The sequence below is a fragment of the Fundulus heteroclitus genome, chromosome 1 (genome assembly GCF_011125445.2).
Source record: "Fundulus heteroclitus isolate FHET01 chromosome 1, MU-UCD_Fhet_4.1, whole genome shotgun sequence".
Classification (NCBI taxonomy): domain Eukaryota; kingdom Metazoa; phylum Chordata; class Actinopteri; order Cyprinodontiformes; family Fundulidae; genus Fundulus; species Fundulus heteroclitus.
The window spans coordinates 2132413-2254253 of NC_046361.1; the positions used below are offsets into that span (position 1 = coordinate 2132413).

The 121841-nt window shown below is 40.9% G+C and overlaps 3 protein-coding genes across 8 annotated transcripts in view; 2 read left to right on the plus strand and 1 right to left on the minus strand.

Moving 5' to 3' along the window:
• Positions 1-715, plus strand: part of las1l (LAS1 like ribosome biogenesis factor) — a 2409-nt gene extending 1694 nt beyond the window's left edge. Inside the window, exon 1 of the mRNA XM_036144044.1 lies at positions 1-715. This exon is cut by the window's left edge and continues 1694 nt beyond it. Coding sequence (XP_035999937.1) covers positions 1-165 — 165 coding nt within the window. The 3' untranslated portion in view covers positions 166-715.
• Positions 716-4052: 3337 nt separating this feature from the next.
• On the plus strand, positions 4053-6849 carry crebzf (CREB/ATF bZIP transcription factor). Its single transcript, XM_021324049.2, has 4 exons — positions 4053-4217; positions 5014-5839; positions 6015-6089; positions 6500-6849. Exons 2-3 carry the CDS (start codon positions 5073-5075, stop codon positions 6022-6024), a joined length of 777 nt encoding a protein of 258 aa, XP_021179724.2. The 5' UTR covers positions 4053-4217; positions 5014-5072; the 3' UTR covers positions 6025-6089; positions 6500-6849.
• A 14103-nt stretch (positions 6850-20952) lies between these two features.
• On the minus strand, positions 20953-108018 carry atp2b3b (ATPase plasma membrane Ca2+ transporting 3b). 6 transcript variants are annotated; one of them, XM_036144453.1, is made up of 27 exons: positions 107628-108018; positions 101823-102636; positions 91072-91269; positions 86391-86648; positions 85445-85570; positions 83285-83410; positions 76084-76140; positions 75755-75796; positions 74110-74274; positions 71796-71867; positions 71538-71680; positions 70861-70993; positions 65359-65468; positions 65011-65145; positions 64327-64433; positions 63925-64000; positions 61573-61731; positions 61303-61482; positions 58350-58437; positions 58152-58258; positions 56318-56509; positions 53385-53598; positions 51283-51494; positions 44666-44773; positions 41996-42178; positions 39139-39225; positions 20953-25473 (listed from the first exon to the last, which is right to left on the minus strand). In XM_036144453.1, the coding sequence occupies exons 2-27, from the start codon at positions 102070-102072 to the stop codon at positions 24982-24984; spliced, it is 4020 nt and encodes a 1339-aa protein (XP_036000346.1). In that variant the 5' UTR covers positions 102073-102636; positions 107628-108018; the 3' UTR covers positions 20953-24981. The 6 variants fall into 6 exon arrangements, with proteins under 6 accessions (XP_036000346.1, XP_036000113.1, XP_036000175.1 ...); XM_036144375.1 differs by having other exon boundaries at positions 25354-25473; positions 39066-39225; positions 107628-108017; XM_036144220.1 differs by lacking the exon at positions 39139-39225 and having other exon boundaries at positions 107628-108016.
• Positions 108019-121841: the final 13823 nt, after the last annotated feature.

Here is a 121841-nt window from a genome sequence, read left to right on the forward strand (position 1 = left end):
GCGGAGACGTACTCGACGATGACGGTGTCCGAGGAGCCGGTGGAGCTGGAGGGCGGCAGGAGGCAGAGCGCCGCGGGGGTCTCCGGGCCCGCCAGAACCGCGGAAGGTCTCCTGTGGGGCCAGAGCGATTTCACCAGACTGAAATCTGGACTCAAGCTGTTCTGAGATGCGCTGGGAGCCATGGATGCTGCCTCCGTGTGCAGGATCATGGCCTGGTGGCTGCAGGCAGCAGTCCACTTGTTGGGACTGGATCTGAGGAACCGGTCCAGCTGTTGATGCGCATCTGTTTGCTGACCTGCCAATCAGAAGTCCTTCAGTAACAACCCGTCTTCACTATGAACAAGCTGGAATTATGTTATTCACGTTCAAAAGCCTCCAACTCTGACAGTTCCACAAATAACCTGATGGTATAAAGCTACAGCTAGCTCTAAATCCTGCATCGATCAGTGAAAACCAGCATGCTGCCAAACATGTCTTATGACACAGAAAGGAGCTGATGTAGCGCTCCTCTGAGTCCTCTAAGCTCCTCTGAGTCCTCTACATGCCTTCATGTTCAGAGAAAAGGCCCACTGCGTGCCCACCATGAACACGTTCTGCGTTCACTGACTTTAGTTGGTTTGTATTCAGTATTCAGGTTTAGTTAAAAACAGTTGGTTTGGTGTAGTTCATCGTTTTTTGTACACTGGAATAAATGTTGGCTTTTTTTCTACAGAAACTGTCAGACTGAATGTTTGTGAGCTGAACGGCCATTAAAGGAAAACAGCGTACTGCTGCCTGGTTGGTAGACAGACCTCTGAATGTGGCAGCAGGACACAGGCTGCTGAATTTAATCCAACGACAGGAGCAGAAAGAAGGAAAAGCACATTAGATGTTATGGAAAAACAGTTATTAACACAAAGGGGATGGATATTAAACAAAAAAAATACATATGGATAAGAAGCTTCTTAACTCAAAGAAGTATTAGTTTTAAAACAGGAAGAGGATTAAGCTCCTGCAGGCCGTATATTTAGTCCAGCGTCATGACTAATGAGGTTTTTGGTAATTTAAATAAATCTGAGTGTCTCTGACTGAGTCAGAGATGATGGTGTTTGGAAGAGGGGAGGAGTTAAAGAGTGAATTGTAGCAAAGCTGTAAGAGGCATCGCAGAACGTTTAAATTCTGAGTCTGGTCCTCCAAAACAGAAGTTATTGTCATCACACAGAAAAAAAATCACCGTCTTTTCTAACATATAGAAATGAACTATAAAGACTTGTTTTAAATGGTCAGGGATCTGGTTTGATAACAGGCATAACACAACAGGATGTTGAATATATTAAGATGCTTGAGGGATGGAGAATGTGGTCCAGATGCCTGATCTCTAATCAGATCAGTTTATGATTAGAGATAATCACGGGTCAGTGTCCAAGACACAACTCAGGAAATTAGACACATTTCAGTATCGAGCTTTAAGACTGCCGTAGAGCCATGAAAACATCTCCTGTTCCTGGGGTTCAGGTTGAGACGAGTGACCAGCCAGTGAAACTCAGGATGTGACACGTAGCATTAACTGAGCACATCTCAAAGGACAGAGGAAACCACAGAGCATATACTGATCTTCAGTTATGTCAGGAAAAGCAAAAGATGCTTGTTTTGGTTGGATGAGTCAGAATAAGTCAACAGAGATAGGAAAAAGTGACGCCATCAGCAGTCCCACTGTAGCTCTTCCACCATAGAACCCTGGACCAACTCACTGGTCAAAGGAATGGGGCTGGAGGAATTTACAGAAAACAAGCATTCAGAACAAAGTATTAGATAACGCTGTGGGTGAATCCTTTGTTATTCCCCATTTAAATAGTATCAATGAAAAAGTGGCGCTTAATTTAGCAGTTTTAGAGGAGAAATAATAGCCATTCTGATTAAACTGACCAGAGGAAGTTAGAATGGGAGGGCTTTAGATTATTCATAATAGAGCAGCAGGTGTTCAGCAGGCTGTATGAACTTAGACTCATGACACTATATTAGCAATAACTCACTCTGTTTTCAGGATAAAAATAAATGGTACAGCTTTCAAATGTACAAAATGTGCTGCAAAGGAAGCTTTTGTAGATTTGAATCTGAGAATGAGTAAAAAAAAAGTTAAGACTGTGTTTAAGTTGTATTTAAAGGAAGTGACAGGAACCATGGGATAGAGCATGGTAGATATTCATGTTCAAAAGCAAATGGGAATTCATTTGGATGAATAGTGGATAAAGAGGAAGGAATCTATATATGACTAAGAAAAGGTTGAAGAAAAATAAAGAACAGTGAGATTACTTATTTCTAACACAGAGAGTGCATTTAGTCAACTGAAGCCTGCTTATGCATAAAGCCAAACAAGAGGGAAGAACAGAATCATGTTTATGGACAAATTGGGAATGCAAACTGGGGGTTAAAGTTTCAGCTGAGAAAACGTTTTTCACTCACTAATGTATTGGGGGGGTTAAAAGTGTTCCTTTTTTAAAGATATTTCAAGACACAGGAGCCACTATGGAGAAAAGGTTATGATAAGGTGTTTAACAGGAATGGAATGGGGGTCCCTTCAGTCCCTTCAACAAATCATGTTATTAATTCAGTCAGGTCTAAATTATGATAGCATATGGTTCAGATGCAAAATCCCAGTTAGCAAACCTGGATGTGGTCCAAACATGGGCTTTAGGAGATTACTTGGGAGCAGTTAAAACTAGTCTTATTTGTGCTTCACAGGCTGAATCAGGAGAGCTGCCTTTGTGGCACTGACAATAAAAAAACCTGTTTATTAATGTATTGCTGGATTCATCTCAAAGGGCATAATGAGAACTTTCTAGTCAAGATGTGAATGGTGTTGGTGGTAAAGAATCTACAAATAGTTTCGGGTGGATTGGTGACATGGCTCGAGATTTAAAGTTACATGATGAATTTTATTCCAGCAGTGTTGTGGCCTGTAACAGCAGGATTGTTGAATCCATAACTGTAGATATGTTCTCATCAGGTTCTGAAAAAAGAAACAAAACAACTGACATTCGCCAAGATCTTTACAATCATATCAAAACTAAATACCGTGATTATTTGCAATCTTTTGTACATGTTTCAAATGACCCAAATACAGAAGCTAGTAGTGAATCAGTTGTGGTTCTATGATTTTACATTAGGTTTGCAAAAAAGACTCATCTGAGTCTTTATGAGCAGAACTGTGTGCAATATTACTGGCTTCAGAACGGTCAGAGGAAGTAAGTTCAGATAATAATCATCTACTGTGATTCATATGCCTGATTAGGTATTTAAAAAACATCAGAATATTGTCTCGATGCAATCTGCGGGTTACATGGGAAACTTTTTGGCCAATCTGTCTGCATGATTTGATTGAATTTGACTTTGTAAAGTATCTTAAAATGACGTGTTGTAAATTGGCGCAATATAAAAGATTTTCACTCACTTAATGTTATGTGCAAAAAACAAGAAAAAAAAAAGAAAACAACACCATAGTAATAATGTCTCAAATTCTCAACGTGTAGGAATATGAAAGAGCAGATAAGATGGCAAAGGAAAAAAACTGAATAAAATAATAGAGATACAATTTTTTTCAAAAGTATAGTTTGGAAGGACACCATAAAACAGGTGATGTGATCAAAAGGAAGATCACATTCAGAATAAGGTTGAGATTACAAGAACCAACAGAAATAGAAGAAATACTATAATACAATATTGTACTCGGATAATACTTCCTAGAACAATAAAAAGTGGGCACTGTGACATAAGCGCCACTCTTGGAATCAAAGGGAAGCATAACTGATTTTTCTAATCAGTGTGGTGTTGAGGAAACGGTGGTATATTCATGGGATGTAGGAAATATGAGAATCATTCAGAAAATTGTGGAGTACTGGGCAACCGAATTAATGATATAAAATTTCAAGTAGATATAGTTGAAGGGGAAAAAATGTTTTTCAGTTTTTGAAGAATATTGGTCTTGATTGGCCTGTACTAAACATCTAACCCAGAAGATGGCGGTAATGTGACAAATTGGACGCAAACTTCCACAAAACCCCACAGCACACGAAGAAGAAGAAGAACGAAGTTGCGCTGTTCGGTGACCAAAAGTGCCCGCCTTGCACTAGTCGTAGCTATGCTCGGTTTGGAAAAATAAGACAAAACGCTTTCGGCTGCCGACACAGTTTCCCTACTTGACTTTTGTGGAGACTTCTGTGTGTGCTTGAATCAGGACGGTAAGTATCTTAGTGAAGAATATAGATAGTGCGCCATAAGTCCTTTGTACTGTAGCTCATGTGCTGGCTAACTCAGGCCGACGCAGAAAAGGATGTAGTCGTTAATTACTGACATTAATTTGCTTCACAATCTGGCTGCCGGTAACCTGTCGCTGTTCGGCCCGTATAGTGGCCAGTATAACCGAGCTAATGTTACATCGCCTGTGTTTTCTAAGCAACTCGGTGCTAACGGAAGTGCGGTGAAGCTAGTTAGGCCTCTTTAGCTAAAAAGGCCCAAACCGACCACAAAGTTGATACTAAATATATGTATTGCATGTTGATATTCAGGTTTTTTTTTTTTTTTTACAAAGCTATCTTTAACTTACAGTTTTTAAAGTAAGTTGACTACTTATACAATGGGAAGCTAACAGAGTTAGCAGCAGCGTTGGTAAAACGTTTAGAGGAAGTGCGTCAGCTGCATCACGTGACCGTGTTATCGCACAGGCTGGGAGGCGTTCAGGCTACATCTAGCGTCGGAAATTCCATGCTAGATCTATTCTCTATCCGTCTTTCCCGTTTTTTTAAAGGAAGGGTGGTGAAACACAAACTGGTTTATCCAAAATAATATTTGATTCAGGGGATTTTTAAAAAACATGGAGAAAATCTTTTTTTCATACAGAAAAGAGTTTTCCAGTAAAGTTTTCTATTGTTAGTGTATAATCATGTAACTTACTGATTGAAAATTGTCTCTCATTCATAACTACTTAAGCCGAAAGGTATTTGCAGGATTTAACCGTCCAATTTTATGTTTCCATAGGTGTGGATTCGCAAGATCCCCTCCGTTCAAAGTCTTGGCGATCTAGTTGTCACGACACAATGATCACAAGAAGAAGAAGCCGTGCCACGGAGATGCCGTCAGTAGAGGTTGAGGAGGTGAATGTGGAGGAAAGTGTGCGAGATCTCCCCAGCCCGTCTGAAGTGTTTCTTCCCGATGACACGGATCCTGCAGGGATTGAGCTAGATGACCTGTTTGAAGATCTAAGATGGACTCTAGAAAAAGATGTTTCCTCGCCGCTGTTTGGGGTTGACCTCGCCGATCTGGAAGCCTACGATGTCCAGACCCAAAACTCTGGGTTCGACGTTTCTTCCTGCTCATCTCCAGAGAGGACGTCGTCTGGCTCAAGGCGGAAAACCCGACAGAATCAGTCCAACCACGTCGTCAACAAAAATGCCATCGCGGCCAGAATGAATCGGCTGAAAAAGAAGGAGTACGTCAGCAGCCTGGAGAAACAGGTTGGCGTCCTGTCGTCGGAGAACACCCTGCTCAAACAAGACAATTGTCAGTTGACTAAGCGAGTTGAAGAATTGGAGGATGAAACCAGGTACCTGAGGGCTGTGCTGGCCAATGAGAGCATGTTAGGCCAGCTCTTGTCCAGGCTGAGCGGTGTGAATGGGATGAAATTATCTTCCTCGCTTTTCCAGGGGCCTCACTCTAACGACCATGACTATGCGTTGCCCAGGAAACGGGTGAAGGTGGAGGAGAAGGAGACGTCTGGTGGCGTGTGCCTGCATGTAGACAAGAACCACGTCTCAGTGGAGTTCTGCACAAAGTGTGCAGAGAGCGCGAGCACGTCGCTCAAAATGTAGGGTCAAGTACTTGTTTTCTGATATTGTGACTCTGTACTGAGCCTTAAGGGGATGGAGGAGGCCTGAAATGCTTAGAACGGCCTCAGAGCTGCAGACTGTGCATGATGTGATGTTTGTGTGATGATGATGATGATGGGATGAAAACACGTTACTGCTAAACCTTGTTGACAGTTTCTTCTAGGTAATGGTTGCTCCGCCGTGGGGGATGAGTGGCTTTCTGAACACCTTTTCCTGCTTGGCGCCATGGTAAGGAATAGATAAAAAAAAATAAAATAAATAAAAAACAAGTTTTCACGGGCTTCAGCACCCAGTTGCAACATTAGTACTTTTACATACTACACGTTCCCAATTAATGGATCTTGAGCCCTTGGCTCACTTTTTTGTTTTTGTTTTGTCATTAAAAAAATGACTTGATGATTGTTAAGTTAGTTTTTTTTTTTTTGTTAGTGCTTGTATTAAAGTAATGGTGAAGGTCCACAAAGAGTGATCCTAAAATCTATGAAATTGTAAAATTATTGATCCTAAAAGGATAAAATAAAACAATCTCTAAAATCTTCTACCAAAATCTGTCATTAGAACTAAATCTCTTTGTGAACCAGCACCTGTGTACTGAAGATTCCATTTATTTAGCGCCACCTTTTTTCTTTATGCTAAAGTTCTGCCGATGGGAGGTGACGAAGCTGGACACGCAGCTGCAACGTGGCCTGGTATTTTTTTAAAGGTAGTATCGGTAACCAATGGTATATGTAATACAAACTTTCCCCACATTCTGCAACATCTGTAGCTGTCCATCGTATCAGCACAGCTCCTTCAGCACTCGGAGCAATACTGTAAATACTTGTGTATTGAAATGTACATTAAAAAACAACAACTCATTAACAGTTAAGTTTTTATCACATTTAAGAAAATGTGAATGTTTAATTCTGAATATATTTTCTTTGGAAGAAAATGCTCTGAGAATTGTTGGACAAATAAATCATGTTCTCTGTTTGTGAAATACCAAATATCTGCTGAGTCCTGTTGTGTGCTGTTGATATTAATGCTTCTTTTTTCTCTCTCTAAACAGCAAGCTCTGCCGATAAAGGTCTAAACTTTTCCAGAACATTGGGTCAAGTGTGGTAAAGGTTGTCAGAACAGATGACAAAGTCCTCATTAGATGGGATTATAAGGCACAGATCAGGAAACATTAACTCCATTAATCACCTATTTCAGCTCATTTAGCGTTTGGGTTCATTTTATTTTATGGGGAGGGGCCAGAAAATCATCAAAATCTATTCCTGCCACCATCAGTTACCCCTCCCACTGTTGCTCTTCAGTTGATTGCTTCCTGTTGGGCTTAGATGGAATGAGATCTGATCCAGCAGCATTCACAGCCAAGTGCGTGATTCAGTCGTTAAACAGAAATCTCATTTAACCAGTTTAGTATGATATTTTTAAAGTCTGTTAAGACCTAATTTATTAAGTTTCAAACAGCAAGTTTTGTTTCAACATTTCAGTCGTAGGCCTCTGATCTGAGATCAGATGGAGGAACTCAGCTAAAAGCAGTGAAACGGCATTTACAGCATTTAAGGTTAGCCTTACCTGAGGAACGTTTAAGAAGCGAGTCAGAGGTGGGTTCATGGGTTCAGCAGAGCGTGTTGAGCGCACCTCTGAGAACCGTTCAGTGAAGCCTTTAACTGACGTTCATATTAAAGTTAACAGCAGCGAGGCGTGGCTGAGGCGCCTCTTCAGCGTAAAGCTTCGTTCTTAGTTATTATTGGTGCTGGCTTTGGTTTGGCCCATAAATCAAATGAAACTTGGAGCGTGTCACAAGTGACGCGTAACTGGTGTCATGCAAAGTGTTAGTAGCAGCACAGGTACCAAAACTGGTTTGGTGGGAAAACCACTTATAATGGCTTAGTTTAAAGTTTGAGTCAACTTTATTTGGCCATGATTATGTGAGCGTTGACTTCAGTTATGTTCACAGCATGCAGTCATTAGGTATAAATAAATGAGCAGCAGTATGTAGATGTTCTGTTTGGAATATGAAATAAGGAAGCTTGTGGTGGTGCAAATCAGTTTTGTTTGCCTAAATGACTACCTGACCCAGACTGGGAGGTGTTTATCGTGTTCATCAGAGAGAGATGGTTCTGTAGTGTTGAGCTCAGGGTAAAACTAATCTGTGCAGGGTGTGGGGGGTCTGCAGAGATGTGAGCTACCCTTTCCTGACACTAGAGCTCTGGCCTCTGCAGACAGAATTATTATTAGTTTGGACCTGTTCTGTCCCTGGTTGTGGGGTTTGGCTCCTTCACTAAACAGGGCGGTGTAGAAGAAGAGCAGAAGGTTGAGCTGGAGTTGCTGCAGGAAGTGCAGACGGTGTCTGTGGGAGGTCCAGCTCTAGTCCTGGGACAGGGTGGTTCCAGTCTGAGGAACCAGAAGTGATCCACAGCATATATACGGTTGTTGGGGGAGGGGAGTCGGTGTGGGTGGTGGTCTCCAGCAGTCCACCATCCTCCCGCTGCATTCAATGAGGACTTTGTCGCTGGTGTGGTCAGGTGGTTGACCACACCAGTGGACCAGCCTCATCCCCATCCTGCAGCAGACCGTGGTGTCCACAGAGTTCAGCAGTTTCTCAGACAGGTGGAGTTCTTGGTGTACAGGGAGAGGAGCAGTGGGGGGAAGCCACCCCTGGGGGGCGCCGGTGCTTAAGGTTCTAGTCCAGTAAAAGAGGTTCACACTGACTGCAGTAATTGTTGATGGTGCAGCAGCTTGTATAAACCATATAAATCCTGTTTTCCTTCTCGCCCTTATGTGTTTTGTACAATTGTAGTAAAACATTTAGATGTCTGCATACATCTAAATCAAATAATTTGGTCATTAGCTGAGCTAGACTGTTGAGCAGGTAGCAGCCATTTTTTAGATTTGTGATGTTAGATAGCATCTGGTTAAGGCCTTTCAGAGGGGCGCTATCATAGAGAAGCGTTCTGCGCCTCTTTATATTCCTCATTAATGTGTTGCTCCAGTCAATGGGACAGGAGTCACCAAGGGCATAAAGACATCTGTGATGCACACAGATTTATGTTGCTGAGGATCCCTAAAGGTTGGATGGACTTTAGCTTGTATTCCACTGCTGAGTCTTTATCCAGTTGAGCAAATATTTGGATCAAACATTTCCCGGTAAACTAATGTTCCAGGAACACTGAGGGAGTTCTTGCAAGAGGAAAAGATGCAAGTAACAGAAACTTTATCATGTTACATTTTTACTAATGAAGGCAAACCAGTCAACATTACTGAAAGGAAAAAAAATACATCCAGGTTTTTCCTTTTGAACAAAGATTGAGTCTTTCCCTCCTTCCAACCAGTCTTCCTGTCCAAAATGTGCAGATTGCTGCTATGGGAAGTTTTTCTCAGTGAGATGTAGCTGAACTGAACTAATAAAGCGGCGTTTCAGGGTTATGCCACCTATTTGACTCTCAGTGGTGTCTGCTAAATTCAGGAGGCTTATTGTCCATATTCTGATGCATTTCAAACCTCACCTCTCGAGTGTTGGGATCTCTACGATGGAGAAGCAACACAGCTGGTAAAAAGGAGGCCCAACGCAGAAGGTCCATCTAGCCCAGGGATGTCAAACTCATTTCAATATGGGGCAACTTAGCCATCATGAAGTCATTAAAAGGGCCGCTACACCTCTATAGATAATACTTTTGATTTCATAAGTTCATCCCAGTTCATGTTAAAATATTTAAAAAAATGAACAGTAACAATAGTAGCACCCTTAGGCCCAGTTTATACAATTTATCTGAATTTTTTTTATTTATACTGGGTTGAGTTACACTTTAAATATTCTGCATCACTTTTCTCTTTTTGGACATTTCTGGGTTATTTCAATGTGTTGTGGGCAACTGACATCAAGTGGCAGGATGCTGTTACTACACAGTAAAAACAACATTCACCAGAGGAGGCACAGTTTCAGCCACTTTATACACTATGCCTCTACTTTATGACATTATATGCCTTTTCTTGGCTCTTGAGGGCAGGATAAATTGCCTTGAGTTTGACACGTGATCTAGCCTGAGTGGACACTCCTAGCCATGATCTGCAGACTGAGTAGAGCCTTTTGATTGAAGTGAAATAATTCAAGAAATGAGAAGTTAGCTACCTTCTTAAGCTTTTAGGACAGGATCTATAACATCCTCCTGAACCAGCAGCAGATGTGATAAAACCGCAGCGTTACAGGCCGTCTTTAAGTAAAATGGAACATAGCTGTTTGCTTAATTAAAAGAACATACCAGGGCCAAGGCTGACATGCTCTATCTAACTCCTTCCTTGCTATGTCAGATTTTGCTCCAACCTTTGCTTTATAGACGAGACCTCTGTATAGTTACAGTTTCTTACAAAATTTTCCTTTACATGTTGGGCGAATATTTAAAACAAACCCTGAGCCAGTTTAATACTCCCAGAAATCTGCAATAAGCCCAACTTAACTAACCTTTCTCTGCTACACACTTGGGGTCTTTTTCCCCCTTAATTTGGATTCACCTCGAAAAAATAAGATTACATAGCTGGATCGTTCTGAATCATACAGGAACTGAAGCTGACGCGAGAGCAACATTTAATTGTTGGTTGATCTACTTTATAGTGTTTACAGCTAAAATGAGCTGGCACAGGTTCAGACACTTTGGTATTTAAATGGAGTTCAGTGGTCTCACTTCAGAAACAGTGCAATATACTTTATTACAGCTGAATCTGCAGTAAATAAAAAAAAAAAAAAGCTTTAGTTACGGTACAAGCTCTAAAAATACTTTTTCATGGAATCGTGTCACTGCTGGACAGTTTGTGTGCTAACATTTGCTTTTGTCCAATAACCCAAATTCTTTTATTTTACATTCTAGTCACATTTAGGAACATTAGTTAGAAAAAAAAAGTCTGAAATAGAAAAACTATTAAAATCAGAAGAGTGAATTGACTACAAAAATTCCAATAACCATTGTGTCTTGCCATTTGAGGTTAAGAAAGTTACAATTACCAAAATAATTTCTCTACTTATAAATAATGTGGGAAAGCCCAGGAGAGAATGGGTTGGTTTGGTAAACTTTTTAAAGATTAATCTACAACCTTTAGGTTAACTAGAGCCTCATTTGTGGATCCATGTTAAGGAAACTGCTTTCAGGCGAAATATCAGGGAGAGAATTATGGACCTTAACAAGACTTTTTCATTTTCAGCAGAATATCAATAACCTGAATGGGCCATGTTAAGGATATGCTTATAAAGCTTTTTCATACAACAGACATGACAACAAAGCATAAGGGCAAGAATGTAAAAATCAATTAAGAATGACACTGACTAGAAAGCAGGGGGATGAAACTGGCAAAAAGCAAGTGGAAAATTTGGGTGGCATGTTAAGTCTGTCATGGCTGATCTGAGACAGCTTCATATTTTGAAAGGTAATACAAAAAAAGGTTGCTATTCAACAACGCTGTTAAGCTCAGCCTCTAACCTGTCTGCTTCTCCATGTGCAGTACAGTGGTCACTTCAGTGAGGCTCAGGAATTACCTTTCCAAATGCTCAGAGGAACTGGTGTAGAAGGAAGAAGGTGCTCCAGACGGATCTGGCTCCAACATGCAGTTGGACATCACAGAGAAACAATTAAAAGCATCCTGCCAGAACATTAGTAGAGGTCCCTTAGGCCCATTTATGTTGGAAATTATATGGCACATTATATGGCAATCACATATGAGAGAAATGCTAGGAAACTTTTTGTGTAGTTTCTCTTTGGAATAAAGAAATCTCTGAAGCAGTCAGAATTGAATCAGCTGACCTCTTACATTTCTACAGAACAGGACTGGATCCTACCCAGACTTTTCTCTCATGCTTCATCCCTAGTTTAAAACCCAGCTAGTTGTCCCATGGATTCTCCAAAGAAACAGCTCCACAGTTCAAGTGCATTAAAACAACATTCACAACTTTTGAATCAGAAGAGCCCAAAAAGGAGCTTGTAAATTTCACCCTCGTGAAGGGATGGACATCATTTCTTAACTAAATGACAAAAGAAATGCATTGTGGGAAGATACGTCTTCTCTAATTGAAAAAAGGAATCAAACTGCTTGTCAATGTACAAGTCTTTGGGTGTACATGTCTCCAGACTTATAGAGTGGGGCCTAAATATGGAGGAGGCAATGCATTGTTACAATATATTGGAGGGCGTACTAAAGTTTGGCAATACACGGCCTTTTTTGATCGGTCTGAAACTATAAAATGATTACCTTTAGTGCTGGGACTGGAAGACGAAAAGAGAAAGGCAGGAGTGGAGCTATTCCCAACACATCTTCTCTCTATGGCCACCCAGGGGACGTACTTCTGGATCCTTCCTGCCAATAAACCAAAGCTCTAGTCTACTGTTCGCAGCCCAGCTATAGTGCTGAAAAGATGGCAAACCAAATCCATCCCATAATTTGGATTTACATAGATTAGCTTCTGATGTTCTCTGACCTTTCATGTTGCATAATATACCAGTTTTCTGCATTTAACAAGAATCATTGTGAATCAAAATAAAACAAAGAACGAATGCAATAGTAAGACACATTTATTGAGTCATAAAACATTAACAGTTCAAGCAAAAAATGAAACCCACACAAACAAAACAATACGAGAGCACAGAACAAAGAAATAAAAGCAGACCATGAGTCGTTCACAGAGCCAGCATTGGAAGACAAGAGAAATTACATTTTGAGGGTCCCGGAATAATGATTGAAAAAAAGGTTTATGCAAAAAGATACTTTGAATATTATAGAAATGTTCCACCAAATGTTGGCAAGGAAGGAGAGTGGAACTCAAATATGACTTCTCACCAGGGCCTGACTGGAGGGTTCTCGTCATTGATACTTCACAGCAATATATTTTTCCTGCCAGCACAGTTAAAAAAAAGAAGTAGGAAAAAAAAAAACTTGAACAGATTTTTGCCCACTGCAGCAGTTCTACGTCTACTAGAAGTATTAGGAAGGGTCCCTGGTTAATAAGTGGCTTTAAAAGTCACCTGTAATCACTGCTTTCATCTCTGCCAGCCCAAAAAACGCTTTAGTCGTGAAGTTTATGTGGGGCTGGAGGGAACTAGATATTCATTTTCAAGATCTCTTGTCCCTGCAGAGCAGCTTTTATTAGAAAATAGGGATCATATTTATCTGTGACAGGACGGCCCACAGTAAGCAGGACAGAGACTGATCAGGATGACTGTACCTCTGCTTCTCTGGATGGAAAAGAAGAGAATAGCTCTCCAAACATTCCTTGTAATTTCAAGTGTTTTGGGGGGACATATTTAAACCCATAAGGTTTATAGATTTCCTGCAACAAGTGTAAAATAAAAGTAAGGCAAGAAAAAGAAATGAACTGTCCTACATGTGAGTAAAAGCTTTAAGTAGGCGCTGATGTGCTGCTTCACATTAAGAATAAAGTTTTTGCAGTTCCAACTTTTCAGTATGTGACTTTTTTCCCATTCGTTATTCTGTTCCATCACGGTAAAGGATGCTAGTATGTATGCTGTAAAATGTGACCTCTGGAGAGCAGTGGTTTAGGTACAGGCTTGCAGTTTCACAATTACACCAGACCAGACAGTCTAGTACGTAAAGTCCAGCAGACATCCAGGTATGGGATGGTAGGGATTGATGGGAGGTTTGACAGACCTTACTGGTCACCACAGATTTTTTTTGTGTCAATAATTACAGGTGGAGTGTATTAAAAAACTTCTGTTTACATCTAATGGTAAAGATTAGTATTAAAAATAGGGCTGCAATACAGGTAGATCTAAAAAAAAAAAAAAAAAGGGAATATTGTGAAAAACGTCACTATTTTCTGTCACTCATTTCAGGAAGTGAATTGATATACAGATGAATCACATATACAGTGAAATGCACTGTTCAAAAATAAAAAATGAAAGTAAAAAAATAAATTAATTAAACGGTGTATAACATCCAGTCAGTTTAGCAAATGAAGAAGTGATCTGTTCAGGTAAGTTGTAGAGGAGGTTTAGTCAGTGTCGTTCTGGTGTTAATAACATTAACTAAAGGGGCAACCCCTTACAGGAATGGTTCTGAAGGTGGAGGCTACAGACATTATTTCTTTGTGGCTTTTCAGTAGTTTTGCATCTGACCAGGGTCAGCATGGCTGCTGAAAGCATGAGGCAACACCTGGACACTACAGGCTCTGTCTTAAGCTGTTGAGGTGAATTTCCCAAAGATGCTGAAGAACCACGGCTTTCTTAAAGGGCCAACGGATTGATCCTCGTTGTAAGGCAACATCCTCCATCCTTCAGTGGCTCAGAGTGTCCTTCTTCTTCTGCTCCAGTGACTCAACGTCTGCCCCAAGGAAACAACCACAATCTTTCTTAAGCTGCCCTTTTCATTCTCTTTTTCAGCAGCTGGGCTCAGCATTATGCCCATCCTACTGTCCGCTTAATGTTTGCTGATTGGTCAGATTTTACTGCATTACCTTCTTTGGCCTTCCAGACCTCAGAGGTGATCATTTCTTTAGGATTGACAGCTTTGCTCCTTCTGGACATAAACTCTGAGGCATGCTTTTGGTGCCCGGCATCTCTTATGTTGTTTTGGTTAAGTTCCATACTTTCATCGGAGTTCTCTCCCTCATCCAACCTTGAGCTATATGTTTATATCACAACTTGTTCCTACTGCAGAGCACACTGCATTAGAATAGAAAACTCATTACAGACATTTTCAATGTTTACAGACATGCAAAATGATTACAGATTTCATATTCTCAATCATCTGATTCTTTAATATACGACTGGTTTCCTTCTGCAAAAGAAAAAAAAAGAATTAGCAGAACATAGTGAACAAAGCAGGCTTCATTTTAGGCAGCCAAATTTCTCTAATCCTGAGGATTTCAATATTTTTATTAATTTCTCCATGAAAACATGGAATGACCTCATCTTATTTTGACACTGTTTACCCCTTTAGGTTTTATCTCCATAAAGCCTCACTGCCTTCACCACACATTATTCAGATAAGTGAAACTTTGCAAACAAACAGGAATTCTTCCTATCTTCGACATCATATTTGACAAATAATACTTTATAGAACCGCCTTTCATTGGTGGCTGCAAGTGTTTTGGGGGGAGTCTCGACCAGCTTTCACATTAGAGACAGAAAAACTTCTGTCTCTAATGTGTCTAATTCTAATTCTGTGTCTTTGCAAAATGGCTCAAGCTCCATCAGACTGTCTGAGTTTAAACATATACATAATACCAGGGCCTTTTCTGTTTGTTGTATTATAAAACAAAAACACGACAAAAACATTATTTTCTGCTGCCACAGGTTGATTGGTTGGAGGATGCTTTTCATTTACATATTCCATTTTTATCCAGAAGTTGAAATTATCAAAAATATTTGGGAAACTTAACATACAGGTCAGAGAATTCAAAGTTACAAGTGTTAGAAATCCTATTTAGCTGCCTTGCATATAAACTTGGTGAAGGTGCAACATTGTTTTTGTACCTCTGAAAATGTGCACCTCAGCTCACTGGGAGCTCCACTGCACTGCTTCTCTTTCTAGTAGTTTATGTTTAAAGAAATATCAGTGCCTAAACACCTGATATCTCAGGAATCACACTAGCTGTTTGCACTAAGTAGCGCTGCAATACAGACAATTAGTTCATATTGTAATTGCAAATGAGTGAAAAAGCAAAGAACAAACGGTTCTGGTTGCAGGTTGAGATCTAAACCCTTGCTTGTTTATTAAGGTCGTGTTATGATGTACCTCTATCCCCAGTCTCAAATGTTTTGCAGCCTCTAGCAGGTTTTCTCCAAGAGCCGCCTTATACTTAAGTCCATCTTTATTCCTATTGACTTGACCAGTTTCCTTTTTGATGCTAAAACAAGTTCCAACATGCTGAACAAACTTAATGTAAAGCTGCAAGGAAAAGACAAAACTGTGATCAATATGATAAGCACGGTTAATGCTTTCAAAATAAAGATGCAGCACCTGTCCTCAAAGTTGCAGCGCGGTGATTTGGCAAACTTTCAGAATGTTGCATCAGAGCTGGACATGCACGAAGACGCCTGAGCAACTTGACTGCAGGGTACACCGAGCAGATTGAGAACTGTCTGTCAGACGCTTTCAAGACTTTGCTTTACTGGAGCCAGTTGTTACTTTCATGAGCATCCCTTTTCAGGAGGAAGCTGAGGTGGATTCCCTTGCATTAAGATTTAAAACGCTGTCTCACCTGAACTCGTCCAGTGTTGAGAATGACATTTTGACTCTGCAAGCTGACATTGAGCTGAGGTCCAGGGCTCATGGACAGTTCCAGAACTTACTATCCATCCAACCATTTTCTGACCCGCTTAATCCCTCATGGGGTCGCGGGGGTTGCTGGTGCCTATCTCCAGCGTTCACCAGCTAGAGCTTACTAACAGAGGGAAAATACCCCAACGTGAGGAAATGGGCCACCTCCCTGACTGCATTATTTACTTCCACCTATTAATGCCAATCAGCCTTTTCCCACATGAAGATAATTAAGTCAAAATACCGCTCTAGCATGACTGATGATCACCTGGAAGTGTGCTTGAGTTTGGCTAGCAGCAGCTACTGCCCGTGGCCTTGGCTGATGTCATTAAGAGCCAGTCACTGGAGTCAGGTATTACAGTGGTGGGCAGCCGGCTGGGCTTGTTTGTTTTCATAAAGCTGGTTGCTTGTTTCTCTCACAAGAACTGGCAACACTAGTTCCAGCCCACACTCCTTTTCTTTAAGGTGCTGCTGCCTGGGCACAGAGGGATATAATGTTCCTCTTAATGCTGTGTAAAAGTTAAAATTTAAAAGCAATTTCCCCTGAACTAAAACAGCTATCCCCTCAAACATACAGCGCTGCACACATTTGCCGTGCACCATGTGCGTGAGTCTTTTGTCTGAAGATGAGTGACAGCAGTTAGCAGCTACCGTTAGCTTTCTCTCATTTCCTTTTCCACCATTGGTTTAATGGTAGTGAAGCTAATAATCTGTGGAATATGAGTTAGTGAAGCTAACTTATTGGTTAGCTGTGCCCACCACTGCAAGCTGTTGTATCACATGTCAACAGGGGCAACATGTGCCAGTCTGATGTTAAGTGTTATAACAGATTGCAACAAGTGTCCTGTCTTAGGAGTCAAAAGGAGAGGCACTGACATCAGGGGCCGAGGTCCCGAGACAGTTTTTTCCCGGCCTGTATTGTTGGGCTTTGAAAATTTTGGTGGAGGTTGGTTCGATGCCCTGTAAATTTTCAAATACTAACTCCCTTTGATGTTTGCCGAAGAAAAAAAAGCAAACAAACTGACTGGACGTCTCCCCCCAGACTCATAGCGACCCTGAGCCGTCCAGCACACTGTGGCTACATAAAGCGAGAATCAACACCCCCCACAAAACTAACGATGACTGCTCCATTAGTTAGACTCATTTACATTGCAGCATGGATTGATTGCAGCGTAGTTTACTGGATCCTCTCTTCCTGTGCTCCAGACGCAGGGGATATAAATACTGTCGGGGATAACTTTGGCACGACAGTCAGAACTGCATTCAGAACTTATCTCACCAGCCTGACCTAGATCCACGCTGTCTGCTTCTCACATAAGTCACATGTTTATCTGTACATTTGTAAAGCTGAGAGGCAATCGGAACACTCAGCGTTATGTTGTTCTGAGCTCTGTAGATCCTAGGCTAGCTACTCTGTGAAAACTAATTATGCCAGTTTTGGTGTGCTCTGTTCATTACCTAGATAACCTCTCAAAGCAAGTGGTTCAACTGGATTTTATTTAGGAGTATTTATCATGTTCTGGCCTGTCTTCTTGCTGCCATATTCATCCTGCACCTCTCCAGTCAAGATTATCTGATGCCCCTTTGAGCAGCCTCCCTTGGCGGCTCCTTCCCTTGCTTATTTACATATATATACCAGACTTCAGCAAGCAGGCAGTGTCAGAGTATTGAAAGCATTGTGCCAGTAGATGCCCAGCATTTTTTCCTGCCATCTTGCCGATCACCTCCTCCAGCAAGCACCAGTTTCTCTTTTGATTAATAAACTTTTTAAAGCGTGTGTGACTGCATATCGGGTTTTCCGTTTTGTCTGATAGGTGACAGTATCAGAGTAAAAGGGGCTGGATATAACTGCATGTAACACCTTTCAGATTTTATTTTGGAAAATACATGAAAGGTATCACAGAGATGGAGGTGAACCTTGCTAGGGGTTGAGATGCATCTCTGTTCCATCACAGAGCCTGGCATTGGGACATCCATGTCTTCACTGTGTAACAGATCCCAGATGCCTTAGAACCCAGACAAGCTGATGTCGCCACTGGATAAGGTTTAAATGGTAAACACACCAAAGCGCTTTACACTAAATTCAGTCATTCTCACACACACACACACACACACACACACACACACACACACACACACACACACACACACACACACACACACACACACACACACACACACACACACGTTCACTGTGTGTCCTGAGGAAGACTGACAGAAGCGAGGTTGCCATCCAATCAGCACCACCTGACTACCAACGGCAGGCGGAGTGGGTCGGTTACAGGACAACCTCCCTGGTTTTGCTGGCGTTTAAATAAACTTATTTTTTTTGCACAAATCTGCAATGCCAAACTTGGCAAAGAGTTGCTCAATGAGACTGCAAAACAGATTAACACACAGGAAAAATGTTCCCTTAACTTATTTCTAAAATAAAATTCAATTCAAGAATCACATGCAACATAAAAATGTTTCTATGGTTTCAACATTTTCAGATATAGATCAGTCACACTTGAATGTTTAAAGTCATCAAACACATTAATATCAGACAAAGATAATCTGGGTAAATACAAAATGCAGTGATCAAATGATGATTTCATTTAAGTAGGACAAAAGCTATCCACCTGGCCCTATCTCACAATATAACTACTCCCTTGTTAAACAGTTAATTAACCATGATTAACCACCTTTTTAGTTAAGATTGATAGTTTGACCCAGGCCAGATTACTAACTGGTCTATAGAAGGAGCATCAGCTTTATTTACCACGTTTATGCACACAAACAAAGAATTTGACTTTGCTTCCTTTGCTGTGGATCAAAACATCCATCCATCCATTTTCTAACATGCCTATAATTTGTGGGGTCGCGAGGGGTGCTGGTGTTTATCTCCACAATCACTGGGCGAGAGGCGGGGTACACCCTGGACAGGTCACCAGTCTGTCACAGGGCAGATCAAAACATTTTACATATAAATATACAAGAAGGGTAGTAATGTTTTTTGTGACTATGTATATATACACAGTGTTTTTACAAAAGAGAAATACATGGTTGAATTAGTGCAAATATGTGGTGCATCGATCTGGGTGCTCTAACTGTAAAGTGTTCATTAGTGAGTGGGTCTTCTCTAACACAAGCACCATCAGCACCAACGACCCGTAGGGATGTGTTCTCCCTCTGTACACAAATGACTGCATCTGAGCAGATCCATTTGTAAAACCCAAGTTTGCAGATGATACAGCTGTCATTGGTCAGATCAAGAAAAGTGATGACTCTGCATACAAAGTTGCAGATCATCTGGTCCACTAATGCCACCTGGAGCTCAACCTATTCAAGACAGTTGTGATTCTGGTTGATTTATGAAAACCCCCCACCCACCGAGAAGTAGCAGTTATTCCATTTTGTTAGCTAAGGGGCGGACATTAGCCAAGGAACTGAGGCCCACAGCCAAACCAAAATAAACGTGGCAGCGCAGGAGAATGTACACGAAGCTGCTGCTGTCACATCTGTTTGGTCAGAATTCACCATTGTCACGAGTGCAACTATCCAAATAAGTGTGTCTTGACTTGCTTTACTTGTTGTGGTTTCTCATGGCGTGATTGGTAGGCTTTGGTAGGTCGCACTAGGTATCGCGTTGCCCAATCAGCTCAGTCCCTCCTTTCCCTGAGTAGGTCATGTGGAGAATGGCGAGTGCTACACATTATCGATCTGGTTGGCCAGGATAGCGCACATTCCCCTTTGCCAAAGCTAGCCGCCAACAGAGATCTAAGCAAAGTTAAGGTCAGTGAAAGGACTGCCTGGTGTTTAGTCATTACTCTCTGGTGACTGCCTCATGGTGGCGGACAGCAGAGTAAACATGCAAAATATAGAGCGGGAAGTACAGTGGTTGCCAACCACTGCCCATCTTGGACGTAAATCACATTAAGAGAACGTGTCTTAAAAGATCCCAAAAAGAAACACGTCACCTAAAGAAACTTAAGAACAAATGAGAAACAAAGACCGTGAGATCCATCAGTCTGAACAGGGTTACAAACCTATTTGTAACCCTATCATGAATGGAGGAAAAATGGAATTCCCATGAGTGGGGGGGGCTACCATAATTACTCCAAGAGTGCACTGACAAACATAAAAGCACAGCAGGCCTCAGCTGCTGCGGTTAAGGTTAATATTCTGGATTAAGCTAAACAAAACAAAACAACAACTTGTGGATTCACAAAGAACACGATTTCAACAGTCAAACGTGAGCTCTCCAGGGTCTGGACAACTTGACCTAATTTATTAAACTATAAATTCAGCTCTGCCAGAAATTTCTGGCCATCAGTTTGTGACTTTAAACTTAAGCACACTTGGGTTATACAACAGCTCAATGATGTAAAAAACAAACAACGCAGTCACCTCTGATTGGATTAGAAGAAGTCAGGACTTAAATCTGACAGAGATGCTTTGTCCGGACCTTAAACATGGCATTGGAGCAATGCTGCGAAGATACCAGGGTTAACGTTTTCCACAGCAAGGTGAAAGACTCACTGCCAGTCATCACAAACTCTGGATTGGAGATTTTGTTGCAAAGGTTAGCAAAAGCTGTTGTTAGGCTGAGAGGCAGTTTGTTTTTCACTCTAGGCTAGATCATCTTCAATATATTTTCCCTTAATATAAATAAAATATCATAATTTTATAACGGCTTTTTGTATTTACACAGGTTATCTTCTTCAGCTATTATCATTTATTTGATTCTAAGAAACATTTAAGTGTGACAATAAAGCTGAGACTGAGCAAATTCTTTTTCACAGCACTGTATCTTTCCAGGGCAAGACACGAGACTGAACAAACAACACAAGACCAAACAGAGTTTGTCAAAGTTATTATTGTAGAATACTTTGATGGATTTTTTTTCTTTCATACAGACAAAAGGTGTTGGACTTATTTCCCATTAAATTCTCTTAGATTTCAATACAGATTTAGTCTACAGTATACAGGTGTGTTCTTTCTCATATATAGATATTTATTCGCTTAAATAACAGGCAGGTAACTCTTTAATATATTCAATAGTCTTTAGATTTTTTTTTTTGTTTCGCTTTTGTTTTTTTACTTTTTTTGGTCTTTTTAAATGTCATTTCAGCACAGTTAAGGCTGTATTTTCTGTCTGCCGAACAACACTGCGCTGTGCAAGAAGGGGGACCGTTCTACACAGAATATTTACAGCGTTATGTATAATGAGTAATGTAAAACCTTAACTCTGACCCCGCGTACCATGGCAGTAAACACTGGTGGCAGATCTAAGAGAGCAGCCTGAACAATGCGAGGACGCAGAGCACTTCTGCGGACTCTAGCTCTGCGCCACGCCTCCTCTTCCTCTGCAGGGTCCCCCCGTTTTGTCAGATCCCTCGGGTCATAATGAGGTACGTGTTTGTCTCCGGGTTCTCTATTTACAGAGTTGGTGTCTCTGGTCTTGACAGACTTGAAGTTTCTCAGTGCCTCTGCACACCTCAGAGGGCTGCTCAGCGGACAGAAAACACAGCCCTCAGAATATGCTCAGGAGAATGTGCAACCGTCTTTTTCCATCAGTGGGAGCACCGGTGGAGAAAAATTAATAATAGTAATAATAATAATAATATTAATCATAATAATAATAATATACAAGCGCTTCCATGTTGTTGTTCCTCTCTTTACGAAAAGCAATAGGAATTAGAGAAAGAAAAACGAAAGATAAATAAAAAAAGTGTAACAGGAACATAGTACCTGTAAATCATAGATGCACATGTGCACATTTGGGCGATCTGTACAGTTGTGGTGCGGTTGTACACTTTATAATTTCATCAAATATATTCCTTTTCACATTGTGTTTTGCCTTCTGTGACTCTGTCCCCCAACATCCGGTGGTAACGTGGCTGGATGGGCGTGTGGATCGATGGGCGGACAGACAGGCCTGGAGCTGCACAGTCAAATCTACACCACTGCACATTCTCCCCATCAATCGGCGCGCGCACGTTTCCTGTAGAGCACTGATGTCGCTGTGCTCAGAGGCGCTGGAACAGATTCAACTCCAAAGGGATGTAATTATGTGTGTGTGTTTCTGCGCGAGAGGTAAAGAGGAAGAAAGCAGATGTGGAGAGATAATAGCACACAGAAGTGACAGTAGCCTAAATGATTTACCAACACAGAGTGACAATAATGATACCAAATGCATGCTTCAAAACAGACGGACCAATACAGAGTCACCACCCGCTGCTCCGACGGGTCAGGTGACGATGATGAAGATGAGCATTGAAGAAGACAAGAGTTCTTTACAGGTAAGGGTGTTCCCAGAGAGCGCTGCAAACATCCTGAAACACAACAGGCAGGACAGACGTGTGACTGGCTGTGTCTGAGTGTGCTGACATGGCAGTCTGTTGCATATTGTCTGCCTCGCACTGGAGGAGGGATCAGTTCAGGGGAGTCACTGGAAGCGGGAAGCGAAGGGAGGAACGTTATGGAATGCTTAGAGGGTTTGCATTGTTCAGCAAAGTCCCGCTCCGAGGCAACATGAAATAAGCTGTTTACCCACACCGTGTTCCATATAGGGCTGTGTGTGTGTGTGTGTGTGTGTGTGTGTGTGTGTGTGTGTGTGTGTGTGTGTGTGTGGGTGTGGGGACCTCAACGTCTTGCATGGAATGCTGTGCGGCAGGCGTAGTTGGGGTGTTAACAGGTGACGGTGCCACATACTCTGCACCGGTACTTGCGTAGGCGTCTGTCTGATGATTGGCTTGGTGTTCAGATGAGCCCTTTCACTCTGGGTTAACAGAAAAGAGCCGTGCAGGAAAAGATTTGCTTTAATGCAGAAAGTTGGATAAGAGCATTGAGCAGGAGGTCAGTTTATTCAGCATGACCTGGCAAAGCAAACCTAGGAACACTTTGGAATTTATCCGGTTAAAGATTAAAGTATAGAGGGTGGAATCTGGTTAGGGTTATGAAACTGAACAGAGTGCTGGGTGCCTTGGTTCCCTCCCTAATGTCTTTATTTTCAGAAGACTGCGATGTGAGTGTGCAGAAGCAGTTATTTTACTACCGGCTTCGTTTCTTTTTAAAATGATGCTAACATTTTAAATGTAACATATTTTTTGATGCTTTTCATTTCAGCGTCGTTTTATTATCCGCATCAGAGTAGTTGATTTTACTTTGAATTTAAATCCCACATAAACAATCATTCATGCTTCATTCATGGTGCCATCTTTCAGCAGAAAGCCTAGGAAAATTAATGTCAAGAAAAATATATAGTTTTTCTTTATGCGCCTGGTGTTTGTGGGTATTTACAGTTTACATCACAAATCCTTTAGTCCAACTTTCGGCAGGAAAGCTTTTTTTTTTTTCTTTTTATGAGTTTGCTGTAACGAACGTGACGTTTTGAAGATGAGGGACTGCAGAAGAATGTGACACATGAGCTCTCAATGGTGGTACCTGATAGAACTGAGCGAGCTTTGGGCCTTAAGATAAAAGTGGACACTGACTTTGGGTTAGGGCCTGACGTGCCTCGGTAGCAGAGGGAGCGCTTTAACTTCCCTCCTGTGGAAAACAACGGGGTTAAACATCCAACAGATCAAATCCAACAACGCATCAGAGCCAAGGGAGCGAAGTAAGTACAAGTGAGTCTTAAAGGGACATCGCCTGTGCATCGTGCATGTTGAATGGCGTCTTAAAGGGTTAATGCTTCACTAGCGATCAGCTTTTTTTCTAAAAGAAAAAAAGTCCTCTCACATACGACCGTCGACAAAAATGGGCAGAAGGGGGAGAACATAAAGTGATCAAAGGAGGAACACCAAGAGAGAAGATCATGGAACGTAAGATAAATACTTAGATGTGAGCAGGGACCTGGGAGGAGATTCTATGTGACTAATGAGCTGGATGTATACATAGATATATCCCACAGACTGTGATCATGATGGAGAGCAGGTCATGTGGACTTGGAGTGGCGTTCAGCTACTGGACTCAAGGAATGGTGATGATGAGCAGGAAGAGTTCAGCGTTGGTGGGGATAATCCTGTCCTGCTTCCCAACCATTGAAATGTTCATGTGCTGCGTGTGATACCCCCGCCTTTTACTTCTGCAGCCATTCAGTTTACTAGTAGAGTGAAATAAATAGCGCTTTGCGTTGCGATCTCTGTTCTTGTCAGGTTTTTTGTTTCTTTTCGTTAGAAGAGACAAGACAGTACACGCACACACACAGACTGAGAAACGGAAGGGCGAATGAAATCTGTAAAGTAAGGAAAACGAACGAACACCAGCATGAGGCCAAAGAAACGCAGCAGAGATGGAAGTGACTGAGGTCTAGGTAAAGCTTTAACAGAGCGCATCACATATATTGCAAGCAGAGCGGTGGCCTTAGAGCGGCTGTAAGCCAGAGAGGTGCGGGGGGGGGGGGGGGGGGGGGGGGCGGGTAAGTAGGTGGCAACGACACTACGAATGAACACTGTTAGAATCAAAGTGAGTCAGCCCCCAAAGTCCCATGGCCAGGTGTGTAGAAGCATTTATGGGGTTTCTGGGTGTCCCAACCCCATCCACCCCCACCCCCCCCAACCCAACCACCTTCCCTCCCCATCCCAACCTTTGTTGAGGATGACGCAGTGAGTGTGATAAGGTTGGGCGGGGCTTGGCGGGGTTGAGAGGAGTGGAGGTGGAAAACCAACTGAGCGAGCTGGAGCAGGGAAGAGGGAGAAAAAGTTGTTCTCAGAGAGGAGCAAGCAGAAGTCTCCAGCAGTTCTCCCCTCCCTCACCTACCCCTCTGTCCTCTTTCCTGTCAGCTTGTCTTGAGGGAGACTGGATGAAAATGTCACTGTGTGTTCTCAGCCCTCTCTCGTGCTAAACTCTTCCCCCTCTTCCTCAAGATTTCTCCCAGACCCAGTTATAAGGAAGTCTCCACGCAGAAGAGATGTGCCGGGTGGGGGGCCGGAGGTTTCACGGGCCTGTGCCTGCCGTGATGGTTGTGGTGATGTTTGTGATGGAGGCTCTGGTTGTCAGGGGACATTTTGTTGGTGCTGTTTTTGTTGCTGTAGGTGACTGGTGAGCTGCTGCTGCTGCTGCTGCTGTTGTTGTTGTTGTTTCGGTTGCACGGGGTCACTGGAAGGCTGTACTGGCGATAGGGCCGGGTTGGCCTGGCGCGGGGCGGGGGCTGGACTGGAGGAGGTGGCGGCTTGCGGAGGGCGGGGTGCAGGTGCTGGTATCTGCTGAGCTCGGATTCGTCATCCACGTCGGTGTCGTCGATCAGCGGGATGTTATGGATGAGGTCGTTGATGAGGAACTCTGGGTGGGCCATGAAGTTGTGGATGGAGTTACGGGATTCTGGCTTCTCCCGGCCCTCGTACAGCGAGCTACGGAATGCTTTCACCACTCGCATCTGCCAAGGCACAGAAAGATGAGGGGAAGACCACAAGAGAAAAAAAAGGACAAAGTCAGATAGAGGAACTGGAGGAAAGAGGCAGGGGAAACCCAGAGACAGACCGAATTGTATCCTCCAGAAGACAGGAAGTGGAAAACTGACAGATGGACACTCAGGACCAGGTGGATACAGTTAGGCAATGATCAGAACATTTTTCCAATTTATTTAATCTGATTTCAAATAACCTCACGGGAATTTACAAAACACATGGAACATCTTTTAGGAATTGGACTTATTATTGTGAGTCCATGTCAGTAAAGCTTTTATAGTCAGGAATGCATGTAGCATGGTTGCCAAAGTAATTTCAATGTTCCCAAAAATGGAGACATCTTAAGATGGCAAATACTATTATATTTAGCTTTATTTGGCATTAAAATGAAGTTAAAACACTGTTCCCCAGGCGTACTTATCTGTGACTTGGTTTATGGACAGGAGTTAGCTCTGACAGAAATACAGGATATTATATAACCATTAGCAATAACTATTTCTTGAAGTTAACTTATCAACAGCCACACCAAAATGGCATTAAAGTTTATTTAGTCATCCTCAATCCCTATATAAATGAACCTCTATCCACAATAATTAACTGGTTAAAAACAGGTATGTTAACTTTTATTATTGTTTGGTTTATAGAAGTAGTTTTTCAACATCTAACATGTGAAATCCGCAGTTAAATCTTAAAACTTTGAGTAGCATATCAACCAGTGCAATGAATAAAATTTTATTTGGTGACAAGCCAATCAGCAAGTGATTATTTCTGACCAGTCAGAAGGTTGTAGGATAAATAAAAAAATCTCATGTTTCAATCAGCTTAATCAAATCTAAAGATTCCTCTGTCTTTCTCTCCGTAAACATCAACAAATTATATTTTCTTTGATGCACTGAAATAAACAAAATAAAATAAAATCAGATAAAGTTTATGCCCATATGTTTTGATGTATTGGAACAATTTTATGATCCCTACATTATCTTTTGGATTTGATCAAGTAAATTACATAAAGTAACATGCGGAGCATCTTGTAATTCATGAACTGAGACAAAACTGGAATCTGGAAACATTTCAATCTAAAACTAGAAAGCTCACATAACGACAGCAAGTTTTAAATCCAAACCTTTTCACGTGGCTCAAACATACTAACTATGATTTGACTGTGTGACGGACAAGAAGCTGGCGTTGTTACTAACAAACATTAGCTGGTGTGTTGTTAGCTGCAGCCAGAAGAATACAGCTCACTGATATAGGATATGACCTTTAGGAGGACAATGACACTATGATAACTTTCACTAAAGCCCTTTTATTTATTTCTAATGTTAATGTGTCAAAGGTACAGGATGCCAGTGGCTATGCTGCCTTTAACGTGTCTTTGAAGTTGGCCATTGGATCAAGGCACAACGCGAGGCGAATGAACGCTACCTGCTACACGTAAAAACAATGAGATTTGATAGTTATTCAGGTGTCGATTGGTCTAAATAAAAGCGGATTGCCTATTTCTCTTCGATGTATTTTCTTAAACACTAAATGATCATGTAGATAAACAGAGCTTGTACAATGTGTGCCATCGGTTTAATGAGATACAACCAGTCTAATAACCAGGGTACACCTGCATCTTTCACTGTTTTCTACGGGAGGCAGCCATATTGGATCCTAAACTTGGCTTTACAAAATCTCTATTTCAGCCTCTATGATGAAATAGAGGCTGAAATAAAAATAATAAAATAAAATGTGCAGGATAATTGGATAATAATAACCTTTTCAAATCAAGGTTGGCAACTTTTCATGAAACCAGATAATATAAATGTAGATAGATAACAAAGAGCTTTGGAATTTAGTTTTTTTAGTTTGTTTTTGGAGATGGTTTTATAATTTGGAAATAATATTTATGAAACACACAGAAACTAAGCAAATCTGGTGTCCTGAATTGCAATGTGAGGTTTAAGTGTCCTTATAAAGGCAACATAACTTGAATAATGTAGAAAATCATCATGATTCTGTTTAAACAGAACATGTTCCTTTTGTTTTGCATGTTATCAATAAGTTAAACTCTACAGGTGGACACTTCCCAACATGCGTACGCTAATAACTGTAACCTTGACAGGAGGGATATGTTGACCTCCTGAATGCCAACACAACATCCACCTGATCTCGTGTCTCAGCAGTGCCAAAAAGTGAAAATAAATGGTGTTTCAAAATTAGTTGAGTGATGATACGTTTGTCAGTTCTCACACATCAGTCAGACACCAAGGAACAGAATGACTCAGTTGCCACTATCACAAATAACGCAGAAGCTTCATACACGCATGGGCAATGTGTGTTAGTGTGTGTGTTGGGGTGGTAATACAGTCACATCACTTCATCATACGCATGCACAAAGAGATGGTTGTTAGGCACAAATGGAGTAAAAGCAGCATGGTCAGTGTGTTAGTTTACGTAGAGTGAAGAAAGAAAACTGGCAGGAACCTATAGCTGTGACTACACACACATCAAGAGCACAGAAAGAAGCATGCTGCAGTAGAGAGTAAACCAGAAGCTGAGGTCTCCACATTTTAACGCTCAGTGGCTGATGTCTGCATGCATCATACAGTTGTCTGTCATTTGGGCTGTTTGGTAAAGAAAGCTGGTTCAAACACGCAAAACACATCGCGAGCCAAACAGTGAGTGAGTCAGTTAGGCAGTCAGCGTCTTAATTTGCACACACACACACATGCATATGTGCAAAATGTTCTGCAGCCATGCAAGAAGTGAGAAACAGAGGAGAGCAGAGTGACTAAAATGATGATGTCGATGATGAGGTTGCTGCAGGATAGTAAAGAAATGTAAATATACTGCAAAACAGAAGAGTGACATCACGGAGAGTCGGCAGGTGAGAAGAGCGTGTGATTGGTTAGATCACTAGAGAGAGAAGGTGACTGGTTCAGAGGCCAGAGTGCAGCTTGGGTGTCAGCCCTGTCACATACAGAGGCAGCCAGGTCATGCTGAATCAGAGCTGTGTCACCACACACACACACACACACACACACACAGACACACACACACACACACAGACACACACACACACACACACACACACACACACACACGCACACGCACGCACACACACAGCCCAGAACGACTTCCACGAGTATACTTTAAGGTGGGTTATGCAGTTTATGGTGTCTGCGTGCAGGAACACATTCCTTTGCCATGGCAGTTTGGTCCATGCAACCATCCCTCAAACCCAAACAGAGGAAAAGAAGCAGCATGAGCTGAAAAGAAATAAAGACAGTTCAGTGCAAATATACAGACAGGCAGAGGCAGGCAGAACCCTACATAGAGACACTTTGGCCAAAGGTGCTCTAAATAGATGAAGCTTTATGTTGACTGCAACACTGACAGGAGTCCATACTGTGATTATGAGAGGTGGATGGTCAGACAGCTGAATGGAGATCAGTTGGTCATACTGCAAGAAGTCTCTATATATGACTCTGGCTCATGGATACCGACAGACAGACAGACAGACAGACAGACAGACAGACAGACAGACAGACGGTCAAGCAGTAGGTTCAGTGCTTATCTGTTTTTCCAAAGAGCCTTTCGGACGATAGAAAAACACCTCATGCAGACTGATAAGGGTTTAGGATTTTACTTTCTCACTTCTTAAACGTTCGCTTATTTTCAATTGGTCTTTATGGAAAGAGTAAACTTTCGAGTATATGACGCCCAAAATGTGACCAAATAGGTCTGAAGGCCAGAGGACTGCTGTGTTATGTATTTCTCTCACACTTCTCCTTTTCTCTCCCTCTCTCCCTGTTGGCTCTTTCAGCAGTGCATGATGGAGAAACAACGATGGTTGAAGTTCGAGGAGGAAACAGGCTCTGCAACGTGAGAGACTGCTGTGTGGAAAAACAAGAACTGCAACACAAATACAGGGAAAAGCTTTGAGGTAGATGACTGGTTAATGGTGCTAGTTTCCCACAGTTTCAGGAGGGAATGACTGAGCTGTAATCCACAGAAGAACCTTCCTCCATTCCCTGCGTATTCTCCTCATGCTTCCCTGCTAAAGATGGACTTCAGTTTATCTGATCTCAACATCTTATTCCCTCACCTTCTTTCGTGTCGAAGGCAAACTGCAGTCGAAAATGAAGGGACAGGATTTATAGATCAGTTCTAAAGATCCAAAGGGATCACAACAACACGTATGTAGATGGGAACCTATAAATAGTCTACCTTTTATCAGTACCTGCATTAAAAGTTAGCATTTTGCCTCCCAACCAACTAATATCAACGAAACCATGCAGTCCACAAGGCTGAGGGTTTGAATGTTGTCTTAACTAATGGTAATATATATGAAAAATGATACAAGATAAATGAAATATTTTCCAGTTCTTGTTTTTTCCCTGGTGCTTATTTATAATGCTGTTCATTAAGGTTCTGCTCTGCTTTGCACCCGGTCCTGCTGATTACTTTAGTTATTTTGCTGATGCCCGTCCTTTCTCTATTGCACATCTGTCTATCCATGTACTTTTCCTCATCATTACATTGTCCGTCTGTATGTGGTTCCTCGTCAATTCCAAGCAAGGGGACGGCACTTCTAGTTTAGCAAAAAGCTACATGTTTGCTAAGTGATATTCAGCCAAGAGGTCCTTTTAAATGTGACATGCTAAGTTCACTGTGTATAAAGGTTTTTACCAAATCAAGATGCAAACAAAGAAATACAGCAGAGTCCACAGAAGACAACATCCAGGAAGACATTTCTGTATCAGATACTTTGTGACAGGTGATGGTTTAGTGCTGGATATACATAAAACCACACCAGAGCTGCATTGTTTTCAAACAAGGTTGGGCCTTGTCAAATTCTTTCAGGGTTTTCTATAAATTTAACAAATGTTTTAGAAGGTAAAATTCTGAAGGCTTAGCTTTAAATAGCTAAAAAAAAAATCATATGTGAAATGTTGAGTGCCTCCTTTAGTTATCCTTCCAGATTTGACTCCCACAAAGAGAAATCAAAGCAGAATGAATATTTGACTGATTGTTCCTTTTAGGAGCTGAAGATAACTTAATATTTACTATCTCAAAAGCCCGAACTATACAGGTTTGTCTGCTATTTCTCCATTACAAGTTACAGTAGTGCAAAGTGCATCACAGCATGGGATTAATTTCCACTGTTGATGACACTCAGCTATATTTATCCATAAATCCTGATGAATCCAATCAATTACTTCAACTACAGACATCTTGATGACATCAAAACCTGGATGACTTCAAAACCTGACTTTTATGCTTTTAAATTCTGACAAGACAGAAGTTGTCATATTTGGCCCGGAGTCCTTAAAAAGTTACCTTCATAATCAATCATCTAATCTGAATGGCATTAAACAGACCTCTGGTGATAAAGTAAAAAATCTTGGTGTTATTTTTGACCAGGACATGTCATTTAAATCCCATATTAAAAAAGCTTCCAGGGTTTCATTTTATCACCTCCGGAATATTGCAAAAATTATAAATATTTTGTCCAGGTGTGATGCTAAAGAACTAGTCCATGCATTTGTTACTTCAAGGCTGGAGTATTGTAATTCTTTACTATTAGGAGGTCCACTAAATGCAGCTTAAAGCCTTTAGCTGATCCAAAAGGCTGCAGCAAGAGAGCGATCAATGTGTGCCTTTGTGTCTCTGCTGTTGTCTCTAACCCCCAGTCAGTCGAGGCAGATGACCGTTCACACTGGTTCTGGTTCTGCTGGAGGTTTTCCTCCCTGATAAAGGGGAGTTTTCCTCTCCACTGTCACTTCATGCATGCTCAGTATGAGGGATTGCTGCAAAACCATCAACAATGCAGACGACTGTCCCTGTGGCTTTACTCTCTTTCAGGAGGAGTCAACGCTGTTTGTCAAGACTTGATGCAACCTGCTGGGATTCCTTAGAGAGGAAACCTTTTGACCAATTTGTATGATTTGATTGAATTTGACTTTAATCGCCTTGAGATAACGTGTTATGAATTAGCACTATGTAAATAAAATTTAATTTAATCACTCTCTCCTACCCACTCCATATGATGTCTGCATATTCCCGTTCATATCCACAACGAATCTAAAATAGTTTCAAGGTTGTAAAAAATATAATGTCCTACCATAACAAAGGAAGCAACAAGGGTGACAGGATATAAGCTTGGCATTTATAGTTACTTTAGTTGTACGCAATAATTTTGATCTGTTTTAACTCTAATGCAAAGAGCATCAAAAACAGCTGATATTTTGGGTCTCTTATAGACTAAGACAGATAACTCATATGTTATAAACAGGTAGCACTAGCAGAATATTAATTCTTTTGAATATAAAAAGGATTCACATTTAATTGTAACTGGCTCTATGAGTCCTACTGCAACCATTTTACAACAGTTAGCACATATCCAGAGACAGAAACCCTGAGCTAACTTACTAGGATGATTAACAACCACAGACACCATTTTAGTCTTAGTTAAGTCACCTTGCAAAAAAAAAAAAACCCACGGGCAACTTGAAATAAAGGGCGTGTGGTATGAAGTAACAACCAACACAAATTCCAACAGTAATAATGCAGTTATTACTATGCTCCATTCCTAAAGGCTTTAAAATAACAATACAACAAGAAAAGTTCATTTTGAAGTTTTGCAGATGACTTTCAGCTTGATCAGCCTTGACGGTGACCGGAAGTTTGGAAACTCCAAACGTGGGATCTTTTTCTGTTCAGTGAGTGCAGCATACCATTGACCTAAGTGGTCACTCTCAAAACAACACTTTTCACAGGGTCTCTGTACATTCTCAGACATCCATGATATGATTATCCTAAATGCTTAGGTAGAACGCAAGAGGATATTTTGTCTTGTTTCTTAAAATTGTTTGACTTATAAGAAAACTTGTTTGACTTATAAGAAAACTTTTTAGTTCTTAGCAAAGGTTAGATGTAACATATTTTTAGGTTTTAGTCAAGGCAATCACACTAATAGCTTTTCTGGATTAATCTTATTTTTTACATTATTAATTTTATTTCTATTTCCTGTAATTAGCTAATAGTTTAATGTTTATTAAATCTGTATACCTGCTTGGAAAACAGCTGGAAATTCAATTTCCCTCATGGAGCCATCTGAAAGGGATCTATACAGTGAAGTGTAACTCTAAGCATCATTAAAGTTGACAGTGGGCGACAGTGGCACAGGAGTTGGAACTCGGTTCGTTCTCCTGGTACAATGACCATCTCAGTCGTTGGGTCCTTGGGCAAGACACTTCACCCGAATTGCCTGGTTGTGGTGGTCAGAGATCCCGGTAGCGCCGAAGTATGGCAGCCTCGCCTCTGTCAGTCTGCCCCAGGGCAGCTGTGGCTACTGGCATAGCTCACCACCGTCTGGGTGTTAATGTGTGTGAATATAGTGCTTTGGGGTCGTCGGACGAGTTAAAAAGCTAAACACTGCTGCACTGTATGTGTAAGATGAAACATCTTCCCTGTAGCAGGGTACCAGGACAGTGCTGAGCTACTAGTGAACAACTTCATGAATGGATTTCCAGAACCTTCCACCTTAAAACCACACTCAGCAAACTGGCAAAGGAGGGGCTCCAGGTTGCTGAAAGGTGGTGATTGCTAACAGAATTAACACAGTGAAGCTGGCAGAGGGGTTGTCTGTGTCGACAGAGCCGGAGGGGAGAGGGGGATGGGGTCGCACAGAATCCAACCAACAGGTTCTGATCCCCTCATCTGACCGGGGAAGTTACCGTCCTGGAAGTTCTGGATAAGAACCAAACAGAATTCTCTCTGCTCTGCTGGAGCTCAACCTGTCCAGCTTGCCTCCTCTTTCCACTGCAAACGTTGCCACGGTGACAGCACCTGCCTCTAACAACGTCCAGGGTCCGATAGAAAGCAGCAGCTCAAACACATCATCTTCATCATCGTTGCTTCCTTGTATGATTCAGCTCCCTCATGAACCAGCAACCGAGACGTAGAAACTGAGCTATGCTGAGATCTGCCGGCGAGTGTCGTCCAATGAGGCTGCGCCGCTGACTGACCACGCCCCCTCAGTGGAGCACCAGCTGTCCGAACAGCCTCTGCTGCCGCCGTGCCGTATCGACATAAAACCGTCTGATGTGTAGCTGGCTGCATATTTATTAGACGTAGAATCTGCACCAAATATACCTTAAAGAACCAAATAAACAACTTTTACAACTTTTTTTGGCAGTCAGCTGATCTGTTAATGATTTTGTAATTCTTTAGGTTGCTTTCCAGTCTTGTTGTTCAGCTCAGTGTTGTGACAGCTAGGGGATATATTAGTTTTATTGGGGGTCTTCTGATTGGAGGTTGGTTCTCTGCACAGGAAGTTCTGCCACGATTCTGCTGTTCATGCTGGGTTTTTAAGTCTACTGCTGTGGACCCACGTCAGCCAGAACCTCCCATGTTCAGTAGCCCAACAATGAATAACCAGAACTGTAAAGCTTTACTTTATGTTTCCCTTTGAAGGTACTGAATTTGAGTTTCTTATGTTTGCTGTTTTATTTACTTTTAAACAAAGTATTTAATTTGTGTTTAACTGGATTATCTTAGTTTTGAAGCTTTATTCCTGTCTTGACTTTATTTAACATGCTGTGCTTTATACATGTTTAAGTTCTGTCCTCAGAGGCCGCTGAGCGTCCAACAAACACTGGTCAACTTGAAATGTTTTATTTGATTGAAAAGAGACAGATGTTCTGATTCCGATGTGAAGTTTTGATTTACATCTGGTCCCACTGTGGTATTGTCATTGTGTACAGATCTACTAAACAAATATAAATAAAGGCAGTGGCTTAAATAATAATAATAATAATAAAAAAAAAAAACTTGAGCCACCTATTCTGTTTCGTGTTTATTTTTTATGTTCAGCGTAGATGGCTTCCTTAACTCCTCTCTCAAACCACCTGTGTTCCTGGTCCAAACTGTCTACATTGCCATCTTCAAAAAGCTGTCCCTTGTCCCTGAAGTCTAACTGCTTAGTTCTGACCCAATGAGCTGGCTTTAATGTGCTTGTGCTTAAGTGTTTTATCCTTAGAGTGAACCAGACTATGTCTGAGACTGTTGTGTTATGAAAATCTCCCTTTTAGTTTCTTTGATACTCCAGTCACAAATGGATTGACAATTTTCTTCCATCTCTTATTTTCTATTTCACTGGACCAAATCAAGTGTTTTCTTGAAATCCTGAACGCCAAACATAAGCCCGGTTTGGGTAACCACAGGATGGAAGGGCTGTCTTGATGTTCTTGTGTTCCTTGTTCTTTTACATTCTTTGTGGACCTGTTTGACCTGATACAGCACAGTTATGATGACTGAATGTTTCTGTTCCAGCGGGCAGTGAGGTTCAAAATGTAGGTACTGGTCCGTGGATTTTCTGTAGGATTACGTGTGGAGGCTTCTGGCTCTCTCAATGTACATGATTTGTCCAGTATAGCTATGCATTCAAACAGCTCCTCTGGAACCAGGTTCTGGTTCCAAAGTTTGCAGGCAACATCTGTCAAGTTCTGTATGTGATACTACCAGCTGGGCTAAAATAGCAGCAAGGGGTTTAGTTGTGCTGTACATAATAAAGTTTACAGTGCTGATGACTGGTCTCAGTACTGTTCCATCTTTGTATCTATGTGAGACCAAATATGCATCCAGTGGCCTCACCAGGGTATAATCTGTTTTAGCAAACTTGATAAATCACTTTGTGTTCTTTGTAGACCAACAATCACCTTTTGTAGGTGACTGAGTCCCACTTCAGTGCTTGAAAGGTAGCAGAATTATTCAATAATTCCTTGACTTTTCTGTGACATTCAGATGTGTTAAAGACCAATGTCCATCTCCCTTTGATTGCTGGTCATTAGTTGCTCTTTATTCCCAAAAAAATATCCCCACATCATAACACCAATCCCAGCCTGTACACTGAATGTCTGCGCCAAATTCTGGACCAACCATCTAAATGTAGCATCTGAAAAGTAGAGACACCCGACAACATCTTTCTACGTTGTTACTGTCCAGACACAGTGAGCCTGTTTGAATTGCAGTCTTCCTATTTTTAGCTGGTAGGAATGGCACCTGGTAGGGTTTTTACTGCTTTAGCACATCTACTTTAAGGTTTCGCTTTCAGAGATTCTGTGTTCCTTATGCCGGGTTCACATGGCAAGATAATTAGCCTGATTTAGGCTAGTCTGGTAGTAAGGACGTGTAGCCAATCAGTGAGCTAGGTGAGGGAAACACAGAGGGAAAAAAAACACAACTCACTTTCATATTATAATGTAGAGTCCATGTTCAAGCTGTCTCCTCTCATTTAACCAACGTTTTGTCTTTTTGTAATTCTTTTTTTGCTCTGTTAAAATCAGTCCACAAACTATGGCCATTGTTCTTCCTTGTCGGCCATGTTTATGTACTCTGAACTCACGTTTGATCTCAAGAGGTTTTGTGAGATTTCCTGTTTGACATCTAAATGGTCCTGACGGAAATCCGTTTGTGTGTTGGCCTTGTAGTTTGACTGGACACCACGTACTGTACGAGCAAACCTGTTTATCTGAGATTTTTCTATCGTCATGTGTGGGCTCTCTCAGGTTTTGAAAACTGGCCGACAACTTTCAAACCTTGCCATGTGAACCGGGCATCAGTTGTAATGTTATGAAGAATTCTGCTAATTCTCCTCTGACCTTTGATATCAACAAAGTATTTCCTTCCACAAAACTCTGGCTCTCTACTACCAGTAGATCACCAGTTTCTGAGATACTCAGAGCAGCCAGTCTGGTTCCAACAACCAAGTTCAGAGTCACTTATATTGAACAACCCCCCCCCCCCCCCCCCCCCCCCCCACCCATTCTGGTGCCCGCTTTGAAATATAGCAAATCATCTCCACCACGTCAAGCTGCCTAAATGCCTGGAGTTGCTGTCATGTGATATGCTGATTTGCTATTTGTCTTAGCAATCAGTTGAAAGAGTGTCTTGTATAAAGTGGTTAGTTTGCACATTATTTAAATTGGAATTTTGAATGACTGTAAGATCAAAAATCTAGTGAAAACCCTTTTAAGTAAAACCAAATACTTTCATACAAAAATTTTATTTCTATGAGTCTCAGCAGAACCTCTGTTGCCAATGTTATTCAAAGCAACACTCGATGAATAGTTTTAGCTTTAAACTTAAGGCTCAAGGCGCTGTAAGCGTGTTTGCATGTTGACTTGAGCCATAGTCCAAATCAGAAAGCTCTCAGAGCTGCTGGCATGGCTGCAGACTCTACATTCAGTTAATAGTTTCTGGCCAGCAACTGCCAATGAATAAAACAACAGGGTTGCACAAACAGCACAATGCCTTTTACCAGCAAGATTTTTTTTGTTCTGCTCTTTAAAGGGATTTGTTCATATTAAAAAGATTATCACAGTTTCTCCTGAAAGTATCATTTAAAAATAACCAAGTCTGATATACAAATCTAAGTCTCCATCTACCCTTCTCTTCTGAGAGTTCAAACCAACAAGAATGATGGTGCTTTTTATTTGCCCACAGGCTGCTTGGCAACATGATTCAGAGAAGCAAACCTGCGTCACATAAAACACAAAGTTAGTGCTTGCTCTTTCACATTCCCTCCTTGTTTGTTTGTCTGAATTAGGATCTAAACCACAGGACGGTGGCTGCAAACCGTGTTATAGTCCAGACCTGAATATAGCAAGCCTTTTAAATTACTGTGAAAGAATTAAAAAAGCAAGCAATGAGCTGGCAGAGGCAGAACCTGAAGCTAAGCTCCATACTTGACTGATTGAACATCCCTACTTCAGCTTTTATTGTATTTTTTTCAACTGTCACACTTTTTGCAGATCTGAAATTTTTTTGCATGACATAATATTGTTAAGAGGTGAAGTGAAGGATGTTTAATCCAAACATGAAGCCCAGGTGTGTCCTAGTGACTGTGCAGGATGACAACTATTGCCCTGGCCTTTCTATTTCTACCACTACAGGTGATGGAGGGAGGGGGGCAGAAGGTCGGCGTGGGGTGGAATGAGGCGGGGATGTGACGGAGAAGAGCAAGGAAGGTAAGGATAAGCAACTGAGAAGGCAAATGAAGACAACCAAATGAGGAGACAGTACACATGCATGCACACATTTATTCACAGGCATACAAGCACTAACGTAACTACACAAGTCAAACTGCGGCTTGCCGATATGTCTGCAGATGCACATTCATCTTAGCACGCTTTCAAACAGACGCACGCAGAACTGACATTCAAACAAATTAAGAGAAAAATGAGGAGGGGGTAGCTATTTTAATAAGAACATGGGAGGATGACAAAAAGGATGAGGTGAGATCCAAAAAATTGGGGAAAAAAGGATGGAAAAAAGAAAAAAAACAACTAAATAAATCTTATTAGTACGCTACACAAGAGCCTGCATTTAGATCCATTAAAATCTAAATAGCTCTAGAACAGAACAGCTCTACGTATGATGAACAATTAGAAGACATTTCAAGGAGTGTTTCCGTACACAGGGAACCTGTATTGTTTCATAAATAAAGAATAAAGAGGAGAGAGAGCTGTGATGGTGAGAAAGAGAGCGAGTGTGAAAAAAAAACAGGCTGGGACAGAGAGAAAGAAGTCTTTCTGGAGACGCCGAGGGGGGGGGGGGCAAACTTGTGACATCAGAGCTGCAAATACTGTTACATGATTAACCAGTTGACAACATTGCAGCACCAAACATAAGAGAGCAGCAGAGGTAGGAGAAAAGAAGCAAGAGTGAAAGAGGAGAAGAGAAGTGCGCCTTAAGTTTACTCTTAGAAACAGCAGTGAGTTATGGGCTTTTATACTCGAAGGTTTACAGTTTAAGAGAAGCCATATGGAAGCCATTAGGTGATGAGTATGAATTCAATGGCAGTGAGATATAATGTACCATTATTAAAAATGTCATCACATGATTGTTACAGCAATAGTATATTGTCTTATTTTTTGAGTAAAGAAATGGCATCACTTGTTAGAGATGTTAAGGGCAAAACCAAAAGAACTACGCTTGACCTCATATGCAAACATAAGAATAGGTGGTGCAGGAGGAGCTGCCGTTCACTCCCTGAACTTTAGGACATCGGTGACATCAAATGAATCCTCTTCTTTTTTTTTATCAGTTCCAATCTGCCTTTCAAGATTACCGGTTGTGTCGGAAGACCTCGTACAGAGAGAGAGAGCAGCCCGCCGCCTCCTGCACGAACCAACACTCAACAACAAAACAGACTCTGGCCTGAGACCGCCATTGGGATTGGACCGGTCCAGATCAGACCAGAACCACACAGCCGGTCAGGACTGGGTGCTGTTCCAACAGGAGAATAAGAAGGAAAAAAAACAAAAAAACAGAGGAGACATTGCACACACACGAGCAGCGGGCGAGCCGGAGGGGACACAACCATAGAGAGTAAAAATACCGCAGTCCACGTGCCGTGCAGCAGTGTTTACATGTGTCCGTGGATGGATGTTTGCAAGTGTGTGTGTGTGTGTGTGTTCTTGTGTGTGTGTGCGCGCATTTGTGCGTGTATGTGTGTGTAGTGTGTGTGTGTGTGGGAGATGTGTGTGCATGCTTTCGGTGAACTCACTCCCAGGGGCTGGGCTGGTATTGGCTGTTGCGGTGGAGAGAGCTACGTGAGAGGGGGTAGAGATAGTGTTTACGTCGTGGAGCTGACTGAGCACGGAGGAGCGCCGTCTCACTGCTCCCTGAAACGAACCGCTTCGCTTGAATGTGCTCACTACCTCCATCTGCAGGACAGAGACAAAACAGCAGCATCACTCAGAGAGGGCAGGAGGCTCCGGCCTGGGGAGTATTCGTGGCTAGGGACCCGTTGAAAGGTTTTCTGGGGCCCTGATGAAATTATAGAAAGCCTTGTTTCCCTTTCCTTTTCCTTTGCACCAAATTGACTGAAATATTGCAGACCACTCCACTGTCCAGAAGTCTCAAATCACCTTTTGCTTTTCCTTCCAAGCAGCTGCATTTTCTTCTAATCTTTGAAAGTGGTCTTGGTCAATAGTTCTCCATTCTTTCTGAAAGCTTTTGAAAGTTTCTTTCTTTGAAATATTGTGACTTTTTTTTTTAGTCCTGTCCCTCACCATTTTTAAATGCGACTTCTTTTGTTTGTCAAGTCACCTAACCTTGGCATATGGATCATTCAGGAAAAAAAGAGGCTCCTAAACTCCAAGGGCTCATAGTTGATGTGTTTACACGTTTGGAGCAACTTAGCAAAGAATCCATTTAAGCAGCCTGTCGCAAAGACAAGTTATCTCAATTTCTGTAGTTAAATCTATTTTTTAAAATTCCAGAGATAATATTTTGACCGACAGAAAAAAGGATTTTAGCTCCACCAAGGTGATCTGGAAAGAGCTGTTAGCAGAAACACTGGTGTACTGAAGAGCATCAACTGAAGGATGGACCTGACAGGTCTTGTGCCAGGTCTTACACGATTTTATCCTGTTTATGAACGACTGGGCTTTAATATTGAAGTGGGATAACTAGTTCGCTGCCTGATGTCTGAGAAAAATTATCCATAGCTTAATAAAATCTTTTTCACTGCAAATCCTTGAATACTTGCTGTAGAAAACTCAATAATCAAAGCAGAGAAAAACGCACAGCGTAACAAACCAAAATGACTGGCTGAATTTGATGCGCAAAGAGCTGTTATTCTGCCAGATGCACATGACAGGAAAAACCAAGGAGGACCCCCTGGATATATTTGTTTATACAATGATGCAAGACATTTTGTATGCAAAAGAATCCCCTTCCTCTAGTTTGGTAAACATAATTTGCCTCATATTACAAAGACATCTTTGAAAAATGTACCAATAGACCTACCCATAATTTCAAAAGAACCATTAAAGGGGTCTAGTCACGTATTTTGACCATAAAAAGAAAACACAAAAGACACATATTGATCTTCAAACAAAACAATATGCGGCAAACATTTGTCCTGGTGTGGTCAAAGACCAACCTGATCCGCAGGGTTAAGGTTACTTACTATTTCTTTTCACACCTCTGCTGGATGTTGCTGACTCGCTCGGCTCCATCGCAGATATAAATACATAAATGCCTCATTGGGCGTTGAACTGAAAGTCGATTTCGCTACCATATTGGAGCGATTCGGAGAAGATGCCTCATTCATGTGCTAGGTGTAATTGTGCCGACTGATTCACAGTACAAACCAGATGTACAAACCTAATGTGTAAGAATGAACATATACTTATGATTACTTATGACATTATAAAGTCATTATAATGACACATATATTTCTGTGGGTTCCATTGCTTCTTATTGTTTACTCATTGTGTGACTTGCGCAATATTGTACTTCTGGTCATGTGTTCTTGTTATTGTAAATATACACCAAAGCGCTTCATTTACAAATAAATAAAGCAAAAACAAAGCATAAAGCACAGAAATAAATTAATAATAAAATTAGCCAACAGGGTGTGATAATTTAATCGGAAAATCTTTATATCCAACCAGAGTAAGCTGCGGGTGTAGAAATTTGCAGTCATTGTACGTGACTAGGCCCCTTTAAAAGTACTTTAAAAGAGTACGAGAAAATCTGGCTGCTTAAGCGGAAAATATCAAAAACTTAGCAGTGCTTTAAAACTGTCTATTTGTGTACTTTTGCGTTCTGACCTTTTGAAAACCGACCATATATGAGGCAGGCGCTAAAGCAGAGAGTCTGGCCCGGTCTTCTGAGAGGAGCTCATGTCCATGCAGGTAAATGTTCATTTTCATATGAGACTGAGATAGTCACAAGAAACTCAAGCAAATTGTATTCTAAGCATTAGCCTCCACATATACAGAAGACCGCACGTACACACACACACACACACACACACACACACACACTCACACACGCACGCACACGCGCACACACACACACACACACATACACATTTATATATAGTTATAAGAAACCACACCATTTATCCCCCTCATGGTGACCATGTGCTTCTAAGGTACCAATCCCAAGATAGAGAAAGCCATTTTGAGAGGATTTGGGTAGAACAGAAATGTCAGCTGTGTCAGAGAGAAAATAAATCATTATGTTTGGCACAAATCAGAAAAACAGCAGAGACTGGATGATATAGCCTGACTTTTGAAGAGTAAGAACAAATCAGATAAAGACCTTAAACTGTGTTAAACCTTAAGATTTGTTAAAAAGTGTCAATAATTCAAAGGAGTTCTTTTTCTCTTTACAAAAGTCTGTTCCGTTAGCATGAGAAGACCATGACACTGGCAGTTTATCTGGGTAGCGCTACATTTCATGAACAATGTTGCTGCATGATTTGCATTAATATATTAAGCACCTTAACAAAAGTAGTGCAAACATTAGGCATACTAAAATGCTCTGGCACATTCCACATTTTTCTGTAATTCACCTCAAACAAACTGCACATGTGTCATGACCGAGTGAAAGTTCAGGTTGAAATGTGTCTGTGTCCGTATGTGCTCCTGTGAGAAAGTAATGGTTACAGTTTAAACTGGAGGTCCTGTCAAATGGTACCTGAGTCTGGATACGGTTGAGGCCTCTGAACCAGAGAATCTGTCCGCGACGCAGCTCCCGCTCTGCGCAGTCAATCTCCTCCTCATCCTCAGCCAGTTCCTCCCCTTCCTCCTCCCCAGGCTCCAGGCCAAGTCCCGCCTCTTTCAGACATGGCAGCCGCTCTGTTGGTACCGTGGCAATCACCTGGGAGCCACATTTGTTGGTATTACGACAATCAGTTTAGTTATTTTCAAGACAAATTCAGGCAATTTCAGATAAAGCCCCATTTAATTTATGCTTACACAGGATAGGTATATAACGATGTACTCTGTTCTAGTTCTGGTCCGCTTCTCTTACTGGCCTCACTGTTTGCAGGCTTTTGCCAACATAAAATACCAAATGCTGTGCTCTGTTTTAGGAACTCTGGGAACTCTCAGATGATTAGTTTAGAAACCAGGAAGTAAACAACAGCTACACACTGCACCAAAGTAATTCTGGACCGTACTTACCTCCTTTCTAGGTTTGAAAGGAGAGAAACATAAGCTTTACATCTCCAAATCTGACACACCAACTACAAAGCCATTACACCTTATTTAAATACATAAACCAACAAATATATTTGGCAGTGACACAAATGTCAACATTCTTATATGTACCTAGGTATACTATTAAACAAAAAAAAAAACACATTAAGTTTCAGGGGGTTTATAAACACATCAAATCTATGCAATTAATTTATGTTTACAGAGGTAATCCTGCTTGTTCATTACTTCTGTAACTCTCTCTGATGTGCTGGATTTCTACTTCTGCACTGTAATCCTGACTGAGGGTGACTAATTCTTGTCTTCTTAGTGTTTGGAGTTGATCAGGGAAAGAAGGCTTCACCTCCCAAACAAATGACAATGAGTTACTAATACTCTGCATGTTAAACTGTGCAGCGATTATATTCTCAACTGATCTTATTAAAGAAATGCTGCCATCTATAACCTGTCCCAAAATTCCATAATACCAGGAAAGTATTCAGCATGAAATACTGGACTGCTGGGTCAGACTGGATTCTTCTTTACTTTTTAAATTGTCCACAGTTATTACTGGGCCATCAAAGTGTGACATTTCTATTCTTTTTGTCTTTTTTCTCATCATGTCATGCGCATAATGTCATCTCCAGTGTTCTAGTTCTAGCCAGAATAATATGAATCTTCACAGAGTTAATCCTAAAACCTCAGGTTGTTCCGAACTGAAGGCCAGAGTTTCTCTGTGTCATGCACACAGACTCTTTCTAATAACTGAGAAATATAGATTGAATAATTTATGCTTTAGATATGGCTTTAATAATTTATTGTGATCGTGCCATATATAAAGCGAATATGTTGTTCCATGCAACAAATTTAAATCTATTTCTGCAGTGATTTAGAATCTAACATTTAAAATATTGATAAGCTAAAGCTGAGGAAACAACTTTATCAGCAGTCTACTAATAAATGGTTTCCTCAGGATTTCAAAGTGTTGCTGGAGTCTTTTCCTCCCCAGATCTTTTGGCCTCTCCATGCACCTTGGAAGTAGATTAACTTATGGCTGAAACTCTTGGATTTACATCACTGTAACTGCACATGTTCTAACTTGTGCGGCTAGGGTGCTCCACATCACATCAGGGAATGAGAGTCACAGAGGTCTAAATGTAAATGAGCTTCATCAGAATGCAGAAAGAAACAGCTGACTGCTAAGAAGGATTTAGCTTTAGTTACAGAGAAAGTGAGTGATCCTGGATTCCTTGTGAATGAGGCCAGCCTTGAATCTTTAAAAGAACCTGACATCCTTCTATGGTAAACAGTGGGAATAAAGTGTACATTTATGTTGGAGCTTAATTCATTATTTAGCTCAGAATGTGCAAAGGTCCACAACCATTCTCTTCAGAGCTGGTGGTACAGATTTTTTTTTTTTAAAGCTAGTTAACATTTTGCTTTCATCTCAAATATTTAATGTTAGTCCATGCTTGTTTGTGTATAGGAGAGCAGGGTGGGGGTGTTAAGTGATTTGTTAATGTTCACAATAGGCTGCATGTTCACAGCCTGCAGTGAACATTGTGAACCAAACACTCTTTAGAGACAAAATGTAAGAGCTTTCAGAGTGTGTAAAATGAGGGAAACCTCAGTAAATTGACGGGTCTAATTTATGCTATTAAATAAAGTGTGCCTGTCCACATATAACTAAGAAAGCTAAGATGTCCTTTTTGTTTTCTTTTATTTCCTTCGGACGTGGTTTATGGTTTGCAAATAGTAAAATAATGTTTCAGTTTGACCCACTCCGTTCATGGCGATCCTTAATATGAATGTCATCGCTCTCTAGTTTAACTTTTCCCTGGACTTCCTCAGAGAAAACCTTGTTTCTCCTCGGCCAGCCAGTAAACGGCAGTCACATTCCTGCCCTGTTCAGCTCCGGCCATACTAACTGCTGAAGAGGGCAGAAAAAAGCCAACCGATCGGAAAGCTCGCAATGTGGGCGGAAACGAGTGGAGCCAGGCCAAATGGAGCATGTGGAAAAGGGGCATAAGACTCCTTGCAAGAATATTTTAAGCTTAGTTAGGAGGTTTCTGATGGAAGAGAAGCTTTATGAATATTTCTCTTGGTCTCATCTGACAGAACTCGGGGCTGCTGCCTGTGGTACGACACGGCAGGCTGAAAAGCTTCTTACCTGCCCCCAGAGAAGCTCTCCAACTCCCACAAATAGACACCAGAGCCACTGCTCGACGTTGAGAGGGGCACAGCTGAAGGGCTTCCCTCCCCACTGCACGATCACAATCTGCAGCAGAAACACAAGCAAGGAGAATGTCATCACTGTCACACATGTAAACACGATGACCTGAGGTAAACCAGCGCGGCCGCACGCTGGAGTCATTACTGTAATGATTATAAAAGAGAAAATACATCCTCGTTTTTTTAATCCCTGTAAGCCCCTGGCTTTATTGTTCAAGTGTGTGACCATGTACTGCTGTTCTCTGAGCTGTGTGCAGTACTTTAAAGAGAGGAACAGTGTTATGATTAAATATTTCTCTCTGTTCCAGCCAGTCTCAGGTCAAAATCCTGCTTAGAACATATGGTTAAAGCTATGTGTGAGCATATAGTGAATAAGAACTGGTCTATTAGAAGATTTTCACTATATAATAACCTTTAATAAGAATACCACAGTTTTATGGTAATTACACAAACATGTATAGCAAAAACTTGCAAAAAAAACAATATGATTTATTTAAGTTAGAACAGAAAAACAGCAATTATTCCAAGTGCATTTAAAATAATATAAAAATATATATATATATATATATACAAAGTTCCAAATGTGTTTTTCATAACATTTATTTACTGTTATTTTAATTTTGCTACCAGGGTTACAACCATTTGTCATGTGAAAAATGACAAATGCATTCATTTTAAAACACAGCAATCACACTGAGTTTATGGCAGAGACTTATAACAGAAGCTGGGTTTCAAATATGAAACACATGGAAGAAAAGAAAGATAGGGGGGAGGGAAATGGGACTTGGGGAAAAAAAGAAAGGACACAAGGAAAGAAAAGAAGGAATGGCTCTCAGAATGAAAGATAAAGAGGTAGGAAGGACTCAATTCAATCCGCTGGCTTTTCTTGGAGAGCGTCTGAACCAATTTGAACAATAAAATCAACTTCACTGCATTGTTTGATCACTAAAATCGGGTAATAATTCTGCAATAATCATCTAAGATTAATCCCCCTTTATTGATTACATTTTCTGGGTCACACTTGTGCTGTGATCTCATCTTACCCTTACATTAAATGGCCACTATGGGTCAGCTCCATGGTTGCCTTCTGATCATCCTTCAGCTGAACTCAAGGCATAAAGAACCCTCGCAGATCATAGACTGAAAGAATCATCTGAAAGGGACTAGTGTGCTAAACCAGGATATCCACAATGAGTCTTCAAATGCTTCTTAAAAGACTAAACAGAACCAAGACTGTGTAAAGATAGAGGCGACCCATTCTACAACCTGGGGGCCCCCAATCTAAAAGATTTCTCTCCCCTTGTCTGAAGACCTGTCTGTGGAACTAGGAGCCTTTGAAGCTGTATGTAGTTCTAAAAGGTCAGAGACATACTGCAGGCTGCAGCTTGATGGTACGGTGGACTACAATTTTATACTTTTTAATATTTTTAACTGTGTAAAGAGGCTAAAACAGAAGCAATGTGCTGTTCATTTGATGTTCTGCTGCAGCGTTTTGTACTGACTGGAAACGGGCATGGTCTTCTTTTTCAAACACATAAAAAGATGTGAATGCTATGTGGGAATGTGTGTACAGCGTCCCTTTTTTTTTATTTTTGTTTTTTTTTGTCTGTGTGTGGCGAGTGGGGCACAAGGGAGGGATGGTGTGAATGAGTGTTTTTTTTTTTTTTTTCTCCCAGGTTCGGGTCCGGTCCGCTCCCTCTCCCAAGATCATCTCAAGTCTCCGATAGGTGCGGAGCCCATCCCCCCACGTCCTGCCCTCCTCCGCTGCGTTGGCGGGCGCCTTGGCCCTCTGGCGCGTTGACGGTCCTCGGGTTTGGGGCGGGTTCCCGGGTGGGCGCCGGCCCATTCCCGGCGGTGGCTTCGCGGGGCCTGGCCCCCCGGGGGGCGGCCGGGGCCCCTGCCGTGGGGGCGGGGCGCCCCTGGGGCCTCTGGCCCCCAGGGCCCATGGCCAGGACCATTTCAGCGCGGCCTGCTGCCGGCGGAGCCCATGGGCTCGTCCCCGCGGCTCTTGGGGGCGTCGGTATTGCAGTGGCTGGGGGATTTCCTCGGGGTCGTCTCTCCTCTTTCCTCAGGGGGGGGTTGTAGATTTCCTGTGAAGGCCCCTCTCGGGCGCACTGCTTTGGGGGCCCCTTTGGGAGTCCGGGGTTACGGGTCCCCTGACTCCTGCCTCTGTGCTCGGGGAAGGTGGGTCTTCGGTTCTCCACAATCACTATCGAACTATTTCCTTCTGGATAAATTTTCACCTAAACTAGTGCACTCTCACAAACTCCCACAGGTGCTGGGTCCCAGGTATTAAATGTTCACTTATATATAGAAAGGCTATAATTTATTTATTTACTTTCTTTTACTTTCTTTTTTAGGTATCACATTACACATGTCAGCTTAAATAATAATACATATGATTTAGCAATGATATCAAGGTGTTACATGATTGTATCTGTTGCTTTATGTCTGTTGGTTGTGCTGTTCTTTTTGTGTCTCTTTCCAGGTGAGGGAGCAGACAGAGGACGTTTTATCATTCTCTTCCTTTTATCTCCTCTTTCTTTCACCTCTTCTTTCTCTTTTTTTTCTCTTCTTGTTTTTCTTTTACTCTCCTACTTTCCCATTGTAGTGTCCATATAATTTGAAATTCTCCCTGCAGGAATTACAATAAAGCTATTTGCATGCACAAATCAAGCGGAGCATTATGGCGAAAGCTGTTTGCTCCACTTGTGAAAGTAAAATCTGTCGAGCTCTATTTGGCATTAAGATATCAATTTTTATTGCCACATTGCTAGACAGGACACTGGGATAAAAAAAACAAAAAAAACAAACAAACACATAAAAAGCCTTTTAAATTAATAAAGACAAAATGAAACAAGTATCATCTCTGACTCAGCTTTTGACACTAGATTTTAAAAGTTTGTAAATGTTCCTTAGATTTAGAAAGCAGCTTCTGATTAATTCTTAAAAATGATTCTCCAACGAGATGGTAGACTCAAGGATAACACCAAGGTTTTCAGGAGCCCCTTTCCAGGCAGGATTTAAAGCCCCAGACTTTGGTTTCCCACAGTCCAGCCAATGGCAGCAAGAAGACAGCGGTCAAACAGACAAATGCAGGGAAGTTGTATCCATAACCTGTCACTGTCATGCTGCCTCTCATCTGGACTTCAGAGAAATAGGAGGACAAGGAGGGGCTGATGGCGTTACATCTCCTTAGCCCCTTTTACACAGACCTAACCCTACTTCTCACCACCAGGCTCCCCTCTGTTCTACTCCTGTCGGTATAAATAAATAAAAATAAAGCACAGCTTCTTTCTGCCTGTGCAATGCTGGGTCCGCAGTGGTGTGGGGGGTGGGACAGAAGTGGAGGGGAGACGAGACTGATCTTTAGAGCTTTATGAGTATATTTTTCCTCAGCCATGGTTGGAACGACAGGACAGTATTTAAATACAGTGTCGCAGACTTTTGATCACAGCAAAATAATTTTTAGGGTTAAAGGCTAAACGGGCTGAGAAGGTCTCCTCTTTCCCTGCCATGGAAAGAGAGCCTGCTCCACACACACACACACACACAAAACATAGAAAACACAGAAAACATCCAGCCATGATTGTCACATTTTATATCTGTTACATGCAGATTCAACATGAACTTAGTAAACGCTTTATAGTGACTTTTCAGTTGTGACTAACAGATCCAGTCTGTGGGAGATCACAGGCGGTCTGGCCGCCAACAGGCAGCAGCAGCAGCGGGGCTGGTCTCCCTGGTGAGACTGCAGGCTGTCAGCAGGTCTCTGCCGTCCCGACATGTCCGAGCAGAACTAAAACTGGCTCATAATCCTGATGATCTGACTGCACAGATGAAGTTTGGAGGTGTACTGACTACAATTATCTTAAAAACAACTGTTTGTGATAAATTAAGATTATAAAGTCGATAGATGTACCTACTGGTAGGCTAAGGAGTCTAGCTGGCCTTCCCATAAAAAACCTTTCCCATTTACTGCACTACAAACTGGAATGATAGCAGCAAATTATCAGTGTCATAATTAAAATAATTTAAGAAACAACCAATAAAACAGAAACTGCAAAGAAAACCATAAACAGTTTAAAGTAGAAGCTTTTTCTCCACATACCCTGAGATCTGTTTACAAGAATACATGCCTGTGCAAAGACATGCGTACAAAACATTTAAACAGCACAGCTACAGTGACATGGCCTGAATGCCAGATATCACAGATCCATTTTTTACGGCACTAGTGGTTCTTTTATCAAAAGGAGGCTGACAGTAAAGGGGCCTGAGAAAGAAAGGGAAGATATGCGGCAAAAAAACGCAGAGCGGAGACAAACCTGGGTCAGCCGGGTCGGGATTAAGGCCTCTGTACATGGGCTGTGTGCTACCCCTGTGCCACTACCACATCAATTGGTTCATTTTTACAAGATTTACAGTATTTTCTAGGTAAGGAAACAGACAAATGCGTATTCCTTTTAAATCATTGCACAACTAAAACTTTTAAAAACCTAAACAGGGTGCTGGAAATCAATAAATATAGCACAAAATCCTGGTTTTGTGTGAAATCCAGCTACCCTGAAATAATAATTGGGTGTAGTGTCTAGTAATTCTTGAAGCTCCTAACAAGTTTTTATTTTTTCATGAGCACCTCTCTCAAATTTCTTTCCCAACGTGCTGACCACCGTCACTCAGTCACAACGGAAGTACACAGCCAAAAACTAGCTCTTCACGTTCTGATTGGTCAGCCCGTGGATCATAAATCAGTGAGCCCACATATCACATCAATGGTTACAAAACTACTGGATTTTTTTCAACTCATCATGTGACCTCAGAACAGTAGGCCCTCAACTCTTTGTACCATATCTTTGACCTCTTGATTCTAGAAACACAACATAATCGTTCTTTTTATTCGGATCACAAACATTAGAGGTGCTACTGTATTACATTGGTTTTAGCAAGCATGTTCAATACTTATTCCGTGTGACATTCCACACTATTACACACGATTTAGTGCTTTTCCCCTCTGTTCCCAATTTTCCTTTTAGACTCCATTCTATCTGTCTCCACTTCTTCATCCTGTAGTTCTTAGAGGTTGGCGCCTTGGGTGGCCAATCAGATTTTAAGGGGTCCATTCCCCCAAGCCCCCTCCCCGGCCACTCTAGCTCCGCCCCTGTTTGTGAATGCACAAATAACACCACAAGAATTCAACTTGCAGCAAGGATAATGTTTATCCCCTGTACATACAGTATTTTCTGGACTATCAGTCACAGTTTTTTTCATAGTTTGGCTGATCCTGCAACGTATAGTGAGGTGCGGAGTATGTAACGATTTAAAATGGTAATTCATACTGACCAACATGAACCAAAGAGTAAACATTACCACCTATAGCCACAAGAGGGCTCTCTAGGCTTGTGAAAACTTGCTGTTCCTGTACCCCTTAAAAAATAATGGAAGCATCAGCTTTTAGACAACAAAGACTGAACACATGTTTGTATGTTGTTTTGCTATTTCGGTATCAGTCACGCAGCGGAGCGTTGCGTGGTGCAGCTCGAAAGTGGAGCCCAAATCATGACAGAACCCTGTTATCATGCTGTCTGTGAAGCTAATATTAGCGATCATTAGCTTAGTGGTCCAGGCAGTTTGCAACTTTGCTGATGCCCGTTCAAGAGCTTTACTGACCTTTTTATGTTGCTCTCAAACTTCTGTGTCATACTGCTAGCTTAGCACGTAGCACGGTGATGCTCACGGTCTAATTTCAGCGTAATTTTGACAACTTTCAGTGTAACGGCTGTTACGCTGAGTGATTTATAGTCCAAAAAACACGGTAGACATTGGCTGAGGTATTGCTATTATGAACTGTACGTGCTCTTTTTTATCATATTGACTTGAAAACCGCCTTGGAGTTTTTTCTGCTTAGCTGTTCCTCTCCTAGTTGAAGCCACTAAAGAAGTTACAACTGCCATTAACATTTTACTTTTTTAACAAAGAAAGTACTCCTAGATCAGTGCTTCTGCGTTCTTTTCAGTGCTCTGCGTTCTCTGCTCTGTCTTCTCTAACCCCCAGTCCATCATGGCAGATGGTCAGTTCACACTGAGCCTGGTTCTGGTTCTGCTGGAGGTTTCTTTCTTTTAAAAGGGAGTTTTCCTTTCCACTGTAATTACATGCATGCTTGGTATGAGGGATTGCTGCAAAGTCAATGACACCAAGTGTCCACTGTGGCTACATGCTCACTCAGCAGGAGTCAGTGCGGCAAGTCAGTGACTCGATGCAATCTGCTGGATTTCCTTAGAAAGGAAAACCTTTTGACCAATATCAACAATAAACTGAACTTGATTGCATTGTTTGATAATTAGGATCAAATTGGAACATTCGTACTTGAGTTGGAACCACTTCTTCTTGGATTTAATTAACTTTTTGCCTTGAGATGACATTTATTGTGAATGGTGCTTCACAATAAACAGAAAATAAATTAAATAGAATTTCAAATTAAAGCAAAAACACTACTAAGGACAAAGTATTACAATACATTTATGAACCATTGAATGTGCATGAAAGGGTTAATCTGACCTGCACTGCGAAGGTCCCCAAGACAATGGAGCAGAAGATGGGATTGGCGAAGATGCCGTCAAAGACATTTCTCTCTCCATGGATCTTCCGAGCGTTGATCTCGTTGAAAAGCTGCATGAGGACGAAGGTGTTGAAGATGATTGTGTAGTGCTCAGAGGGAGGGGAGTGGAGCGGTGCATTGCGACCACTGTCGATGTTGAACATGCGCTCGCCTGGTGGGTAAACAGCAGATGAAAGAGAGGTAATAAGAGGAAAGACATTCTGATGCACTTTTTAGAAAATGTGTTTAGCGTTCCGTGTGACAGTTTAGCATCTCAACACTAGTTTAGCTTGCCAAGCTAAGTATAGTAAGGCCCATCTCTAGAGCTCTGTGTAGCTATACACTTCTGATCCAGGGCCTTGATCGACCCCTTGTTTGAACTCCATGGTGTCAGATTTCTTTAATCTTTTGAAGTGGTCTTTGGTTTTTAGCTCTGGACTTTAGCTGCTTTTTCCTTCTTTTCCAGTCCAAAGCTCAACCATTTTCTGATAAATGCTTTTTTGGATATGGGAGTTAAATGCTTGCTAAGTCATTTAACTATCACCTGTGAATCATTCAGCCATAAAAACAGTCCTAAACTAAACAAATGAACCAGTTTTCACTCACACACAATAGGTAGACGACTCTCCATGTGGCTCTACGGTTCCCCAGGAGTGAATGCTGCTTGTCGGGACTTTGATGCAATCAACTGGTTTCCTTATATAGGACATTTTTTGACCAATCTGTATAATCTGACCCAATCTGTATAATATGATTGAACTTGATTTTGTAAAGTGCCTTGAGATGACATATTTCATGATTTGGCGCTATATAAATAAAATTGAATTGAATTGAAGGTAAGTATGCAAATGACCAGTTTTAAATTGGATCTTTAAGTACTTTTTTACTAGCAGCCTGTCACAAAAACACAATTTGCTCCCTTTTCTTTACCTGATTTTGTGAATTTTTTTTTGAAAAAGACAGTTTAACAGAAATAAGATTTTAGATAACAGCTGTTAGCTAAAACGTGGCATATAATTGGTGATCGACTGCACAATCTTTTATCATGCAAGTCCTGTGTCCATATTTGTTCTGTTTCTTAAAAACATGGTTTACAGATACTGATCAAGTGGTGCAAAACCATTTTTACACTCAATGCTAGGAAATGTATTCAGCTAACAGCTCACCTTTGTAGTGCAAAAAAAAATACTAACCTTTGTTTGTGGAACCATTTTATTTATGGCAGATATATAGATGGAAGAGACAAAGAAGAGAAGGAAAGAAATTAGTTTTTGGCAACAGGCTGCTAGATACACAGCACCTGAACGTAGTTCAGTGGTCAGGGGGACAAACTGGGTTACAATGTTTTTAAAAAGCACCTTAATTCTAAGATGGCTTTAGAAAGCCCGGACAACTATTTTTGGAGGCCACTTTAAAAGATCTGACAACATTCTGGCTCCTACAAAGAGTACTCCAACAAAGAGTAGCTTCTCTGCAGTCTTCTGCACTAATAAAGCACATAACTTCGTATTTCTGCTGATTTTCTAGTTGTCCTTGAACATTCTCTCGCCCTTGAAGTGCTATGTACAGAAAAAGTCCTTTATGCTAACTTGAAGAGAACTATAATAAAAACAGCCATGTTGCCCGTAGCTGTTCGTTTGAGCATTCTCAAACAAGTATGAGCAGGCCAATTACCAACAGCAGACATCCGGTGAGTCAGACAACTGCTAAGGCTGACTGTGTATTTGTGTGCGTCTCCACTAGGCCAGAATTATTTTCTGTTGCTTTTTTATTCAAAGCAAAGTGACATTTTCAGTTGCACAAACAATGTCCATGTTTGAACTTGTAAGCATGTCCTTTCGTGGACTAACTTTAGTGTGAGACTCAGGCAGCTGGGGAATTGAAAGCATGAACGCTTTGGCCACTTGCTGTCATATTCACTTATTCCAGGACAACTTTCTATTAACCGCAAGTAGCTTTAGATTTGTTAGGTGTTGATATAGTTAGATGGGATTATTAATTTAGTTAAAGATGCATTATCTGGTTAAATGTCTTCACAAAGACAGTGTGTGTATTTCTGTACCTATGAAGAGCAGAGTGAAGATGATGACCAGCTGGTACACTCCGTGGCCCAGGATATTCTTCATCATAGTGAGAGAGATGAGCGGGTTGTTTCGACCGTAGGGTTTTCGTAGCAACAGGGCTTCAGTCGGGGGCTCGGTGGCCAAAGCAAGGGAGGCAAATGTGTCCATGATCAAATTCACCCAAAGCATCTGCACCGCCTTCAGAGGAGAATCCTGCAGAGACATTTTCATTGAGAGAACTGTGTCACAAATCATACCGCAATGAAAATGGTTCTCAAAGATCTGCGGCTGTCCGTTTTTTTTTTTAACTCTGTCACTTCTTTTTCACTGAGTGCAGGGATACAGCATTTAGTTTTTGCAGATTGCGCTTTCGCTTCCTGCTCCTGAAATATCTGCCACAAAGTCATAGTAAAGTTCTGTTTTTTTACTGTAATGGTAGCAAAAAGAAGCATTGAGGACTCTGGACATTTGACTCTGGAAGAGCCATTTTAGCGTTAAACATGGATGTATGGATGGATGTATGGATGGATGGATGTATGGATTGATGGATGTATGGATGGATGGATGGATGTGTGGATTGATGGATGTATGGATGGATGGATGTATGGATTGATGGATGTATGGATGGATGGATGGATGTGTGGATTGATGGATGTATGGATGGATGGATGTATGGATGTATGTATGGATGTATGGATGTATGTATGTATGTATGTATGTATGGATGGATGGAAATTCATGCAGAACACTGGTTTTACTTTAACCTTTGTTAAGTTGTGTTTTGATTTGTTCGCTTTATCCTGGATGGCCATACACTCACCGGCCACATTATTAGGCACACATTTTAATTTGCTTATGTTCAAAAAAGCTAATGGGTCTATCACATGACAACAACTCACTGCACCTAGACATCTAGATGTGGTAACGATGACATACTGGAGTTCAGATCAAGCATCAGTATGAGGGAGAGAGGGGACTTAAAAGACTTTGAATGTTGCATATCTATCGGTGCCAGATGAACTGGTCTGAGTATTTCAGAAACTGCTGATCTACTAGGATTTTAACACACGACCATCTCAAGTTTTTACAGAGAAAACATCCAGTGAGCAGCAGCTGTGTGAACAAAACAACTTTTTAAAATTCAAGGGAGTGGGCAGAGTGGTTTGAAATGGTAGAAAGGCAACAGCAGCTCAGATAACTACTCGTTACAACCAAGGTACGCAGAGGACCAGCTCTGAATGCACGACACGGTGAACCTTGAGGCAGATGGATTACAGAAGCAGAAGATCCTGTCAGGTATCAACAGGAAACTGTTCACACAGTTCAACAGAGTCACCAAAATTGGACAGTAACAGACTGAAAAATCATGGACTGCTCGGATGAGTCTCAGTTTCCGGTGCAACATTCAGATGGTAGGGGCAAAAACATGAACACATGGATATATCCTGACATGTATAATGCAGTGGCGTAATGCTGTGAGGGACATTTTCTTGGCACCCTTTGTATCACGCATGACCTTAGTACCAACCAAGCATAATTTAAACACCACAGCCTACCCGAGTATTATTACCGACCGTGTGCATCCTTTATATTCATCTTTTGTTGGCTACTTTAATCAGGATGATGCACCATGTCACAAAACTGTTTTTCTTTTGTAAGTTCACTGTCCTCCAAAGGCCTCCACAGTCACCCGATCTCAATTCAACAGAGTACATTTGGGATGTGGTGAAACTGGAGATTCCCATCATGGACAACCTTGCAGCAGCTGTTATGCTGTCATGTCATTATGGACCGAGATCGCAAAGGAACGTTTCTGACACATTGTTAAATCTATGTAACTGAGAAATAAGGCAGTCCTGAAGTCAGAATTATTTTGTTATTGTTTTGGGTTATTGTATTATTGTGTAAGTAAGCATCCAGAATCTTTATTGTCGCCTCGTGTTACTATGGTGAAATGTTTTTTTTTTTGTTGACAGACACTGGCAGGAAGCACATGGATAATATATAGAGGCAGAGGCAACATAGTATTCTCACACTTCATTTATGTATATAAATACAGTATATATATATATATATATATATATATATATATATATATATATATATATATATATATATATATATATATATGCATATTCTGTATTCTATATACTAGTCGGTGTATATAGTGCAGTCAGCTGACTACACTGGCCAAACACACTTCCTGAGAAGCTTAAGAGTAAACACATCGTGAGCATTGAACAAATTGTGAAAATATAAGAAGAAGCATTTTCAATCTTTTTGGGAATTCAACTTAAAAACAAACCAGACAAACCAGGAACTGGAAGATTATACACTGATTATATACTCAGACTCTTTCAAACATAGCTTGTGATGTGTGAAACGTTTGCTCTAACAATATTGATCAAATCTTATTTTGTACCCTCTTTTTAGCTGGATGTATCGTGACATCCCTGCTGCTCTCTGTTATGTTGCTTATGTTGCATATTCAGGTGTTTTAATTGATGCTTTTATGGTTTTACTTGTCATGTTATGGTTTCTGTTAAAAGCCTCTGCCATTTTGATTCATAGTAAAGGCAGAGTCTTCACTGACCTCCAGCGAGTTTTGCATTTGGGTCCTCTGTCTGTCAACACAATATGTATTTAACTTTCATTCAATCAAAAAATAATACACAAGCATGTCTTTAACACATCCATTTATGTCCACTTTGATATTCCCTCTATGGGAATCTCCGCAAGTGTCAGGACATCACTTGCTTACATAAGGCAGTTTTAAAAATGCAATAAAAGCATTTCATGCTTTGCTTTGTCTTAGCAGATATAAGGTGAGTGATGTTTACTGGTGTGACATTTGTGTGTCTGTATAATGTATGAGTGTGTGTGCATGTGTAGGAATGTGTCAGCATGTATGAGTATTTGGAAATGTGTCCACCTGAGTGATGCAGGCCCCGGTGAAGGCCACGATGACAGCCACTACATTGACCGTGAGCTGGAACTGCAGGAACTTGGAGATGCTATCGTAGACATTTCGTCCCCACATCACTGCCTTGACAATGCTGCTGAAGTTGTCATCAGTCAAGATGATGTCGGACGCCTCTTTAGCCACGTCTGTCCCCGCGATACCCTGGCAGAGATTGAGACAGAGGGAGAGGAACACTACTCATGACATGATTCATGCAAGCGTTCAAGCATCCAAATTACTTCGGAGTGCGACTGTCTCCATATCCTGCTGTTCTGCCTCTAAGCGCTGCCAATTGGTTTGAGTAAGAGCATGGACTGTGGAACTGGCAGTGTCAGGGCCATACGTATTTTTGACCATCTTGTGAAAAAAAAAAAAAAGTAATGGGGAAAAAAATCCTTGATCCCTTTCTATCACTGAATGCATCGTCTATCAAAATTCAACAAACAAGCTATTTCAGAACTCTCTTATGGCTGACAGTGACGCGACATGAGTGGAAGATCACTTCAACCAATGCAGACGTCTTTCTCACAAGGCTAACCACTAGTTTACAACTTCACCTGCAAATTAGTTGCGATTCAGAAATGGAACAGAACATTATGGATGTTTTTCCGCTATGTTTTAATGAAATGTGAAAAGCCTATTACATATTTTGCTACATCATAAATATGAAGGTCCCAAACAGCTGCTCCAGTACTATTCTAGACTGCTGGTGTTGATCCAGTGAGTGATTCTGTGATTCAGCAAACCAGGTCCTCAGACAGAGCTGCACATGCATTACTGCTCCTGTTTTGTTTCCATCCAATTCTGGCCGCTGATCCCCACTTCCTCTAAAACTTTTATCAATAAAACACAACCTCATCCTGTGCTGAACTGCTGTGAGGGATGCCACAAGGCTCCTTTCTTGAGCCACTTCTTTTTCTCTCTACCTTTTGTCACAGGGAACAATTTCACAGAAATAGGGGATTTAATTCCATTTATATGCTGATTATTGTCAATTCTATTCCCCCCTCAAGCAGCCTGATGCTCCCTCAGCCGTCATTGACGTCTTAGTGACATCAAATCATGGATGGCTCTTCATTTTTTTGAATTTTGATAAATATAAAACCAATTATTTAGTCCCAAATACTCTACACTGTGCTGATCTCTCTCCTATGACTCCTCATTTGAGGTCTGTTGTCACCAACTTAGGTGAGTTTGACAATGATTCTATTGTTTATTCAGGTGTCGTTTTTACCACCATCCTGTGTTTTACCTGTTGTGCAGCACTCTACCATACCATGTTTATTTAAACATGGTATGGTAGAGTTTTACAAAAACTGGAGATTGTAAAGCAGCTACAAAATTATGATTGGTGCGTCTGTAGATTTTAGATGTATAATGATCATATAAACATTTGTTTGTATAATTCCTATGTTTGTGTACACAATTCTAAATTAAAAAAGCTATAAAACTTACAATTATAAAACACCCGAACTGTTGTCTTCCCTCACTTTGTTGTAAACAAATAAAATAATTTGCTAACAACATAGATTGAGATTAATAACTAAAAAATGTAATCCAAAAATAATGCTTAGTGTTCTTACTGTCACTCTGCTGTGGTGTTTCTACTCACAAACACAAAGACAACTAGCCATTTCCTTCATCCTTATGAAAACAGAAAAAATGTCCATTTCACATTAATTTTGGCCCAACTCGTAAAGAGCCACTTAAAGTTTCCGTTAAAAATACACCGACACAAATGTGAGTATAGTAGGCCTTTAACATCAAATGAAAATTAAAGGTGCATGATAATATACCAGCTTACCATGGCAAAGCCCACATCAGCCTTCTTCAAAGCTGGTCCGTCATTAGTCCCGTCTCCCGTTACTGCGACAACCTGCCTCTGTTCCAGAACAGTGCTGTCAATGATGCCTGCACACATGGAGGAGGGTAAAACAAGCTCAAAATGTTTGTGTGATGTCTAAATGAATTTGTGTTTTGGTGAGCAAACGTCGAGCCTCACCTTTAACCAGTGTGTGCTTGTCCGTGGGAGAAGATCGAGCCAGCACGCGCAGTTTGGGCCAAATTTTATCTATACGCTCCTGTTCAATCTGTAAACGAGACAGAAGTGTATGCGATGAAGATTAACACAAGAGAACTAACTCAGTCGTTTACAAGACATCACTGTTAATCCTGGGCTCTGGGAAAGGAAGCCATGAGGAACAAGGATCAGAGCGAGGCTGCGCTTCCATTCAATCAGAGACCATGATTTACACCTACGTTTTAGGGAGTGCATTTAAATTCACACTCCTTAAAAAAGCAAAGGCCCCGCATTAATCACCTATTCATCCCATTACGCATTCTGCTAGATTCAAATTCTAAAGCTAAAGTAGAGGATGGATGAAAGGATTCTGGATATATGTTGCCTGTTTTTACTCCATACACTGAGTTCTGTGGATTCAGCCGCTTCAGCTCAAAGCTGAAACAGAAATCTTACTATGATGAATATTGCAGATATTTTCCCTCATTTTGCATTACAGTTTCTCAGAGTATGCAGTCTTTCTTTTTTATTAAAGCCTTAGAAATCTTTTCAGTAAAAAAAAAAATGGAGTGTCAAATTTAAGTGCAGTTATACACTATGACATTTGAAAGAAAATCCCTTATGCAGAACTGTTCCTCTAACTTTGCATCATAAACACAAAGCTTTATGAAAAGGATTTTGCATTCATAGGAAAGATATAACAGTCTATCAACGGTCTAATGTCTCCATTTGTTGAGGAGATTGTGATGATTTTAGTCCTGCCATGTTTTTGCTACTCTCGCTCTCCCCTGCAAATGGATGATGGTTCTCACCTGGGCTGTTCCCTATTTAAACACCTGCTCTTCAGCTGCTCTGTGTGAGATCAGCTTCCTTTTCACAGCATTCAGGCATTGTTTCATGAACCAAGTGTACACTGTTCTTTGACCCTGCCTGTCCCTGACCACTGCTTTTGCCTACACCTTACCTTGGAGATACTGTAAAGTGCGTTGAGTTTTTCTTCCTGTATGTTGCTGAATGTTTGCCTGACTCTGACCCTGATTAACCTTAACGGACCCTGGAAACTTCTTGCCTAAGTGATCTTCTGCGCATGACCCTGGACTGTCTATGGACTTCAAGCCTGTTGGATTTTGGATGCCAGTACCCCGCTATCTGTAAACCTCCTCAAGACCCCCACTCTCAATAGGACCCTGTGCTGTTGTAACTGGACTATTAATGTCTGGTAATTCCAGTTTGTCTTCATTGTTTTCTGGTTTGTACTCCAGTCCAGACTCTCATCTCACTTTCTGTGTTCCAGAACCACCAGAGTCTCCCGACTTAAGCTGGATCCCTTCCACACCCACTCATTGTCTTTTATAAAAATAAAAAAAAATAAAATCTTAAACTCAATCATTGTTTTGGCTACATGTTGGGGTCTGGCTCCTTACTAAAAACATGACAGATGTAGCACCTTATGATCCCATTTACAGTGGCTGACCTACGTAACAAGTTAATCAGCATTTTGATACCTTAAATTAAGAGCTGAACCTGAAGTCATCTCTAATCCTTCTTAACTAAACACACTGCTACTTGGCTTTATGTTCTGTAATATTTTGAATTCCTGGTCCAGTTTTCTCCGTTTATGGGACCCCCCTCCCCCCCATTATGGCATTCATAATAAAAGTTAAATCATTAAATCTTCTGCCTGGGCTTTTCTCAGTGCTCTCTATCTAGAAAATCTCACATCTCTATGTTCTGACCCATTTAGAACATAGTGATCACTGCTTATGACTAAAGGCCTTTTCTTTGACTTCTTTTTTAAACTTTTCAAAATGGAGACTCCAACACCCTCAGTCAGCTTTATAACACGAGATACGGTTTGGCCAAAGCTCTTGGTTGGCAACGGCAACATTATACACTAAGAACACGGGCTGGTGACCACAATCAGCCAATTTTCAGCTTGAACAACCATGACTGGTGAATGGCCATCAGAATCTTTTCCCATTCTGTTAACATAATAGCAGGTCACAACCAAAAAGCCCTCTTCCTATCTTGTTACTAAGAGAAGCTGTACCAGATGACATCAGAAGACTTCAGAATCTGTTTAAATGGAACATATTTTCTTTGACGTGTTGTGAAAAGTTTGCAGCTTATTCAGACCTTCAGCAGGCACCAGGAATGCTGGTCTCTTTTATGTTTGAGTCTCCAACCTGTCTGTAATGTCAGCCTTTTAGTGAGACTCAGTGGGGATCTGTATGCTCTCATAAATAAACACACTGATTTAATTTGTTATGCAAATTGAGATTGTTCTTCAAGTGGGATGCTAGGCACTCTAATAGAATAGAGTGATCAACAGTGTTATATGCTGTACCCAGGTAATTGACAAATTGTTCAAATTGCCCTTTTTCAACAACGGTTTGATAATTGCTGTTTTTAGGGAATGGGGGGAAGCACCTGACAGAAGGGATGTGTTTGTTAAGTCAAATCAGACATTATGACAGGTATAACTTTCTTAAAGAAAGCTGTGGGTAAAACATTGAGACAGCAGGAGGAGGAACTTAATTGCTTTACAATTTCCTCTAAGCTTTTGTAGTTTTTGAAGTGCTTTCAAATTTTTCTTGGGCTGCTTTTTCACTGCCTAGAATTGTGGCCATTGAACATCACATATGGACCCTAGAAGTAAAAATTATCCACTAACAATCTATATATATCAGAAGCTAAACACCATCTGGATGTAATTTCTTTAAGAAACAGAAAAAAGCTGAAATGGCACCTGAGAGGTGCTTCATCCCCTAGCTGATCATCTACTACAGCCAAAGAAAATGACTAGTCTTAAAAAGAAATAATATAGAAACTAAGAATGGTTTCAAATGTTTGTATTTAATAAACTGAACTAAATGTCTCAGGGCTAGAACTTAAATGTCCATTCTAATTTGACTAAGTTAAGACCCAAACTTACTTCGCCCTTCTCATTCCTGATTCGCCGATTAAACTCTTTCCCGTCCAGACAGATGAAATCATCTCCAGGGTGTATGATGCCACACTTTGCAGCAATGGCCCTCGCTGTGTTAATGTTGTCACCAGTTACCATGCGCACTGTGATGCCGGCACGCTGACACTTCCGGATGGCTTCCGGCACCTTGAAAAGGTCAGAGGAATTTATTTACGCAGAAACAAAATGTCAATCATAATTCAGACAGATGGTAAACCATATTTTAAAACCACATACCTCAGGTCGTACAGGGTCCTCTATTCCAACCACAGTGATGCAGGTCAGCTCAGTCACTATTTCTGCCTCGTTGTCCCATTCTGGCTCAGGACTTGGTTGCAGATCACGGTAGGCAATGCAGATGGTCCTCAACCCCTCACAAGCCATTGGTTCAATGACCTAGCAGTCAATTATTAAAATCATCAATCATCTCAACTCATCATACTCCTGACTACATACATGATTTGAATTCCAATCTATCTAAGGCAGAAATGAGGTTTGAGGTGTATTTTTGATGGATACAATGTGACGTAGCTGCAGGGAAAGACCCCCAGCTTGCTGCAGACGGCACAGTGTGACACAAAAAGGAGGTGACATAAAGCTGCCACAACGCAAACCAGACTACTGAGCTGGAATCAAGTTGTGGAAGGAGCAGTTATTTTTCTCACGGCACAAGCTGTGTTCATCATGAGCCGAATTTAGATCTGTCCGCCTGTCAGTCATTACGCAATGCTTAGGCTGCAAACTCCAATAAAATGCACAGAAACGTTTGTAGTGCAATAAAGCTGATTGAGCAAAGCCTTTTGATTTGTCACAAGTTTTGTAATACATGTAAGGCTGCGAGGGCTGTTGTCACATTTTTCTTTACATTTGTTTACATTTCATGCAGCAATACAGTGCAAATTTGGATTCCTAAAGTGTTAACGTACAAGACTGAGTCAGCTTGAGTCAAGAGTGCACAAAATTCACTTTAAAAGATTGCTCACTTAGCAGAACTTAATGGCATAGTAAATGTTTGTGACAAAATTGTAAGGTTATCATGACACTTTCAGGATGCAAAAACTCCCTCAGGAGTCTTTGAGCTTTTAGATGTCTGGGTATAGAATAAAAACTACGTATTTATGTTTGAAGCATAAAATGTGAAGGTTTGGGACCAAAATCATGACTTTTGCCTCATAAAACAATATTTACACAAGAGAAGAGGTGAAATTTGTTTAAATAGTGACAAACATCAGAACCTAAGCAGCACATAAACTGGGGGGAAAAAAAGCAATATGCACATGTGTTTTAGAGTAAAATGTTAGCCCCTTTACAGATTTTTTCCATTTTAGATTTTGTGTCACACTCTAATGTTTTGGATCATTGAACAAATTTCAATATAAGACTAAAATAACTTGAGTGAGTGCAAAAAGCAGTTTTTCAAATTCTGAATTACGTGAATAATCAGGTTTTGGAAGGTGCTGTTCAGTTTCACCAGCCACACCTCCACCTGATTACTACCAGCCCTGCAGAATCAATACATCATTAAACAGAACCTGTCTGATGACATGAAGTAGGCTAAACAATCTCCAAAAGCAACACATCATGCACCCATCTACAGAATTCAACCATAGATCAGAAACAAAGGTACTGACATCAAACTAGAAAGGGATTTTAAAGGCTTTTGGACTAAAATGAACAACAGTAAGAGATATTATCCACAAATGGTGAAAACTTGGAAGATTGGCTGGTCAACCAAAATTGCCAAAACATTACAACCACAATCAAGCACTGTAGGCCTCCCCTACTTAAGAGACCAGGCAAAGATGTGATATATGGCGGAGCTTTGAGGTAAAAACCACTGCTGACTAAAATAAACACAAAGACCAGTCTAACAATCTAAAAACCTTTGTAATAGACAAATCTCATAGAGTTGTTGGTCTTAGCCAGATTATTATAGCTGTTGTTAGGTTGTTATGCCTCATTACCATTTTTCACCAAACTATAATGAAATGTGCTCCCACATTTGTATTTGCCACGTTGCTAAGTGCAAGCGAAGAATGTAAGGCTGTTGGCCTTTCTAGGGACTTGATTTAAAAAGAAAAGTGAATTAGTGGCTGCTAAAAAGGCTATAACTCGAAATTGGTTGAGTTTGAAAACAACTACATTAAACGAGTGGATAAATCAGATTCATAATATTTTCAATATGAAAAGGATTACCTTTAAACTGAAGTTGGAGATGGATATATTTGAGGATTACTGGTCAATGTGGTTGACTTATGTGATTGGAAAAAGGCCCGATTTTGTATAATGTCATATTTTTATAATTGCCAATGTGTGTTTTTGTAGTTAACAAAAGTGTAATGAAAAAGTGAAATCTAGTAGAAAATATTCCAGTAATTTAAATTTCATTTAAATTATTTATGTGATCTGCAAGCCTGCCTTAAACAGTTTGCAATCAAAGTTCAGGGAGGGTTTATCAGCCTGGCTCTCACGGTTATTGTTCATTGTTTTCTAGATCTCTACAATTACTTTCTTGGAATATAGAGTAAAGATTACTATTTAGGTATAGCTGTTTGAGTCATGACATATGCTCCCATGAATCAGCCTAACCTGTTTGACCATCTCATCTCTGTCGCGTGGGCGAAAGGTGCGAGACTCTCCGTTGGAATCCAGGATGTAGGAGCACCTGAGGGTGAAAACGAAGGACATCATCTTATACACAATATGGAAACTTTTCACTAAGTTTGACCACAATCTGAGTCTTCTTTTATTTAGAGTCTCGTGTCAGCCTGCAGCTCCTTCACACGCTTCCCACTACAGCACTTTAAATAATCTCCATGACCATATGACACGTTGTTTGTCCAACCACAGTCAGAACATTTTTCAGATCTATCGTTAACGGCTGTTGTGCTGCGCGGTTTCAGAACTGTCTCGTTGCTGTGTTGTTTGAAAAAAAAAAAAAATCAATGAAAGTGAGTTTTAAATACAGCTGTAAACAAAATAACCACTCACTTCTTCAGCAGGATCTCTGAGGCTCCTTTGCTGTAGAGGCGGAAGGTACCGTCAGGCAGCTTGATCACCGTACTCATAGATTTACGCACTGAGTTGAACGTGTACACCTGAGATAAAGAAAGAGACGTTTGATAAAGAATCACACAAACTAAAGCTGCGCAATACATTCGATTGCAATCATCCCATCATAAGTCAATATCCATGTGTTTACAGTCATATCTGCAGAGGACTGTTTGGATGTAATATATTTCAAGTGCCATGTGTTCATCTTCGTCATGCCAACAGTATATTTGGGTCTGTTGGATGGAGCTTCACTGCCCGTGACGCCCACACTGGATGCATGTTTTTGGTGGCTGAGATGCTAAAGCTCCCATCCTGTGGTGGGGGCATTGTGGTGAAGGAAAAGATCCTGGTAATGTGGGTTAATCGATGTCACAATTGCAATATTCAGCAAAGTATCGTAATCCTGATATCGTGCAGCCATAATACAAACTGATTCAAAAATCCCACAATGAGACTTTAGAAAAAAAAGTTCAAATCTATAGAAAACATGTTTCCTTAAGAGAAAAAAACTGTTTAAAGTTTAACTTTATCTATTATTTATCTTTGTTAGTTTACTGTGTATCTTGCACCTTTGTTATCATAACGCAAACGTAAAACTGTATAGAATTTCAGATTTTTTACCTTGTATAGTTTCTCCTCAGGGATCTGCTCTCTTACAGGGACGTAGTCCCGCTGAAGGTCTAAGACAAATCCCAGCAGGCCACACTCTGTTTTGTTGCCCACCTGCTTAGCTAGACCCCCCTCCACATCCGGGGGCTGTTGAAGAGCACGTTTGATGCAAATTGGGATCACAGAGGAAGAGAGACACGCAAGAGGGAAAAACAAGATCGGTGAAGCAGCAAATGATTAAAAGAAGCGTTATTCCCAAGATTATTAATACAGTTTGAAAAATATGTTTCAATCTTACTTATACTAAGAGACCTAACTCCCTGCAAAACGATGTGATTTTTTTCCCCGAGGGTTACTCACTAAGATCTTGGAGGTGTAGGCGCTGTTGATGGCGATGGCATTGACTAACAGATCCAGCGTCCGAGCGTTGACCTGCCCAGGGTCTGGGACCACACGATGGTGCACATCACCTGAAAAAATATTCACACCTTCATCACTTTGGACAACAAACCCTACATATACACTCAACGGTCAGTTTATAAGGGGCACCTGTTTAATTGTCCAAATAATAAATCAGCCATTGACATGGCAGCAACTCCATATATTTAGGCACCTCAATGTGGTGAAAAAGACAAGCTGCAGTCCACAAAAAAAGCATCGAAATGGAGAAATAATGGGACTTAACTGGCTTTGAATGTAGCATGGTGCCAGACAAAGTGGTCTGACTATTTTAAAAAAAAACTGCTGTTCCAGTGGGATATTTACACACAATCACCTCACAGGTTTGGAGAGGATAGTCCGAGAAAGAGAAACTATCCTGCAAGCAGTTGTGTGAGGAGAATGGCCCGACCGATGATGATAAAAACACAACATCACCTCAGATAATCACTCATTACTACCACGGTGTGGACACAACACACTGAACCTTGAACCAGAGGGGCTACAGCAGCAGAGGAGCACACCGGGTAGCAGGCACTCCTATCAGCTGAAACACTACACGTTTTTAACATGCAGCCATTGCTATGTCCCAGACTCTATTTATCATTGGCTGTCAGTAACATGCCTTTGCAGTTTAGTCGGTGATCAGTTCATATCACCCGCCTGTGTCCAAGATTTGGCTCAAAACATCTCCTGTTCGACCGCAACTGAGGTCGGGACCGGTCAGTTGCCTTCTCACACTTGAAGACTCCAGTCTTCATCCCCTCTCACACCAACAGATTTTTGTGCTAAACAACAGCAGTTTGGAAAAACGTTGTGTAGTCTGATGAGTCTCATTTAGGCTGCAACATTTAGATGGCAGGATGAGAATTTGGCATTAACCGCACGAAACAGCACGGACCAATCTCCCTTGTATAAACTGTTCAGGCTGGTGATGGTTCAGAGGAGAACGGACAGACTGGTGGGAGATGATAGAAAGGCAACAAAAACTCTCAAATAACCACTCATTACAGCCAAGGGATGCAGAAAACCCTCTCCGAACATGCAACATGCTGAACCCTGAAGCAGATGTTTGTGCAGTTCCTCAATCATCCAAGTCATGGCAACTGACAACATGACAACAGGCTAAAATCAAAGGCAACAATGCAGGCCACTGTCCACTATGGCCACATGCTTGTCCGCGAGGAGTGAATGCTGCCTATCAAGACTCGATGCAACCTGCTGGGTTTCCTGAGATAGAAAACGTCTTAACCAATCTGTCTGTATCATTCTACTGAATTGACTTTGTACAGTGCCTTGTGTTGTGAATTGGAGCCTTATAAATAAAAAAAAGTTCAACTGAATTACTTCTTGAAGGGAATCAAACACAGTTTTTGTGACTCAGACATCCCCCACACTGCCTCCTCTCATCATCCTCAACAATGCAGTTTCTGCTGTGGATCATTTCCTCAGGTCAGGAACCACCCTTTCCAGGGACCTGGGATGGTCCTCCCACATAGACACTACTGAGAAGAAGGCCCAGCAGAGACTGGACTTTCTGCCTCTCCTCCATCCAGGACTTGTACAGATCTAGGGTCAGGAAATGGTCAGCTAACGTCTCTCCAGACCTCATAAACCTCCAACACACACTGTTTATTCTTCTACTTTACGCATTTGCACTGATGCAATCATGTATTCCTATTTGGTTAAATTGTATATATTCATATTTACAAGTAAAATAGTTATATTGACCTTTTTTGTATAATGTACATAAAATGTCTTCATTGAGAGCAAAGTGGAACTGAAGTCTAATTCCTCGCTTTATGAAACAACTTGGAGATTAAACCTGTTTACTGTGCACCCCTGGTAATAGAAAGAGATGCAGGAAAAAACTGTAGAAAATCCAACCTTTCCTTTCAACACTTATTCAGAGGGGGAAAACGATGTTAAGAAATCCTTGTTTACATAATCAGTGGTAACAGAGGTGTTGCCACCCCTACTACTACGATACTCAAGCCACTCTATAAAGTAAGAGAGAGAGCATAGCATTTAAAGGCAGATGAGTGTTGATCTTCATAGGTCAGATAACAGCTAAAAGAAAACGTGCCCATACTGTAGGAGTATACTTCAAATGTTTAAAACAACTGGAACAGAGATAAGGCTGGACAATGACCCAAGCTTATCTCGCTACCACACAAAATCAGGAGGATATTAATGGAGGTAAGAAAATCTCCAAATGTCACAACAAACAGTGGCATCTTAGGGTCAAGTCTCCATGACAACCATTAAATAGATCAAGTGAAAAATCATTTTCTGACTCACCCCAGGAAACAAAAACAGATCTAACGAAGATAGTTTTTAGGCAACAAACAGCTTTAAACTCCAGGTGTGAAACGTGAAAAACAAAGGATGAATAACTTACGTAGAAAAGCCCCTCAGATCTGTTAAGTATGGTGGCAGCTCTGTGATGGTGTGGGCCTGTGTATTTTTTTAAATGTTAATGTTTAAATAATAATCCACAGCTCCACTGCTAAAATGTGTCAAATAGGTCATTGTTACAGTTTCCTTGCATATTTGGATAAATCAAACCAGATATGGTTACCCAGATGAAAAAACATTTGTCCATGGCCATCTCAGTGCCCAGACCTAAAGGCTATAGAACATCTGTGTTGAGCTAGAGAAGGGAGCTTAAGAAAACTCTGGATGATCTATAGATCTTGGAGAAGGAGAATTTATCTTCTCTCTATGCCCCAACCTTGTCACATGTCATAGGCTTAGATCACAAAGTGGTAGAAAGTTGTTGATCAACAGGGCATTAGTTTGTGTTTGATTTAAGTACAGCAATAAAATATGCTGTTACAGTCCTGTTGATGGGAGACAAAATGTCCACTGGCACATATTTTTTTGCCACTTTGAGTGTTGCTTGAACAGTCATGCATATTGCATATTTACTCACACTTGTGTAATTTGTCACCTGGGATGGAAGTAGCATTCCCTGTAAACAATCGGTTCTCTCCATCAACGATGTCTTAGTCACGTTTTTCTCCTTTCAGACCTAGAGGTACGATCCAGAACTACTTCTGTTCAGAGTGTAGCCCGTGTTTACATCCTGGTTTCTCAGCCAATCTTACGAGATTTCCCAGGGTTTAACAACACATTGCACATCATTTGGTATTTTATGTTGGCAAAAGAGCTGCAGTCTGCAAACATGGAATCCAGTAAGAGAAGCGGACCAGAAACAGAACAGAACAACATAATGGACCTATCCTGTAGAAGTAAAAATTCAGAAGGGTTTTACACCATTTAACGACGGCATATTAGACTGTTGTGTTTGGCAAGCTGTCGTACCGATTTAAGCCACGAGGGGCCAGTATTACTTATAGCTTGAATATTATTATTTTTTTTACCTGAATCTGCCATATTATATTATCAATAATTGTGCAATACATCCTCTGGTTGTAGTTTTTACTTCTATTTTGCCTTCCTGATAAGCTCTGTTGCTTTAGAACTAAATGTGCCTTCAGAACTAGATTAGATTTGCTTGTTTTTTCATTACTGATCTAGTTTATAACTGTGTTTTTGCAACTGCCATGCTCAAATTTCCTCATTTTGGTACAATAAAGGACAATCTTATCTTATTTTAAGGCTACAGTTGAAACCAGAAGTTAACATACACTATATAAAAGTTAACATATACTTTTTTTCCTCACTGTCAGACATTAAATCTGAGTAACCTTTTCCTATTTTAGGTCTGTTAGAATGACCAAAATTCTTTTTTTTTTTTTGCTAAACAGCAAAATAACAAGAGGATTGTTTTTGAGAATAATTTATTACTTTCTTCATATTCAGAAGTTTACATACACAAAGATCACTATGCCTTTAAACAATTTGCGGATGCCGAGATGATGTCATGTCTTTGGAATCTTCTGTCAGGTTTACTGACCACATCTAAATTGAACTGTTTGGCCATAATGACCATCATTACACCTGGAGGAAGAACGGGAAGCTTTCAAGTCCAAGAACACCATCCCAACTGTGAAATACGGGGGTGGCATCATCATGCTGTGGGCTTGTTTTGCTGCAGGAGGGACTGGTGCACATCACTAAATAGATGGCATCATGAGCAAAGAACATTATGTGGAAATTCTGACACAGCATCTCAAGACATCAGCAAGAAAGTTGAAGCTTGGGCGCAGATTCCACCCGAAGCATACAGCCAAAACTGGTTACAAAGTGTTTTAAGGATAACAAAAGACATGGTGGAACTGAGTCTTTTGGCCCTCCTCATATTTACTAGGGTCGGCAATTTTTCCGGAAGTTTCCCCAAGTCCCTTTTTGAATAACTGTGCATACACAGGATTGTCTTACCTTGCTCTTCCACTCTTCTGGGGAGTCGCATGAAAAATCTCCCTAATCCACTCTGGTCTTATTTCTTTCTACTGAGGCCTTCCTCTGCTCATAAACATGAACGCGGTTTGCTTCTTGTGACTGTCAGCCATGTTCAAAGTCTACAGTGAGAGCAGCGGAGCTACAATAAACAGGTAAGCTAACCTAGCCACTAAACAGGTCAGCTAACCTAGCCACTAAGCTAACCGGATACATAAACACTAGAAGTGCGCATGTGCAGCCAGCAAGCAGAAACTCAGAAGGAAAGAGCACGGACACTGGCGTTACGTGACCGCGTCGGAATCAACCAATGGATAAGGTGATTCCCCTGGAACCTGAGGGCCAGAGGAGGGTGCATATAGGTGAGAGCAGGAACAAAACTCTGATATATCCCTGCCCTTCAGACTGAACGGCAAAGATTGGTTAGAGTTTTTACAGGCCTGCACCTCCCACAGAGAAGGATCTTTTTAGCCTCTTTTTCTGAATATATAATGTATTCACTACTTTCAGGATGGAAGGACGATTTTACGCAGTGCAACAAAAAGTGTTTCTGAACAGGATTTCCTACTACAGCTTTAATGCTACACTGCCAGACAGGGCACGATAAAAAAATAATAAAAATAAATTAAACTTAAATAAAGGAAGAAATACAAATAATGTTTTTATAACTGTACAGCCTATGCAAGATTATCCTGGATATTTTTAAGGAGTAATCCACTGGGATAAATATCTGGATCAAAGATCTAATAATAAAATAAGGCAGTGCCTCTCTGCTATCTGCTTTGAAACTGTGTGTTTGAAAGAGAGAGAGAGAGGGAGAGAGAGAGAGAGAGAGAGAGAGAGAGGCGAAGAGGCAGAGACATTTAGCCTGCAATCTTCGGGCCTCTCAGCTGAGTTTGAGCTCCCCTTGAGCAGCCACCAGTGCCTGGGGCAGACCGCTCCTTGTTCTGGCTGTTTTCAATCACGGAGCTAAAATTTGCACCTTTATATCTTGTTCCTCAGCCATGGCAGGAGTGAAAAGAACAATAATAAAATGTTTAACTGGTGTTTCTCTCTTACCTAAGAAACTCTGCACGACAGTCATCCGGTTGGTGGTGAGCGTGCCGGTCTTGTCGGAGCAGATGGCCGTGGCGTTGCCCATGGTCTCACAAGCATCCAGATGCCGTACAAGGTTGTTGTCCTTCATCATTTTCTGGTTATGAGATATCAAGGGACAGTCGGGTGGATGAGGGGGTGGCAGCAAATGATGATAGATAGAGTTTATTAGGTCATAGACGCAGTGTTGGACAGAAAAAGGAGATGAAGGGGAATAGTCAAAGGAGAAGAGGGTAACTTTTTTTAAATTTACAACATAAACCAACTGCTGTAAGGACTAATTATAAAAAGCAGTGGATTTTAAATTGTAACATACAGTCCTGCCATAAGATTTGACAGTCTTTTCTGCCTTAGTGTTTGTGGACATAACAGAGATTGTAGTCAAATTGTGGTGGAGAACCATCGGTTTCACAAAACATCCAAGAAGTGAGAAGGCTTTAAAACTTGTTCCGACAAAGAAACCAGCTCTGCATTTCTTTAAGTGGAACACTAACAGAACATCAGTCAGTAAGAACCTTAATAGAAAATTAGATTTAAACAATAATTTGCAAACTTCAGACTGACTGATCCCGGGAGTGTTTGCACTCGGTGTAAAACTGAAGCCATGGGTAACAACATTTAACTGGAGTTGTTGGTTCTACCTTCACAGAATAGGCCAGAGAAATAGTGACAGCAAGCGGTAGGCCTTCTGGGACAGCTACCACCAGCACAGTGACTCCAATGATGAAAAACTTGACAAAATACTGGACGTATATTGGAGTGCATTCTGGGTACCATGTACGATCTGCAACACACACCACAAGACATTTTTAGCCAAACGCAGTTTTTGAATAAGTTAGACGGTTTAAGAGATGGTCAACTTCAGCATTGCTGTGGTAAAATGGTTCATACGCACACACCTTTGACGACAAATGTGTTTATGACAAAGTACAGCACCAGAATGATGACAGTGATGGCTGACATCACCAAACCTGCAGGGGGAAAAAGAAGTGAAATTAAAAGCAGTAACTGATCAAAGGCAATCCGTTTACTGCAGTTCAATCATATGAAATAATAGGGTTGTTCTGCATTACACACGCTCCAACAAAATGTTTAAAATCGTGTATCTTTTTATCTTATTTTTGGCATTTTGGGTTCTATAGAGACACACAAATCAGGGGACAATTCCCTTCCTTTGCTACAAGCCATCACCAGCAGAAACAGTCTTAAAACACTGCCCCTAAATTTTACTCACAGCATATTTGGGGCAAAATAATAAAAAAAAAATAACTAATAATTGTGCAACAGTATTAGAGAATCAGAGAAAAATATTTATGGAGGAATGATACCAACACAAGAACGAGCATGAAAGAAGAGTTAGCTTCATCATCTTCACCCCTCACACTTTATCCCAAGACTAGCTACTTTTAAACTTCACTTTTGCAGGGACCATTTTTATCTTTGTTGCCAATTCCTTTTAGCTTCGGTATTTATTGATGTAATAACAAAAAGTATCTTAAAATTTGTCACAATGTTTTTTGCAATACATTTGTCACTGCATAGAACCACAAACACAAATACTAATTCAACATAGAAAAGTACCAATTGTCAAATAGGGTACTTCAGTCCCCCAGTACTGAAGTAGTGGTGTAGTGCAATTGTACTAAGCAGCACGCAATAATTTTATTCAGTCACATTTATAAATGTATTCATATATACTGATTTTCTTAAGGAATCAACATTGGGGAAAAAAATCAACATTGTGTTTGCAAACATCATTATTTTATTATCATCAATATAAATCATAGTTTTGATTGCATCATTTCCTTCCCACTAACAATGAATGATGCAATTATTGCCCATCACGCTTACTCACTCACAGCACGTTAAAAAAAAAAAAGGTTTTCTGTTCTTCAGCATGGATCACAGACTTCCCATGCTCTTGTAAATTAAGTCCTAAACAACAAACTGCTTGGGCTAAAGGCAGTAGGCAGTGGAGTGTCTTATCTGAACATGGATTTCCTAGTTCTCAGTCAGAAATGCAACAAGGGCCACCCTAATGTCAGATTTCCGACTGTGAACAGCCCTGAGTTTCCCATATAGCACCCGCACATACAGTATGAAGCAAATGATTTAACCCATTTCTGACCGTCTGTATCTCATTAAACAAGTGGCAAACATAGAGATGTACGATATCTATTAGGGAACATGTTCGTTTAGTGTAGGGCTATGACCAGTCTTGATGATGTTATGTATGTCTCTTGCCTACTTGGATGTGTTTCATACAGATATTCTCATTTTCCTTGCGAAAAAGAATGTTATCTTCACTCTAGCAATTCTTTACATATACCTGATTTAGGGAAGACATTGTAATAACATTATAATAAATTGTAATAACATAACATACTACAACAAATGTGACAAGATGTAAAAGCATTTCATACAACATTCACTATAACTGCTAGAAAGTTTAGATTTTGCTTTTGAGATGATGAAAATGTACTTTTCTTTTTTCACTCATCTAAGTAGCTAAGTAACTGGATTACCCCATGTGTATTTCTACCTGATTCTTTAACCAAGATCACTGACTGTTGTCAACTGCTAAAAGGACTTTGTTACACTGTCCAGTCTGACCAAACTAATTGCTTAATCCCCTGAGAGAACATTTAATTGCAGCTGATTGTTATCGAACAATGCTGTAAAAACTTTGAGGGATCTGTTCTATTGATAACTAGCTCAGGATTACAAAACAACAGCACAGCAAAGGGGCGCAAAAAGACATTTGATCATGCTGATGGTAATATGTTAATGATAAATCTTCCTAAGTACCGCAGTGTCAACAGTTCATTGGTAAGTACGTTTCGTATAAACATAGGTATTTAAAATTGGACAGCATGAAGAAAAGCTCTGCAGTCACGCTAGTCATATTGTGCTTTATCCATATCAGGGCTGGGTTTCCTTAGTTGGATCATTTTTAACCAGCCAGGATTATTAAATGAATTTGACTGCAATATCTTACAACTGGAATGAAATTGTAATGTATCTACCGGTAATTGAATTTAAATTGGTATATATAACTGGACTATGCTGATGGTGCATTTCTGTATAAACTGATGGTCCTCTGTATATCATTTGTGGCGAATAGATACTATATCAATAACCTGAATTGAACAAGTGCTTCACCCAACGGCACATATAGATATAAAAATATTAATTAAGGATAGATTGGTGCACCTGCTTTGCCAATTTGAACAGCCAGCTTGGTGAGTTTCCCCTGCAACACGCTCTTCTCTTTCTTTGGAACACTGGTCTTCTTCTTCTCTCTGTCCTCCACTTCTCCCCCCTCTGCACTCTTTAAGGGTTGCATTTCCATAGCAACACCCCCATCCTGCTTCTTGGCTAAAAACAGACATCAAAAGAACACATTGAATAAACTTTTACTCCAGCACATTTAGATGAAGTAGGTGCATGCAGCATCCACATTCAGCTCCAATGAGGGACATTCAGACCCCAACCAGACAACAGTGGGACAGAAAGTATACAGGTAAGGCCAATATGTTGAAATATGTTGAAATGGTTAGGAGTTGGTTTAATCCATTTGGTTTGTTGTAAAGCAAAAAATAAACAGGACACTCCTCACTCAATAGAATGTACATCTGAGGTATAAAGTTGGGTACTTGAAAGACACCAAAAGCGTGGCTACATTGCCAAAGTCTTCACAACCACTGACATTTTCAAATTTTGTCATCTCACCATCAGAAACTTCAGTTTAGTGTTTTCAGATATTATATGATTGACCAGCACCACATAGTATATACCTGTGAAGTGGAAGATAAAGGTTACATGGTTTCATAAATATTGCATATACAATTTTCAAGTGGTGCGGCAGATAATCGATCAGATATAGATCGGAACTTTGACTTGAAGATTTTAACATAAGACTTTGATCTAAACTATTGTATTCTAGCTCTGGCAGCACATAAAAGCAACACGGATTGTCCTGTATTTACATCCATCCACATATCCATAAACTCTGGCAAGGTTCTCTGTTCCAGCTAAATAAAAAATATGCCCATAGCATAATGCTGCCACTGCCATGTATCACCATGTGTGATCATGCATTGCCTTTCCTCCATGCATAGTGTTTTGCATGTAGGGAAAATAGTTTAATTTGGGCCTCATCTGACAAAAAAAACTTTTTTCTGCCATGGATTTTACTGCTGTACATGATAGTAAAGGGGTCTGAATGCATATTCAAACATTTCTTAAATATAGTTTGTAAAAGATTTTGAAAACGATGCATATTTTTTCTTAAGCTTCATGATTATACAATTATCGATCACATAAAATCCAAAATAAAATACACTGAAGTTCAGGGTTGTAATGTTACAAAATGTGCCATAAATTAAGGAGTGTGAATGCTTTCACAGGTATGTGTTCACTTTTTCTAATCGAAAATACAATGAACAGAGATATTTAAACAAAATTAGTGTCACAGATAGCTGGACTAGAGAGAGGGTTTATTAAATCATGTTGGTTTAAAAAAGTTAACTGTTATGCCGATGATACCATGCTATAATAAATTGAGGAAGCCTAAAAATCCAAAAACTTTAATAAATACAAGCATGTCTTATATAGATATGAAAAGGTGACTTTTATGTATCCTTTAACATTCTTAAAAAACATTTCTATGAATGCAATATTGCCAAAGTTAGGAAAATCCTTTCCGCCCATGTATTTATAATTCTAAGACAGATTTACTTGTTATTCTTTATTATATGATGTGAAATAGGATGAGAAGTTATCCTACAGTGAAAAGGTTGTTTCAGTTGTCTGTAAATAATTTAATGTAATAATACTAAAGTATAAAACCATTTACCTTTATTCTGATTGTTCTCCACAGCTCCATCAGCTTGTTTTCCTGAGAAGAATGGGAAAGCTGACTTAAACAGAAGCAAATTTACACTCAATCAGATCATATTTCTGATTTTGGGACAGTCACATACTTCCAGAATCAGAAAATGCACACAACAACAATACTAAAGGGAAGAGAAAATGTACCCTCATCTTATTACAGTGGGTCGGGAAAATGAGAGACATTTCTAAATGCCCATCGTTTGTTACTGTCACTTTCACTGCACAGAGTACACTGTGGGGTCCATTCACTGACAGGAAAGGAACAGGGCAGATAACTTTTTGCTCACATACCATTGGTGACTGTGCTGTTAGTGGCATCTGCAGAGATGAGCAACTGAGTACTGTCGTCTGTTAGAAAGAAAGGTTTTGGGTGGAAATTTGCCAAAAGGGAGAAAAAGGAAGGACAGAAACTCAAGCAATGAGTGTGACGATAAGTACAACCGAGTATTGTTTAAGTGACTGCAGCAAAGAATGAAAAATTGAATATGAAATCCCCTCAACATGAAAATGAAAGAAACAATGACAAAAGCAAAACAGAAAACAAAGATGTCATGGTATTTGTAGAGGTTTATGAGTAATTTATCAGCTCCAAACATGACAGCCTGAACAATCCAGCTCACAGAGGCACTGCTGATACATGTTAGGGAACAGAAAGAGGAAAGAGCAATTCTTTCCAAAAGAATAGCATTCATCAGCCAAACTGCTTCCTTACTTCAGGATGATGCTTTTTTTTTTTAAGATGCCAGTGATCCCGCTAACATTCCTGAGCAGAAGCCAAAGCTGCAGTGGAAGCTGCTAATGATGTTAACTTTAAGTGCCTCTAAAAGTACGCGCAGCCTCTGTTGCTGAACGCAGGGCACTTTCAAAACAGATTTGAGAATGGACTAATGCATTGTGCATTGACCAACCAACGCTTTACCCTCAATCTCCTCCTTGCCAACCCCACCCCGTTTTGCTCTTTCAATAATTGATTGAATCTACAGCCTCTCTTTCACTCAAATTAAGGGAAGAGAAGGAGAAATAGGGAGTGAACAGAGGGCAGGATGACAGGGTAAACATGAAGTGTGAGGTGTGAATAGGCAGAGAAAAGAGAGGAAGGGGCTGTGAGGAGGCGTGATTAGTGAGAAAGACCTAAAAAATTGGTAAGGACATGGCTTAAATTATCTCTCAGTTTATGCAGGCGTATTTCCTGTCTGAGCTGTAATCTGAAATCAGACTAACTGCAGCAACACACATGGTGCAATGTGTGGCTGGGTTATGAAAACAACAAGCTTCTGGGCACTAAAGTGTCAACCTATTCCCTTCATCACAGAGGCAGAACCATCAGCGACAAGGACATACTGAAAAAAATGTTGGCTCAATGCTGGCTGAGTCTCTCTTTTATGATTCTTAACATTTTCTCTGTGGGTATCTTAAATCACATTGTAAAAGTATCTCTATGTGTGTGTATATATATATATATATATATATATATATATATATATATATATATATATATATATATATATATATATATATATATATATATATATATATATATATATATATATATATACACAGACATGTGTGTGTATTTGAAAGCAAGAGAATATGTGTGTATATATATATTCTCTTGCTTTCAAACACAGTTTTTAAGCAGATTGGTTGGGATGATGTAATGACTGTAATATTAACCTACCCGCCTAGAATGCAAAATGAAAGGAAAATTGTTGAACCTTATTTTTCTATCATCGATATACATTTATCGCTCAATATATATTGTTATTGAATTATCATCCAGCCCTATATATATATATATATATATATATATATATATATATATATATATATATATATATATATATATATATATATATATATATATATATATATATATATATATATATATATATATATACACACAGTAGTATAATTGTGGCTCACAGCTAATGGAACAACATTTCTTGGAAAAGTAGAATAATAGATAGAAGTTATTCCACATTATTAGGGTAACTCATAAAAGGTCGCTGCAGATGAAGCTAAGTGGGGGGGGGGGGTCTGCACTCTTTTGGTAAGCCCCTTTACTGTAAAGCCGCACGTGTTCATTGTTGTCACCCAGTATTTTATTCATCAAAAGAAGTTGAAAAGTAACTTACAAAAATAACCTTTTTTTAAATGGAGGTTATGTAACAAACTGCAGGGCTCAGGGATATGAAGATGCTCTTTTTCCACAGAGATGAGTGGAAAGGTATTTCTCTGTTTATCAGTGGTAAAGTGTGTTATTAGTGAAATAAATCGCTTTTCTCTGTGCCGCTCTTTCATCATCGCTGTTCAAACATCTGCGGTGCTGAAAATGCATTGATTGTAGACCATCTCTCGTTGTTATCCAGGTAATTCATTGAGGATGATGATCATTTATAAAAGCAAATGATATATAAATACTGACCACGACAAAAGTTAATAATCTGCACTGGTGCAAGGACACAGTTTAGCGCTGCAGTGCAGAAACTAACTTTCCTGGTCTTCTAACATGGGAGATGGTGAGTAGAGAAAATTATTCAGTTGCGCCTGCAGGCTGTACAGCTGTCACAGATCATGCCAAGCCGACCTGATTTTGCTTTGATTTAAAAAAAAAAAAGTCTTAACGTAATTATTTTCCTTTTTATTAAATGTTTTCCCTTTATTATGACCAAAACTGTGAAGAAACTAATATTAAAAATAGTATTTTGCCGCAAAACCTATATAAGTCCTTAGTAAAATTTAATTGGTGAGTTTGCTTTTCTTTATCTGCCGGCGAACGCTTTTTCCATGAGCTTACTGCGACTGTGCAGGGAAGCTAACTAAAAATAAGAAAATAGACTTTTAAGCAGTTAAACCTGGTTGAGATGCTTGCCAAAAACAGTAGAAAGCGAATGTTGTGACTTCACCTCCTCTCCTGGATGTCACAGACACAGCGACAGAACCTGGGAATCTCAGCACTCCTCCTCACCAGCATTACGCAAACATGAACACGTGAACCGGGGTTAGGAGTTGTGTGAAGGGTTAGATCTTTCCTTCCTTTTATTATTGTAGTTTGTAGAAATAAGCTATATATACATATCTCTATGTTTGTGAGAGCGTGCGTCACGTCGTGCGTACTGGACCATTGTGTGGACCAATGCGCTGTTTCTGTGCACCATGAGCATCGCACTGGTGTGGCATACTTGTGTGGTTGAGGACCTGACCTGCAGGTTTGTGACAATATTGCTCTTTTTGTGCGCCACGCGCATCATGTCGTAGTAGTAGTGTTGGTTTGAGTCAGGTGCGGTGAGCGTTTGTGCGCAGCCTCCAAATATAATCCTGCAGACGCCCCAAATTCAAGTAAGGTGGTTAACAACAAAGTTTACTTTGATGGAAAAAACAAGGAAATGAGCACAAGCATTTATTCATAACTGATTCCCTATTAATCCTCGGGCGGGTAACAAGCACCTAGTCTCTGACATCACCCCATAGATGCGGAGACATCAGATCACACACTCTTAAAACAGCAGAAACGTTGGCAAGCTTGCAACACAGCGAGAAAATCCATGTGCAAACGTAACATTTATGTCATTTGCAAGTATGTGGCCTATTAATTGATGTGGGAAGTGACTTATGAAATTGTGAACTATTACCAAGTCCTAAATCTCCTCAGTCTTCCCCCTTCTTTCCGTCTCTGGCAAAGCAGTAGCTTATTATCCTGTCAGAGTTCGAGGATGTGAAGAGCTGATTAAGATGCTGTTTGGACGTTGGTGACCAGAGGGAGCTTTTTAGCTGACGGAGGCCGTTGCGTTTGACATGGGCACCATCACTGACACACGAACCGGTAGAATAATGACAAACAGGGTGTTTTCAATGCCTTTATAAATCGGATTTGTCAGCTGTAACATTTTCTTATTAAACTCAGAAAAATAGGAATAAAATCAAAGTTTTTTTTGTCTGCTTTGTTGTAATCTTGTTGAGCAGTTTTTGCTGTACTTCTGTTCACAAAACAGCCGTTTTTATTTTGTTTTTATGATAACAAATAATGTCTTTAATAAAAGAAAATGTCAAATAGCAGAAGTTATACATTAAAACGGTTTTGTGGGTCCTGGGTTTGTGGAGAGATTATGTTTCTGAATGAGATTGCGTTCAGAAAATGAAACGATAACCTTGCCAGGCTGCCACAGGTCCTGGTTAGATGTTTCTTCTATTATTTTAAAGAGATTAGACGAACAGAGAAGCTCATTGCTATTCTTTTCATCTGCCTGCATTTTCTCCACAGCGTCCTGCCATCGGTGCGCACTGCGTAGTGCAGTGCCACATTGCAGCTGCCTTTGGGACGCGCACGATAATGGCAGACTAATAATGAGCGCAGCTATTTGCAGTTTTTATGTGAATAACAATGCATGTGCAGTTTAAACATAACCCGGCACACGTGTTAACCGGACGGGTGGCATTGCGCCCTTCTCACCTCGATGCGCATGTGATTAAATCGCGCTGGGTGTTTTTTGTGGATGCTGTCCGATTTCAAACCACGCAAACATTTGGTTTGCGACTTTTTGCGTCTCTAGACAGCAGGAGCACGATATGAAGAAGGGATGGGGGAGAGAGAGAGAGAGAGATTCGTCACAGCCTTTCGGTGCAATCTGATCTGGCCTGCGTGAATGTGTGGTGGGGCCAGATCACGGCTCGGGCAGGGCCGTACAGTGGAGGGCAGGGGCAGCCCCCCTATTCCGGCACCAGTGAATAGAAAAGGTGCAGCAGCAACAGGAATAACCACAGCCTTTCGAGGATTATTAAGAAATTCTCATTCAAGAGAATCTCAAAGCAGGGATTATGACTGGAGCCAAACTTTCAAGACCCACCACACAGCATATTTTAGACCACTGCATACTTCCCCCACTAACGAGCTGTATGGAGATGCTGATTTCCTTTTCCTGTATGACATGGCCCCTGCCCACACTGCCCAAGGTACCAATAGCTGCTTTATTGACCATATGCTTGATTCGGCAGCAAACCGACCAGACCTAACCCATATATAATCTGTCGGCAATTGCCAGGAGGAAGATAAGAGACACCAGAGCCAATGCATAAAAGATGAATGCTGCTATTAAAGCAACATGGGTCTCCTTAACACACATCAGCAAAGCAACAAGCTGGTCACCTCCATGCCGTGCTGCACTGATGCATTCATTCCTGTGCATTCATGTAAATTCTCTTGGTGGCTCTTCCATCACTCAGGATTGCTCCACCAGACTCTCTGTTTGATAATTATCATATTTATTGTCTTTGTAGTTCATTCAAAAATAGTGTCTTATTTGGACATTTTGTGAATTGATTTGCAGCTTAATGCGTCTTCTGTTAGTACATGTTGTCATGGCTTCCTTTTGTGGCCTTCTTCATCTCCACTGCATTCATCATTATTAGCGTTGTTGTTTGTCTCCCTTTAGCTGTTTAAGTTTGAATATGGCTATTTTAAGCTCCTTTTGATCATTCATTTGTATCTTTGCCTTTGTTGTCCGTTGGATAATTGTGTGTCATATATAGAGGGAATTTGGTGACATAGACCACTGGGCTTGTATCTGTTAGAGCTCTTTTTGGATTTGTTTATAGTCATTATGTATTTTGTGGGTAATTGTGTACTAGTTGTGCACCTTTTCTTCCTTTATTCCTATTTGAGTGCTGTGCCATTGTGGCAAGGTTTTTGAGGAGCATAGCGCAAGTCACAGAGATTTTGCAAGAGTGTGCCTCCTCTGGCGACAAGTCGAAATGACACCAGTGTTGTGCACTCACATGGAAGAGGAGAAAAAGCATCTGCCACTGCAACTGCACAGGCCTTTTTTTAGAGGCGTAATATCTTCTGTGGTGAGAAGGTTAGGCCATGTTCTCTCGTTAATGAATCATTGAGACTCGACAAAGTAGCCTGGTGAATGAGAGCATAAAAACTGACAATTGGAGTCTATTGAGGCTCCTTTAAATGGGACATTACATGTAATGTCCACTTTTTTAGCCCCTGTGAAGTGCTCCTTTTGCATTTAAAATGCCATTGTGAAACTTTTAGCCACAAGGGGCACTAGATTTGTAGCCCCCTGAAGGCCTCTTGAAACACTGCACTGTCGCAAAGTTAAACAGTTTCCCTCCGTGTCTTGGAATCTGATAGCAGACCTCTTTGGCCCAGCAGATTGAGAAATCATGGAGTTACTTGTAAAGACCCAGTCACATTCATCAGAAAACCAACAACATGTCTGATCAGGTAAGTGTCATTTCTGTTTTGTTACCTGACAACAACTTTTAGCCTGGTAGCTTAGCATTCAGTGTATATGAAACTGAAAAATATAGGCTTGGACATATTCTGTATAAAACAGCCAAAACGATAACTTACTAGGGTTGTTCAGTATACTGGTACTAATTTGATACTGGGGTACTGTGGCATTTAAAACCATACTATACTGCATTTGGATGGGACCGGTACTTGCATTGTTGCCAACAGCGCCTGCAACAGCGCAGCGGCAAAGCTCAGAGGACGAGGACCAAGGAGAGAGAGAGCGCAAGAGGGACGTTGCCATCTCAGCAATTTTGTCGCTAGATTTAGTGAGTTTTCAGACCCATCTAGTGGCTTTTGCAGTTCCGCTTTATATAAACCACAACTGAAAAGGAAGAACTGAAAAGCATGACATCCATCCATCCATTTTCCATCACGCTTATCCCTGTTGGGGTCACGAGGGGTGCTGGTGCCTATCTCCAGCTGAAAAGCATGACATGTCCCCTTTAAAGGTCATTTCTTGTGTATCTAAATCTTCCAGCCAGACTTTCTATAAATTCAGACCAAACTCAGCTAAGTTTGTCACCCATAAAACAAAAGAATAGCTTATCTCCTATAAAACAAAAAACACCTATTAAACAACAGGCTCCCACCAGTCGTCCTATTTATTTTTCTATTTAATTCTAAAGTATTATTTAGTCATGCTAAAGTTTTAGACTTACACAATCGATCTTCCCAGAGAAAGACCAAGAGGGTATCATAGATCAGAAGGTTATAGTTCCTGTAAGTTTTCAGAGCTATCTACTGTACTATCTACTGTAGCAGCACTTTTCAAAAACCTCATAAACATGTGAAACCCTGCAGAGGAACTTCCCACTTCATTACCCAGCTCTGTATTTATCATTGTTGTGCTGAGGTTAGTGAAAAGAAATTCATGTCTGGATAACAACTTTAGGGTCCTTCTAAGGAATCATCAAGCTCAGTTATTAACAGGGACTCCTCCTTTAGGCATGAGTGGGCTGATTCAGCTGCTTCATTAATCCACTTATGTAAGTGTGTCGTATCCATACTTACTCATTTAGGACCAGTTTAAATAATCATCACAGTAACTAGTTTACACAAAAGGAACTGATACAAGCAGACTAAACTACAAATAAGTGGAAATGGATCTTCAGGAGAAAAGCTTTTATTTTCTGATTGTAGACCAAGTACATATTTCTTTAATGTGTCTCTCACCGCAGGTTGGCTTACCTTTCTTTTCTTTTGCTTCCTCCTCCATGTCTCCTGCACCGAGCAGGGTGAAGATGATGCCCGTCTGGGAGTTGACACCTACAGCTGTCACTAGCATCCTGCCTGAGCCCTCCATCACATGGGTACCTTCATAGGGAAACATATCAGCTTAGCTTTCTTTCTTAAACAGGAGACATAGTTTTAACTACGCAGCCTGCAGTAGCTTGCAAAAGTATCCATACAGCTTCAACTTTTAAATTGGTTGTTATGTGAAAACTATGAATTATGGAGTGTTTTATTTGGGATTTTATATAACAGACCAACACAAAGTAGAGCATAATTGTAAAGTGGAAGGAAAGCAAATACTTGCACAGAATTTTATTCAGCAGTATCATTGTAAAGGTAAGCATTTTCAGCCTTTATATCTGAAAGCTGTTTTAGGACTTTAAGGATTTTAACTGCTTGAGACTTGAAACTACAAAGCTGGCAAGGCCTTGTATAGTTAGCCAAGAGTGTTAAAAATGCAACATAGTATGTACTCTTTTCTTCTTTAAAGCTGCTATGAATAATAAAGCCAGATGATCCAAATCATTAGTTTATAAAATGCTTTTTGGAAGATAAGATTGAGAAAACCTCATGTCCAGAAACTGCATGGTGGTTCATTAAACATCTAAATGTTGCACACTGGCAACTTTAGTGGATTAGAAATGCTTGAATCAATTATATAACACTGTAGAATATTTAAAGATGTGTGTTTGTGTGAACAAAACACTAATTTGATACAAATAGCTTTAAATCTTATTTTAAAGCATAAGATGCTAAAAGACACTCAAAAAAAAAAACTGATAGAAAAATGTCCCTGAGAGGACCAAAAGTAATTTCTTCAAAGAGCTGCTCCCTATCAAGAGGTTTATTTCTCTGCCTTGGTGGATTTAATTCACACCTCCTTCACTGATGTCATCTGCCCCTTTATACCAGTTTTTAGCTATAATTGTTTATAATGTTGATATTTTTGTCATATAGAGGTGATCGTGTGTTTTACTGTACCTACAGGATGCAAGTCTGGGGGCAAGATAATATATATATATATATATATATATATATATATATATATATATATATATATATATATATATATATATATATATATATATATATTCACTGTTTAGAATATGGTTTTATCATAATTATCTAGTTAGTTTGTTTTTGTGGCTTAGATATTGCTTTCTAAAGAGGAACCTCCTGGCACTAAGCAGGCATGGCTGAAATACTATATGATTTTGACGTTGTGACTTTTCTAAATCTTCTAAAACCTAAAACTCATTCCTTCTTTTTATCTGTTAACAGTTATTCAGCAACCAAATCTACAGGAAAAAAAATGAATGTGCCTCTAAAATTAAGATAATGGTCCATATCAATGAAAGTCAAGAAGTAAATACAACCTAAATTCAGTAAAGGTCATGCTGTTATTTTTAAGACAGGCATTGTGAACAGAAACCTAAGATGGCTTTAAAAATATATTTAGAAGACAAATAAACTAGTCTTCATAAACACACAGTATGTTGAAAAACTGGCATGATGGCAGAGAGCCATTTCTTTTAGCATTGTTTGACTTCAATTTATTGTCATTATGATCAGATAAATATTGTCTCACTAAGGACAAATTGTATGCATTCCCCTGAAGATTTGGAATGTGTAACTGCACTGTCGGCTCTATTGGGGAGATACAGCTGCCCTGGGACTAAACCAGGGAAGGAATGTGATTTATAATGTCCCTTTATAATTTGAAGTGTCAGATTTGGTCAATTGGTTAGTATAAGGGCATCACAGAAAACGTCCCCTAGATACTAGCAAGTATCTGTTGTTGAATCACAGCATGGCAACTGCTTAATGTTTAAAATCAGAGGAAGAAAAGTTTGTTACCATTTAACTGGAACATCAAAAAGTGTCAGAGCTGCATGCATCAGCTAAATGGATCCCAACACCTTTCACGTTGACAATGTGGACTAACGATGTTAGTTAAGGTAATGATCTAAGTGTGTATTTGCAACTGTGCTGTTTAAACCCCCCCCCCCAAAAAAAAGGATCGATTTTAAAGTTAGGCTGTGTAAATTCAAGCTGACTTGATTTCTAATGGCAAACCAGTAGAAGGGAGCTAGAGTTTAGAACGTGAGAACAAACCTGAGAGCAGCATGGGGTCCTTGTCCACAGATTTGCGTACGTGGTCAGACTCTCCCGTCAGGGAGCTCTCGTCTATCTTCAAGTCGTTGGCTTGGACCAGGACACCATCAGCGGGAAGCAGGTCACCTGAAGCCCAAATCACATTCAGCCCAGCCTTGGAAACTTGTCCTTTTTGTTCAAATGATTTCATGCATGCACCACTGCTTCAATATATCCTGTTGCAATGTCAGGTAGTGGATACCATTACATACTACAGAGATCAGCAGTGCATTTATAGACTGAATAATTCATACGGGGAAAGAATCTATTAAGATTGACAAAGCGATAGAGGTGGAGAACTAAGCTTTAACATGAGATTTAGAGACATTTTTGTATTTAAAGAACAAGATTTAGATGTAAACTAAATAAATACTTTGTCCCTTAATGGAAAAAATGATCAGTGTAAAACCATGTAGCAGAGAAGTGAGGCTAACCTGAATATCTACAAACACCAGAAAAACAGGTGATTGAAAGTGAATATTCTTAATATATTTATTACGTACATTTATATAATTCTGAGGGGAAAGTATATGTTTAATGAACAAAGGATGCTAGGTTATGAACAGAATACAAAGAAATCAGCTAGTGATCAGAATAGAATGATTTGCAGCTTGATTGGCCCTGACTGGAGTTTTGAGTTTCAAAAAGTCCAATCAGAAAGCTTTACCAGGTTGTGCCGACACCAAAACTCTTTGATATGGACACTGTTACTGAGTGAAGAAGAAGAGTTGGCTATTTTCAGTCTGAGTGAGGTTTGAACATTGAGTCACAGGAAGAACAGAAGCTGTAATCGAACTTACTAGTTGGGCTTCTACCTTCCAGATTTCTCTGCTTTACAACTTGTCAGTCTGACGGAACTGTTACATAAAGGTGTGTAAGATGAGGCAGCCTGGGACAGTTTCCCTACCGTATTTGACCTGAGCCATGTCCCCCACCACCATGTCAGCCACAGGGATCTGGATGACGTTTCCTTTTCGGACCACCGCAAACCTCTGCTCCTGCTCGATCCGACTCTGCAGACCCCGAAACTGTTTTTCTTTGGACCAGTCATTAAACGCCGTCACCAGGACGACACACACAACAGAAAGCAAGATGGCGGCGCCCTCGATCCAGCCGGCGTCAGCCTCCCCTTCATCCTCTGCTCCGACACTCACTTCCCCGCACACTGAAGAGAGGATACATCAATATTAGCTTACATGTTCAGTCAAACCTTACTATTTTACTAGCTAGAGTAGCATTTGCATCGGCAGCCTCAGACGCAAACATGACTCACAGCATATGTGATGCATCTTTTATATTGAGTATTGATCAAATATGCTACACTTACAAGCTAATATCTTGAAAATGTTGATAAATGTTGTTAGATGATGTCACATGGTGATTAGCCTATCTGGTGCAAACTCATTGTATTTAAATTATGCTCCATCAACACTTTACATCGGTATGGCTTTCTCCTATTCTCTGTGCACTCACACTGTGTGATAATATGACTTCATTTCCAGTAAAGCTGCTTTCATTTAGAGCTAAGACAAAAATGATTTACAACCCTTATAGTCATTTTGATTCAGCCAAGAAATTTCTTTATGATAAGGAAGGACACATAACAATGTACAAGAGGTAACAGTTTATAAAGAAAATATTTGTGTTTTCATAAAACTGGCATGTCAAAAATGTATTTACACCATTCTCACAAAATAATGGGAAAGTCTTTATCGGCATTACAGTAATCCACCAATTCCTATAATTATATATAGTTGTTGGCTATCTTTTTCCATGTCCATACCTGATTTATCTGATATATTTCTTGCTATGAGGTCCAACTCTAAGGTGGGACATTCTCATTGCCATCACCCTAATCTATAACCCACTCCACAGATGCAGGGATGCGGTCAGATTAATGTTGGGATTCTCCAAACCATTAAAATTACTTCCAGTCAAAAGAAACATGAAAAACATAAAACTTTCTGTCAGGTGTGCTAATAGTTTTGGGTTTAACTGTACAGATTTTCCCATATAGTCTAAAATAAAGTCAGCTACTATTCCTGAAAACAACACATTCCTTTTGCCTCGGAGGTCAGAACTAACGAGCCGCAGATTACATCATCCGCCTTTTTGCCTTCCAGTTTCCCTCTTGTCGGACAGTAGGAAAAAACATGGACGCTTGCACAGTTGACAATAACTGACAATAACTCTGTTCTAGGCTGTATTTTGTGTAGATAAACAGCTGAAACGTCCCGTCTGATGAACACTGAACGCTAGCATCCATGTGACTGACTAAATGATAGAGAGCTGCTACAAACAGTCAAAGTATGAGCTTTTACTCAATGTTGCTGCAGGTAGCAGCCATCTTGAATGCTGATGTCAGGTACCATCCTGCTGTACCGACTTTCTGACTCTTAATACCGACTTAAGTGGCCATTCCAGTGAAATTTTCCGACCTGGAGGTCGAGAAGTCCAAATGCCGAGGATAAATGGAACGCACTATAAGTGATTTATGATTTATGCTCTGCTCTGATATAATTGTATTTCAAGCACAGCAGAGTCATTTATGTGAGTTCAACACAATTGTATAATTATTCATCTTAGAGAAGGTCAGAAGAGGGAGACTGTCTCTGTTTTTTTTCCTAGTGTGCTGCTCCTCTCTACTCTTGTGTCTTGGCCACAAGCTGGATTCTGAATTCCCTGTTGGGCGGATCTGACGGCAGCATGTTAGTCTAGGTATGCAGACACATTCTGGTATTAGTGCTCATTGATGTCATGTAGTTTTAGACTATAGGTCTTATGTTGAAGTAAGGAAGAACGGACATCCGTTCACCAATAATAGTTTCCCACAAAAGTTAGAGTCGAGTATATTAGTATATATATATATGGGCTACACCTCTGAGCATGGACTTGCTAAGGTTTTATCTAAAGGCTTCTTAGTTTCCAGCACTGTCTAAAGAGCAACTCTCAGAAACATTGCTGTGAAGTTCAAACTGACCATGACAATTTAAATCCAGCTTGAACACGCCTCATGCACAACACTGACCGTGTAGCACCAGCCGGCAGTTTGCATGTGCGCCGTTAGCTTGTGCGCACCCTGAGGTTTCAGACTGAACCACATTGTCCCATATCTGCATCCTCTGTTCACTCAGACCACTTCCCCTCCACCAGGACACCACAGTGGAACCTTTCTTTCTTTCTTTCTTTTTAGGCGTTTGTCTCTGCTTGGTAATGTCATTGTTCTTCATTGTTCTTCTCATTACCTCATAACCTCAATTATTTTAGTCAGTTAATGTTACCTACAAAGCTCATCATAAGACAAACGCTTGAGCATTGTTTTATGCTACTTACTGTTTTGGTTTATTTGAGAAAAATGTTTAATCAGTGAGGTGACAAAAAAAAGATCAGTACATAGATGTTGTTCTAAAGTCAAAGAGAAACATTGGCTATAATCTGGAGTAGCAGTAAATTGAGAAATGTATCTTACTGCCTGTTTTCTGTCTGGATTGAGACAGGGCTGCCAACTGGAGCATATGTGTTGGATTAACTGAATTAAGTTATTTATGTTGCCATTATTTTTCAATGTGTGACTCCACATCTAGGGCTTGTTTCTTGGTTTAGTATAATTCATTGGTTTATAGTTTTCTTATGAGACTTCAGATCAAAATCTAAGGAAAGGATTACCAAAAAGTGGAGCAAAGCCAACTCTCCTCAGATGTGAAATTTAATCCATTTTAACTGCCTTTTCTGCAAGTCACTTTAAAAGGCCTCAGAGGGCTGCAGATTTAGAGAAAGCAATTTTTAATCCAATCCATTGGCAGCACGGGGTCTCCAAACACATGGAGTATATTGCCTTGCTGGGTCGGCTATCCAAATACCAGGACAGCGCATGTAAAGACAGGAAGGGACTAAAAACAACAGCCTTTCACTGAACTGCACCGTTTTATTTTCTTAATTTAAAAATCCAGAAAGTTTTGAAAGAATTCATAATCAACCATTATTTCAATACTGACTGGAACAGACTTTGAATATAAGTGCTGTTTTTAACCAATGCAGCGATAACAGTCTTGTCATTACAGGAGAATTAATGAGTGTAAAGCCGCCTGTCTTGTGATGATTGATGTTATCAAGAACAGGAAACCCAAAGGAAAAACATTTGCAGATAAATAGAAAGTAAGCTAAATCCATCCATAGCCGTTTATCTGATCACCCTCACGTGTTTTGATTAACCAATCAGATTAAAATATTGGTCTGATTGATTAATAGTGACATTAACTGAGTCTTTCCCAGAAATAATTAGTATCAGTGCTATTTGTTTGTCCAATAGTTTTGTTTAATAGTTTTACTTTGATTATTTTAATTAGTCAGTTTGACTATTGTTTGATTTACAATAAATGCAATCCTTCATTTATTGCTGAGTTGCTCCTATCAGTCTTCACAATTTTAATTGAATTGTTAATCTTTGAGTAGACTGTACTTAAATTTGAATCCTGATCAGTGTAGAAAAATATTATTCTTTTAGTATGTAATAGAGATCATTTAATGGAAAGGATAAAATTATTATTGTTAGGATTCATTATGAGACGTTATGAGAGTGAGTTATAAATGTTAAAAGTCTAGTGGACGATCTTTTTTCGACTTTGCGTTCCAGGGGGATCGTCTTATTTATTGGTTGTCCCACATGCCAATCTTTGCAACATGCTCACCTAACGCCATTGTGCACACTCGTTAATTGCTATTCCTTTTGCTGCACATGCACACTTATAGCGTTTGTTCGGATGAAAATAGCTGAGAGTCGCTCTAAGCAAACTGTCTTACATGTTTATGAGAAGAAGAGGAAGGCCTCAGAAGAAAGAAAGAAGACCAGGGTGTATTTGGGAGATATTTTCACAGTATCCCCCTGAGGAGCGGACAAGCAGGGAAGACGGTCTAGTGCATGCGCAGTTATTCAAAAAGGGACTTGGCCGTTTTGTACCTACATTTGGGAAAAATCGTCCTCTATACCTTTGATATCATTTCCTGTAGTTTATGTTCACTACCACAATAAAACCTGTAAAGCAGGTAACAGAGATTTTAGTTCCTCGGGGTCAAAGGGTAGCTCTGCAAAAACAGAAGTTCATCTAATAAAGGTGAGGATGTTGTATTTCAACATGTTACTCACACTGTAAATGTAACCTTTTAGCTCAGTCCCTCCAGCCCAAGATCACTCATCTAATGAGTGGGCCTAGTGAGCAGAATTGATTTTTTCCTGTTATTAAACACAGCTACCCACCAAAGTGTCCCACACTGAGGCTCTTTAAATTCCACTGTGAAGAAATAGAAGCAAAACAGATCTTTTTGCCACTTTGCACAGCTGCTGGCAGCTCGCAATCTCTCTCCAGCTGACTCCTGTGGTCCATTCAATACTGATTAACTATGTTCTGTGAAACGCCTATCAGAAGCCTATTTGTGGTGAAATGCTGTTCTTTGTTGTTGTGGGTTGTTGCCTCATGTACAGACATTAGCTATAAATGGGGCTTTATTTTCCCGCCTAGTAATTCGCCCGCTCTCCCTCCATCTCCAAAAACCACCCAACTCTCCCCATCACCCCCCCCCCCCGTCCTCACGTTCGCTTTCCTTCCCAGGCGGCTGGTAGAATGAGAGGCCGAGTGAAATGATGGCAGCGGCCTCCAAGATGATGAGGGTAACATCCTGTAGCGCCTCCCACACCAGTTCAAGGAACGTCTTGGGCTTCTTCGGAGGAATGAAGTTCCGGCCGTAGGTTTGACATCGACGTTCTATGTCTGCCGGGTCGCCACTGAGACCTGAAGGATCAAAGGGTAAAAAAGAATCTGTCAGACAAAGAAAATACACAAGAGTGAAAACCCATTCAACATTCACAACAGGGTCCCCTTCTGTGTGTTCTAGTTAACAGTATAACGTCAGCGAGATTTCATGAAATACTGATTGCCTAAATGATTCCAAATTTGTTTTAACTTCATGCAAGCGTAGCAGGAAATGACAAAGCCCTGCAACATGTACAGCTGGAAGTTAATCTGCATGACACAGTGAGACAGTAGGAAAAAGAAAACTAAAACAAATAAAATTCAGTAGGTCGTTTGGATGGATTTTTCTTTGTGGAAACGTTTCGTCTCTTCTCAAAGAGACTTCTTCAGACCGAAGAGTTACTGAGTCATGGCTCAGCCCCCTGGGATCAACAGGCGGCCATCAGCACACTAACTCTGCTTGCTAGCCTGATGGACCTCCTTTGCATGTGAGCACAAGTTTTGATTGTCCCAATCAACTCGTTGAGCCACTATGCATAGGTACTGCTTAAAAGGCCGAGTCAATCAGAAACTCTGCAGACTTAAGAATTCTCTTGGAGAAGAGACGAAACGTTTCAGCTAAGAAAAAAAAAACATCCAGAGGACCTACTAATTCATTTTTTTTTACCTGCATTAGTGAGATGCATCAAGACAACGGGGTGAGAGCCTTTTCTACCTGGATCAGACGTGGGCAACGGTTTGTTTCTAAATAGTTGGTTTTACCACACAAGTCCCAAACATTGACAGAGATCAGGTGTGGGCCAGTTACCAGCATCAAGATTGACCAAAATTTTAAAAAGCGGAGGTTCCATCTAACCATTCATAACTTTAAAGACCTATCATGAGATGGGAGACACTGTGACCTGCATTTTCTCCTGCTGTATGGAGCAAAGCAAAATGCAGCCTGGCCCAGTGAGCTTCTGAAACACAACTACTAGACTTCTGCCTGGTATAAAAGAAGAACAAAGTCAGATCTCCGCAAATATTTCCCGTCACAAAAAAAAAAAAGACAGTCTTGTCTTGTGTGAAAGGAGCACCAGCCATCACTTTTATTAAGATAAATGTAGTTTTCAAACTACATTTACTAATTTACACACTGCGCATCTGCAGGTTTTACATGAGCTGGTAGCCCGGTTAATGAGCCAGTCAGAATCAGCTAGCTAAGACTAGACAGAGGAGTGAGGGATGGAGAACAGATGATGACTAATCAAAGGATGGATGGATGGATGGATGGATGGATGGATGGATGGATGGATGGATGGATGGATGGATGGATGGATGGATGGATGGATGGATGGATGGATGCATGGATGCATGGATGCATGGAAGGATGGAGCAAACTTTTATACAATGGAAAAGGGAATAAAGTCTTGAAATTGAAAAGGGTTTTATACTCTATACTGTTTGCAAACTCACCCAGACCTTGAAATAACTAAAATTGCATAGCTATCCAGAAAGCTTGGGAACCTTGACTATAATCAGTGTTTTATGGTGTTTTAGAAGGAGTGAGACTAACTGTTGCATTGCTCTTTTGAATAACATAGCTTAGATCACTGAATACATTTGAGTGTAAATACAGTGAAACTGTGGAATTTTAACTCAAGGTTTTCATTTTGCAAGAACCTATTTTCAAATTATCTTTAGTGGTTTGGATTTCCATTGACTCTTGTTTCTATGTGATGACCCTGTAATGGACTGGGACCTGTCCAGGAACCCCACACGTCCTCTCAGTCATGGACCAGAGGATATACAGCGTCTCCTCTATAACCATAAAGAATGTTAAGTGGCTCTAGAAAATAGATGAATTCCTTTAACAATATCAAGGGCCAGAACGAAAGAGACCAAGGATTCTTTCTGTATTTTCTTCATGCATTAATCTAGATAAATATTTTGAATAGTATGTAAGTTTTTGCAAAGTCTGCCTCAATTCGCAGTCTCCTCAACTTCCCCTCCCCTTCAGCCTCAGCAGTTTCCAAGGTGACCGGGCTATTAGGTCCAGGGCTTCCTGTGTCTAACCGTTTTTTTGCCCAGCAACAGGTGATGTCATTGCTTCAGTGTGTTTGCTTTTGAGCAGAGTTTTTTTTTTTTGTTGGTTTTTATTTTCTGATTGGCTACCAGCAGTGAGGGGGGCGGGCGTTCGTAAGCCGCGGTTGGCTGGCATGGCTGGCTGTCTTGGCATCCTGGAGAAACGTGCTGGCTGCAGGGATTCATGTGTAGCTCCCTGTGTTGCAGAGGAGTTGTGTGGAATTCTGACACTCAACAGGGTTCAGGCCGAGGCAAAGGCAGGAGCGGCACAAAACAGGTGACCTGATGCTGAGTAATAGTGGGGAGCTGTATCCTCCTTTCGTTAGCCTCCACACTTTCTCTTCCTCTCTTCCTTCTCATCCCTCTTCCATAGCCCTCTTCCCTCTCTCTCAATCTCCTTGATGTGTCCTTGACAATGCGGCAAGCTGTTCAAGCTCTCCCTCCTCACCCCTTAGCTTCTCCTCTTTAAAACACATACAGTCTCTCACCTCCTCTTCCAAATTGCTGTCCCTCCTACATTCTGGCTGTTAGGTGTGGATATAATGTCTCATACTGCAGTGGCGGCGTATCCATATGTGTCAGAGAGGGAATGTGATTTCACTCTGTTTGTTTAAACCCCATCCTACTCTATGTATCACATTACAGATGATGCTCAGGACCAAATGCATTACAAGGTATCCCTGTGCGCCTCCTCTGTTTGTCCATATTTCACCATCTGATCCGCCCGCTCCTGCCCTGTCATCGCGTTTATTGGAGTCGAAGACGCAGAGGATGCGGCGGATCGCGAGCCGAAAATGACATTTTGAGTTCTGACTGATGAGATTCAAGTTTGAAAATGTCGTTTTTTGATTCGGGGCTCAAAGGAAGCTATCTGAGAGCAGCGGCTGTGCGTGTTTGTGGGTAAACTGTGCTCTGTGGGCGATTGTGCCGACACGGGAGTCTGTGTGTGTTTGTGATGGGTTTGTTGGGACCTGCTGCACTGATTCCGGACCAACGCACAGTATCAAATTAGCAACACTCAACACAGACTTTCTGTAACTCAACACCAGCAACCCCTGGCACTTTTCCTCCGCCTCCCTTGTTCACTCGCAGACACACAGACCTCGCAGACGGTGCTAACAGTTCAACACACACTCCGCTCAGCCTCTTTTATTCATCCATCTCCGTTCCGCTCCATCTGACAGTTCTGCATTATCCTTCTTTCTCTTGCTGACTTTCTGAGCCAACTTGTCGCTGCTGTTGTGTTGCTAGGTTACAACTAGTTGAAGTAGGGGGCGTAGGTGTTACCACACCCCTGTTAGAACCAATGTGCGTGTTTACTGTAAATGAAGAGGGAGCAGATACTGATACCCAACCTCCCAGACGGGTCACCATGAAGCTCTGATCGGTGTGCTCATATGAAGATGCACTACATTGCCAAAAGTATTCACTCGACTGCCCTCACAAGCATATGAACTTGAGTGACGTCCTTTTCTTAATCCATAGGGTTTAAGATGACGTCAGCCCAGCCACTGCAGCTCCACGCTGTACGGTAAGGTTTAGGACTGTGCTTATAGGAGCATTCTCCCAGCTGCGTATTTGTGAGGCCAGACATGGATTTTAGAAGAGAAGGCCTCCCAGAGCCCTCTCTAATTTAATCTAAAGGTGTTCCATCAGTTTAGGCCTAAGTTATCAACTTATTCTACATAACACATAATACTTGCTCAGCCGTGTACTAACCGTGTGATGGACAAACTATCTTGGTGCTGAGGCACTTTTTCCTGCGCCTGAAAAAGAACCCTGCGCCTGAAAAAGAGCCCCACACTAGAATTCCCTCCGCACCAAACGTTAAAGTTGACAAAATGTAGTCAGCCAAGTGATGCTGTTCTGGCAACTCCCAAACCCAGACCAGGTCATTGCATTGTCAGACAGACAGGCATGATTCATCTCTCTAGAGAACACATCTCTACTGCTCTAGAGTCCAGCATCCGACACTTTGCATTAGACATAGCGATGAAAGTCTAGATGAAGCTGCTCTAGGAAGGGAAACCTAATGAAGCTCTCTACGTGATGTTCTCAGGCAAACCTGAAGGCAACATGAAGTTTGGAAGTCTGTAGCCATTGATTCTGCAGACATTAGTAACCTCTAAACATCTGCATCAGCATCCACTGAACCCGTCTCTGTGATTTTACATGGCAAACCACATTGTAGCTAAGTTTATTCCCAATCACTTCCACCTTGTTATAACCCTGATAACAGTTGGGTGTGGAATGTGTAGCAGCAAGGACATTTTCCCACTGGACTTACAAGCATCATATCATCGTACCACATAGACTTTTCCTGAGCTAAAAAAAAGCCATAATCGTTTTGCCAAGACCTAAGAAGACTTTCCAAATAGTTTGGATCAAATGCTGAGGCCCATAAAGCATTATGTTTACTCATATATTCTTTAAAAATCTGACCTCATGTGCACAATAACACTTAAATGCGTTGAATTGAATTTGTTTATTTGACCCCAGTGGGAGAAATTTCGTTTCAGTACAGCCCATCAGGAGAAAGACTGGAGTTGATCTTGGCAATATTTTGTTTCTTTCCTTTTATATAATGTGTTACTCATTCCTATGTGAGAGGGTGGCCATCGACACTTGTCAATGGGCGAGAGGCCATGTACATCCGTGGACTGTAGGAGCAAGCCTGAACACCTTGAGTGAGATCCTGCAAACTCCACACAGCAAGGCCACAAATCAGAATTTAAACCCAGAACCTTGTTACTACAAGGCAACAAAGCTAACAACTGTGGAACCATGCAGCCCTTTTGGCACTATTTATTCAACAAAAGTAGCTGATCCTTACCACGTGCTACCACTTCTGTAAAAACAGACCATTGGGAGCTTTTCTAGTGTGAAACGTAAAGGTGCGTGATTACACAAAGCAGAAAGACATCAGAAATGACCTTAGAGAAGATATTGTTGGTGACCACTTATCCATGAAGGGCTAGAATGTGATTTCTAAGCAATTCAAAATTCATCATTCTATAATGAGGAAGATTATTCACAACTGCAGAGTAATTTAAAAAGCTGCTAATATAGGATATCCAAGCAAATTCCCAACCAGGCATTGCTATGCCCAGAGGAAGAAAACCCTTAGAGCTTTATGTCAGGCCTCAGTTAGCATGTTAACTGTTAATGTTTGTCATAGGACAGTTAGAAAAAGGCTGAACGAAAATAACTTGCTTGGATGCCTTGTAGAAGTCTCTTCTCTCTAAAAAGAATCTCCCTGAAAAATATTATGTACATCAAAGCCAAACTGTTGAGATTTTGAACACCCAGCAACAGATTTTGGAGGAAACTGACCCCAGCATATCAGAACAAAAACCTCATGCCAAGTGTCAAGCGTGCTGGTGGAGGGTTAATGATCATGCCTTGTTTTTCAGGAGTTCTAGAGTCAAATCTAAAGCTGCTTCTCCTACAGCTGAAGCACAAATTTGGGTCATCAACAAACACAGCAGCTAATCTACAACAGGAGCACTGATCGAAATGTTGCACTGGGACTTTAAGAGAGTTGTGCAGAAGAGAATGTCAGAAAACCTCAATGACCTAAAAAAAAACGTTGTCTAGATGAGTGGTAAAAACTCCTTGACGACATTTTTGTATGACTGATAAAGGCGTACAGAAAATGCTTCTAAAGGTTTTCAACATTTAATTGGATTCAAATCATTTTAGAACCTGGCGGACATCAGATTATGTATAAATGAAAACTCTTGAGTGTGTTCTTTATTTTCATCATGACTGTAGATTCCTACATATCTACTGAATGAATGCATTAAAAACTGATTAATGTGGGACTTTCATCATTATTATAATTTTTTTTTACTGTAACCGCCGAATACAGAAAATAGAAAGATTATATGAATGCACATGCCAAAAAAAGTAGGTAGTAAGAGCCAAACTTGCTCAAATATTAACAAAATAAAAGTTTAAACATAAAGCCAATTACTGAAAACAAACAATCAGTTGAATGCAGTTTTACACTCTGTGCATAGCATTTCTGTCCAATTGATTTACAGCTGTTCCAGTGTTTAGCTTTACAACTAAATCCATGATGTCAATGTTAGTAGATGCTTAATGAAATGCGGCTGCGCCAATACAAGTCGTAAAGCACCTTACACAGCTGCTCTCACTAAATCTCTACACATTTAATTCTACAGTTGGGGGGAAAAGGTCTGCAACAAGAGGACCTAATAAACACCCTTCAACTGTGGGTCAGTTGATTTCTGATTTTCACTCTAATTTTGTATAGGCTGTGAACAAAGTTAATGTCTGTGTCATAACTGTGTAATGACTGTGACAGACCAAACAAAAACAAAAAACACCCTCCCACCAACACCTAATAGAATTACTACTTGCCTTTCCATACTTAGAAATTCACAGTAAAGACAAAAGAAGACATGATGAGAAAAAAAGAACCCCCACTTTTCTAGTTTTCACATTGACCTTTTGTGGCTTACCATCCTTTTTGTAGACACCTGTGACAGTCTTCGGAAAAAACATCAAGTATTTCCTATACCTGTTTTGGCCATAACATAGTCATAGTGAAACATTTCCAAATTAAGCATTATGGTTTATTAGAAACTTTCTTTTGGGTTTACATCCACTGTTTGTCATTATCTAAATGAAAAGAAATAAATGATTCAAATGCATGTATAATACATGATTTGCTCTTTTACAAATTTTATCAATTAACTTTTTAATGACATTCCAAATAATTGAGATGCTCCTGCATGATGCTTCTTCAACTACCAAGATTTGGGCTGAAATTTAAAATCCCAAGTGAGCTATTCATGGGATGCCAAATTTGAAGGATGCCAAAGTTATTGAAATGAGTGCCAAGTTCCACCTCAGAAACTCTACAGACTTTTGAAGTGCTTGAAATGATCAAACATTGTCCTCTTCATGGCCAATATTTCTTGGATGTTGTGCTGTAAGAGTATCACAGGCACAATCAGGGGAAGTCTTGGCACACATACAAATTTATATTTAAACACATTCACTTTTTGTATGTAATGTGTATTTATGTGCTATATTGCTCTGGTGTAAAAATATAGTGTTTTTTTTTTTTTGGTTTGTCTTTTTTTGTTGTTTGCATCAGGGTTAACTTGAAACAGCTGTTAACACATCAAAATATACACTGAATCATTTATGTAATTTCAGTCATGTTGTTATGTTCCGTGGGCTTTAAGGTTTTTTTTTTCTTTTATGTTTGCAATTTCATAATTTCTTTGTTTATTCTGTTCTAATAAGTCTTGTCTTACTGTTGTTTGTTTTCCGGTTAAAGTCAGGCCCTATTCATTCTTTCCTTTAGGTTTAGCTTCTTATTTTATTGTGCTTTGTTCCTTGTGTGTTGCAGCTCAATTCCTTTGGTTAGTACTTGTCTTTTCTCTATGTTTAAGTGTTTCTTTGCGTCTTAGTTCACCTTCATTTATGTAAATGTGTCTCCTTCCCTCAGTCTCCCTGCTCACCTTCTGCCTCAGCTGCCCCATATATCTCCTGATTACCACGCCTGAATCCAATGTCATTCTCCACTCTTCCCTCAGTATTTAAGTTCACTGTTGGTCATTGTGTCAGCTGTCCAGTGCTCCTTGCAGCTTCTTTTAATGTCATTAAATTCCCACATTCCTGTCTGAACTTGGGTTCTACACTAAATCCAACCTTCATGACACAGACGGGCTGTATTTATTTTAAGGCTAAACTAGTTGCCTGCAAAGACTGTTTCCTTTAACAAAATGTGGCATGTGTTTGAAAGAATATTCTTTTAGTCTCCAGTTCATGAACATTGGTCTGATGTTTTAGTTCTTGGCTCATATGTGGGCTACCACACTGTGTCAAGTTTTCTCAATGTGTTTCTGTGTGTTTGGCAGGCAAATATAAGGTCTTGTCACGCTTTAGAATCTGCGTGGTCTGATTATTTGTCAAAGGGATTTAAATTGATCTCTGATCACGGGCTTATTTCTGCAGATATGTTCACAGTTTTCTGGTTTTGTTTTCTGTTTATTTTTTTTATTTAAATTTTTTTACAAAATGCATGGAAAAAAATGCAGCTTTTTGGAACTGAGATTGGATTGGATTTTTTTTGTCGTGTGGCTAAACGGAAGGGCAGAGTTTGGCATATCGTCTACCGCTGCATTAGGGCTGGACGATAAAATAGAATTAATATTGATCAATATCCATAATTATCAAAAAATTCTAAATATCTACAGTGTGTGGAGCCCTGGCCATTTTATGATGTGGTTAATTGCCTATTTTTTAGGTAAATAACACCTCAACCCTTTATTCCAATAACCAACTCTTTACCAAAACTGTAAGTTTAAAAACAAAAGAACTGGTGCTCTCTGTAATCTTTGAAGCTTGGTGAAGGAGCGTTCCTGGTCTGCGTTCGTGATTGGTTGGAAGGATGTAATGACAGTAGCATTAATCTACATGATAGGCTAGAATGCAAAATTAAGGAAAACTGTTCTTCTATAGAACCTTTCCTTGTATCCTCTTTTTTTTCTATTGGACCACACATCTATCGATAGATATTGTTATTGAATTATCATCCAGCCCTAAGCTGCATTAGAGTACAAAGTGTATTATAGTGATAAAGAATGGGTCTAAAAAAATCACAATATATATTGCATTGCAACACATCCAAAGCATAATATATGATATTAATTTTAGGCCATCTTTATCCTGGCCTATTTGAAAGCCTTTCCAGCTACACCCTACAGAGCTGTGTGAGTTGTTTGAAGCTTTGGATATTGTTTCATAAGCTAATCCTCCTTTAAACCCCTCCCAAACTTTCTTCCTGACCTCTCGGTTGTGTTCCTTCATGGAGTTTGTTCTGTAACGTTCTGTACCAAATCTCTGATGGCTTCAAAGACCAACTGCATTTATACTGAGATTAAGTCACGCACAGGTGGACTCTTATATATACCTAGGTGACCTCTGAGGAAAAATAACACTTTTATTTTAATTGAGAAGTATAAACGTAAAGTGGGTTGAATGCAACTGCATGTCACACAACGTTCAGATTTTTATTTGCAACAGGTGTTTACAACCATGTATATATCCCTTCCACTTCAGAATGTGCTACTTTATTTCTATCAATCACAGGAAACGGAGTTATGAATACTTTTTCCAAGTACTGTAGTAAGGGACAGGGGTAGATATGGGAATCTGGGTAAAACTAGGACGTAGTTCTGTTTGTTGTTTAGACAATAACTTAGTGGTGTAGTCTGAACCTGGTTTGTTAGTACTCTGGTACTAAACCACCATTCACTCCCATTACACCATTAACTGACTAGAGTAGATCAAAAGTAATACCATGACCCTAAACCACCATGGCGCTGAAGCACTTCTGTAGTTTCAAGCTGCCTGAGATTCCTAGTTAATCCCACAATAACACACTTTTACTTCATTCACCCATTGATTTTTTTCTCTCAGCTTTTCCTTCATTCATCCACCATAATCCTGTCATCCACTCATCAATCAGTCCATCCACCCATGCCCATGCTGTTCACCCAAAAACTGCCTTCTATAACCAGGATTACCCACTGGAAGGAAAACGTGTTTTTACAGCTTGTTCTCAGGGCTTTCATCCTGTAGGAAGCAGCGGAGATAATTCAGTTTGCTTGTGCAGGAATAACCCAGGCCTAAAATGACATTAATGATCATTTCCAGTCTGTGTTTTTAGCCCGTGTTCACCGTCTGTGCCATTTATGAGCCAAATGTTGATATCAGAGATCAGATAACTTGGATGCAGCTCTGACAGTTGTACTATCATTTGAGCTCATCCATCTGCGCTTTCATTCAGCACAAAAGTGTCCATCCAAATCATTCATTCACCCACTTGTAAATGCAGTGCTCCTAACCATTTTACAAGTCATTTCTGTACTTTTCCAGCCTCAAATTATAGGGATTCAGTCCATCTATGGCCAATCTTCAAAGTAGGGGTGGGAAAGGCCACTATGAATTTACCGCTGTTTTAAACACAGGTCACGTTTTAAACACAAAGCCAAAGAAAAACTACAACAACGGAGAAAAAAGAAGAAGGAGAAGGAAGGAGAGAAGAGAAAAGAAAAAGGGGTAAGAAAGATACAACAAAATAAAGAAGTAAAGAACAAAGACAGATAAGAAGAAAGGACTGAAGGAAATGAAGAAAGGAAGGAAAGGAGGCACAAGGGAGTACAGAAGAAGGAATGAAAGAAGGAAAGAATGTAAGTAAGGAGGAAGGAGTGAAGGATAAAATGAAGAAAGGAATGAAAGAAGCATTGATGGGTTTACGATTTAGAAGGACAGTCTGAATATGAAAATAGTTTTTTTTATTCTATTTTCTACCTCCATCCTTATCTAGTCCTGGAAAATCCTTAATTCAAGGACTTTTCCAGGCTGTGACAGAAACCTGTGTATCAACCCATCCGTCTGCACGCTCAACAATTCCTCCTTCTGGTTCTTCATGCATTATTCTCTAGGTTCCATTTCCGCCCATTCAACCCCACACATGCTCTCACCATCAGAGGTGCTGGACTGTAGTCTCTGGCAGAGGCCCTCTGTGTCTCCGTAGCTCTCCTGGATCTTCTGTAGGGCGTCAGCGCCTCGCAGCTCCATCAGCTCCCTCAGCTCCTTCACCGTGACCCCAAAGTCTCCCCCTGTGAGGCTGCCATCTGCCCTTCCTCCTCCTCCGCCCCTGCCTCGAGTCCCTTTGGGGTAGAACTCCACAGCACTGTTTGCCATTTCTCCCATAGTTGCTGTTGTTGACATGTCAGTCGGGTAACCTTGATGTGTTTTTGTCCGTTCCCTCCGTAGACCGCTCAGCTCCTCATTCGTTTGGCAGGTGAGGGGTTGTTCATGTGCTCTTAATTTTAATTTTTTTATTTAAACCGAGTGACTGAATTAACCTTCCGCTCTTCTTTTAATTCTTTGTGAGGGGCAATGAAGGGGTGTTGGTTGTATTTGTTTTTCTTCCCTCCTATCTCTCTTGACCTAACCTCCCACTGCTCCTTTAAATCTCCATAACAGAGGGAGGTGGGGGGGAGGGTGAGGAGGATGAAGGACAGCGAGCAGGAGCACTTCAGAGACGTGACGTCTGAATGAATCCAGCTTTCTTCTCCCTCGTCTCCCCGGTGACTCCACTCTTTCCTCGTCTCTGTCCCCCTCCCTCCAGGGTCACGGCTGGTCCGTGGACAGGCGGACAGACATGCTGACGGACGCGCGGACGGGAACGAAGGGGACGACGGACGGAGGGAGAGAGGGCAAAGGCGGCAGATAAATCACAGACAGGAAGCAGATCCAGTTTAGAGGTAGCTACTGCTGCACCACCAGGACCTGGAAGAGAGCACAGCAGACACAGGAACATTAACGTGGAGTTTTATTGATCTCACTCAGCGTACCAGTCATTTTTTTAAGTGAGGATAAAATCCCTAACAGCAGCCATCCTTATCTGAATAAACAGACAAATTAGCGAACCGGTCCAGTCATCTCTAAGCCCTGAAGCACCCTCACACAGATGACTGCGTGTGATATTCAAACCAGCATCTATTGATTTTTTTCTTCTTTCTTTTTTTTTTTTTTTTTTGGCACTGTGACGAGGCGTAAACACAACAATGAAACACTATCCTCTAAATAAAATTATAAGTGGATGCAAAGGAGCCGCTGGTTTGGAGAAGCAGCAGCATGCAGCGTTTTGTGTTTTAGGTGAATATTCAGTCCAGCGGAGGGTTGATGATGCTCTCCAGCGACACCGTTGTCTCGGCTTTTTAAAGCCAGGCTGTTGGCCCCATTAAGACAGGGAGCAAATGCAAAGTCGTCAGCTCATTGGGTAGCAATTTTTGCACAATAATTAGGGAGACCTTAAATAGTATCTGCATGAGGGAATCAAAAAGCAGGGAAAGTAACAAGAAGCTTTTCGGAGAGAACTGAGGCCGCTGACAACTCTGCGTGCAACGACTCCAGACCAGCTCCGGTCAAAGTCAGCTCCACGGCTTTAATATCGTCTTTAAAAACATTCAAACCGTAATGATCACATTCTTCTAGATGTAGTTCTGGTTGCCAAAGAATTAATCGCAAAGATGTTTTTCTTTTTGAAGCCACGCTGGAACTCGGCTCCACGATTGTTCCGTTTAATGCTGAATAGACACGATGTGTAAACCTTTAGCTGACGCTCCAGCAGACTAGTCTGGTTTTTCCTCCAGTCGCCGTGTCTCCCAGTTCCTCCGCTTTCTTTATTTTCTTTCACATCCTCTGCTTATGAGCTGAGAGTACCTCTATAAAGGACTCCGGTTTCACATTTTGGTCGTGATTTAAGAGCTGGGTTGTAGTAGTCGGGGCCAATATGGTATAAGCATCATATCATGATTTTGTTACCATAAAATCAGTCAGGATTTGATCATGGCTTCCTTACACCATATCATTGCTTTTAAAGATAATCAGGACACACTAGATTGTAGGATACGTTAATAGTTGGTTTTCCTACCCTTTTGTTTGCAGCTATTTAAAGAAAGAACAGTTTGTTCCTTAGCCTAATGCTATACTTTAAGAGGTAAGTAAAACTGCAGCCATTTCATGAGTTAAATCTGAACTGAATTCTTAAGGAATTCTTGTAAAAAACTACAGACGCGGCGGGAAATCAGCTGGTGACCTGATTCTGGCAGTGGGAGCGTTAAAACTGTGTTTTTCCCCAAACAATGAACACACCATGTCGTAGTCAGGTCCAGAGACCACGTCACGCTGATGAGTGGATGGGAAGGCTCTAAGTCAGCTACTTTCAGGATGGCTGCGCTGTTTTAAATGAAGTCAGGAAGCTATTTACATGGATTTTCTGAAACATGTGGAGACACGTCTACGGTTCAGTCAGGCGGTGGGAGACAGCGAGGCTTTCAGCAGACAACAGGAAGGCCCAACGAAGCAGCAAAGATGCTGTTTTCTCCTGTTACAATTTCAACATCTGTAAAGACACCTGCTGGACTAGGAAATACTGGCATCTTTTTGGATAATCCAGACTTACGGTAAAGGTCACTAAGGCAGTGGACTGCTGGTACATTAGTTGATACTGATTATTTTGAAGGTTAACACAAGCAAACTGACGGATGTGGTGGATGGCAGCAAACCAGGAACAAGTGCTCATGCTTTCTCTTATTTCCGTCTCAGACCTGTATTAGTGAGCGACATCAAATCTAACCAATACCTGTTTCAGTTCCAAACTGGAAAAGCAGCTGGATTTGCTAGTTGACGTGGTCGAGGTCAGGCTAGCTGCTGCTAGCAAAACCAGCCAACAATGTATTTCTCTGCAATCCACGGTGGTAACATGGTCGCTAAAGCAGCTTGTGCGACACGGTGAGTGTGTGAGACATCTAACAGGACATCAGTTCAACTAAACTGTAGCCATCACCGTTTTATAAGCAAGTCAACCATCACCAGCCTGGGTCAAAGTTTTACCAAAATCTGTAATCGACCCAGATAAATTCTGCTGGGTGCATTTCTGCCGGTAGCTGAAGCTGGGAGGATGCTGCTCTTGTTGCACCTGCAGCAACCCCCCCCCCCCCTCGCTAATCTAAACTTCCGTTTAATCCTTACTCCGGGATCATCCTCTACAAACAAACCTGACACTGAAAGCGCTCCGGTTCAGCTGGCTTTCCTGAGCCGCCCAGATGAAGCTTCACCTCATCCCACGTGAGCAATTACAGCCAGCTGTAGATGTTCTCAGCATAACACACGACAAAACATTCTGATCAGGCTGTTCTACATAAGGCCGAGCAGTAAAAAAAAAAAAAAAAACAGAGAAGAAGAAGAAAGAAAGGAGCAGAAGCTCATCATTAATTCCTTTTCTTCTCCCTCCTCTCCACTCTTAGCTCTCCCTGAGCTCCTCTGCCTCTTGCATCTTCTCCCTCCCCTCTCCTCCCTGCCCTGCCATGCTTCTATCCTGACTGAGAGTGTTAGTTTATGACTGAGTCACCCAGCTCCAGCTTCCTTTGAAGCCCCCCCTCCCCACCCCCACCCCTGCTCTCCATCTTCTTTTGCCTGCCTTCTCCTATTTATCTGTATGTCCAGAAGGATTTACAGGGTTTTTTTTCATGTTTCATTGCTTATCAGTTCACCTTTCCTCCCTTTACCCCCTTTTTTGACGCCTAAATTTTGTTCTTCCATCTTTGCGTCCGCTTCCTGTTACCGCAATCATTTATTTACTCTGTCAGTTGTACTTTTTCTTCCCGGGCTGATCTCTTACTCACTGATTCTGTCTGATATCATAACGCTCACGCAAGAAAAAAAAAACTCCTCCGTTCAACATCTCGACTACTGCAACTAAGACTCTCAGTTGTTTGTCTGAAAGCGTTGATGTGTGGAGCACACATGAGCGTGTGTGCTGGCCTGGGAGCCTGCGTTATGCATAATGCAAGAAGAAGAAGAAGAAGAAAAAGAAAAAAGAAGTTATTAATTAGTTCTGCATCCCTAACTCTCACAATATGCGAACCTTTATCCAAAGGATGCAGGAGCAAATGGGCCGTAGACGCACAAAAGCATGAGCACTCGCGCCCAGAGACATCAGTTATATGATCTCTGTCATGACACACACAAATGTGTCATACAGAACAGCACTTTGAGGCTGCGACGCTGAGAGGGGAGGGGGGGGGGGGGGCTGCCGTCCTGGCTGGGAGTGTGCTTTAACATGAAAAAAGTCAGACAAAAGGTCAGCACCCTCCTCAGTAGGCTGCCCATCTATCCTGAAAGCTGGCCCCGCTCGTCCACACACTGTCCCCTAAAGGGGGACGAGTAATTTGCTTATTTTTATTTCCCGTTTAATAGAAAGTGGCCACCCTTTTTCCCCTCGGGAGGTTTCTCTCTTTCTCTCTGCAGAAAGAACGTAGTGAATGGCACAAATCGGGAGGGGAAATGCAGAGTGCCAGAGGGCCATGCAACGCTCGGTGACTCCGCGCGTGCCAGATAAGGAGACAGAGCCGAGGCCAGATCCACATTGGAGCACATGTGACTGAATAAGTCTGCGTGCAGCCGTGTGTTCCCGTCCTGCTTCCACTCACGCAGCTGCCTTCCGGTTAGATCGCCTCCACCCCCCCCCGTGAGCCGGCACATCAGCCTTTCTACTGTGGCTGGTCAGTGGTGCTGCTGTTCACCTGCAGCCCCGACTTCCGGCAAAGAGTATGGAAGGGTCACCTCTGGCAGGGCCTTCAAATGTGGGCTGCCGCCTGCCGGCGCTGGCTCGGCGCCAGTCGCACACTTCTGTGGAGCCCAGTGGGAACAAGCACACTTAGAATGCAATGCAGTCAGTGGCTGGAGCCATTAAAGGTGAGCTGCCAATAGGGCAGAGATGTCTGCATTATCATGGAGAGCATTGAAGGAAGGACGGAAAGCAAGGAAGTGAAGGAGGGATGGATGGATGGAAGGAAGGAAGGAAGTGAAGGAGGGATGGATGGATGGAAGGAAGGAAGGAAGGAAGGAAGGAAGGAAGGAAGGAAGGAAGGAAGGAAGGAAGGAAGGAAGGAAGGAAGGAAGGAAGGAAGGAAGGAAGGAAGGAAGGAAGTTGAGCTCAGACTTGAGCATCCCATGTCCGTCCTTAACTCCACCCGAAGCAACACGCACAACTAAAGCAGTTTCCCGTGCAGGGATGGCCCGGTGAGTATTTCACACATAAAACGACCTTTGCTGGTCACCTTCAGACGTGCTCGGTCTTCATTCCGCTGCTCAGCCTCAGCAGCACCAGGGCGAAAGCCCAGAGACTAAACTACAAGGAGCAGAGGGAGCGCCGCTTGCTTCCAGCCCGTCTCCCTCCGCAAGGTTACCGGCCACCGGCCTTCCACCTGCCAAACTCTCCCCCTCCTGTGCCGGACTACTTGTCTAGGTCCCGCTGGCGGCGGATGGAACCGAATCCCCCTCACCCCCCCCCCCCCCCCACCCCCCGCCGCTCAGCTGTCCGTCGGCTCATCGCCGCAGGTACACCGTGACCAGGACAAACCAAGCATCTGATGGCCGCGAACAACGGAGGCGAACGGAGAGAACAGCGAGTGCTCCTCGGCGAAAACGTTCCGGCAGGACACAGGAAGGGGTGGATGCGCACGAGCACGCTCACACGCGCGCGCATTTGCTCCTAATGTCATCAGGCTGCCTGCATGCAGGGAGGTATGTCATGCGCTACTGTAGGGGCACTTTGGGCAGCCGGGAAAGGCCCGTGTAAGAACCTTAGGCCGAGCACATTCTGCAAGTCCTCCCCGGCCCCCCCGCATGCTATCAGTCGGCGACACATCCTCCATTAAAAGAAGGCGCGCGGGGTAAATAGCAGTCACGCACGCAGGCACGCACCGACTCACCGTGCAGGCCGAGCTCAAGGACATCAGCATCAGTGTTCGGGCGGGGAAGCAGAATCCCCGCTAATCTGCGTGTGCGTGAAGCGGAGAATGTCCCGAACCGGATGAGAGGATACAGCAGGGGGGAGAGGGTGCGGGCTGAGGGGAGGAGGATGCAGGGATGCGGCAGCTCCCGTCCCCTGGAGTCCAAAGGAGCGGAGGGATGAAAGACGACGACGGTGGCGGCGGTGGTGCTGATGAATATTCCGCTCCGCGCAGTCAGTCACCTGGTGGACGGTCGGCGGAGTTCTGCGGCGGTTTCAAGAGAGAGAGGGAGAGAGACGCCGACAATGACAGAGGGAGAGAGAGAGAGAGAGAGAGAGAGAGAGAGAGAGAGAGAGAGAGAGAGAGAGAGGATGCGCCGGGCTCAGGGTTTAAACACCTCTGCTGTGGGGAGGGGGGGGGGGGGCAGTCCGGATGAAGCTTGCTGCTTCCGTCAGTGACAGCAGCGAATTGGGCGGATATTTTAGGGGAGCTGGGAGAAAAAGAAAAGAGGGAACGAAAAGAAACGCCGCGGTGTGAGGAGAAGCTCCTGCGACATTTTTGGAAGAGGAGGAGGAGGAGGAGCCGCTGCTACAGCTCGCGCGCACTGTAGAAACGGTCGCAGCATCCGCGTGTATGGCAAGCAATTTGGTGATAAAATGGCATGGCTGTCAAACAATCCATCCATCCGGCCATCCATTGTCCATACCCGTTTATCTTTACAGGATCGTGGAGGTTGGGTAAGTACAGCCTGGACATGTCGCCAGACAATCACAGGGACACAGAGACGTACAAGACGGACAACCATGCGTGCACACACTTATGTCTTATAGGGCAGTTTTAGAGAGACCACTTAACCAAATGTTTTTGGAGGAAACGGGAGTACCCGGAGAGAACCCACCTGTGCTCTGGGAGAGCATGCAAACTCCATGCAGACAGAGCCCACATCGCTAAATCCATTTTTCCCAGAACCAAACCAACACATAAACTTTGATATTTTTATTTTAAAATCCCAGAGTGAAAATGAAGTCCCATTTTAATAATTCTGTCCATGACTTGATGGACTTTTAGGCCCAAAGTTCAGACCATCTCTCAGGAACTCACTTGTCAAACAATGTCAAGAAAAAGGTTTTAAATTGAGCACGACAGAAGGTTTTGGATTATCAATCGGTACAATGTTGCATTCAGTCACAACAAAATGAGTTCTATTTTATTCCCTCCATACTCTTGTCTTCACCCAAGCAGGGAGTAAAAGCATTACACGGGGACTAAGTACCTGGATGTTACAATTTATTTTATATCCAATTTTATGTTCTTTTCCTGTTCTGAAATAATTTGATAATTAATAATTTATTACGACTCTGGGGGATTTTTTTTTTATTTCAGCAGGAATTTAGTTTCAAATGGCAAATTAGTAAACTAAATGATACAAGTGCCTGCCATAAGAGAGAGGGTGATTGAAGACTGCTCTCAATCACCCCCCCCCCCCCCCCCCTCCCCCTCAGATGAACTGCGTGATGACGACAGCAGAGTACGTTTTTGTAGAAAAGCCTAAATGTAAAAATTATGTTTGGCAAAAACCCAAATTAGGTTTGAATTGGTGAAGATTTCATGGATTTGTAATCAATACGGGGTAGTGCTTTATTAATAATAAATAATGCCTTTTAGCCACAGTTCTCATCAAAAAAATTATAATACCCTTAATTAAATAGCATCTCTCAACTATTGGGTATAAATGAGAACATTATTTTGTGTAGAAAGAGATCCTCTTCTTCAAATGTAACCCTTCATGTGCTCCTTTGCTCTCCTGTGTAAGCACAACCTTTAACTCACAGTAAACAGCGCTGTGATGCTGTGGTTCTGTGCGGCTTTTTTCTTACTGAACCTGAATTGCACTTTATGTTTTAGACTTTGATGATTAGATATTGAGTTGTGTAAACGTTAATCCCCTGGTTTACATCTGACCACACCTTGTCCTTACTGGCCTGCTCCACGTCTGCTCACTTCCACTTCTGACAAACATTTGATGGCAGTCGTTGCTGCCTGCCGCCGGGCTGGCACAGCTAATTGTTAGGTCTGGGGAAGGATTTTTACATGGGGCCAGGTTGCTTTGGATATCGTATTTTCACAAACGAATAAAATCCTCTCTGGCGTGTTTAGTCACGTTTAGTTCTGTTTGGCTAGAAACATTCAAGTGAGAAGAAAAAGCGAAAAAGCAAATCCATTTTCACAGCACAGTTTGTTGTGTTTTTTACACTTGCTACAATCTAAGGGTTTTCTTTTGCCAAGAAAGCATTGAAAATGATTTGTTCTTTGTTTTATTTATTCATTTATTATCTAACCAGGAAAGACCCACTGGGAATATACAGGGGTGTCCTGGACCTGATGGCAGTAGCTCAAGACAAGGTTACGGTCCGGTTTCTGTGTAAACAAATTAACAGGAGGAGGGGCTGTGATGGCTGAGAGGTTAGGGTGCTGGACTTGACATCCAATGGGGTTTCCCCATGCAGGCTTGAACCCTGCTCACAGCGATGTTAAACTATTAGTCCAAAATACACAAAAAACAAGATAAAGATATCTGTAGCAGGAAGGCTGGAAGTACTCAGTCCTAACTGCCACCTCCTCAGTCCACAGACCCTTAGCCCCAGATTGCTCCCTGAGGGGATGGGGTAAATAGACACACTTCATTGTAATGACCAATAAATATTTCTTTCTTTCTCATTTATAAAGTTCTGTTCAGTCATGGTAAAAATTACACCTGCTTTCTCTTTGGGGTACGTTCCTTGAGCCCATTGAGGTTTGCATTAGATTAGACCTAATGGCTTTTTAAAGACACTGAAAGGGACACAGAGCATCTCATTTCCCACAACAAAAAGCTTATTATACCAATAGCTACAGTAAGTAACTTTTGTATGACTGAACTGTGCAAATTTCTCATAAAAGGGAAACACCATATACTGACTTTCCCTTACTCAATATACAGAATCTGTCCATCTAAGAATGTCATTTTAATAGAAATGATCAAAGTAGAATTCTGGAGGGAAAAAATCCTCTAAAACCGCCCCACAGTTTAGAGCTGAAATGATAAACTGTTAAACAGACACCAACGTTAGCATCATTAGCCACCAATAGTTTATCTACATTTTCTCACTGAGCCCACACCATGTACACCACAGGGCTGCCCATCCCATTAACTAAGCGTGAAAGTACGCCATCGTCAGTCTGTTCACTACCCAAAGCCATACTGCCTGCATGAACAACCACTGCTGACTGAAAGCTAAAAATAACACCTCCTTTATAAATGATGATGATTATTATTTTAGCAATAAGAGGCATGCAAATTAGTTAACAAATGGATAAAATACTAACACGATAAAACAAGTCTCAAAACAAACACAACTTTTAAAATGCATTAAGGGACATTACTTATAAGCTTAAATAATATTTTGGTTGTATTCATCAGTACTAAAGCGTTAATTAGAATTGGTTCCAAATGTGTTTTTTATTATTTATTGTGCTTTTTAAATTCCTGACTGCAAGAAAGAATGAATATCTCCCATTAAATGTCCATTTATAGAAATAATGTCAAGTTATTATAATAATAGGACTAACAGTGTGTGTATTGATTTAAAAAATATAGATTTTCCAGAGTAAATGAAAATGGCTTCAATCAGTTCACAGTTGGTCTGTAAATGCCCAAATTTTCCAATAATGGTGTAGTTAAATATTTGTCATGAATTTCTTTTAATTCCAGTCATTGACTCCACTTGCATTCTGCGTTTATTTGCTCTGTGGTTGTGGGATAGGTTCGCTGGGGCGCAGCAGGGAAGAGTTTTCTGGGTACAGCAGCAGCAGCTTGTCTGACATGCAGAACGATGGAGGCCTCTGTATGCTCAATGAGACCAGCGTGGAGCCAAAGAGGTGCTGGACAAGGCAAGGTGCAAATGGACTGCATTTCCCAGCCTTCCCTGTGAACCCCTGGAGGACCAGGCTCTCCACAGAGATACAAAAAAAAAGAAAATCTGACATAATTATCCCACAAACATCCTCCACTCTTCCAAGTTACCCCCCGACTGTCACAGCGACTCAGATAGTGAGTCTGAGCGCGGCAAAGGAGGAGAAATGTATTTATAGATAAATCAGACAAACTTATTAATAGATGTCTTCTACACTAGAGGAAGATGGGCTGCAGACTCGCCCGCCCGTCCAGATGCTGACACACATGCACGCTCATCCTGATGAAAAGCTTCGTTGCTGATTTCATCTCTCCCTGCTCTTATCTTTAACTCTTCCCCTCCTTCTTCCACAGGCAAATGCTGAAAAAAAAGTCAAAACCTTTGAACCGTAGTAGATAAATCTTTAACAACAGGCGTGCTCTAACGCCTCCTTACATCTGAGGGCAACTTGTTTGTTTTAAATTCATAAATCTGCAAACAAAGAGGCAAAGATCAGGAAAGGAAACGGAGTTAGTGAAGGAGGCAGTCTTGGTGAGGTGTTTCTCTTGCTCCCCGCAGCCTAAATTACATCAGTATTGAGCTCAGACCAGAGACAGCTGCAGTGCTGAGGGTGGAGATCCAGCTGATGGCTCATCCTACTACACCAGAGATCCTTTTAACAGACAAATGAGTTTGTTGTTTCTCTGTGAGCTTGCATTAACGATACTTTACTCTGTATCAGTGCACGGTACCAGTCCAACTAAGAGGTTCCAGGAACCATGTGGAGTCCACTGACTGTCTCCCAGCTGTCTGGGTTCATCTCACCTGCTTTTTTCCTTCGATGTGAGAATGTCCCACTTCTGCTTTATAACAGAGAACAGGATTTCATGATCCCACTTTAAGATAAAAGCCTTTATACAGTTAAAACCCCAAACTTAACTGAAAATGATGGTATTGAGTGACAGACCAACACAAAGAAGTGCATAACTGGGATAACAAAGAATACATATGTATACATATTTACAAGAAACATGTTCCTATTTTCCTTTTCAGGAAGAAATATCTGAAGCCAGGTTTTCTGGACTGATCAGATGGGAGTGATTATTATTATTATTATTATTAATTTTTGATTGATTCAGAGCTCTGTAGTTGTTCAGAACCAGAACCTGGCTAATAGATGTGCACACACTGTAAATATACAACACCCTATTCTCACCTTAGTCATGTACATTCAGAAACAAAACACATCCTAGAAATGATTTTCAGGTCGTTTTGATGGAAGAGTAACAAGTTGAACACAGCAGTCCAGACTCTCCTATGGTCCCCCTGTTCTTGTTCTTATGGCAAGTCAAATCAATCCATCCGTCCATGCATCCGTCCCTCTGTCTGTCCATCCTTCTATTTGTCCACCATTCCCACTTGCAAGGTTCAATTCAATTGAATTTTGTTTATATAGCGGCAATTCACAACACATGTGATCCTAAGGCCCATTACAAAGTCAAATTCAATCAAATCAGACAGATTGATCAAAAAGTTTCCTAAGGAAACCCAGCAGATTGCATCAAGTCTTGACAAGCAGCATTCACTCCTCCTGAAGAAGCGTAGAGCCACAGGAACAGTCGTCTGCATTGTTGATGGCTTTGCAGCAATCCCTCATACTGAGCATGCATGAAGCGACAGTGGAGAGGAAAACTCCCCTTTAACAGGGAGGAAAAACCTCCAGCAGAACCAGAACCAGTGTTAACGGTCATCTGCCTCGACCGACTGGAGGTTAGAGAAGACAGAGCAGAGACACAAAAAAGTACAGAAGCACACACTGATCCAGGAATCCTTTCTATGTTATATGGTAATAATGGATGATCTGCAGGGAAGCTACAGTTAGAAACATCAAATGTATTTAGTAGAATTTGCTGTATATTTGCTCAATGCGTACATCAATCTGCTGATGCAGAACAAACCCCAGGCATTAAGGTTTATAAATGCTATTTTGTATGTTTTAATGGGAACAACTAAAAGAACATTTGTTGCAAATGTTTGGTTAAACTATAAAATAAATCCAAAAAAGGATAAAATAATGATAAAATAATTGGACTTCAGAACTGAAGTTTTGCAATGTGCTGGGTAACTGAGATACTTCACCAGCAACTATAAGATAACCTTAAATGGTTATTGGGCAGAATTTCCTATGAACCAAAGAAAAAGAAGAGCCATTCACAGGCCAAGAAACAACTGGTTAATAGTTTCTAAAAAGTCCAGGTGGTAAGAAGTAACTGTTTACTTTAAATCAAATTCATTATTATTTATACTTTAGGTTGTATTTTAGCAAAAGGATTACATTGTTCAGAACTATTAATGCAGATGGTTTTGTTAAGTGTGAACAGAGCAAAGTCAGTTTTGTTTTGTGGGGAGTTAATAATTCTGATCTTCTTCTCATTTTACAAAAAAAAGGGTCACTATTTACATTCCCTTTGTCTAAAACCTGATAACAAAAAGCAAACACTGAATTTATATACATGTTTTAAATTACAGGAGAAGATAAAACACTGAGGATCCTACTTTTGACAATTCGGACTTTTATCATATATTTAATTTAATCCAGCTAATCCAGCTGATGGATTAGCCACGTCTGTAAAAATCATTTGTTGTATTGATGAAGAGCTGAATATTGGGACACACTCAACAGACTCCTTAATGCCAGGGGCCACAGCAACTGCAAATCATATTGATCAACCTGCTCTGTACATTGAGAGTCTACCCCTGAGAGAGAGCAAAGAAGAGCCAGTCTGTTGCTGTCCGGAAGAGTCCTGACTGTGGATAGACAGCTGCGCTTGAATAAATGTAATAATAATAATAAATTCAGTTTCTTCTAGTCTATCTTTTTAAGTTCAGTGCACATTGTTTTCATTAACTTCCTTGGACTGACTCCATACCATGAATTCCAGGAGCCTGCTCTGTTCAGCCAGGGACTCCTGGAGTGTCCGTCAATGAACATCTTCTATCCCACCAGGGTTGATGATGAACCTCCTGGTCAAAAGTCTCTAATAATCATCTAAATTAAAAGAAATAAACACTTGAAATAGATCTGTCTGTGGGTAATGAATGAATATAATGTACAAGTTTCACTTTTTGAATGGAATTACTGAAAAAAAAAAACGTTTTCATGATATTCTAATTATATGAGCAGCACTTGGACTTTTGGAAAAGTACAATAAAACATTTCATTTGACGTGGCTGATTTTGTCCTGTTTTAAGTTGACGCATGATCTAGCTTATTGTTTCGCTGCTCAGTTATGATCAGGAAGTGAAACTACAGAGATTATTTGTTTGTAAAATAATGTGGCGCGATGAAGGGAGAGTCTCACAAACAAGCAATAAATATTACTAAAGATGTTTTTTTTTTTTCCTGATCCACAAAGAATAAAGATAAAATAAAAGTTATTTCTTTCCACCACTTGGAGCTTCACAGGCCTTTGATGGAGGCATTGATCACTTGCTCTGCCTGAAGATCCCTGCATCTCTTCGTCTTCTCCGTTTACATGGATAATAAATCATGCCCGCTGCTCTTTCTGCCCCTCCCCTCAGTCCTTCCACACGCGTCCACGTTCAATCCATTGTCCGTGCATTAGGCGTTCACAAGTGCTCGGCTGATGTCTAAAATCAGTCTGGAGGCTGCTGAGCTTTTATCAGTCCAAGGGTAGTCTCCTGGCAGACTGCAGGCCTGATGTAACATCAACATCCTAAACTGTCCTCTCCATACAAACACACATGTGCATGCCTGTGCACACAGCTGGTTGTGTGTGTGTGTGTATGTGTGTGTGTGACCTTCTGACTTCCCCTCAAGCCCAGAGTGAAGGCTGAAGTGATGTGTTTGCAGATCAGAAGCACGCAGAGGAGAGGCGATCCGAACGGGGTGAAAGGTGCCAAAGTGTGATACAAAGAAAAGCTCAGCTCCTCTCCTCTTCCCTCCATTCCTCCTACATCCATCCGTGTTTGGTCTCCTCTTCCTTTCTCCTCTGACTCCTTCCCATCTGATGGTTAATTCATGGAGTGTGGCTGAACACGCGCCCTCTCCATTATTAATATAACATTAGGGAGACGGGGAGAGGAGGCGGGAGAAGGAAGGGAGAGGAAAGAAATGTGGACGACGCAAGGAGAAGCGCAGATAACAAAAAGAGGAGAGTGGAAAGAAGCGAAGGTATCAGTCAAACCGGGGTGACACGAAGAGATGGAGAGAGGAGGAAAAAATAGAGCACGAGAGGACTGGAGCAAATGAAGTGAGAGCCAGCCAGATTTTTTCCCCCAGTAGGGGAAAATAAACTGGAGCAATGACAGATGAGTAGGGTGCAAGTGTTTCAGGACGGCGAATATTGTGCGACATGTGATGAGCAGGGGATGCACGCAGTGCTCCGTGTCCCGAGAAGAGGCAGGAGAGAGGGGAGGAGGGGAGGAGGAGGCAGGGAGACTCAGATGTGTCACTACTGATCATGTGACTTTGACTTCTTCATCCTGGACTGAACAGAAACTCAACAGACCTGCATCCACACATGAAAGCAGCCCAACACTTGGCTGCTAAAAATATCAACTCTTAGAAGCTTCTGGTGATAAGGAGAAGGAAACCAAAACAGACTTTAGGAGTATTCACACTTGGCAGAGTCAGAAAAATGCTTCTTACGGGAAAAACTGAAAGGATGGCCAGTTTTGATGGCTCAGAAACACTGAGGACTGATCTATTTCATCTTTGTGTCACTGCAGCGAAAAGTCAAGACTAACGGTTTAGTGTCAGCTATCCAACAACTCTCTAAAATCACAGGGGAAATACGAAAGCATATATATATATATGTATATATATATATATATATATATACATATATATATATATATATATATATATATATTCACACTATAAAAGCACGTATCATTTTTTTTCCTCAATGTCTGGTATTAAGTCAGATTAAACTTTTCCTTTGTAGGTCAGTTAGGCTGACCTAACCTTCCGCTGTTTGCTCAGGGCCACATTAATGATGTATTTTCTAGGACTGAGATCAGTGCTTTGTGACTCTCTTCACAACATTGACTGTGACTAATTTGGCGCTGGGCTTAGTCATTTTATATCAGGAAGACCCAGATGTGCCCATGTTTTAACTTCCTGGCTGACGTCTTAAGATGTCTGTTCAGTAATTCCACATCTTGTTCTTTCCTTGTAATCTGTCTACTTTGTGAAGTGCACCAGTCACTCGTGTCGCAAAGCACCCCATAACTCAACATTAACACGTCTGTACTTCAGCACAGGGATGCATTCTTTGGCGCTTGAAAGCTTCTCTCTTTCTTTCCCCCAGTGTAACAATAGTCTGTATTGTTACACTGTAATTTTCAGAGCCCAGGACATGTTTCCAAAGAATTTGCAGAGTATTTGCAAACTCTTATGTTGCTTCTGGAGTGATGGCGTCCTCCTCCCAGTATGTGTCTATATTGCGTGTGTTTTCGGGCTGGATGATAGAGAGAAAAAGAATATTGATAAAATAGAAATCACAATGATCAATATCGATTATTAAAAAAATATTTAAGTGCAGCCCTGCCCATTTGATGCTGTTCCTTAATTACCTATTTTTAGACAAAAAACACACAAACACTAAATTCAAACTCAACCAACTTTTTACCAAAATTGCAACTTTTTAAAATTGAAAAAAAAGAACGTGTTCTATAAACTCTATGAAGGGGGCGGAGCTTGGTGACAGTGTTCCTGGTCTGCGATTGTGATTGGTTGGGAGGATGTAACAATGTAATATTAACCTACATTATAGGCTAGAATGCAAAAGTAAGGAAAACTGTTCCTCTTGAACTTTTTATTGACCCTTTCTGTTTTTTCACAGATATATATTGTTATTGTAAATTTCACATCAAAACACATTCATCTCTGGAACCCATCTCCTTCCATAAATGGCATGACGGATTGACAGTCCCTTGTGTTTTTGAATATAATTGTTTGAACAGACGAGCATGGGCCCAACAGACTTCTGGGAGTTGTACCTAAGGATGAAACAGACTTGTGGAGGTTCTGTTCCTGATATCTACGATTATTTGTTGATTTTTCATAAGGAAGCAGTTTTCGAGAAGTGCCTCCATCTATGAAGTTGCAAAGCCTGCTGGGTTTCCCCAGACTGAAGGACTACTTGCTAATTCAAAGGCTAACAAAGGCTTAGTGTGCTTTTAGTGAGATAACATCCAGTGTGCTAGCACACACCAAGATTATTTAGTGTCCAAACTACTGTACGTGAAGAAATTTAATGCAATTCTCAAAAAAAAAACAAAGCTCATTCTGGAATTGAGCAAATCTGCTTTCATCCGTATGTTTAATTATACAGACTTTCAGTATTATTCTAGTTGTTTTGTGCAGTGAATGTGACGGCCTGTGACATGTCCATTGATTGATTTGGAGCTGGGAGGACATTCAGTCAGCTCTTATAGCAAAATGAAAAAGGTTAAAGAAATAAGACTTCATACAAGGTTACACATTTTATTCAACATCTGCACATTTTAGATCTGTAAAACATACAGTATAGAAATGAATAAGACAGAACATGTCCGTATGTGTATGTAGGAATCAGTTAGAATTAGGAAAAACCAAATTATCTGCTAGATAAGGCCTTTAATGTTGTGCCACCTCTGCTTAAAAAATGGTGAAATTTTACATGTTGAGGACAAAAGCAGCATGAGGCCTAAAAAATAAAATGAGAGCAGAAACAAAGCATGTGCTCAGCAAATGGACAGTACCCAGTAAAAGAGCGCAGGAATCAAGAAAGAATGCATCTGTGGTCTCCAACCTGCAGCTCCAGAAACTCTTTGGGACTTTCTCAATTGGGGTTAAAAATGATAAATACCAACAAATGTGTTTAACTATAGATATATAGCTGATGCAGGTTTTAGCAGATTCAGTTTTGTCATGGAATCATTTTCCGAATTTTCACAACAAAAGTAGCAGTAATTTTTTTTCAGATGTGTGTGTCTTATTAAGTTTTTAAAAAATATATACATTATTCTACACAAATAACATTCGATTGACAAATGAATCCATTTTCTTTTTCTTTATCTTAAAACCTAAAATGCAGATAAAATGGCAATTCTTTAGATAAGACAACACATTTCCTACTGTAGAAAATATATATTTTTTTTTCCAAAAGATCAGTTAATATTTGTGGTTCTAAACGAGTTTTAGTCAGCTGGACCGAGGGAGAAAATGGCTCTTTGCATGGTAAAGGTTGCAGACCCCTGGTCTAGAGCCGACTGAATGACTTTGTTGGAGCTAAATCTTATTTTCTGCCGAGCAAGCTGGGGTATTTTATTAATTCAATAAAAAGACAAATTGTCTCTCAGTGTCGGGCAGATGAATACCAAGGCGCTATGATTCAGTATAACATTAGTTCTTTGTTAAGTTGTTGGCTATATATTGTTACAACGCTGGGTAACCCTTGGAGTCAAGTAGTCATTTTAATCCGGAATGATTTATTGATCAGAGTTTAAAGATGCACACAAAAACCTTTCCTCTGAAAATAGTTAATGGACGTAAATTTGTGGGAAGAAAACAGCCAAAGTTCAAAGAAAACTATTTAAAGACCTTCAGAAAGCTTGGAGAGTTGTTGATATACTGATACTTGATAAACCACTTAGACTGGCTACAAGAAACAGAAACAGCTGAATAAAAGGAAATCAGAGCTGGACCAAGAATGTAAAACAGTCTGGCAAACAAAACAAAAGCATGTGCACAGAAGTGCTATTCAGGGCTCCCAGCCGGTTACTTGTTCATTCAGAAACAGGTTATTATTTTACTCTAAAGTTTACATTTCAAAATCCCAGAGTTCCCAATAATATGTTCTAAATTTATCAGAAAATGAATGGCTGTGTGGTGTTTAAGTAAGAAAAAAAAAATGCAGCATAAATATACAGCAAGGACAATACACAATTGAACTAAAACCACCTTTTATACACAAAAAACAAAAAATGTTTATTGCCTTTTTTAGATTTCTTTCATTCTGACAATGGGGCAGAAAACTAAGTCTGAAACATAATTGTAATATTGTGATCTGACAAACTATTATTAGACTCTTCAAGACTACCTAAACTCTGTCATGGGATGGAAACAGGCTGCCATCTAAGCATGAGAGTAGGAGCATACACTAGTTTGCCAAAAGTATTTGCTCCCCTGCCTTGACTCACATATGACCTTTAGTGACCTCCCAATCTTAACCCAATGTTACATTGGTTGAACCCCTGCAGCCAGAACAGCTTCAATTCTTCAGGGAAGCTGTCCACAAGGTTGTGAACTGAATTTTTCAACCTTCTTCCAGAAGTACATTTATGAGGTCAGACACTGATGTTGGACGAGACGGCCTGGCTCTTAGTCTCCTCTCCAATTCCTCCCAAAGGTGTTCTGTCAGGTTGAGGTCAGGACTCTGCAGGCCAGTCAAGGTCTTCCTCACCAAACTCTCTCCTCCATCTCTTCATGGATGTTGCTTTGTGCTCTGGTGGATTCACAATTTCCCGTAACACACATCCCACTGACAGAATGACGTCGACATTCTGCTGTAGCTATTTTTAACAGTTGATAGATGCTTCTTTGGTTCTCTCATTTTCTTGGCATAATGGGGGATTTTATTGAAATTTCAGCTTCAACATTATTGTTGTTCCTGACAACAATAATGTTCCAAGACAGAAAAAAGATTTATCAATCCTACAGATGTCAATTGATCAGAAAAGTCCACCTGTGTGTAATTGTATCCCAGTCTAAACCCAGCTGGTTTGGTCTGGAGAAGTTTAAAACAGGGTTAGGTCAGAAAACAGTATCTCAACATTTTTAATATCTCATAGAGCTCTGTTAAGTATGAGTAGAACAGAAGGGACAGGGGACGTGGCCAATGTTGCTATGAAGGTGGCTGAGACTAAATACCGGACAATTCTAGCAGGATGATAACCATAAATATAGAGTTGTTATGAAACTGTGAACACATTTTCATGCTAGAACGGTCCACAGTCCAGACGTAGAGTACTAATGCTGCATTCAGAGAAAAATGCTTTTTTGAGTGTCAAGGCATCAGATTTACGTGCAAAGTCTAAGGTGGACAGGCCCCACGGGGCTTCGAGACGTCACACAGCGCCTGTTGAAGCTTTCCACACATTTTCTGTTGCGTTTTTGGCTTAACACACATTAAGCACCTCGAGAATGTCAACCAATCAGAGACACCCCGCTATGTGATGTAGTGGCAGATTTTCCGACTGGAAAATATATTTTTACTTCTTATCACCGATAAACGTTAACATCAGGCTTCCTGAATGATGCCCACTAACCTGAGACTGATGCTCTTCAGCTAAAATAGGGCACCTGTAGTTGTCCTGGCTGGAGATACAGGCATGGCATGTCTGAACTGTTTAGAAGCAGTAGAGCTTTCTGAGCTATCTAAAATTCTAGCTTCATCTAAACCAGGGGTGTCCAGCTCCAGTCCCCGAGAGACAGTGTCCTGAAACTTTTAGAGGTTTCTCTGGCCCCACACACCTGAATCAAATAGCACAATTAGCTCCTCAGTATGCAGTCAGGTTCTTCAGAGTCCTGCTAATTAACTGATTATTTGACTCAGGCGTGTCAGACCAGGGACACATCTAAAGGTTGCAGGACACCGGCTCTCGAGGACTGGAGTTGGACACCCCTGATCTAAACCTTCTACCTGTATGTTAGACCCAATCCCAACCAAGTTGTTTAAAGAGATATTCCCTTTGATCAGTGGCCCTATTTTAGACATGATTAATCTATCCTTGGTAAATATGTACCACAGGCTTTTAAAGTAGCTGTTATTAAACCTTTACTTAAGAAACTATCTCTTGATCAAGACGAGTTAGTAAATTACAGACCTATATCTAATCTTCTTTTCTTATCTAAAATTCTTGAGAAAGTAGTTGCTAATCAACTTTGTGAACATTTACAAAGTAATGACCTACTTGAGGAGTTTCAGTCAGGCTTCAGAGCTCATCATAGCACTGAAACAGCTCTGGTGAAGGTCACTAATGATATTCTCATGGCCTCAGATAATGGACTTGTGTCTATACTTGTCCTGTTAGATCTCAGTGCTGCGTTTGATACAGTTGATCACAATATTCTTCTACAAAGACTTGAGCATACTGTAGGGATTAAGGGGAAAGCATTAGGCTGGTTTAAATCTTATCTGTACCGGACAGATTCCAGTTTGTTCATGTTAATAATAAATCTTCCTCAAAC

Excerpts from the sequence above, each read along its gene's own strand:
- atp2b3b (XM_036144453.1), bottom strand. The coding sequence starts at position 102,072 with ATGTCAACAACAGCAACTATGGGAGAAATGGCAAACAGTGCTGTGGAG. Across the intron at positions 65,146-65,358 it reads CCTACACCTCCAAGATCTTA|CCCCCGGATGTGGAGGGGGG; the intron begins GTGAGTAACCCT and ends GCTCTTCAACAG. Across the intron at positions 58,259-58,349 it reads CAAGCACACACTGGTTAAAG|GCATCATTGACAGCACTGTT; the intron begins GTGAGGCTCGAC and ends CCATGTGTGCAG.
- crebzf (XM_021324049.2), top strand. The coding sequence starts at position 5,073 with ATGATCACAAGAAGAAGAAGCCGTGCCACGGAGATGCCGTCAGTAGAG.